Below are 121,896 nucleotides of genomic sequence, written 5' to 3'. Positions count from 1 at the left end.
TAGGGTCATAAATGCATTAACAAGCTTTTCCTTTTTGACCGTGCGAACAACTGTAAAAGCACATATTTTCGCTTGGTCAAAATTTCGCAAATTTGAAATTTTAAGTATGTTCGGGATATTAATATTCGCGAGGATTAATTTTTGCAAGATGTAGGGTCTCCCGAATATAGCAAAAATTAAACACTCGCGAAACATTCTGCTTTAACAGTAGTTTTTAATCCCACATGACCTAGATTCGAACTTGACCTAGAGGTCATCAAGACAAACATTCTGACCAATTTTCATGAGTTTCAAACTTAAAATGTGGTCTCTAAAGTGTTAACAATATTTTCCTTTGTTCTGGCCTACTGACCTAGTTTTTAACCCACATGACCCAGATTCGAACTTGGCCTAGAGGTCATCAAGATAAACATTCTGACCAAGTTTCATAAAAGATTGGGTTACAACTGTGGTCTGTAGAATGTTAACAAGGCAAATGGCTCATCTTGAGCACTTTGTGCTCTGGTGAGCTAAAAATAACAAAACAATGACCAGTCACAATAGCTCATCTTGAGCACTTTGTGCTCTGGTGAGCTAAAAATAACAAAAAGAGTAAAAACATGCTTTACTGATTTATTATATTAGGACATATCTTGAACATATCTATACTGATTTCTAACCTGCGCTGTCATGAAATATTAAAGACAAAAGTCTTAAAAAATATCAATAAGTTCTGGGTACATTTCCATGTAGACAAAGACATTGATTAACAAGCAACTAAGAGGTAAAGATTTCTAGCATGTACACAATCTGTGCATAGTTTTATATCATACATACAATCATTGAAATAAGACAAAAACACAAAACAAACAGCAACACATGTAAAGCTGAAAATTAAAGCCTTCTGTAAAACATTATTCCCTGATTGAATTTAGCTTGGGAATCTAGTCTGATAATTTTAAACTTTGTTATTCTTTTGGCAATTTGATAATTTTAGAAATTCAGTCAATGCAAAGTAAAGGAACTTACTTTACCTCTGACCCCCATAAATACTGAGTGTCATCTTTGTACCACAAACAATCATCCTAAGTAGTTTGATGACAGTACACGCAAGTATTTAGTCAGACATTAAATGGCCTGCAGATAGACCATGTCAGTCAGATCCGCCAGCATACTACAGTATGACCTCTTCTTTGAAGAGGAACATAAAAAAGAACACAGTGAAATAAATAAAACCAGAATGGTTCTAAAAAAAAGAGACAGTAAAATCAGAAATTTTGCAAAAACTCAAAAGCCTGGCATTTTCACCCTGGATAGAGACTGAAATCTTAACTCTTGCGGATTTATAAAACTGGCTCTGAAAAAATATTTTTATAAAAATTTATAATCAACACCTTACATTCTGGTAAATGTTAACCTCACAAAAATATCTGTTTTTACAATATGACAAAAAAATTATGGTATTAAGTATCAAATACAACCTCAATATGTAGAATATTCCAGACACCTAGGGACTGAGGAAAAATAAAAATGATATAACCTCTACAGTTCCTATACAATATGTACATGTTCATCAGCTATTAAAACAAAGTTAAAACTAAAACTGGAGACCTTACGATACAGAGGCTGCAAGCTTTAATACAATTATTACAGCATAGATCAATATTATGTTTTCTGGTGAATATCACATCATATTGCACAGCTCAAGATTCATAACTGTTTTACGATATGAAATATAAACATATGACTTTTCTATAGTAAGTTTGACAAGCTATTTTTGCTACACAATATAGTTACTTTGTCCAGTTTTTCAGTGCAATTCCACAACATAATCCAATGATCAGTTTGAATTGCTGTTTTTCGTGCATATTTATAGTTGCCACCGTTAACCCCATGGGCATCTCCTTCAAAAGACTGTTAGTAATGTTAGTTGCAAGGATAGTGCAAGATACAGAAGACATTCCAATACCAGCAGCTTCCTTATTTTTTTAACGTGCCAGGTGTAAAGCACCAATACACCTCTCTTATTCCCAGTGTTAGTAATTTTAAGTTGGAGGAGCAAGGGCTTGAACTCACAAGTCCTGGTTTCATAGTCAGACAGAGTTACCACTGGACCACCTTGTCCACTCTCGCTGTTTTTTTTCAGTAGCTGTCTTAATAGTATGCACAGAACAAAGAAAAATCCTGCAATATCATAGGTACATAATAATTATCTGACCGATAAGAACTTGTGTAATTATAATTTAAATACAGTAAGAATGTATTATGCTTGGAGAAAACTTCTATTTTACTTTTAAGTCAAATGGTGAAAATAAAATCCAAAATATTTATATGAAATAAATGACTTGTCATGGCACATTACCAGAACGTGTAAAGTTAAAAAAAAAATTTGCCGGTTATAGTGTATACATGAAATGCATTATTTCTCAAAACAACAATGTGAATCTGGTAAAACATTTGTGCTCAAAGAAGTAAAAAAAACAATGTAATTATTGCTAATGCATAGATATGTAACATTTTATATAATATAAGAATGTTTCACTGGTTGATGGGAATGTTTTGCTCAAGGATAAATGAGCTGTGCCATGAGAAAACCAACATCTGTATATTACAAATAAAAGAAGAAATAAACAAAATGAAACAAATAACTTTCTTTTAAACACTTTTTTTTTTAAATAAATGTGTATATGAGTAATGCCAAGCCGCAGTGATGATGAGTTTTGCCCGCACCAGTGAAAACACTTTAAAAGTCCCATTCTGTATGCAAGAAATATTAATCCTCATGTATTTCTGGCTAATATTATTAGAACAAAACAGTTTTAGTAAGCTTTGAATATGTACCATACACAAAAACAGTTCAGTTTTATGAAAATGCTACACCTAATATTTAAGCCAGGTCTGAGCAAATTCTTATGGAATGTGCAAAAAAGGAATAAAAAAAAATCAATAAAGTAAACATGAAAGTTTTTTGAATAACAAATCATATTTTAAGCAATGCATTCAAATTTGAACAAAAGACGACCTTATTTTTGAAATTATATTTTAAGACACATGTTCTGAAAATTCTGTATACATGTGCTTAAAACATCTACCAATTTAACGTGAGTTTAGTAAATTTTTTCCTTAGAAAATTATGTAAGTTAAACTTGTATAGCAAGTTTCATATAGCACTAAACATAAAAGACCATAGTCATTGTTCTGATAGCACATTTTGGCAATATTTTATTCTGTTACATACTTTCTAATACTGCTGTTTACTTTTGGCAAAATTTATCACAAACTATTTCCAACTAGAATGTGTGCCAAGTTCATATCATGATAAAGACTCATGCAAGGTTTAATCAATTTCAGGCTGTCTAGCATACCCCGACAAAAAAATAGGGCTAATTTTAGGGCAATTTGTACAAAAAAATAGGGCTAAAATTAGGAATTTGGTACAATTTTAAGGAAATTTTAGGGCTAAATTTAGGAATTTTCAAATCAAAATATGGACTTTAAAGACCATGTAATGTGATTACCTTATGTGATTGACATAAAAGTAACTCAGAAATAGTGCTTTATTTACAGAAAAGACGTCTCCTAGCTTTCCACTGTTTTGAACTGTGCTAAATCGTTTTTTTCTGAATTAGAAGAACGTTTAAACAACATTTAAAACATTTTCTCTTTTTGATCATTGCAAAAAAGTTAAAAAAATTAGGAATCTTTGTGAAAAAATAGGGCCTTTTTAGGAATTTCCTTTGATTTTTTTAAAAAAATAGGAATTTTAGCCAATTGAAAAAAAAATAGGAAAAAGTAGGAATTTTAGGGACGCTAGACAGCCTGCAATTCATATGCAATACTTTTTGAGTTAGGCGCGTCACAAGGTGAAAATGTGCATTTTTGACTATTTCAGGAGCTATAACTCTGGAAATTGGGGCGTACTCATGAAAAATAGGAGGTGTGCAAGTTCATATCATGATAAAGACTCATGCAAGGTTTCATGAATCTATATCAAATACTTTTTGAGCTAGGCGTGTCACAAGGTGGAAATGTGCATTTTTTACTATTTCAGGGGCCATAACTCTGGAAATAGGGGGTGAGCCAGATGAAAAATAGGAGATGCGCAAGTTCATATCATGATTAAGACTCATGCCAGGTTTCATCAATTTATATCTAATACTTTTTAAGCTAGGCGCATCACGAAATTCGGACAGCAGAGCTACTTTAATGGATACACCACAAGGCTTCTAATCAAGATTCTTATATGCGGCCATGTTCTCTGAGATGGTTTAAAGTTCTCTACAGTCATATCATCTCACCCAAGTACTTAACTTATAACAAGTGAACCGCTTATCTAGTGATCTCTGGACTAATCTGGTAGCATTGATAAAAATAGCAGGTGGTGGGAGATACTCCAGAGAAGAATTCATAATCTTTATCAATGCATTTGTATTTGCATGATGCAGCAAGTTTTATTTTTAGCATGACACTGTTAGCTTTTGAAGCAAAGCATGCCGAGATCCCTACGTGTTGCAAAACTATCTGAATGAAACAAACAAATAAACAAAAACATGTAACAAAATTGATGCTCAACATTATTGATTTCTTTCTTTCTTTTGTTGAGTTTAGAATTACGGGGTACACTGACACAATTTAGGTCAATTCTAGGGTTTTCCCTCCACAACAAAAGCAAGAAAAGTTGCTATATGACCTACATTGAGTCAGAGTGACTTTAATCTCAACAAAAGCAATCAGGAAACAATAATATATAAAATTGATATAAAATCGACGCAACTGCAAACAGCATGTATCTGGTTCATTCACAAAAGCTGTCACAAGTGACAGCGCACTCGACTATTTCGATGCTGGATAGTGAAACTGGGCACATCTGAGTAAACTGAAGCTGTCACTGGAGTCTTTAATGACTCCAATGGTGGGTGAAGATATTGCATAATAGCTTGAGTCTGTGTCAAAAATATTAAGTAATAAGAGAAGTAAAGATAAGGTGTATCAAAACACAATATAAGTATAATTCTAAGCAAAAAGGGGGCATAATTCATAAAATATTGCTGCAAGAGTTATGCACCTTGTGTCATATGATGTGGGTGATGATGTGGAACAACTACCTAAAGTTTGAATCAAATGCATTTCGTAATAACTGAGATATAGTGAAAATGCATCAAAATTAACCTTAAATTCTAAGTAAAAGGGGGCATAATATGTTATGCGCCTTGTGTCATATGATGTGGGTGATAAGGTGGAACAACTATTTTAAGCTTGAATCAAATCCATCTAGTAATAACTGAGACAGAGTGAAAGTGCATAAAAACTTAAACATGAAATTCTAAGTAAAATGGGGATAATTCATTAAATATTGGTACCAGAGTTATGGGCCTTGTGTCATATGATGTGGAACAACTACTTATAGCTTGAATCAAATCCATTTAGGAATAACTGAGATAGAGTGAAAGTGCATAAAAACTTTAACCTGAAATTCTAAGTAAAAAGGGGGATAATTCATGAAATATTGGTGTGAGAGGTATGGCCCTTGTGCCATATGATGTGGGTGATAATGGGGAATAACTATTTTAAGTTTGAAACAAATCCATCAAGTAATTACAGAGATAAGGAGAAAAAAGAGAAAGCGTAAAAAAACTTTAACCAAGGTGGGGATGCGGAATGACGCCAACGCCGATGCCCGGATGAGTAGGATAGCTCTCCTTATACTTCGTATAGTCAAGCTAAAAATCATTCACATTTGTGATGGAATTCAATAATTTAACCTTTAGCCTGCTGGTGGCAAGTGATTCTGCCTTTGCGACCAGTGCAGACCAAGATCAGCCTGCACTGTTCGCAGTTCAGTCAGTAAAATTCAATGAACACCCCTTCAGATAATAAGTAGTATTGTCAAAACTGAATGATGGACCAGTCCAATGTAGAAATTTAGCAGGGTAAAGGTTAAGCTTAAACGTAATGATTACTTCGCTTAATTTCTACACAGTCCATTTTTGACACGTTTGTAATAATTTCTAATCAATGAAACTGTCATAAAACATCTTTTCAACAAGTTTTAAATATCAAAGGCTGCGGTGAGTGAGTGAGAATGAATTTCTGACACATATTGCTGAATACTGTTCGGGACAAGTACATGTACATTTCAATACTTAACTGATGCTTAACTTACTGACTGTATTATGGCACTAACTAATTATGCCTTAATTGAAAAAAAATCTAAAAACAATATTAATTCTAAAACAAAACTAGAAAATGCTTTTGTAAAAAAGCGCATGTCTCCCCCAATGCAAAGTCCTATAGGCAAGAAGTCAATAGGGGTCAGGAGCGAAAGTCAAAGAGACACTGATGGTTGGCTGCAATAGGGATCATCTACTTGGCATGTCCAGTCATCCCGCTAAATTTCAACACTCTTGGCCTAGTGGTTCTCAAGTCACTGTTCAGGCTCTTGTGACCTTGACCTTTGATCAAGTGACCTCAAAATAAATAGGGGTCATCTACTCTGAATGTCCAATCATCCTATTAAGTTTCAACATTGTAGGTCAAGTGGTTCTCAAGTTATTTCCAAAAAATGATTTTACATGAACAGGCCACTGTGACCTTGACCTTTAATAGACTGACCCCAAAATCAGTAGGGGTCATCTACTCTGCATGTTCAATCATCCTATGAAGTTTCAACATTCTGGGTTAAGTGGTTCTCAAATTATTCATCGGAACTGGTTATCAATGTTCAGGCCCCTGTGACCTTGACCTTTAACGGAGTGACCCCAAAAACAATAGGGGTCATTTACTCTGCATGAACAATCATCCTATGAAGTTTCAACATTCTGGGTCGAGAGGTTCTCAAGTTATTGATTGGAAATGGTTTTCCATGTTCAGGCCCCTGTGGCCTTGACCTTTAACAGAGTGACCCTTAAATATTTAGGGGTCATCTACTCTGCATGACCAATCATCCTATGAAGTTTCAACATTCTGGGTCAAGTGGTTCTCAAGTTACTGACCGGAAATGGTTTTCAATGTTCAGGCCCCTGTGGCCTTGACCTTTAATGGAGTGACCCCAAAATCGATAGGGGTCATCTACTTTGCATGTACAATCATCCTATGAAGTTTCAACATTCTGGGTCAAGTGGTTCTCTAGTTATTGATCGGAAATGGTTTTCAATGTTCAGGCCCCTGTGACCTTGACCTTTGACGGAGTGACCCCAAAATCAATAGGGGTCATCTACTCTTCATGATCAATCATCCTATGAAGTTTCAACATTCTGGGTCAAGTGGTTCTCTAGTTATTGATCGGAAATGGTTTTCAATGTTCAGGCCCCTGTGACCTTGACCTTTAACGGAGTGATCCCAAAATCAATAGGGGTCATCTACTCTTCATGACCAATCATCCTATGAAGTTTCAACATTCTGGGTCAAGTGGTTCTCTAGTTTTTGATCGGAAATGGTTTTCAATGTTCAGGCCCCTGTGACCTTGACCTTTGACGGAATGACCCCAAAATCAATAGGGGTCATCTACTCTTCATGACCAATCATTCTATGAAGTTTCAACATTCTGGGTCAAGTGGTTCTCTAGTTATTGATCGGAAATGGTTTTCAATGTTCAGGCCCCTGTGACCTTGACCTTTGACGGAGTGACCCCAAAAACAATAGGGGTCGTCTACTCCAGCAGCCCTACAACCCTATGAAGTTTGAAGGTTCTAGGTCAAATGGTTCTCCAGTTATTGCTCGGAAATGAAGTGTGACGTACGGACGGACGGACGGACAGGGCAAAAACAATATGTCTCCTGGGGGAGACATAATAATTATGCTTTACATTTCGATAATTCACTAAAACACATGTAATAAATTATTGCATGAGTCTATATGATTTAATGCTAACAAAGAAATAAACTTCCCATTTGTTTGTTGTATCTACAACATTTAAAATCCACAAAGTCATGTCTGCACGAAACAGTCACTTTAGCCAAACCATGAATTTTATTTTTATTTTGTTGGGTTTAATGTCGCACCTACACAATCATAGGTCATATGGTGACATTCCAGCTTTGATGGTGGAGGAAGACCCCAGGTGTACCTCCATGCATTGTTTCATCACAAGGGGTCTTCCTCCAGTATCAATGCTGGAAAGTCGCTTTATGACCTGTAATTGTGTCGGTGTGACGTTAAACCTAACAAAATAAATCAAATGAATTCATGGTTTTGGCTAAAGTGATGAAATTCTATGCCAGCAAAAGTAAATGATTTTACAGTAATAACAAGTCACTTTCAGCAGCTTGGTTTTGTGCATCTGTAAAAAATAAACTGTGTAAAACATCTATTTATAGCATATGTCACATCAATGACATAAACAATATGGTGACATACTTAAAACATTAAAAGTATATCTGACTAGAACAACTGCAGTTTTAAAAAAGTTCTAAGCTTTTTATCAAAAGTTACATTTACATTAAAAAAAGATCTTGTACGCTAACCCTAGACTGCAACATGAAAACCTAATGATGGGACTAAAAGGTAACATTTAACAATAGAAAATCTAAGCTGACTAATATACTCAATCTTCTAATAACAATTACAAGTACATACAGCAATTTACAAGTATTAACCTTTAATAGTCTATACATAATTTTCTGAATATGTATAAATAACAACTATTCTTTAATGGTACAACAATGAACAATAAAGCCAATATAGAATCAGCAATTTGAAAGCAAATTTTACATTGGTCCCTGATTCTTTGTTATTAAAGCTTATAAATAAAAATTTAAAGCTATAGTATGCTATACTCTGAAGTTTTTCTACAATTATTTCTTGACTTATCCAAAAACCAAGCTTTTTGACAAAAGCCATCAAAATAATATATCATACTTAAGTTTCACAAACAACTTAATAATGACTGCAGAGCTTCTACATACCGTATTATCTTTTTAGAATTTCCCTACAAACATGAAACCCTTGGTATTAACTGATTTGGCACTGAATATACATGTACCGAGGATGTAAAATGTATTTTTTACAATCATTTAAAGTCAGAAATGCAAGATCTTTATCCCAGACTGCATTTTTCCATTCAGTGTAATTTTGTTTATATGCTAAATATACTAATGGAACAGATGAGAACACAATACACAAAGCTGCCAATTTAAAACAGAATACTTCTTTTCTGGGCTTAAGTAGTCAAGCCTAAATTTCAGATGTTTAGCTGTTAATGAGTCAAGTTTAACTCTCAGATTTTACAAAGATGATGAATACTAAACCAGTCTGAAAGTGTTAGCATCTGATTGATTGTTTCTGTGCACAATTTTAAAATTGACCAATGAAAATGTTGAATTCTATGACTGGTTTACAATCTCTTTTATAACCTTCAGAAAACTATCTATTAATCTCTAATCCATCACAAATGCATAAATAATTTGGAATCTCAAAGACTAGCATCTAAAATTTATCACATGTAGGCCACATTCATCCAGGACTCTTATATTGGTGACAAAGTTCTTCTCTCATGTTGAGGTATTTCTGGATGCCATAAGTCTACAATGAGAATGAGTCGCACTTCTGTCCCATCATGCCATACTTCATGCTCAAATGAATCGTCGATGATAATAAATTTCCCCTCCTTCCATGTTCTGATGAAAAGAAAATGTGCATGTAAAACAATAACATATATTGTGCTTGTTCTGTTTGGATATTATGTCAAACCAAAAGCTTAGATCCTATAGTAGAGAAAGACATGAGATTTCCATCCCAGAAATATTTCAGGCATTGCTGACCATCACAGTAGAATCATGAACTACCTACAAGTTAGCTCAATGCCATGACTTCCTGACCATAGTTATTAATTTTCAACAGAGCTGAGGGGCAAATCATATGGCTTTTTGAGAAACACATTTAAATTTTGAGGGAAAAGATCAGTCAGTTAGTGTAAATAAACATAATCATAACTGACTATTTTCCCACAAAAACTCGTATCACCCTGATAAATTAATCAACCATCTAAACACTTACTCTGAGCAAAACAAGTGCCTTCATCAATAAACAAACTCTGTTAAGTCACAGAATTAATGGGATTTCACTCTATGCTCGTCTGAGTAATTCAGATCTGTTTAAAAAATCTTTGGCATAAGAATGCATTGGGATCAGTGCTTTTAAACTGAAGTCACTAAAACGTCTTTGTGCAAGGCTTATTTATAAAGCTGAGCCTGAAGACTAGCCTCAAACAACATATATCTGATTGGCTTGTAACTGACAAATGGCAAGGCTGCATATAGAGAATGGTCTCCAAATTCAGTTTTACTCCACTAGGGCTTGGTTTCTTCTTTTTTGTTCAGCAGTGTCTCACTAACTTCACTGGGTCATACAGCAAATGAAAACAAGTTTGGACAAAACAATTATCTTCAAGTCATAAAATTACCTGGTTTCATTACCAACTCTAATCCTAGGACCATCTGGAATTTTCAGTCCAAGATGAGCCCTTAATCTGCAGTTAGTTGGTCCTGTATGTGGCCACACATGAACACCTGGGTGCATCACAGAGAACTTCACCTGACCCCTCGTACAGCCCTTTGCTTCAGGGATCTGATCAATTAAGGCACATGTTTTAGGAGCTTTTCTACAATTATTTTCATCTTTTTGACCTGAAAACAAAAATGAAATAACCACTTTGAACGACACCTCCAAAGAGTAAGTATCTACCTTAAAGGATTAAAATTTTGTCCTTCTCTCCCCAACAGGCCTGTTTTACTAATTCAACCTCTCTCAAGCAACAGCCTGCATACAACAGATCAATTTTAGTTCTCCCTATTGTGCCACTCTAGAGAGGTTGAATGACACACACTGTATCTGCTTTAAAACTTGACTATGAAATATTAGTACCAGTATTTTGCAATGGGAAACCCAAACATAATCTAATTCACTTCACCAGGATTTATCTTTTTCCTTGACATAATCATTTTAACATGTGCTCCCCATACCATATCTTTTTCAACTGTTCCCATTGTTTTCCTTACCTCTTTTTCTATATTATTTTACTTCTATGATGGAATGTTTTAATTTTTTTTCCACTCTAAACTCTTATAGTGCTTTATATTAAGACACTGAAAGTCTGTAACTCATTTCTACTCCTCATTGGTAATATCAAAGAAGTACAAGAGCAGTCACAGGAGAGAGCACACTGGACTATTTCGATGCTGGTTAGTAAAATTGGACACATCTGAGGAAATTGGAGCTGTTACTGGATTGTATAATAACTCTAATGCGGATGAAAATACTGGGCAATATTTTAAGTGTGTGCCAAATATATTCAGAAACGCCTTCTGGTAAAGTGCATCAAATAAATTAATTAAGTACAAAAGGGACATAATTCATGGGAAAATGCAGAATACGTCATATCATGTGGTTAATAATTTGGAATAACTATGTTAAGTTTGAATCAAATCTATCTAGGTATAACTGAGACAGAGTAAAAGTGAATCACAACTTGAACCTAAAATTATGTGAAACAGGGGCGTAATTCATAACATATTGGTGCAAGAGTTATGGACCTTGTGTAGTATGACTAGTTTCCATTACCTCTATATTATTGTATAAGCTGTTTCAAATCTCATGATTCCTCTACCTCTATGATACACTGAAGTGTAAACTGTCTCCTGTTTCCCTTATCGCTGCAACAGAGTGTAAAATATTTCCAGTGTTCAGTTTCTCTTAAATTGTTTCCAGTCTCATGTTTCCATTACATCTCTGATAGAGTGTAAACTGTTTCCAGTCTCCTGTTTCCCTTACTCCTTCCACAGAGTATAAACTGTTTCCACTCTCATGTTTTCATTACATCTTTCATAGAGTGTAAACTGTTTCCAGTATCTGTTTCCCTTACCTCTTTGACAGAGTGTGAAATTTTAACATTTCCAGTCTCCTGTTTCCCTTACCTTTTTGACAGAGGGTAGACTGTTCCCAGTCTCCTGTTTCCCTCCACCCTTCCACAGAGTGTAAACTGTTCCCAGTCTCCTCTTTCCCTCATCCCTTCCACAGAGCATAAACAGTTTCAAGTCTCCTTTTCCCATACCTCTCTCACAGAGTGTAAACTGTTTCCAGTCTCCTGTTTCCCTTACCTCTTTGATAGAGTGTAAACTGTTTTGAGTCTCCTGTTTTCCTTTCTTCTTTGATAGAGTGTAAACTGTTTCCAGTCTCCTGTTTCCCTTACCTCTTTGATAGAGTGTAAACTGTTTCCAGTCTCCTGTTTTCCTTACCTCTTTGATAGAGTGTAAACTGTTTCCAGTCTCCTGTTTCCCTTACCTCTTTGATAGAGTGTAAACTGTTTCCAGTCTCCTGTTTCCCTAGCCTCTTTGATAAGAGTGTAAACTGTTTCCAGTCTCCTGTTTCTCTAACCTCTTTGACAGAGTGTACCTAAACAGTCTCCTGTTTTCCTTACCTCTTTACTAGAGTGTAAACTGTTTCCAGTCTCCTGTTTCCCTTACCTCTTTGATAGAGTGTAAACTGTTTCCAGTCTCCTGTTTCCCTAGCCTCTTTGATAAGAGTGTAAACTGTTTCCAGTCTCCTGTTTCTCTAACCTCTTTGACAGAGTGTAAACTGTTTCAAGTCTCCTGTTTCCCTTACCTCTTTGATAGAGTGTAAACTGTTTCCAGTCTTCTGTTTTCTTTTCCTCTTTCATACAGAGTGTGAACTGTTTCCAGTCTCCTCTTTCCCTTATCTCTTTGGTAGAGTGTAAACTGTTTCCAGTATCTCGTTTCTCTTACCTCTTTGAAAGAGTGTAAACTGTTTCCAGTCTCCAGTTTCCCTTACCTCTTTGAAAGAAGGTAAACTGTTTCCAGTCTCCTGTTTCCCTTACCTCTTTGATAGAGTGTAAACTGTTTCCAGTCTCCTGTTTCCCTAACCTCTTTGACTGAGTGTAAACTGTTTCAAGTCTCCTGTTTCCCTTACCTCTTTGATAGAGTGTAAACTGTTTCCAGTCTTCTGTTTTCCTTACCTTTTTCATATAGATTGTAAACTGTTTCTAGTCTCCTGTTTCCCTAACCTCTTTGACAGAGTGTAAACTGTTTCAAGTCTCCTGTTTCCCTTATCTCTTTGATAGAGTGTAAACTGTTTCCAGTCTTCTGTTTTCCTTTCCTCTTTCATACAGAGTGTGAAATGTTTCCAGTCTCCTTTTCCCCTTACCTCTTTGGTAGAGTGTAAACTGTTTCCAGTATCTTGTTTCTCTTACCTCTTTGAAAGAGTGTAAACTGTTTCCAGTCTCCAGTTTCCCTTACCTTTTTGAAAGAAGGTAAACTGTTTCCAGTCTCCTGTTTCCCTTACCTCTTTGACAGAGTGTAAACTGTTTCCAGTCTCCTGTTTCTCTTACCTCTTTGACAGTGTGTAAACTGTTCCCAGTCTCCTGTTTCCCTTACCTCATTGATAGAGTGTAAACTATTTCCAGTCTTCTGTTTTCCTTACCTTTTTCATATAGATTGTAAACTGTTTCCAGTCTTCTGTTTCCCTTACCTTTTTCATATAGATTGTAAACAGTTTCCAGTCTCCTGTTTCCCTTACCTCTTTGATAGAGTGTAAACTGTTTCCAGTCTTCTGTTTTCCTTACCTTTTCATATAGATTGTAAACTGTTTCCAGTCTCCTGTTTCCTTTACCTCTTTTATAGAGTGTAAACTGTTTCCAGTCTCCTGTTTCCCTTAACTCTTTGATAGAGTGAAAACTGTTTCCAGTCTGCTGTTTCCCTTACCTCTTTGATAGAGTGTAAACTGTTTCCAGTCTTCTGTTTTCCTTACCTTTTCATATAGATTGTAAACTGTTTCCAGTCTCCTGTTTCCCTTACCTCTTTGATAGAGTGTAAACTGTTTCCAGTCTCCAGTTTCCCTTAACTCTTTGATAGAGTGAAAACTGTTTCCAGTCTGCTGTTTCCCTTACCTCTTTGATAGAGTGAAAACAGTTTCCAGTCTTCTGTTTTCCTTACCTTTTCATATAGATTGTAAACTGTTTCCAGTCTCCTGTTTCCCTTACCTCTTTGATAGAGTGTAAACTGTTTCCAGTCTCCTGTTTCCCTTAACTCTTTGATAGAGTGTAAACCGTTTCCAGTCTCCTGTTTCCCATAACTCTTTGATAGAGTGAAAACAGGTTCCAGTCTCCTGTTTCCCTTACCTTTTTCATATAGATTGTAAACCGTTTCCAGTCTCCTGTTTCCCTTACCTCTTTGATAGAGTGTAAACTGTTTCCAGTCTTCTGTTTTCCTTATCTTTTTCATAAAGATTGTAAACTGTTTCCAGTCTCCTGTTTCCCTTACCTCTTTGATAGAGTGTAAACTGTTTCCAGTCTCCTGTTTCCCTTAACTCTTTGATAGAGTGAAAACTGTTTCCAGTCTGCTGTTTCCCTTACCTCTTTGATAGAGAGTAAACAGTTTCCAGTCTCCCTTACCTCTTTGATAGAGAGTAAACTGTTTCCAGTCTGTTGTTTCCCTTACCTCTTTGATTGAGTGTAACCTGTTTCCAGTCTCCTGTTTCCCTTACCTCTATGATAGAGTGTAAAATGTTTCCAGTCTCCTGTTTCCCTTACCTCTTTGATAGAGAGTAAACTGTTTCCAGTCTCCTGTTTCCCTTACCTCTTTGATAGAGAGTAAACTGTTTCCAGTCTCCTGTTTCCCTTACCTCTTCGACAGAGTATAAACTGTTTCCCTTCCCTCTTTGACAGAGAGTAAACTGTTTTCAGTCTCCTGTTTCCCTTACCTCTTTGATAGAGTGTAAACTGTTTCCAGTCTCCTGTTTCCCTGAGATTTTCCTCCTCGGGTAGAAAGGCACCTGTTTTCTTATCAAGTTGAGCCAGACCCTCATCCCTGATTGTTTCCCAATTATTTTCTAACATCTGAAAATATACCTCCATAAAATAATAACTGCTTTATATTCTTCTTCATATTTATATTAAATTCATTGAATGTTTCAAACCAAATTACTCTTCTCAACAAAAATGATGTCAACACTGTATGACACATGCCTCCTAAAATTGCTTGACAGTATAACAAGTCTAAAACAGGGCTGTAACTCTAGAAAAATTATCAGATTTGAAAGTGCATAAAATATGTGCATGTCCACGTCATATTTATGAAGTCTTAGACTATAAAGTATCATTTCTATTGAATGGAAACTGTAGGAGGAGTGGAGTACACGATGTTCTGATGTAGCTGAAATACAGGCCATAAATACGAAATAACCTGACATGAAAGTTCTAAAAAATATGCACATGTCCATATCATTGATACTGTATATCAAGGTTGGGAACTGTAGGAGAAGTTGAGTACACTAGAAAATGTGCTTGACAATTCAAACACTATATGCCTCCTGGATCTTCCACACTGTCAGCATAAAAATGAACTGTTTTCATTATAACTGTAAATTCTCTTACTTATAACCTACTGAATTGATTGTCACTTAAATTTGTGTTCACACTGTTAAAATGTAACTACACGACTGTGCAGTGAATAACCCAAGTCATTTACATGTCTTAATTCTTGGATTTCAACTTAACAGTTAATGACAATACGATCCAATTTATTTCCCAATTAAACAACAAGGTCTGAAACTGTTCCTTATTATGCAACACACGTACTGTTTGCATATCACAATAATTATGCCATAGCGTCTATTGTCACAGCAGCCTGCTGGAAAAGAAAACCACACAGAACAGACAAATATTTTGTGAATTTCTCCAAACTTGATTTCTTGTAAAATGATGTGATCTTTTTTAACAAGAAACTTTACAGTTATGATCTAGTAAAGTTTACTATCTTGCAACCAGAAAAGGCATTTTTTTTGTGTAATTGTTTTCCCCTATTTTTGAAAAGAAATAAACCAATTTTACTGGACTAACTTACAGTAAGATATTTCTGATACGTAGTTTGTTCTGGTGTCCACCAAGGCCGGCCAGTAAGTGGGGTGTTTGCGTTGTACAGTGACCTCTGGTATTCTGATAAAAATAACCCAAGATCAGCTCCCCTCCTGTATACTTCTCTAGCCTGGAAAAAGTAAGGCAGTATAAATCATAAACTTCATTATATGTAACCAAAAAGTTCATATAAACATATGCAACTACTGACAAAATAGGTAATTACTAGTAGATGTATAAATACTATGTTTTGTTTGTTTGTTTTGGATTTAACGCCGTTTTTCAACAGTATTTCAGTCATGTAACGGCGAGCAGTTAACCTAACCAGTGTCCCTGGATTCTGTACAAGTACAAACCTGTTCTCCGCAAGTAACTGCCAACTTCCCCACATGAATCAGAGGTGGAGGACTAATGATTTCAGACACAATGTCATTTATCAAATAGTCAAGGAGAACATACGCCCCGCCCGAGGATCGAACTCATGACCCCGCAATCTGTAGACCAACGCTCTACCTACTGAGCTAAGTGGGCAGGCTATAAATACTATGTAGTAATAAAACTAGAAAATGCTTTTGTAAAAAAGCGCATGTCTCCCCCAATGCAAAGTCCTATAGGCAAGAAGTCAATAGGGTTCAGAAGCAAAAGTCAAAGAGACACTGATGGTTGGCTGCAATAGGGATCATCTACTTGGCATGTCCAATCATCCCGCTAAATTTCAACACTCTTGGCCTAGTGGTTCTCAAGTCACTGTTCAGGCTTCTGTGACCTTGACCTTTGATCAAGTGACCTCAAAATAAATAGGGGTCATCTACTCTGCATGTCCAATCATCCTATTAAGTTTCAACATTGTAGGTCAAGTGGTTCTCAAGTTATTTCCAAAAAATGATTTTACATGAACAGGCCACTGTGACCTTGACCTTTAATAGACTGACCCCAAAATCAATAGGGGTCATCTACTCTGCATGTTCAATCATCCTATGAAGTTTCAACATTCTGGGTCAAGTGGTTCTCAAGTTATTGATCGGAACTGGTTATCAATGTTCAGGCCCCTGTGACCTTGACCTTTAACGGAGTGACCCCAAAAACAATAGGGGTCATTTACTCTGCATGAACAATCATCCTATGAAGTTTCAACATTCTGGGTCGAGAGGTTCTCAAGTTATTGATTGGAAATGGTTTTCCATGTTCAGGCCCCTGTGGCCTTGACCTTTAACAGAGTGACCCTAAAATCGTTAGGGGTCATCTACTCTGCATGACCAATCATCCTATGAAGTTTCATCATTCTGGGTCAAGTAGTTCTCAAGTTACTGACCGGAAATGGTTTTCAATGTTCAGGCCCCTGTGACCTTGACCTTTCACAGAGACCCCAAAATCGTTAGGGGTCATCTACTCTGCATGATCAATCATCCTATTAAGTTTCAACATTCTGGGTCAAGTGGTTCTCAAGTTACTGACCGGAAATGGTTTTCAATGTTCAGGCCCCTGTGACCTTGACCTTTAATGGAGTGACCCCAAAATCAATAGGGGTCATCTACTTTGCATGTACAATCATCCTATGAAGTTTCAACATTCTGTCAAGTGGTTCTCTAGTTATTGATCAGAAATGGCTTTCCATGTTCAGGCCCCTGTGACCTTGACCTTTGATGGAGTAACCCCAAAATCAAAAGGGGTCATCTACTCTTCATGACCAATCATCCTATGAAGTTTCAACATTCTGGGTCAAGTGGTTCTCTAGTTATTCATCGGAAAAGGTTTTCCATGTTCAGGCCCCTGTGACCTTGACCTTTGACAGAGTGACCCCAAAATCAATAGGGGTCATCTACTTTGCATGTACAATCATCCTATGAAGTTTCAACATTCTGGGTCAAGTGGTTCTCTAGTTATTGATTGAAAATGGTTTTCCATGTTCAGGCCCCTGTGACCTTGACCTTTGATGGAGTGACCCCAAAATCAATAGGGGTCATCTAGTCTTTATGAACAATCATCCTATGAAGTTTCAACATTCTGGGTCAAGTGGTTCTCTAGTTATTGATCGGAAATGGTTTTCAATGTTCGGGCCCCTGTGACCTTGACCTTTGACGGAGTGACCCCAAAAACAATAGGGTTCGTCTACTCCAGCAGCCCTACAACCCTATGAAGTTTGAAGGTTCTAGGTCAAATGGTTCTTCAGTTATTGCTCGGAAATGAAGTGTGATGTACGGACGGACGGACGGAAGGACAGACGGAAGGACGGACGGACGGACAGACGGACGGACAGGGCAAAAACAATATGTCTCCTGGGGGAGACATAATTATAATGCAGAAAATCAGTCTTCCAGGGCTATCATTAAAGAATAACAACATTTGTTTGCATTAACACGACCTACCCGTGAAAATTGCCGCGACCCCACTTTTTTTTTAATGGCCAGCCCAATGATAATATTTTCCCCCCTATATGATTAAATGCAAAAATAATTCCCTACCTATCTACACACACAAAAAAACTTTAGGTCGTGTTACCGCAAACAAACAATTTTTTAATTAGGACCCTGAATGCATTAGAACAGAATTCAAAAGCCTGATACACATAGTTTGTAAGGCAAATGCAGCTAAACTTTGAAAATCAACCTTACACCACGACTTATATTTCTAGATTTCATGAACAGCTTTTAAGGTTTTCTATTTATAAAGCAAAGGTCCTTACTGAACTATCTAATGATTGTGAAATGTTCATTCAAGTTAACTTGAACCACTATTTTTAACTGAGTGGCTGCCATGCAGATGTCCATTTATCAACTGCAATTACTACAGAATTTAGAATAGATGAAAAACATCAAGGAGATTACGAGTGAGGATATGTGCTTAAGCTTTACCCTGCTAAATTTCCAAAGTGGACTTTTCTATCATACAATTTGAGCAGTACCAGATGTTTATCAAAGGGGTGTTCACTGGAAATTTACTGACTGAAAGCAAACAGTGCAGACCACGATCAGCATGGAAGTGCAGGCTAATCTTGGTCTGCACTGCTCACAAAGGCAGAATCATTTGCCACCAGCAGGCTAAAGGTTAATTTACCAGTTTGAATTCCACTCATGTTTTTTCTTACCAACCCTTCTCAAGGTGGTGCCTTGTTCCTTTAGGTACAATGTATTTGCTTTGTCCTTAAGTACTATCTATCTGCTTTACTTTGTTTATATATTCTCGGTACCAATCCATCATGTACACGATCATACTTATACTACATAGTGTTTTACATTTAAGGGCAGCTTTCTAAGAACATGGCTTTACCTTCTTGATATATGTCCCTGGTTTTCTACTCTCTTACTATAAAAAATTCTATAACATTCTGGTTATCAAATATACCTTATCAGTCTGTCCTACACGCAGGTACGCGTCACCAAGGTGATAAAAGAATCGCCCATCTTTGGTTCCTTGATCTTCTGTATCAATTCCTTTCTGTAGCATTGGGATAGCCTTCTTGTAGTTCAAATCAGCAGTTTTCAGAATGAAACCTAAATGAACCAATGCAAATCCATCATCTGGTGACTTCTCGAGAATCTATACAATAAACAAAAACAACTTTTATTTTTTTATTTACAACAAATTATATTTTCATAAGAGGTAAATTTATTATCAAAGTTGAATTTCATAGTTTGAAATCTTCTCTATGGAAGATTTTACAAGTTTAGACATAGTAAAGGGAGGTAATCTAGTCGTTATACTATTTATTCTAAAATGCTTTTCTCTGTTAAAACACTCTTACGCTAGAATGACGTCACGTTAACGTGTGGTGACGTCAATGTTTTTGTTGTGACAAAGAAAGAGCGCTACTATATTTTATCTACTGTTTTAGATTAGGGACATATTAGAATCGAAATAATTTATAGCAAAAGAGTGTTTCAACACTATTTATACACTCGGGCGGTAATACGTCGTACAAATAATTTCACGAGGGCTGCGCCCACATGAAATTATTACGCCCGGCATATAACCGCCCATCGTGCATAAATAGTGTTAAAGAACTCTTTTGCTATAAATTATTTCTTAAATAAAAGTGTTTTATTCACTGAGCAATCTAAAATTTTGAAAAGTACGTTGTATGGCCATTTAAAAGTACTTCTGTCAGCACACACAGATTTCCAAATACAACTACAGGTAACCTCCCTATATCCAATTACAACATATTATAAACTGCTCCCTGCTTCAGGTGACACTGTCAAAGAATTCTGATATCTGACATTAAATCAATGTTACACCTTTATATGTGCAGTCATATTCTGCTATACAGTATATTGTTACAATGCAAAAAAAAACCATTTGGGTTTGAATTTACAAATTGCTAACAGCTTTTAAACATTACTTAAAATAAATATTTTTGTATTTCATTTTCAAATAGTGGGAAAGTAGAGAGAAATGTAATATAAATACTTCATAATATTAAAAGAACATTGTTACCCTGAATGCATATGCCAAGTTATTTGAAAATCCATGCATGCATAAAAAAGTTACAAACTTCCAAAACAAAATCACGTAAAATCTTCAAGTTCCAAGTATGACCTTGATCCTTTGAGCTAGGGATATGGTTGTTGCGCATGACATGTCAAAACCACTATTGAGAATCATTTTTACCAAGTTACATTAAAATTCCTTGATAGCTTCAGGGGTGTAAAAATTTTCACACCACTGGCCCTGCAGGACTAGTAGCCAGTAAATCTACTCGCCCTTAGTGAATAGTCACTCTCATAATAAACTACAGATGTTGGTTTGTCATGCTTTTGCTTTTGTACGGGAAAATAAACGGTGATGATAATAACATTAACTCAGATAAATAAGTTTATCTTGACTGGGTTTCGGTATCACAGTCTAGTTTGCAATCATTATCGGTAAGCAATTCAATTTTAAAGCGTCTACCGATGTAAATTTGTTATCATTTTTAGCGATGTATTCAAAACAATTGTTGCTGAATTTTGGTAAATTTACGGCTTAAAAAGCACTCGCCCGACTGGTCGAGTACACAGCGAGGTCCACTCGTCCTATCCAGACTTTAACTCGCAAATGCGAGCGGGCGAGTGGAATTTTACACCCATGATGATGAGAGAGTTAATGTGCAAAACATAATAATCTTCTTTTTATCGTGAATGTTTGTGAAAAGTTATTTGAATACAAATCCGTGCAGGGAAAATCATATGAGAGACAAGAAAAATGACCTAAATTTTTCAACTCTTAAGTGTGACCTTGCTTTTAAGTTAGGAGTCTGGGATTTGTACACCACACACTTTATTAAGGGGAACAGCTGTGACAAGAAACATTAAAAAAACCTTGGTGGATAATGTAGTTATAGAACAGACACAAAAAAACCTATTAAGATCATGCTAACCTTCAAAGTGTGACCTTGACATCTGAGCCAGGGATCTGTGAGTTGTACATGAAACAGACTAATAGTAAACACTTTTTTTGTAATTTGAAGGAGTCAGTAGAAATTTAATGCTATTCTTCCCTAACTTTTCAAATATAATGCAACATCTTTACAACAGGCAAAAACAAAACTGTGAATACTATGTAATACAGGCAGCACTTTTGATGATTTCAAAAGCTGTATCTAGTCTGCTTAGACATCAATTAATTTAGGCTGGAAATAAAAATAAAGATTAGAGTCATACTGGGTTTCCTGCTATAATACAGCTATACCTTGTGGTCCTGCATTATGTACTAGCACTGAAATAACTGGCAAATACTGACAACTTCCAAACATGAGAGGTAGTAACAACTTCAGACCTATTTTCTTCATTAAACACCCGCCTCAATCACGAAGTAAACATCTCTTCTATTAATTCAATGTCTTAGGCTCTACTTACTGAGCTTCACCATATGTTACAAGTAAGTGAAAAATAAACTTACTGCTGTAAACACTTTCCGAGCTTCTTCCGTCTTTCCCATCATCATGTAGCTCACTCCCAATTTCCTGCGGAACTCCAGATTGTCTGGATACTTCTGGATCAAATACTTCCATGTCTGAGCTTCTTTATGATTCCAACCTTTAAAAATCATCAGTAAAATTAGTTTTGAAGTAAAAAGTATATTTCTGGAGTTAGTTCTTCGCTTTATCTATTTCAGTAAAATTATACAAATTTGTACACCACCTTTTGCTCAAACTTGTCGTTGGGTCCTGGCAATATCCCTGTTTAATTATTTTTGTTCGATAGCTCGAACTACCGATTACTTGAACAAGTTTTGCTGGTACCGTCAAATTCGAGTGAATGAAGTTTGACTGTATAAAGTTTTTACATAAACATTAATTTGCTTGTTTGACAGCTTTTGCTGAATATTATTATTTCAGGTAAGTAACAAAAATCAATTTCTTTAACAAGTGTTCCTGGATTCTTCCCTTACTGACATGTTCTCCACAAGTTATTGACAACTTCACAACATAAGATGTGGAGGACAAATAACTTTAGAATACTGTCTTCTAGTAAAGGTCATAAACAATATTCCTCTCCAACCAGGATCAGTCTTGTTCATGAATATTTAGCATATTGTAACTTCCAAGAAATAAAAGTTCATTAGAGCAAAATAGTACTTATGAGAAAACTGAGAAAAAAAAAGAAGAGATTTCTGACAAAAACTTTTCCTAGCCTGTCATCTCACTGCTAAAGCTTTCAAACGCTGACAGTACCAATTGTATCCTTATCAAGCAGAATCTATTAGAAGTTGTACCCACCTTTATTTACAACAGTTTCTAATGAAAGATCCTATAGATCTGCTACTTAAAAAACCTTCTTACTGTATAATTTTTGTATTTTATCACATAATATGCAATCTTACAAGGTTGTAAAAAGCAGATAAATACAACTTTTTTTATGCCCCCGAAGGGAGGCATATAGTTTTGAACCGTCTGTCTGTCTGTCGGTCTGTCAGTCTGTCGGTCTGTCCGCAATTTTCGTGTCCGGTCCATATCTTTGTCATCGATGGATGGATTTTCAAATAACTTGGCACGAATGTGTACCACAGTAAGACGACGTGCAGTGCGCAAGACCCTGGTCCGTAGCTCAAAGGTCAAGGTCACACTTAGACGTTAAAGGATAGTGCATTGATGGGCGTGTCCGGTCCATATCTTTGTCATCGATGGATGGATTTTCAAATAACTTGGCATGAATGTGTACCACAGTAAGACGACGTGCAGTGCGCAAGACCCAGGTCCGTAGCTCAAAGGTCAAGGTCACACTTAGATGTTAAAGGATAGTGCATTGATGGGCGTGTCCGGTCCATATCTTTGTCATCGATGGATGGATTTTCAAATAACTTGGCATCAATGTGTACCACAGTAAGACGACGTGTCATGCGCAAGACCCAGGTTCGTAGCTCAAAGGTCAAGGTCACACTTAGATGTTAAAGGATAGTGCATTGATGGGCGTGTCCGGTCCATATCTTTGTCATCGATGGATGGATTTTCAAATAACTTGGCATGAATGTGTACCACAGTAAGACGACGTGTCAAATGCAAGACCCAGGTCCGTAGCTCAAAGGTCAAGGTCACACTTAGACGTTAAAGATCATTTTTCATGATAGTGCATTGATGGGCATGTCCGGTCCATATCTTTGTCATTCATGCATGGATTTTAAAATAACTATGCATGAATGTGTGACACAGTACGACACTGTGTCGCGCGCAAGACCGAGCTCCGTAGGTCAAAGGTCCTAAACTCTAACATCGGCCATAACTATTCATTCAAAGTGCCATCGGGGGCATGTGTCATCCTATGGAGACAGCTCTTGTTTTCAGTAGAAACTTCTACAAATAATACACTTATGTACATACTATGCAGTACATAGTAAACATATTAATTAAGTTTTAAACCAGTCTTGATGTCCTACACCAATAAATTGGATACAGTATTCACCTGTTTATAGTGGTTACTTTCAGTCTGTCCCTTCACTGACCGCTGTAATCAGGTTAGACTGTACTTGTCAATACCTTCATCTAATTGTTTAACTTGTCTATGTATGTAATTACCATGACATAAAAAAAAATGTTATGAAAATTAACCCATATCCTGCAAAATTTATAAAATGAACTTGTCCATCTTTCAATTTGGACAGTATCATTAACTGTTAAAAGGGGAGCTTACCAAAAAGATACTGACTGAATGGTGAACAGTGCAGATCATGATCAGACTGCAAAAATGTGCAGGCTGATCATGATCAACACTGGTCGCAAAGGCAGAATCAATGGTGTTCAGCATGATAAGGGTAAATAATTTATTCAAACCTCTGAAAGCCTGTCTGTGTGCGAGTTTTGTTGCTATTTGCAGAAGTAGCTGCTCCGGAGTGTCTGACGCCCTGAAATGGAAACAAAACATTCACAGAATAAACTTACTGTGTAACTGCAAGGCTGGTAGTTTTTCTAACCTTTTATGTTATATAAAGCAGGGCATATGAAGCCCAATGGTTCAGGTAATGATTATGAATCACTTACTCCTCATCTCACTTTCCTAAATAATTTTATTAAAACATATTTCAATTAATATTGTTTGTCACGTTTGATATAAAGTAAAATCAACATAAAGGTAACAAGCTTTTAATGTTGGGGATACCAAGTTACTCCTGGCATTACCTCAGACATCCATGTCCAGTGGGTACCTATACAGAATCAGAGCTCCAGATAAGCTGCGTATTTGCGTATTTACGCAATTAAAATTGCAGAAAACCCAATTGAATTCATACAGTGTGCGTACTGAAACGCAAGTTAAATTCCTAATACCCTATTCGTAAAAAATCGTTTGGTATCGCATTTTCCTTATTACTAGAATGAGTACGAGACTTTAACGCTAGATTTAACTGACTGGTTATACATTACCGCAGAACTGGTTGCAATTTATCGGAAAAATCACAGGACCATTCAATTGGCTAATCGGAGTTATTTGGAAGCTTTGTAAACAATTTTACGCCGATAAAATGTAAAAGAGGTCGCAGAAAAAACATTGTTGCAGCACAAACAAACAAATTAGTGAGGTATTTTGCTGTTCAACAATGACAGTTATCTGTTTGTGACAATGTAGTGTCACCAATACGGGATGATATCTTTTAGGAGAATGCATATTGCGGTGACCACATCGTTCGGGATACTGTGGATGAACTGATCTCCGACTGCATTAAAAGTGAAAAAGAAAACAACAGTATGGAACATTCATTACAGTTTTAAATACATTTTTGTATTAAACATTGAAGGGCGCCATTAAAGTACTTAGGTACTTAGTCAATCCTGTCTAATGATATATACCATGTATACTGTAAGCAAAAATACTCAATTGTTAGTGCGAGATTGGTAAAATACACAATTGGTTTTAGCAAATACCCAATTACTTCTGAAAAGGCTGGGTAATGATATTATTTTTACCCAATTCAAATTTCCAATACCCAATTCAGACAAGAAGTGATGGGTAAATACCCAATTGCACCAAAAGCTTATCTGGAGCTCTGCAGAATCCTACATAAGTCCATAAGCCAGTCTGATGGCTTTTATATCCAAGTGGTGGTTTCAAACCAACAGCAGCTATCCCTATTTAAAGCACTAGTTTTAAATTACCTTAATGCCGAGTCCAGAAGTTTGATGGCTTCCTCCAACAGTTTGTTACTTCTTTTCTGTTCTGCTAACTTATCTGTAGCTAAACCTTTTCCCCACAAAGCTCTAGGACTTTCTGGGTGTTTTTGTAAAATCTTGTCAAATTTTTGAATGGCACCTTCAACATCCCCCTGCAAGGTAAAACTGATGATAATCACAGGTACATGTATGACAACAAAACTAATAATGTTTAGCCTCATTTACAACAAGGAATTGTTAACTCCCTTTCCCTCCAATTTTTAATGCCCTATCAGTCCTTTTTACAAAACCCCAATTTCCCATGGTTTTTCAAATTGTTTTGAAATAACTAAAATGTATCTCGTTGTTGGATATTTGAAGTATTCCACTGTCTATATCTTTGCCTTACAGATTCTTTTTTTTCTTGGGAGGGGCTGCTACGCAGTGTGTGGGCCTTTCTGAGTTTTGCTCAATGCTTCCAGTGCTCTTACTTTTAACTTTTAAGTAGACTTTCAAGTAGTCATTTATAAAACACTAACATGTGTTGCAGAAAAGTTGTGTCCTTCAAACAGTTTGAAGGTGCTGCAAAATAGTATAGCTGTTCTTGGAAGCTAACAAAAAATTAACAAGAGGGCTATGATGGCCCTGTATGGTATACCTAACTCAAACGGATACCTGCAGCTAATAAGTCAATTGGTGGTTTTAATGTATATATGATATATATAATAGGCAAATGTTCATGATTTTATACTCTCAATGGTGTAACAGTACACAACATGTGATCATATTTGCATTTTCAAGGTTTAAAACAAGTGTCACCTGCATGAATGTTGTTAATATTGACTACAGACCCTTGATTTGAATAAATTGTAAAGTTGACCCTTGCACAATGCTAAATGCCATATATTTAAACTGCATGGATTGAGGTTCACTTTACAATTTGAGGTTTTGTAAGTCTATTTAAACCAAGTGAGCCAGTTTTGACTCTTGGGGTATGTTTTAAACAAAATTGGTAGAGGACCAATAGACATCATCACATACCAAATATCTCAGCTCTGGGCTGTGGAGTTTTGGATAATTTCTTTTCCTTTGCCAAGGTATCCAGAGTTTTGCCTTGAGTGAAATTCTTAGAATAATTTTAGGAGAGGATCATTGGAGTACTTCCAGGCAAAGTTTCATCAACATCCATCAATTACTTTCAGAGATGTTACTTGAAGAGAAGTGTGGAAAGATGGACAGATGATGCACAATAGATGGCGAGTGATCACAATAGCTCACCCTATGCACCTTGTGCTCAAGTGAGATTAAAATGCTGAAAACTTTTGAGATGTGAATTACCAAAGGTAAGCAGATCTGATCCAATCGCAAAATTTTCAGATTAATGATCCACAAGTTGCTCATTTAATTTCTAAAATCATAATTACATAGTTTATTACACATGCAATAAGCTCTGAGCATAACTCGTACCTCTTCTAGAAGCTTATCAGCTGCATCCAGTTTACTTCTAAACTTGTAATCCCCTCTGCTTGTTATACTGTACTTCTCATAATCTTTTCTTTTAGTTTTCGTCTTTTCTTTGTCCAGTTTACTCTCTTCAACTTGTTCTTTCCCTTTATCAGTTTCTTGTGTTCTATCATCAGCTTTATTGCTATTTTGTTCATGAATATGATCAGATGTATCGTCTTTGGATGGTTTTGAATCCTTTGTATTTTGTATATTTTGGGTATCTTCTGTTGAAGACGCAAAACTGTCCTGTTTCAGCTCTTCAGCTTGTAAAATGGATTCCAGGGGATTTGACCCCATCTTTGTAAGTCTGACTGAAAAGTTAAGAAAATTGTAAAATCTAAACAAGCTGTTAGTGCATCCCTCACATAAGTTCATAATATCTTAAAAATGTGTGTAAACATTTAGGTGTATTAAAATAATGTGTTAAAACTGGTATGTTAAAAATTGTGTAAACACTGGTGTGTTAGTTAAAAATTTGTAGAAACACTGGCCTAGAGAAAGTGAAATTCTCACCCAATAAGTTAAAGAAAGTGTTTCAAAGAGATCGCAAACAAATTTAAACATGAACACTGATCAGACTTTTAAAATGAAAGAAAAACAAGAGGGCCATAATGGCCCTATATCGCTCACCTAAGTACCATTGCTTTAACCAAAAACAAAAAGAAAAAATTCTTACAAGGTACTGATATGTCAAAATACACCTAAAAATTGGAGGTACCATCCATGTTATACCACAGAAAAGTGGTCTCGGTTTTTCCCTACAGCCAATAATAAAAAAGTTACTAAATAAGCTATTTATAGTAACATAAAAGGGAAGTAATTAAAAAAAAAATTATTGTAAGCGAACAATAGAAGGATCTGCCAAATAAAAACAAGAGCACTGCAATGCAACACAAATGCAGAGCAATATTCACACAAAACAAAGTCATATGACCTTTGACCTCTAAGTGTGACCTTGACATTGATGTGAGCCGTCCGAAACATGCACTCTGCACGTCGTTTCAATGAGGTGAACATTTGTGTCAGGTTTCTCTGAAATCCATCAAGGGGTTCAAGAGTTACAGAGCGGAAGGGAAACTGCTAACCAATACACAGACAGACAGACACCGAGGCGATAACATAATACGTCCCTGCGGGCGTATAAAAAGGAATCGAGATCTTATGATGATACAAGTTGTGTGCAAGTTTGGTTAAAATCAAATCATAAATGAAGCTGCTATTGTGCAGACAAGGTCAAAATAGCTTATTTTGGCCCTTCCAGGGGCAATAACTCTGGAACCCATTATGGGATCTGGCTGGTTCAAGAAAGGAACCCAGATCTTATGGTGACACAAGTTTTGTGCAAGTTTGGTTAAAATCAAGTCACAAATGAAGCTGCTAATAGCTAATTTTGACCCCTTCAGGGGCCATAACCCTGAACCCATAAAGGAATCTGGCCAGTTCCAGAAAGGAAGCAAGATCTTATGGTGATACAAGTTGTGTGCAAGTTTGGTAAAAATCAAATCATAAACAAACCTGCTCTTGTGCAGACAAGGTCAAAATAGCTAATTTTGGCACTTTCAGGGGCCATAACTCTGGAACCCATAAAGGAATCTGGCCAGTTCAAGAAAGGAACCAAGATCTTATGGTGATACATGTTTTGTGCAAGTTTGGTTAAAATCAATTCATAAATAAAGCTGCTATTGTGCAGACAAGATCAAAATAGCTAATTTTGGCCCTTTCAGGGGCCATAACTCTGGAACCCATAAAGGAATCTGGCCAGTTCAAGAAAGGAACCGAGATCTTATGGTGATACAAGTTGTGTGCAAGTTTGGTTAAAATAAAAACATAAATGAAACCAATATCGTGCAGACAAGAAATTGTTGACGGACGGACGGACGCACGCACGCACGCATGAACTGACGACGGACGAAGGGTGATCACAAAAGCTCATCTTGTCTCTATGTGACAGGTGAGCTAAAAAACATTCCAAAATGAAATATTTCCAAAGAAATACATCTCAGGGTTCTATAAATATTCAACATGTTTAAAATATCACTAAAATAATACATGTATATTAAGAAAATTCATTCATGTTATTTCTGAAATAAAGAGTTTATTACCTAGATAAAGTTGAACATCTTCGTTGGTCAGGATAATAGCTGCAGTTGCTATGACAATACTTAGGCCAATGAAAAACAAGTATGTGCCTGAAAAATGTGCTTTTCCTTTCTTTTCTTCGTCTTTCTTTGAAGTATTGTGTTTTTTCTGATTTCCATTTTTGGCTTCCAGTTTCTGTTTGCTAGGCATGGCTGAATCTAGAAAAAAAAAAGATTTAGATGAGACAGTCAAGAAATATATATCACCATAAAAAATAAATTACTTTAGTTTCAGTATTAAAACCTCTCTTATTAAATTAATCTTACCATCAACTATGGTACCTCCCAGAAAAGTGTGCTGATGATCTTCCAAGACAGCTCTTTAGGAATGTCAAACCTAAGATACTTTGCATTTGGTTTTTAAGGTAAAGGTTAAACAATAAACATAAGCTCTGTAGAGCTTTTGAGCGACCATATTTTAAGAACACAGTTAAAACTAACTATACCTTATCTCAAGCAATTTGCTGGTACCCATTTACAGCTGGGTCAACTGGGGCAATCATGATAAAGTGCCTTGCCTAAGGACACACTGAAAAGGGTCAGTAGCCAGGAACTGAACCCGGGGCCTTCACCTCTATAGAAAAGCATCTTAGCCATCTCATCAATGCATTCACAAAGTTTCTCCAGGTAGTGTATATTTAAAAGTTATAGGGGTACTGATTCTAGATATTTATAAGGCAAATTACAGTGACATGTGTTACTCCAGATTTTACTGTAACGTACTTCAAAAGAGGAAGTACCAACGAGGAAAACAGTGTGAGAATGCCTGTCGTGAGAAGAAAAGATTTGACTAAGTTATTTACTTGGGAAGAAACATCACAATCTTGAAGCTTCTACGGAAATTTTAGATTGGCAGTGGTTAGGGGTCTGGTAACTGGACCTCTGGACCACAGGAGTCTAGTGGTCCGGTTGATGGACCTCTAGACAACCCATACAGGGCTGTCTAGAGGTCCTATAATCAATATGAATATTGAGATCAGTATTTACAATGAGGAGACAATATTTTATCTTTGAAAATGGGGGATAATTTCAAAAGTTTGCTTTCCTGTTTTTCTCACCATTTTAAATACATTGTGACAGGAAACGGAAGTATAAATTTATAACTCTTATATCCCGGGAAAAATACGATCCCAAATTCGATAAATAATAAATAGCAATGAGTATGCCATAATTGGAAGCTTTTATCAAATTCTTTTTTTACTAAATAATATAATAATGTATTAAAATATATATCACGTGTTCTTTTGTAAATATTTCATTTATAAAAAGCTCTCTCTTGAGACATGTTGTATATGAAACTTTAACAGCAATTTCCAGTAGTTATCATTATCTACTCAAGTAGTAAAATAAATTCAACAATTTATGCGCACAATCCATGTTAAAGTTATGAAGGAAAACATTTTAATTCTTCCGAGTCTCGAGAAAAATATGAAATCGATAAAAGCTTCTGAGTACGGCATACTAATTACCATCAATAATTTATTGATTTGCGATCAGGATTAAATAATTATAAATACTTCTGTTTCCTGTGCATCATTGACAATACATCTAAGACAACCAAAAAACAAGAGCAAACTTCGAAATCATCCCCTTTCATAGTCTCCTCTGTCTAAATACTGTTTTCAGTATTCATACGGAATACTGGACCTCTAGAGTCAGTCCTACATATGTTGTCTAGAGGTCTGGTAACTGTACCTGTATACTCCGGGTCCAGAGGTTTCCGGACCCCTAGCCACTGCCTTTTAGATCAGTACAGACAGGTAAGAGCAGTTTGTTTACCCTTTCTTAAAAATTCTATGAGATTATCACTGCAACGATGCTCTGGAATGGTATGCCTTGCAGTTTACGATAAAGAGAAAGATGTTGCAAAGGCCCACATGTTTACTATATATGTCTATAGAACTACAGAAGATTTTAAACTGACTTCCCCTTCCACTTCACAAACAGTGGGTGAAAATATGAATCATGCATTTTGGAGAAAATGGTGAATGTCATTGCATTAAATACCTTCCGAATTCTTTGAAACTGTATCATGAACCGATTTCTTTTTCCCCATTTTAAATTTGATAGTTTTTTTCTTGTTTTTCACCGTAAATATACTTATTATCTCTTATTGACAGCAAAGAGGAAGTGAATTTTACACCTGTCGCGCATGCGTACATGATAATTACTGTACAATTTATTAATCCGCAACCTAACGATGCACTATTTTCAATCAAAGAAATATAGAGTAAATTATTATGTTGTCACAAATTACTAATTAAAAAAATCTATAATATTGATATAGTTCATATCTTATAAGAATTCTTTTTATCTTTAACTGTTAATTAGCATTTGCATTTCGCACTACATTTATTGAGTAACTTTATCCTGTGGATGTTGTTAGGTTACAAAATGTCAAAATGGGATGATCGTAAGAAAATTTAAGAAATACTATGTTATTTTCAAATATATACCCTCTAATTGAGAAGCTGTCCAAGAAGATGACATGTGAATCAGCAAAATGTTACTCTACCGCAATTTACACCACGATTATGGTGGTTTTATCCTTACAATTGGTAAGATTGCTATGCATGATTTGTTTGGGTTCAGGAACTGTAATGTTTATGAAAATGAAGCTGATCACTAGGTGTAGAAATGATGAATGTGATGTAAGCCAAAATCTCAAGGGCCTTCACAGGAATGTCATAAGAATTAGAAGTAATAATAATTTTAGTGAAATGCTTATTGATAATGTTTCTAATCAGTTGTAAAAATTCATTGATGGGTACTGTAGTGCTTAGTCCGGTAACTGGACCTCTTAACCCGGAGTCTAGAGATCCTGTTACTGGACCCCTTGACAACCAATAGCAGGCTATCTAGAGGTCTGGTAATCCATATGAATAGTGATTATAGTTTTGACGAGAGGAGACAATAATTTATCTGTCAAAACATGTAGAACTAGAACTTAGTAGAAGTATAAAATACAGCGAATCGCAACAGGAGATAATCTCGCATAGTCTCGTGTCGCCGCATTAACTGGTGTTTTCTTGTTGAAGCGTTTGCTGACTTGGATCACTCATGATCAAATCAACAGACACTTATTAAAGTAATTTACACTGGCGATACGGCCTATGCCTTGATATACAACCAGTCAGGGATGTAACTGTTTTAGGTTATGTAACCTATTTCAGTTACTTTTTCAAGCATTCTGTAACCTGTATTAGTTATAAAATATAGTTAACTCAGGTAAGTTATTCAAAAAAAGTCTTTTTGCTGTTCTCACAAAGTGACCTTTAAAGTGAAATTAGTAGCAAACTGAGGTTAATCAAATTCTCTTTTAGTCTGAGCATGTCCTGATAAGCATAATGGGATAATAATGAGATATTAAGAGTTTTATAGCTTTAAAGCTTTTGCGTAAGACTTTATCAGTCTTGCGTAAAAAATTCTACTGCACAGCTGGAAAGATAAAAGCTCAAGTATTCAAGATATAATTGCATTAGTCTCATTCAAAATGAGGAATTTGCACAGGAGGGCTTTGTAATATTTTATGATAACTGAAACAAGTTATGAAAGTTTAACCAATAACTCAAATGGGTTATAAACTGCGATAACTTGTAACAGTTACACCCCTGACTGACAACTGTGTTCAGTTCAATAACTCCACTTGCTTCATCCCATTTATTTCCATTTTTACATTCTCGTTGAACAGTTCATTGTCTGGCAATTACCATGTTACATGTTTATACATGTACGTGTGAGAAAAATATTGAATTGATTAAATCGAGCAGTGACTCTGTTTGACTATAGATGTGGGAATTGTAGTGATAGTAGGTTTATAAAATTATAGGGCATTTCCAACAACCTTGCTGTTTGGTTATCCCTTTAGCGACATGGTAAGAGTGTCTGCCTATGGATCACGAGGGCCTGGGTTCCAGCCCAAGTAAGGACCATGGTATTTTCTCTCCCAGGGTTTACTTTAGAACGTCCTAAATGAAACAGATTGTAGATTGTGTATTGTTTGTAACACCTGTAATTTATTGGGAAGAAGATATAATTATATGGTTACGGAATGAGAAAGAAGCTTCCAGACAATCATGATGTTCATGTTAATTGATTTTTATCCATCATTTAATTATGATTTGACATAATATCCTGGCATGTCAAGCTCTAATGTTGGTGTTAAGGGTCTCCAAGCTTTGGATATAACAGGCCATTACCTTGAACAAGCATTAATTTGCCATTGTTTGTAATTAAAAATTAGTGTACGTCTGTTATAATCATAGTAAAATAAACTTAACTAGTGCTCTGTTCATTTGTTCATTAGGCTACGTAGGCTAAAAAATGGTCAGTTTAAATTTACACTGATTTTCTGAATCAATGATTCCAAATTAAAAACTATTAGAGACATAAATGACTTATAATTGGAACTGTGAGATTTTATCAGACAGTATATTGTGATATGGGTTCTGTTCCAGTACCTACTAGGTGGGTTGCGAATGATTACAGACCCAATGTATAAATGTCTTAACAAATTTATACTGACTGGGAAGAAAAATTAACCAGAAAAGATTTATTTATAATGTAAATAATCACAATACTTAGTATTGAATACTGTGTTTAATTTGTTCTTTAAACAGCTGTTGCATACAAACTCCAAACAAACTCACTTGTTTAACTTGTTATTAGCTCGACTATTCGAAGAATAGTCTAGCTACATGTATTCTACTCACCCTGGCGTTGGTGTCACACCTTGGTTAAGTTTTTGCATGCAAGAACATACAGCTATCATTTAATGGCATATAGCTTTGAAAGTTCAAACTTATTTTTTCTTTTTCTAGGTCAATTACCAACCTCACTGGGTCAAGTCCCATAACTCTTGACATGTATTTTGAGCAAATTATGCCCCCTTTTGGACTTAGAAAATTCTGGTTGAAGTTTTACATGCAAGTTACTATCTCCAAAACTAATGCAGATATTGAATTGAAACTTCACATGTGTCTTCGGGGTTATAAAACTAGTTGATAGCAGCAAGTCCCATAACTCTGACCTTCATTTTGGCCAAATTATGCCCCCTTTTGGACTTAGAAAATTCTGGTTGAAGTTTTGCATACAAGTACATACAGCTAATACTAAAAGGCATATAGATTTGAAACTTATTCTTTCTTTTTCTAGATCAATTACCAACCTCACTGGGTCAAGTCCCATAACTCTAACATGTATTTTGAGCAAATTATGCCCCCTTTTGGACTTAGAAAATTCTGGTTAAAGTTTTGCGTGCAAGTACATACAGCTATTACTAAAAGGCATATAGATTTGAAACTTATTTTTTCTTTTTCTAGATCAATTACCAACCTCACTGGGTCTAGTCCCATAACTCTGACATGTATTTTGGGCAAATTATGCCCCCTTTTAGACTTAGAAAATCCTGGTTAAAGTTTTGCGTGCAGGTACATACAGCTATTACTAAAAGGCAGTTAGATTTGAAACTTATTTTTTCTTTTTCTAGATCAATTACTAACCTCACTGGGTCAAGTCCCATAACTCTGACATGTATTTTTGGCAAATTATGCCACCTTTTTGACATACAAAATCATCTGGTTAAAGTTTTGCGTGCAAGTTACTATCTCCAAAACTAATGCAGTTATTGAATTGAAACTTCACATGTGCCTTCGGGGTTATAAAACTAGTTGATAGCAGCAAGTCCCATAACTCTGACCTTCATTTTGGTCAAATTATGTCCCCTTTTGAACTTAAAGCTCTTTTGATATTTAACCTTTTTGGGTAATATTTTCCTGCTTCTGGGACAATATTTCGAATAGTCGAGCTTGGCCGTCTTACGGACAGCTCTTGTTTTATTATTTCCAACTCCTCTCACGCCCTCTAGCACCAGTCCTAAGCAGAACTCTATTACCCATAAGCATTGAGCGGGCTCCATGATCTCAAAGGACCAGAAAATATAACTGTGAACACTGAATCCAAGTACAGGGAGACTTTTTACAGCAGCCACACGGCCTTAAAGATTGCCATTATGATAGTTAATAAAATCTGTTAGAAGATCCTTTGGAAGCATAGAATGTAACCAAACAAGAGTAATACCAGACTGTTTGATTGAGTCTGTTCATGAGAGGTAGTGGAAAGTGCAACACCTCTCACGCCCCAGCGTGGGCTTAACTCCTGTACCCCAGTGGCCACCCATATTGCTCAACATTTTGTACTTCTGGCAGATGTAGTAAGTGTTAACTGGTTGGCAAAGTTACTGAACTTTTTTGTTCAATTTTCATATTTAATAAGGAACTCTGCTTTACACATCTATGGATTTTTCGAAAAAATAAAATCATTATCTTCTTACAATAGATACAATCCAGATAGCATTTGAATGCTTTTGAAATGCATTACCACTTTTAATTTACCAGTATCTATTTATAAATGTATACATTTATATTTAATACTAACAGGAGCCAAAGGTTCTATTGTTAATTCAGTGTACACTATTATCAGTGGAACTGGTTGAAATAGCTTGCTCAGATATGGAAACAACCATGATGTTCTACCAGAGCTAAATGACTTGCTCATGAACTGCAATCTGTGATCTCTTGCTTAGGATTGGTTCAACATCATTTCAGTCATGTGTTGGTTTACTCAGGCCAGTGATTTAGGACCAATCTCTCCTTTTTGTCATTCAGTTTAAAACTGAAATAAATATTTTATTCTGTTTTCAGCTTGGTACAATTGAAAAGCAGGTGTTTGACTTCCTTGGGTACATGTGGGCACCTATCATAGGAAATTTTTTCCAGATTATCTGCACAATACTTGGCATTTTTGGAACATATCAGTATAGGCCAAAATTTATAGCAGTGGTGAGTATGCTTTTTCAACAGAAGACAGTAGTTGTTTTTACACATTTTTCAGCTATCAGGGCCTCTTTGAACACTTTGAAAATATGATGAATATTTACACCTCCGCCTCAAGTTTGTGAAGAAACTACATTGACTGTCAAGAGATTGTAATGAAGCTGCAAATATAGATGTTCATCATTAAGTGCAGATGTGTGTGACATAATTTTCTGGGCTAAGGTGGTGTGGAACAAGCATAGCCAAAAAATGTCTTTGACAAGGCGTTGTTCATTGGTATCAGTCATGTTTAATGATGGCTGAAGTTTACCTAATGTGGCAGAGTTTCCTGACCGTCCATTCACCCGTTACTGATGATGTGCATTACTGGAGGGTGTGTAGGTATCAGAACACCCACCCAGGCCATAGATTAAGCTTTAATACCTGTGTTCCACTATTTAACATTATACAAGAAAGATATATTTAATTCAGTATCCTGCTTGCTTTTGCAGGGTTTTTTCTAGCTAATTTGGGAACATAGCCTATACCCCCAAAATTGGGAATTTTGACGCATAATTGTTCCAAATTGGGAAATATTTAGTCCCATAGGATATAGTAAGGATGTGTTTAAGCACTTTCTCATACACTTGTTTCACATTGTACAACCTCTTTAACATACTTCCATAACAAAATTGTCCACAATTTGGTCAATGTTTGTGCAATTTTGATGAAATTTTTTTCAGAATGTAGAATGGGAATTTTTGCACTCATTTTGGGAAAAATACGTACTTTTTGGCATTGGGAATATAGCCGAATAACGGCTATAAAAATGGCTGAAAAGAAACCCTGTTTTGTGAAAGAAGGGGAAAGACCTGCTTTCCTAGAGCATTTTATTGGACAGTTCTTAAACCACAGAACTTATCACATGTTTATACAAATAACATATAGTGCCATAACTCTTACAATAAAGTGAACCTCTGGTTGCCATAGCAACCTAAAGGAAATGTTGAACAATCTATTTTGTAACTAAGGTAGATGATGCAAAATAAGCTTTTTAAGTCTTACTGCTTTAAAGATATTATGCGAGGATACATTAGATGCTCTCTGATAATTAAAAAAATGATTTACGGCAGAAAACAGAAATTACAAAAACACAGAAACAGTATCAATTTCAATGACATTTATAAACTGATTTCTAGTTAGATAATAAAATAACCTAAAACTGTAATAATTATGATAACATTCTCCAGTATTTTTAGCTCGACTATTCGAAGAATAGTCTAGCTATTCTACTCACCCTGGCGTCGGCGTCACACCTTGGTTAAGTTTTTGCATGCAAGTACATACAGCCATCAATTAAAGGCATATAGCTTTGAAACTTACTTTTTCTTTTTCTAGGTCAATTACCAACCTCTCTGGGTCAAGTCCCATAACTCTGACATGTATTTTGAGCAAATTATGCCCCCTTTTGGACTTAGAAAATTTTGGTTAAAGTTTTACATGCAAGTTACTATCTCCAAAACTAATGCAAATATTGATTTGAAACTTCACATGTGTCTTCGGGGTTATAAAGCTAGTTGATAGCAGCAAGTCCCATAACTCTGACTTTCATTTTGGCCAAATTATGCCCCCTTTTGGACTTAGAAAATTCTGGTTAAAGTTTTGCGTGCAAGTACATACAGCTATTTCTAAAAGGCATATAGATTTGAAACTTACTTTTTCTTTTTCTAGATCAATTACCAACCTCACTGGGTCAAGACCCATAACTCTGACATGTTTTTTGAGCAAATTATGCCCCCTTTTAGGCTTAGAAAATTTTGGTTAAAGTTTTACATGCAAGTTATTATCTCCAAAACTAATGCAGATATTGATTTGAAACTTCACATGTGTCTTTGGGGTTATAAAACTAGTTGATAGCAGCAAGTCCCATAACTCTGACCTTCATTTTGGCTAAATTATGCCCCCTTTTGGACTTAGCAAATTCTGGTTAAAGTTTTGCGTGCAAGTACATACAGCTATTTCTAAAAGGCATATAGATTTGAAACTTATCAGATATTGAATTAAAACTTCACATGTGCCTTCAGGGTTATAAAACTAGTTGATAGCAGCAAGTCCCATAACTGATATGCATTTTGGTCAAATTATTCCCCCTTTTGAACTTAAAACTCTTTTTATATTTAACCTTTTTGGGTAATATTTTCCTGCTTCTGGGACAATATTTCGAATAGTTGAGCTTGGCTGTCTTACGGACAGCTCTTGCAAAAAGAAAAGAGTGAAAGTGCATCGTTACGCCCTTTATCAAGGGCATAATGAGGATTGTTAATTGATTTTGATTTGCACTTTATCAAGAGTTTGATTCTTATTTGAAAAAGATGTTGGATGAGTGTCATACATTATTGACATTATACGTTTCACCTTGATCATGGTGATAATTTATATATTATTTATATTGTTTAAATTTTATAATGATAAAACACTAATGACTTCAGAACTATAGAACTTTAAAATCCAGAATATCAGACAGAATCTTCTGCCTGACATTACTTTTACCCTTAGCCTGCTGGCAGCAAGTGATTCTGCCTGTGCAACCAGTGCCTTTACAGCAGTTTGATCATGGTCTGCACTGTTTGTCATTCAATCACTATCTTTTTGGTAAGCACCCCTTTTGACAGTTAATGGCATTGTTCATATTGAAAGATGGGCAAGCTCATCATAGAAATTTAGCAGGATAAGGGTTAAATCTTTAACACAGTGGGAATGTTATTGTACGTATGTTTACGTTTTACTTTATCAAAATGACGTGAGAATGACACATTTCCTTGTTTTGTAAATATACCTTAGCCACATTCCACAACATTCTTAATTCTATACAAACAACACAATGTATTAAACACAAAAGTTAAGTATACTACATGTAGTTGAACCTAAATACTTCCTTCGACTAGGAAAAGCAGCCAACCATTTCAGTCAATGGTATGTTTACGTGCAATTATGTCACCTTACCAGCTACTATTATCTTTTATCTCAAGTAATATCAATAAAATTGTCACAAAGGAAGTTGGTAATTGATAGTTTAATAGTAAATAAGACTTGATTATTTTGCTGGAAGACAATTGTGAAGTATAAAATAGTAACTATGGTAACAACAACTTACTTGAGGAGAAAACAGTGTTAAAATTGGCCTAGGACCACTTGCGGATGTCATATTCTCAATGTAAACAATTGAACAAGCCGAATATGAAACAATATTAAACGTGACATTTATGTAGAATGTATTTAAACATGTTTATGATGAAGTTCAAATTTTTACTACCAAGTTAACAAAAAATATAGTCAGTAATCATGGATTATCCAAAATTACAAAAAAAAAAAATATTTACATGTGGAATGGCCAGAGTGTAGCTTGAAATGTATTGATTTCAAATATTTAGCCCATAGTTTTTTAAAGTGCTTTATTCTCAGTAATTATGCCCTTGATAAGGAAGCATTCTTCAATTTAATTACCAATACAAATAAATATTTTGAAATAATATTGTTTCCCCCTCATAAATTAGTATGTTTCGGGTTAAAAATTCACAATAATTCAGAATACATTAATCAGTAAATTTCCATTTGGCAATCTGCTAATACATTTATTACTAAATAAACTAGGCTAATTAATTTTTTTTCATGCATAGTTGCGAATATGTTATTAAAGAAACTGTTTTGTTAATGTCAAGCCTTAAAGGTTGTCCATATTATAAATGCTGGGGGCCTGAGACTGTAGCAAAGTGGTCGAGGTTGTAAACTTCTAACCACTTTCTTCACTCCCTCTGGGTTTGAGCTCTGCTCAGGTCATCATGAGAAATCTGTTCAGCTTACGGAATGGTCTGTAATTCATCTCTGGTGCCAGCTGCCCGGAGTCTGAAATCATGCCTTTAGAGGCACCTAATGGGGAAGTCCTCCATCATTAAAGGCAGTGACCTCCAGATTGTAAAATAACAAAAAGGGAGAAAAAATTTAGATATCAGAAAATTATTGCTATATTTCTTAAGAAGGCTTTGAAACTTAGTTACAGGTTGTATGTTATGGAAACACATGAGAATAGTTGTTTTCACTATTTTTTCCATTCAAAATTGAAAAGAAAATGTAATTGGGTACCGGAGGTAATCTGCATTAATTATAAAGCTATTATATTTAATGATTGTTAAATAATTATTCCACCGTGGTGATAGGTCATGACCGTAGGTAAATTTTTATTGTGGTGGCAGCTTGGGTTCGATCCCCGACACCCGCATGTTTTTTTCTTGATTTGGCTTTTTGGAGATAGTTTAGAAACAAAAATCATGTTCTAATTGTTCATAATATAACCAAACTTCAATTTTAAAGAAAGATGATTTTTTGCCAATATCTGGAGGTCAGACAGTGCCTTTAAACAAATTATGAATAAAGCTGGAAAGTTACCTTATCGCCATATTACTTTGTATTTTCAGTGGGCCTTATTTTCCATGAACATTAATTTTGTAATCATGCTGGTTCTGCAAGTTTTCATCTTAGGAGGCTTTCTTTATTAGGTTTGCGACTATTTTACCTTGTTTACTACCGGTATATACACATATTACTTTTGTTCCTTTATATTTCAGTATTCAACTTGGAGTTTGATATGGCTTGGTTGGAACATATTTGTCATTTGCCTTTATTTGGAAGTAGGGGTGCTAAACAGGGTAAGTTCAGAGTTGCAGTGATAAGTTATACTCTTTGATTATTTATAAAAAAACTATTATTTCCTGTTGAAGATTAAATAACACTGAAAAATGTAAAATTTTCATCCAATACGGTACCTTATTTTATATAACAGTCCCACAACCATATAATAGAATGAAAATGTACGAATTTCATTCCATATATTACTCTTAACTAGCCCTCATGGTTATAACTGAATGAAGAGATTTAATTTTCATTCCATATTTTACTCTAAATTAGCTAGCCCACACATTAATAATTAATATTAATTGTATGAAAATGTATAATTTCCACATTTTCCTTTAAACTTCATTGAAAATGCTGTAACTGGCCTACATGGTAATAACTTATTATTGAATGAAAATGAAAAATTTTCATTCCATGTCTTCCTTTTAATGAGCCAACATGGTTTTACCAAAAATGTGTAATTTTCATTCCATATTACTCTTAACTAGCTCACATGGTTATCGCTTATAATGAAACAAAAATGGATTTTTTTTCATATTACTTTTAACCAGCCAACATGGTTATAACATTGTGGAATCAAAATTTTCATTCCATGTTACTCTTAACTAGCTCACATGGTTATAGCTTATTATAGAATGAAAATGAAAAGTTTGTATGCCACATTTTACTCTAAATTAGCTCACTGGTTAGATTGGAAGAGCCCAATAGTATCTAGCTTGATCTCAGTGTGAGCTGAATGTTCTCTGTAGAAATTTGATACAAACCAGTTTGTCTCAGTTCATTGTTGCTGTTCTTATTTATAGTGGCTAATTGTCAGATACAAATCATACTTAGGGGGAACAAGTTAGTACTTGTTCAGAGTCCAAAACCTCCGATTACCAGGAATTCTGTTTACCATACCTCCGGTTATCAGGAAGTCTGGTTACCAAAATTCAGTTACCGGGACCTCCGGTTACCAGGAATCCTGTTTACCAGGAACTCCGGTTTCCAGGAACTCCAATTAGCTCAGTTAGAAAAACCTCCATTTCCCAGCAACTCCAATATTAGCTGAATAGACAGACAGCTGTTAAATAACTGAAATACTAACTTAAAATCAGGAAGACAAAACAAACAATAATCATTCCTTTCAGTATACCATATATAACAATGCTAAAATTTCTTATATACAAGGGTGTCAAAGTAGAAAAAAGAAAGAAATATCCTACCTTGTGTACATGTATCTATCAGAAATCAGCGTATGATTTGTTTAAAAGCTATTTAGCTACTAGATATATATACTGATATATCTCAAGCATGAATATTACTTACCAATATTAATGGTTTGTATGGAAACAGCTGTGAAATGTAAATATGAAATATAAATATGAATATGAAAGGCGCTTTACATAGTTCAAATACAGCCACACAGGGCGCATAATTCATCCTCTACTAGTGCAGACACAGAGCGATCTGAGTGAGGGACAGAGTGAGACAAAGCCCCCACGACAGAAAGATCAGAAATCAGATGCAGGCTTGTCCGGCTAACTTAGCCTAGCTCGTTGCGAATAGACAGCCTGGTTCTTTAACATGCCCAGTGTATAGCACAGATACACGCAAGGATTGCCTGGGTTCCTGACCAGTACACCTCTAGTTGGGTGGGAAACACTGAAAAGCATTTCTGAAAATTCCCGAGTAGCTGCCGGGGATCGAACCCCCGACCTCAGGATTGGAAGGCCAGTGTGCAAACCACTGAGCTATCCGTCCACCTGTTCACTAGGTTCATTATATTATATTAATTTTTAAGTAGAAATATACAAGATTTTATTTTGATTTTTGGAGAATGTTTAACACTGAAAGTCTATATGACGTTATATCCGTTGTTTATAACTATTATTCCCTAAAGAAGGTTGTAGCCGAAACGTTGGAATAAAATTATTATAGTAAATTGTAAATTGACTGCATGTTTGGTTTTATCCACTACATTAAGTCTGACAGTGACATTCAAAAATTTCCAGATGCTAATATATATTTATTAAAAAAGGGATTTCTCATCAGAATTGCCTGTCATTAATTAATGGTTAATTTAACCTGTCAGACAGTTTTGCAAATCCTATTTAGCTCACCTATTAAAAAAAAAGTAATAGCTACCTGTACACCCCGCATCAGTGTCTAACCTTAGTTAAAGTTTAATGCATGCAAGAACAGAGTAATTATTGCACATTTGCATGTATTTAACTGGAACTTCACACAAGGCTTCCTCGTGACCAAACCTACTGAAATAACCAAGTTAGATAACTCTTGTTGACTTTGATAAATAAAGTTGCCCTTTTCTTGACCTAGCAAAATTCTGTTCAAGTTGGGCTCAGCTTGCAACTAAATATGAAGCTGTCATTTAATAATAGCTGAAACTCCACAAAGACATCTGTCTCATCAAACATATTTAGGTAACTAACCCTTAGTTGAAATTAATACAAATTTTAGCCTGTACTTGACTCAGATAATTTGGTTGAAGTTTTGCATGCAAGCTGTTACCAGTGCCAGAATAAAATTTGGATTTATAATAAATTATAAAGAAATGACTCGGTTACATAAGTGTTTGCAAGTAGTGACCCTTGTACGCTTACAAATTGTTAAACAGTAGAGCATGCTGTCTTAAGGACAGCTCTAGTCAGTTTTGGTCTCTTACAGTTATAGTTTTGATGTTTTACCAAAAATATTTTTATAGAAACATATTAACCCTTAGCTTGCTGGCAGCAAGTGATTCTGCCTTTGCGACCAGTGCAGACCAAGATCAGCCTGCACATCCGTGCAGTCTGATCATGGTCTGCACTGTTCGCTATTCAGTCAGTAAATTTTTAGTAAACACCCCTTCAAATGATAAATGGTACTGCCCAAATTGGAAGATGGACCAGTTTATTATAGAAATTTAGCATGGTAAGGGTTAAGGAAATATCAGTAAGAATGCATCTGCCTTATTATCAAATGTTCAGATATACAAATACTCTAGTACTTAAATTCTTTCAGGATCGGGAAATGTACATATTGAGTATTGGCACAAAGAGCAAAAGTTGGTGGTTAGAGCATGGAATAGGCTGTAAGGTCAGCAATGATTCGTGGGTAGAGGATGTCTCAGCCAATGCAGGCCGTAAAATACCACCAGAGGAGTTTGTCGAGGGATGTATACTCGCATATTACTATGTGGAAGTTATTCATGCAGGCGTGCAGTGTTTATTGGCTGTAAGTTAACATTACTTAGATCAATTGATCACATGCACTGACCTCCAGATTTTTGCTAAAAATGATCTTTCTTTAAAGTTGAATTTTGGTCACATTATAAAATTAGAACATGATTTTTGATTCTTAACTATCTTAAAAATGCCAAACCAAGAAAAAAAATGCCCGAGTCAGGAATCAAACCTGGGCTGCTGCAGCAATAAACATTTCTCTGTGGTCTTGACAATTAAATCATGGAAGAATACATAAATAACAGTAATAAAATATAAAGTTTTTATATAATCAAAGCAGTTTACCACTGTTATCCCGTTACTAACACTTTTCAATTTTAAATGGAAAAATAGTAAAAACAACTAATTTTTATGTGTTTCCATAACATATAATCTGTCAGTAACTAAATTTCTTGGCTTTTTAGCTCACCTGTCACAAAGTGACAAGGTGAGCTTTTGTGATCGCGCGGTGTCCGTCGTCCGTGCGTGCGTCCGTGCGTCCGTCCGTAAACTTTTGCTTGTGACCACTCTAGAGGTCACATTTTTCATGGGATCTTTATGAAAGTTGGTCAGAATGTTCATCTTGATGATATCTAGGTCAAGTTCGAAACTGGGTCACGTGCCTTCAAAAACTAGGTCAGTAGGTCTAAAAATAGAAAAACCTTGTGACCTCTCTAGAGGCCATATATTTCACAAGATCTTCATGAAAATTGGTCAGAACGTTCATCTTGATGATATCTAGGTCAAGTTCGAAACTGGGTCATATGCGTTTAAAAACTAGGTCAGTAGGTCAAATAATAGAAAAACCTTGTGACCTCTCTAAAGGCCATATTTTTCATGGGATCTGTATGAAAGTTGGTCTGAATGTTCATCTTAATGATATCTAGGTCAAGTTCGAAACTGGGTCACGTGCCATAAAAAACTAGGTCAGTAGTTCTAAAAATAGAAAAACCTTGTGACCTCTCTAGAGGCCATATATTTCATGAGATCTTCATGAAAATTGGTTAGAATGTTCACCTTGATGATATCTAGGTCAAGTTCGAAAGTGGGTCACATGCCTTCAAAAACTAGGTCAGTAGGTCAAATAACAGAAAAACCTTGTGACCTCTCTAGAGGCCATATTTTTCATGGGATCTGTATGAAAGATGGTCTGAATGTTCATCTTGATGATATCTAGGTCAAGTTCGAAAGTGGGTCACGTGCCATAAAAAACTAGGTCAGTAGGTCAAATAATAAAAAAACCTTGTGACCTCTCTAGAGGCCATACTTTTCATGGGATCTGTATGAAAGTTGGTCTGAATGTTCATCTTGATGATATCTAGGTCAAGTTCGAAAGTGGGTCACATGCCTTCAAAAACTAGGTCAGTAGGTCTAAAAATAGAAAAACCATGTGACCTCTCTAGAGGCCATACTTATGAATGGATCTCCATAAAAATTGGTCAGAATGTTAACCTTGATGATATCTAGGTCAAATTTGAAACTGGGTCACATGCCATAAAAACTAGGTCAGTAGGTCAAATAATAAAAAAACCTTGTGACCTCTCTAGAGGCCATACTTTTCATGGGATCTGTATGAAAGTTGGTCTGAATGTTCATCTTGATGATATCTAGGTCAAGTTTGAAACTGGGTCAACTGCGGTCAAAAACTAGGTCAGTAGGTCTAAAATTATTAAAATCTTTTGATCTCTCTAGAGGCCATATTTTTCAATGGATCTTCATGAAAATTGATTTGAATGTTCACCTTGATGATATCTAGGTCAATTTCGAAACTGGGTCACGTGTGGTCAAAAACTAGGCCAGTAGGTATAAAAATAGAAAAACCTTGTGACCTCTCTAGAGGCCATATTTTTCATGAGATCTTCATGAAAATTAGTGAGAATGTTCACCTTGATGATATCTAGGTAAAGTTCAAAACAGGGTCACGTACCTTCGAAAACTAGGTCAATAGGTCAAATAATAGAAAAACCTTGTGACCTCTCTAGAGACCATATTTTTCAATGGATCTTCATGAAAATTGGTCAGAATTTTTATCTTGATAATATCTAGGTCAGGTTCAAAACTGGGTCACATGAGCTCAGAAACTAGGTCACTATGTCAAATTATAGGAAAAACGACGTCATACTCAAATCTGGGTCATGTGGGAAGAGGTGAGCGATTCAGGACCATCATGGTCCTCTTGTTTAAGAAATATAGCAATAACTTTTTGATATCTGAAAAGAATCTTCATTTTTGTTGTTGTACAATCTGGAGGTCAGTACAACGATGATTTTCATTTCTTACTACAAAAATCAAGGTGACTGGTGTACCCTTATTTAAAATAATGTTTTACTGCTGATACAATGGGAGCAGATCCAGGGAAGTCAGTAAGGTTTTCTTAAGCTCTGTCTGTTGCAATAATCACACTGACGTATGTCCTGTAGTGTAATACAGTAAAGGGGAAGCACTACCATTAGTCTATTCTATCATATTTTGGGTGTTTGGTTACTTCTTTACTGAGTTTCTTCTGGAATTTGACTCAAGAGTGTTTCAGATAATCTTATATTTAAAGCTACTGAATGACACATAGGTTTTCATTTCTTCTAAATAAAAAAAAGATATTTTGTTACAGAATAACTACACTAGATCTACTAGTTCTTGGCAGTAAAAACAGTTTTATCCTTGACCAAAAGATACTTAACTCATCCTTGGCTAAAGAAAACTTAAATTATTTCCTCTGACTGGTTGTTGTGGGAAATAACTTTGGTTATGGTATATGCCATCAAAACTTCTGTTTGTTGTAATCAGTGTATAAAAGATCTGTTTATTTACAGCTGACTGGTTTTGTGTTCACACTAATGGCTATATACATCTACAGTGAGGAGCAGGAACCCTGTAAGTATCCAGCTAGAACTTACGTTAGTCCTAAAGACTACCCTTCTACCCACTATGCCTCTTTAGAGGCCGTCCAGCACGCACGGAACAGTTGGGGTCAGCCTACATTTGTTACATATGCAGATTCCATGGAGTGGTCTAAAGGAGAGGAGGCAGAAAAATGTTGCGGTTATAACCAGTCTGGTGTGCCTGCGAATCAGACTGGATTTGGACATAGAAAAAGTGAAAACCAGTCTGTGATAAATATTGGGGACCAGTCTGTGTCAGGGGGAGTGAACTCCTATTCTATAACAAAGGGAGGCAATCCTTACAATGAGTACATGACTGGTTCCACTAGAATGAGGAATTGTGAAAATGGGACAGTAGACCAGTCTATTTACAGCTCAAGAGCATATAACTCTGGCAGTCTTTGGGCACATAACCCACATGGCGATGGTTCTGAGAATGTATCGGCTGTGTGAATGAATATATCATCTTGCACTTAATCACTTCGCTTGCTAAGGTGTGTGAGGGTTATTGTATTTCTTTCTTGTAGATATTTTCACAAAGCATGCTGACCGTTATTCTGATTTTGGGATTTCATATACTTTTTATTAATCATTATTTCATGCATGGAAATATTAATATATGGGATACTAACACCTGTTGTTCAAATTCTTTTTAGTTATATTAATTTTGAGATATTTGGGAAAAAATACAAATCGGTCATAAATTTGATATTTGCCAAAATGAGGTAATTTTTGTTTACAGTAGAAACTTGTTTAGATATTTAAATGCACATATTGACCACATCAACCTGTTTGTTTCATGAAAGTAACAGTGAGGATACTTACTAGAAAACTGTCTGGTTTTTCCCCAAAAAATTGTAGAGAAGTTTCCAGTTTTCAATGCCTTTGACAATTATATAGCATTAACTCTGTATATTTGTATGTGTGTGTCAAAGCTTTGTATGCCAAAAGACATATCCGGCACAGAACTTGTTGTGTTTGGTGAGATTTTGACACAGTTTGGCATAAATGATCCCTATGACAAGAAGATATGTTGTGTGCAAGAGTCCTAGTGCAAGGGTCAAGGTTATGCTTAGAGGTGAAATATATAAATTCATATTGTCTTCTAGTCTGTAAATGTTTTCATGCTTGTATGGATATCCAATTTATTTGGCACAAATAGTCTCTGCAACAAGACCATAAAAAAATTATGTTTCCTGTAAAACCAAGAATCAAAGATCAATGTCATAATTACAGGTCAAAGATCAAGGTCAAATTTACAGGTCAAAGATCAAGGTAAAATTTACAGGTCAAAGATATACAGTCATTTTTTCTTGCTAGGTCTGTAACTTTGTTATGCATTGATAGATATTCAAATAAATTGTCACAATAAATTTTCATGAAATAAGAAATGATGTGATGTGCAACACTAAGACGTCTAATTCACCGGTCATATTTAAACTTTATTTTTCTTGTACAGCCTGTAACTTAATTATCCATTGATTAATATCCAAATAATTTTGCATAAACATTCACAGTGTCTCTTGCAAGAGTTGAACCCATATCACAAAGGTCAAGGTCACACTTAGGGTTCAGTCTAAATGTCAAGTTACCATAGTGCCGTAAAGTGCAGGGCACACAGGTGTCTTAACATCACAAAGCTGAGACTGTTCTATGGTCACATATCTTGTTTTAAGCTATGTTACTGTAATACTTACATCAGTACTTCTGTACTATCTTCATGCGTTTAGCACCATCAGTTATCAAAGTAGCACACTTATCAAGCAAAATGTTGAAGTTTTCATGGCTGAATATTTGTTCAGTAGGTTTGAAATTATACATACCGGTATTATGATATAATATTTATCATGATTAAATTGAAAAGCATGTTTTGTGAAAAGCTAATACTCATGTGAAATACATTTAGTGTCTAACTGTTTAATATTTTCTTTGTATACTATTTATATAACACTTTTTCTTTCCAGTTAACACATACTAACAGCTCTTGTCTTTTAGATTCTTGTGCTAGTAATGATACTGCTACTAATATCAACTTAATATATACTAGTTCCAGTTTTGCTGCAGTTGATATATAATATATCGATTGATGCACAAATGTTTTATAGGCCTGTGCTTAGACAATTATGCATATTTGAAACAAATATTTTTAATCCCCCGCGACAAGTGGTGGGGGTTATGGGAATGGTCTCCGTCCGTCCGTAACAATTTGTGACCTCTCTGTATCTCCAAAACCCCTTGAAGGATTTTCATGAAACTTGGGTCAAATGATGACCTTATCAAGATAATGTGCAGAACTCATGACTCAGTCATGTCGGGTCAAGGTCACAACTTAAGGTCAAAGGTTTGAGCCTTTCATTTTGTGCCCACTCTGTTTCTCCTAAGTCTCTTAAGGATTTTCTTGAAACTTGGGTAAAATGATCACCTAATCAATACGATGTACAGAACTCAATAGTCAGTCATGTTAGCTCAAGGTCAAGGTCACAACTCAAGGTCAAAAGTTTGAGTCTTCCATTTTTGTCTGCTCTGTTTCTCTTAAACCACTTGAACGATTTTCATGGAACTTGATCACCTCATCAAGACAATGTGCAGAACTCAGTAGTCAGCCATGTCGGCTCTAGGTCAAAGGTTTGAGCCTTCCATTTTGTGTTGGCTCTGATTGAAGGATTTTCATGGAATTTTGGTCAAATGATCATCTCATCAAGAAAATGTGCAGAACGTATGAGTCAGCCATGTCTGCTCAAGGTCAAGGTCACGACTCAAGGTCATAGTTTTGAGTCTTCCATTTTGTGTCCGCTCTGTATCTCCTAAACCCCTTGAAGGATTTTCAAATACATTGATGTCGTCATACATGAACTATAAAATATACTTAATGTCAGTGCTTCAACCCAATACCATCAACCCTTTCACTATCTATAACAACGGCTGGGGACATAGCTGTCTTTCAAACTGCCTTATGGGATCAGGTAGAATGTTATTAAACCAAATTTTTAAAGCATCTTCATATCTTAACTTTGGCCAATAAAAAGATAGGGGCATGTGCTGTATATTTTGTGAGTCTGATATATTCAGTGGTCCTCTGGTCAGTTTTCACAATGGTTTTCTATATAGGAAAATCACATATTTTATGACATTTTTAGCCCACCATCATCAGATGGTGGGCTATTCAAATCACTCTGCGTCCGTGGTCAGTGGTCCGTCCGTCCTTCCATCCGTTAACAATTTCTCGTTATTGCATCTCCTCAGAAACTACCGGGGGGATTTTGACCAAACTTTGTCAGAATGATGTATTGGTACCCTAGTTGTGTCCCCCCGAAAATCAGACTGGTTCAACAATTTTTAGCTCACCTGTCACATAGTGACAAGGTGAGCTTTTGTGATCATGCAGCGTCCGTTGTCCGTGCGTAAACTTTTCCTTGTGACATCTCTAGAGGTCACATTTTTTGTGGGATCTTTATGAAAGTTGGTCAGAATGTTCATCTTGATGATATCTAGGTCAAGTTCGAAACTGGGTCACGTGCCTTCAAAAACTAGGTCAGTAGGTCTAAAAATAGAAAAACCTTGTGACCTCTCTAGAGGCCATATATTTCACAAGATCTTCATGAAAATTGGTCAGAATGTTCACCTTGATGATATCTAGGTCAAGTTCGAAACTGGGTCACGTGGGGTCAAAAACTAGGTCAGTAGGTCTAAAAATAGAAAAACCTTGTGACCTCTCTATAGGCCATATTTTCATGAGATCTTCATGAATATTGGTCAGAATGTTCACCTTGATGATATCTAGGTCAGATTCGAAACTGGGTCACGTGGGGTCAAAAACTAGGTCATTAGGTCTAAAAATAGAAAAACCTTGTGACCTCTCTAGAGGCCATATTTCTCAATGGATCTTCATGAAAATTGTTCAGAATGTTCACCTTGATGATATCTAGGCCAAGTTCAAAACTGGGTCACGTGGGGTTAAAAACTAGGTCAGTAGATCTAAAAATAGAAAAACCTTGTGAGCTCTCTAGAGGCCATATTTTTCATGAGATCTTCATGAATATTGGTCAGAATGTTCAGCTTGATGATATCTAGGTCAAGTTCGAAACTGGGTCACGTGCCTTCAAAAACTAGGTCAGTAGGTCTAAAAATAGAAAAACCTTGTGACCTCTAGAGGCCATATTTCTCAATGGATCTTCATGAAAATTGGTCAGAATGTTCATCTTGATGATATCTAGGTCAAGTTTGAAACTGGGTCACCTGGGGTTAAAAACTAGGTCAGTAGATCTAAAAATAGAGAAACCTTGTGACCTCTCTAGAGGCCATATTTTTCATGAGATCTTCATGAATATTATTCAGAATGTTCATCTTGATGATATCTAGGTCAGGTTTGAAACTGGGTCACGTGGGGTCAAAAACTAGGTCAGTAGGTCTAAAAATAGAAAAACCTTGTGACCTCTCTAGAGGTCATATTTCTCAATGGATCTTCATGAAAATTGGTGAGAATGTTCAGCTTGATGATATCTAGGTCAGGTTCATAACTGGGTCATGTGCGATCAAAAACTAGGTCAGTAGGTCGAAAAATAGAAAAACCTTGTGACCTCTCTAGAGGCCATATTTTTCATGAGATCTTCATGAAAATTGGTGAGAATGTTCACCTTGATGATATCTAGGTCAAGTTTAAAAGTGGGTCACGTGCCTTCAAAAACTAGGTCATAAGGTCAAATAATAGAAAAACCTTGTGACCTCTCTAGAGGCCATATTTTTCAATGGATCTTCATGAAAATTGGTCAGAATTTTTATCTTGATGATGTCTAGGTCACATGTGCTCAAAAACTAGGTCACTATGTCAAATAATAGAAATAACGACGTCATACTCAGTTCAACACTGGGTCATATGGGGATAGGTGAGCGATTCAGGACCATCATGGTCCTCTTGTTTAGTGAGTTATGGCCCTTTGTTTATTTCTATAATTTACATAGATTTATATAGGGAAAAACTTTGAAAATCTTCTTGTCCAAAACCACAGAGCCTAAGGCTTTGATATTTGGTATGAAGCATCATCTAGTGGTCCTCTACCAAGATGATTCAAATTATTTCCTTGGGGTCTAATATGGCCCCGCCCTGGGGGTCACATGGTTTATATAGACTTATATAGGGAAAAACTTTGAAAAACCTCTTGTTCAAAACCACAGGGCCTATGGCTTTGATATTTTGTATATGACATCATCTAGTGGTCTTCTACTAAGATTGTTCAAATTATCCCCCTAGGGTCAAATATGGCCCCACCCCGGGGGTCACATGGTTTACATAGACATATATAGGGAAAAACTTTGAAAATCTTCTTGTCCAAACCACAAAGCCTAGGGCTTTGGCATTTGTAATGTAGCATCATCTAGTGGTTCTCTACCAAGTTTGTTCAAATTATCCCCCTAGGGTCAAATGTGGCCCCGCCCTGTGGGGGTCACATGGTTCATATAGACTTGTATAGGGAAAAGATTTTAAAATCTTCTTGTCAATAACCTACAACATTTAAATTTGGACCACATGTATGGTTTTGAGTGGCAAGATGAACCTTGACATGAGTTGACCTTGATTTTGACCTAGTGACCTACTTTCACATTTCTGTAGCTACAGCCTTCAAATTTGGACCACATGCATAGTTTTGTGCACTGAAAAAAACTTTGACCTTGACATTGACCTAGTGACCTACTTTCACATTTTTGAAGGTACAGGCTTCAAATTTGGACCACAAGCATAGTTTCGTGTTCCGAAATGGAATTTGACCTTGATTTTGACCTACTGACCTACTTTCACATTTCTCAAGCTACAGCCTTCAAATTTGGACCACATGTATAGTTTTGTGTACCGAAATGACCTTTGACCTTAAGATTGACCTAGTGACCTACTTTCACATTTCTGTAGCTACAGGCTTCAAATTTAGACCACATGCATAGGATTGTGTACCGAAACAAACTTTGACCTTTACGTTGACCTAGTGACCTACTTTCACATTTTTTTAAGGTACAGGCTTCAAATTTGGAACACATGCATAGTTCTGTGTTCCGAAATAAAATTTGACCTTGATTTTGACCTAGTGACCTACTTTCACATTTCTCGAGCTACAGCCTTCAAATTTGGACCACTTGCATAGTTTTGTGTACCGAAATGACCTTTGACCTTAAGATTGACCTAGTGACCTACTTTCACATTTCTGTAGCTACAGGCTTCAAATTTAGACCACATGCATAGGATTGTGTACCGAAACAAACTTTGACCTTGACATTGACCTAGTGACCTACTTTCACATTTTTGAAGGTACAGGCTTTAAATTTGGACCACATGCATAAATTTGTGTTCTGAAGTGTAATTTGACCTTGATTTTGACCTAGTGACCTACTTTCACATTTCGTCCTTGAAATTGATCTAGTGACCTACTTTCACATTTCTCAAGCTACAGCTTTCGAATTTGGACCACATGCACAATGTTGTGTACGGAAATGAAATTTGACCTTGAGCTAGTCAGTAAGTCTTGAAATTTGGAACACTCAAAAATGGCACATTGGTTGGCACCAAGATCACTTTGTGATCTCTTGTAATATGTTCCACAAGATTAATTTTAATGAAACTTGTCAATGTTATAGAGTAACCTATTTCAATCATACAGCCAGACTTTTCACAATTTGATAAATAACAGTTGAAGTCCTTACATTGCTGCTTATTTAATGTTGTTTCTTAGAATTATTTTACACCAGACCTATCTGTTGTCAAAATGAAAAGTAACATTTTACTTAAAGTCCTCTCATGACTCACATTTATCACTATCAATGGAATCTGTTCACTGCACAATTTGATTGAGTTCTAGGCTGACTAGCAGCCAGTGCTCCTGGCAGAGCAACCTTCAGGAAATGTACAGAGTATATTTCAAAAAGATCTAAAGAATTTTGACAAGGCTGTTAAAGTAACATGGATTTATGGCCCCTGAATTATTCAAAATTTTCTATTGTTGACATGTAAGAGACGTCACATCATGATGAAAAGTATACAGAACATATTTTGCCTTATGGTTACAAAAAATTTGGTAAAATGTTTATCAGTTCTCATGCAGGTATAATAAGGGTTAGAGAGTTTTGATAGCACCAGAGTTATGACCCTTGAATGTGTTGTGATGACAGTATTCCAAGTTACTGTTAAACAGGGGAGACTGCATTTCTGAGGAAATTTTCATGAAACTTAACAGTTTGAATATGGCCACACGAAAGAAGGCAATTCAAATAATAAACAAGAGTGCTAAAACAGCACCAGAGTTATGGCCCTTGATTAAGTAAAATTTGATGCATTGCCATTTTGTTAGAGAGTAATATATTAAAACCTCAAGTAACTTACATAACTTACATATTTAAGAGTTCAGGTGAAATACTTAGGGTTCATTTTGACCCTCTTCCTTCTCCCTCTGTTTTTCTTAGTTTTCACAGTTTTACTAGTAGTTCCTTGCAGAGAACAGGCTAATATTGGTAATGACACTAGGAACACAGGTCTGGTTAAGTGTCCACCATTACATAACTGAAATACTGTTGAGAAAACATTGCTAAACTAAAAAAAAAGAACAGTATAGTTTACATGTTTTACACAATATTATTTTTTTCAATGCTGTTTCAAATGATGATTTAAATTGGTACTGCAACATACTTGTATGGCAAGATTGTTTTAAAGCACATGCCAAATCTAAAACTGGTAAATTCTACACTCATATAGATGTATTGAATTGTAAATCTTCACACCTACAGTAGTTGAAAATGTTTGATAAGTTGAATATTTTATTGTATATTTCAGCTGCTACTAACGCCAATGATGAACTAGAATTTGTAAAGATGCATACCCTTACGCGAGGACAAAATGATAACAGTTCAACACCATCTCACAATGCCGCCTCAAATCCTGCGTACGAGGCAGACGCCCAGTCCACACATACGCGTACCACACATACTGAGTATCAAAACGATTACCCCACCTTAGATAGACCACCTAGTTACGAGACGAGTATGAGAAACACTAAACAATCTAACGTGAATCATTATTATGGCTCTGATAGACAGAGTGTTCGAAGTGCTAGAAGCACGCGTAGTGCACGATCAAAAGCGAGCATCAGATCTAAAAGACGGCAAGAGGAACGTCAGGAACGTAGAGAAGATTTACCTTGGGTTCAGATCACCCCATCTTCAAGTAATCACCACACAGACTCTGCGCCGTACAGACATTTCCCATAGTTTTTGTTTACAGTAGAACTATACTTTCAATACAATAGAACTAGTTGTTTAATTTTAAGTTTTTCTGTTACTTGCAGTATATACAAGGATAGAGAAGGTGTCTTTTTGTAGTTATTAAGGAATGTAAGAATATAAGAAAGACACCTCCAAAATTCTGTAAAATATTTTTGAAAGAAAGTTTATACATTCCTTAGGAAAATGGGTCAGTTAATTCAAGGCAGATTTATTAAAAGTAGTGAAATAGATAGAAAAACATTTATCTAGGGTACTGCTGATTTCGCAATCAATATTTTATGTAAAATAGCAGGAATTGATACTTTCGTTACATAATACTAGAATGATAGAGATTTTGATATTTGATACATGTAAGCTATGTTTTTAAAGAAGAGATCTGGATTAACTATGCTTGCATTTTCATTTCTGACAGTTAATGATGATACTGTAAAATCATTTAATTTCGTGGCCATGAAATTTGGTGGTTTTGGTAATAACGGCAATTTTGTGGGGATATGAATTTGTGGATTTCATCTTTTGAACATAAAATGAATGAGAATTTTTACTTGTTCGTTGGGATTAAATTCCGTGGATTGGTTCAACCACGAAATCCACGAAAATTAGTCCCCCACAAATATTGATCATTTCACAGTATTGCCTATTAAGTAATTGTGCATTTCTTGCATTTGTTAGCAATGTACTAGTTTGTAACATCCCACAAATAAAAAAGAAGAAATCATGAACCGACTGTACTAATACTGCAAGTAACAGAATTATGTTTTGGATAATTTTTTAATTTTCGTAAAATTTTTACTTTCAAGTGTAAATGGATATAATACAATAATTAAAGGACAATATGTATCAAAACAGCTTTTAATATTTAGTTGTATATGCTGGGGTTTTATTAAGGACTGGGTGAATTCCTCCTGCTAAGATGGTCTGAAACCCACGCTACTTTGCCTGTAACAAGTAAAATTCTACATGGGAGAACCCCAGACCACCTCTCCTTTGCAACTTTCACCTACTTCAGTAATTAATGAAGCACCTGTTTATGGGGGGTATTTGGTATTTTTGGTACCTGTATAATCTCTTGTAGACTTGTGTATACAAGTTCACATAAAGCTCATGTTCCTGTGTGATTGCAAGCCTTTAATTGGTGTATTTCCATTGATATTTTGATTTAGTTTGTACTATATCATTAGTCTGTGTAAAGCTGTAGGAAGTCTGTAAGTCCCATTTTTAAAACTATGAGATTTGATTTCATTAAAGAACATGTTTTAAGTGTATCATCACTATGACTTGTATTTTTTCACATAATGTGAAGAATTTTCAACTTTTCTGTCCTCAGACTGAAATATTTTATGTACTACATTATACTGCATTTCATTTCTTTCTCTAGTATGTTAGTGACTAAGTCTTAACAGTAGATTCTTATTGTTTTCTGATTTTCAAACAATTATTGAAAACTTAATATTGGTTCTAGCAAAAAGGCTATCTTAAGTTGGATGATTAATATTTCATCAATATTACATAAGGGTCATGTTGACAGTATAGATGTATTTAATAGTAGGAAAATGGTATTAAATGAATGAAAATCTATTTAATTTGTCATAATCTTAAAAAAGTATTCATGCCAAACTATTGTTGGGAAGCCAAAATCTTATGAATGCTGTGGTTGAAAATGGAATATTTTACTCTCTCTGGATATTTATTTTCATTGCATATCAAATTTATTCATATGAGCCGTGCCATGGGAAAACCAACATAGTGGGTATGCGACCAGCATGGATCCAGACCAGCCTGCGCATCCGCGCAGTCTGGTCAGGATCCATGCTGTTCGCTAATAGTTTCTCCAATTCCAATAGGCTTTAAAAGCGAACAACATGGAGCCTGACCAGACTGCGCGGATGCGCAGGCTGGTCTGGATCCATGCTGGTCGCATACCCACTATGTTGGTTTTGTCATGGCACGGCTCATATGATTAATTCCAGTTGAATTATATTGCCATAGGTCACAGTGTGTGTGTGACCTGTGTTTCTTTGGTTCATGTGTACTTTACGAGGGAGTCATTTTGTATACTAAAATGAATATTGTAATATACCACAATAAAATACTGTGTTTTTAGCCTATTAAAGTTGAACTTTTGAAATGATTGTCTCTCATCTTTAGAATAAGAAAAATTATTCCCATACAAAATCTGGTCAATTTCTGCATAACTTTATTGAATAATTATAGGCAAAGTTTTATACCTAGATGTCTAGTTATTTTTGCATTTTTCATATAAGGAGGATATATATAAATCTCAGCATTTGTATCATGTAATATTGGTTTTAACTCTTACAGGGGCAGCTCTTGATATTTGTTAGGTTTTTTTTGGTAAATTTGGAAAGTGCTTTCTTTCATGCAAAAGTAAAACTATGAAATACAAACAGATAGAAGAACCACATGTCAAACACCAAAAAAAGTTTAACTGTTTATTTATTTTGAAAAATAACACTACAGTGATTCAGAGTCATTGCCAGTATTCATAAGCATAAGTCTGGCAGTTGAAATATGTTAACTGAGAGGAATTTAGATTTATGTCAAAATTTTATCAATTTAGAAAATGCTTCCATCAGTTAGTAATTACAATAGAAAGACATTTTAAAGTGATTCTATACATTAAATTAAGTTTTGATATGTAAAAAAAGAGGAAATATTTAGAAGACTGCCTAAGGCATTAGTCTGACACAAAATTTGATATCAAATAGGAGGAATTTACATTTCATTTAAAATATTGACTTAAACATTACCGTTGCGAACTGAAGGTGCATTTTGTTTATTAACTTAATTTCGAAATTCTAACTCTAGATTTTAGGTTGCTTACTCGAAATTTTGAGTTACCTACTTCTTATATTAAGTCGACAGTTTGAGCGGGTAACTTGAAATTTAGATTTAGTCCCTTCCCTTGTTATTGGCAAAATTTGAGCCTCTATCCATCTTCCAAAGGTCCAAAATAATAGTAGGTGTTAAAGAGTAAAAATAAAATGGATACAGCTATGTTTGTCATTTAGGATATCAACTGTCACTTTCATCTGTTTAGAAAAAGTCTGATGTTCATCTCGAGACATGTCCCTTTAAAGTTGTTCCAGCTAGGAATGTTACATGTTTGATAAAAAACTTGTATACTGAAATGAGTTCTGTCTTTGTACTCTTGTCTAGTTTATACCTGCATGTTATTGCTAAAATGTTGGTCATAGCTGGATATATAAGGCAGTGTGTTGCTGAATATAGCAGAATTTTAATGTTCCTCATTTTGAAACCAAAATACAATGCAATATGAAGATCTCACTATTAAATTATATCACAGAACATTAGCTTACAAAGTTCTGAAATATGTAACCATGGTTACTGTCATTCTGATACATAAAAAATGACATAATAAATTGTTGCCATTTTATACTTTGATATGCAGATCTGCAGACATGTCTGATTTCATTCTTTATTTTAGTAAGCATCTTATAATGCCAAAATTCAGAATATTACAAGTTTCACAAAGTTTGGCCATACACATTCATAATGTACTTGTTTCAGAACCAAGTGAGATAAACAAACAAGTTTAAGCAGACATTTATTACTATATGTAAAAATGAACTACATGCAAAGAAAATTCTCATGTTTCTAATATTATGATTTGGAATATTTATTCAAGTTTTTGTACTTTTTTTATTTTGACAATGCAAGTAACATTATTCATGTATCTCATAAAATAGAAAATATCATAGGGGAAACTTTGACAAAAAATTGTTTTTAACAATGTATTAGGTGAACATACTGTCTCCTTTTAGAAAGAGATGTGTGTACATGTATAACATATTGTTTTGAAAGTAACATGCACTGGTCTTAACACAAAGTTAAAATCTTTTTTGTGTGTATATAAAACATTCCTGTGATGTTGTGATTATTTTTCTGTTCTTGCAGTATTTTTTTGCTTTCATTTTATCTAAGTATATTAATTATTGAGTAAATATAGATGTTTTTAACTTGGCATCATTTTTATCGCTTACTTTATATTTTCGTATTTATGTAAAAATTGAGCCGCACCATGAGAAAACCAACATAGTGCATTTGCGACCAGCATGGATCCAGACCAGCCTGCGCAACCCTATTGCAATTAGAGAAACCATTAGAGAACAGTATGGATCCTGACCAGACTGCGTGGATGCACAGGTTGGTCTGGATCCATGCTGGTCGCAATTGCACTATGTTGGTTTTCTCATGATGCGGCTAAATAATTAGAGTTGTGGGTACTGAGTTCTCAGTTTTTACATTTTTTTTTCCTAGATTTAGTTTTTTTTTAAGATTTGTGTTTGGCAAGTCTGTCTTTTTTCTAATTTTAGATTAGAGTAAGACTTTTTTCCAGATGAAATGGTGCCATTTTAAATGGAAATTTCAAACATGCATTTATTACATGATGTGGTAATTGTATTATGGCAAAAGAATGAAAAAAGTGACCACCTAGAGAAAGGCCTTTGATTTCAGATAATATTCTTAAAAGACATCAAATTAATTGGTGCCGTAGAATCACGTAGATACGCAGATTGAAGTTTTCTCCTTCAAACACTGAATATATTTGAAGTTTTTTCTTCAAGATCAACATTGCAGCAAGTCATGTTATTAACTATGTTCTGTTGACATCTGTCTGTATTAAAGAAATAACATTCAACAGAATAGTGTTTTAACCTTAGACTGCTGGCAGCAAGTGATTCTGCCTTTACGACCAATACAGACCAAGATCAGCCTGCAAATCCATTCAGTCAGTCAATTTTCAGTAAACACCCCTTCTAATGATAAATGGTATTGCCCTAATTGAATGATGGACCAGTCCATTTTAGAAATTTAGCAGGGTAAAGGTTAATTACAGATATTAATTAAATGCAACAAGGAGGTTATACATGCAGCAAAATAATTTCAGGAAGGCTGTAAAAGTATTATTTTAAGTGGGGAAGGACCAGACATTAAAATGAAGAAAAACCCTTATCCTTTTGGAACATGTTGGTACAGTTTAATTTGTACCATTTGAAGTTTTGATTATGTATAATGCATATGGGCTATCATCATTTCTCAAACTGCGAAATCCGTCAGTTTTGTGGGTATGAAATTTTAAGGTTTTGGCACTATGGTTATTTCTCTAGGACATGAGTTTGTGGATCTCAGAATTTTTAAGATAAAATAAACAGGAATTTGCTTGTTCTTTGGGATTTACTTTCATGGATTAATGCATCCATGATTATTTATAGGTTAATAAATGGGAGAGCGGTGCTTTGAGTGATAAGGGCCCAGGCAAGGTGATAATAGCCTGAGGGCTCTTGTCTTCTTCTAGGGCCTTTATCACTCAAAGGCACCACTCTCCCATGTATTTACGTGTTTATTACATGTTTACCTATAATATAGTAAGAAAAGTTTAGTGTGCTGTTTTTATGGTTAGATCTACTAGCATTTACTGGCATAATAATTTTCAGTTTTTCAGTTTCTATTCTATTTCTGTTATATACAATATAAAATCAGATGCCTTTATAGTTTTACTTTGTTGCTCATAGTATAATTTGGGATTGAAAATAAATTATTTTTACGAAAAAGAAATGCTCCAGATAATAAAACTAAATCTGAACTATTTGGTGTTTTGCCTCCATGAAATGTTGTGACGTCATTTCTATTTACGGAGGTTAAGTCCCCCCACTAACGTCAGGACCATTATCAATAATGGCCTCGGGACTAATTTTGATAATGCATGATGCAGTGCGATAACGGGAGCTTTTTCAGCACAGATTTGTTACTATTTATAGGTACTCGTGTAATAATGAGATGACAGTGATGCATTTTGCCATGTGTTATTCTTGTATATTACCATTCAACATATGTAACAGTTGTCATCTTTAAAAGCATACTATATGATTTCATGTGTAATGCTGTACTTGTAATGTGCAAGTGTGACTATTGTCTAGTTTTGTTAGATTATATTTAATTATGTAATATTAGTCTGTTATCATGCGATGAATGAACATACTGTACTGATTATGTGTAGAAAACATGATAATTATATAAATAGGCATGCATTCAGACTAATTTCATATTTTTCAAAATTTAAAGACAAGCTTTATATGGTAATGTTAGTTATTATAAATAAAAAGTGGAAGAGAGTTAAGCAAGCTTGTTCTATATTAAAAACTCTCAGTATGAAAAATATGAAGCAAAATGCTTGATTTTTAAGTTGAAGGAAATTGTCTATTCTTAAGAATCTATCCTCTGAGATAATATTTATTTAGTGTTTCTTATTTCATGTATGATGCTTATTGTTAAAAAAATGAATCTGGCCCTTTAAATACATGAAGCATTGTCTGCTTAATTTAATATATTAAATGCATAAGTACTTCAAAAGCTGTCAGTACAATTGGAGACTTTTCTGAAAGGGGTCAGAAAGTGTCTGCTTTTGCAGTATTGTATTCCAGCTATTAGAATTTTTATTGTATTTTTAATAATTTCATGTATATATTTACATGATATTTCTTGTGTATAAAAAAAATCATATTTTTATGATGATAAATAAATTTTGAAATGTTGCTGTTTTGTTTGTTGTGTTTTTGTTACTGCACGTTTGAAATTTACTGGTTGTTAGAAATGTTCGGATACTGTGAGATCATTTAACCTTTACCTTGCTAAATTTCTAAATGAACTGGTCCATCATTCTGTTTGGGCAGTACCACTTATTATTCAAAGGGATGTTCACTGAAAATTTACTGATGCAAATCATGGTCAGCCTGCAGGTTAAAGGTTAATTTCTTGGGCATGAAGTTTCATAGTTTTTGCCACAAGTCATATTTGTTCATAATACGAATTTCTGGGTTTCAACTTGGAAGATGAAACTTAGAATTTGTTTTTTTCGTTGGGATTTATGCAGTCACGAAATCCACAAAAAAACAGTCTTCCATATTAAATAGTTACAAAGTAATATGCACCTTCCTGAAATAAAAGGGCATGCAATTATGGGGTTTTAACCTACCTGATCCAAAAGCTGCTCAATAACCTGTACATTCTCAGAATTGTGATACACAATACAACTGTGTGGATGCTAACATACATACTTGTTCTTATATGAAAGTGACAGATGAAAAACATCGAAATCCTGGTTTCCTGGTGTTGGTTGATACCTTCTCTTTTAAGCTCATTCAAATCTTTATCCTTCACTTCTACTCAATGAGGCTTATTTACAATCTCCCAAGTTCTTAGATAGAACTTGTAATAGGAAGTCTGGTAGTTACTTGTCACTTCGGAGAATAACTAACAACTTTCCAGCTCCAGGCAAGCGTGGATGAACAAACAAGACAACTTGCCAAGAAATTATATTCTGTGTGTTTCTCTTCATTCTGGTACTTCAGTAAAATATAAAATGATGCATTCTTATGATACATCTACTCGATATTCACTGCCCCACCTCCCCTTAACATCATGTAAGATAATCTCAATTTGGATTAGTTATTTAATAGTTTCTTTGGACTTTTAGCCCTAACAGATCAAAGAGCATAGCATTTTATGACGAAAAATCCCAACTTCAGGTGGCAGGATCGAACCCAGCTCACTTGGTTGCTAGTCCAATGCTCTTAAGTAAATAACCACTGTGCCAAAGAGTCGACTCCCTGATGCAGTTGTCAGATTGGCTTTAAACGTGCAGGCTTTGTGTAAGCGACTGTAACACTTCCTCTCCCTCTTCAAAGAAGTCATCATTTATGATGATGTGTAAGCCATTTTGGCATAGAAAGTGCCATTTTCGACAAAAGATGAAGTCTGTATCCCCTGAAGAGCCCCCATTTTAATGACTTTTTTTGGCGTAACAAATCAAAGAGCATAGCATTTTATGACAAAAAATCCCAACTGCACGTGGTGGGATTCAAACGCAGATCACTCAGGTGCTAGTCCAATGCTCTAACCACTGAGCCAAAGAGCTAGTCGACTCTGTCGCACTTGTTAGAGATTGGCTTTAAACTTGCAGGCTTTGCATAAGCGCCCGTAACAAGGTTATATTAATTAAATGATATGATAAAAATGTAAATGGGTCTAAATAAATTCTCCCTTTTGCAAGGTGCAAGCTTGGTCCTACTCCGAGGGAGTTTCCATCATTTTGGAGGCCATTTCTTACACCTGATCTTAAATATAACACTTTGTAAGAATGTTTATTTTTCAAAAAATCTAGTCCAATTTAGAAACTGGGTCATCTAGGATAAAAAATACAAATTTGTTCGAATTGTAAAAAAAATGTTGATTCAATAGAGATATTGCAATGAAACTATTCCTGTATCTGAATATATTTTTAGAAGCCAGGTATCGAGTCCAAATGTATATTTCTTATACTTTAAGGAAAACGGTTGTAATTAAATCACTGGTTTTCTTATTTGACAGTGTTAGTAACATGACTTAATTTATCCCGATTCCGAGTTTGTTTGTTTGTATGTAAGTTTATTTATAGTCACCTATTAGAAATGTTAGTAGGAGGACTGAGTGCAAAATACAGATGACGCTCCAAATCCAGATATTTCCCTGGTTCTTTAGCGTGCCAGGTGTAAAGCAACCATACATGCATAGGCAAAGCTAGTCTGACACACATGTGGCAAAGAAGTATAAAATATTTATTTTTATAGCTCTTTGGGCAGCATCAGTGTCCAGATTTGGTTAAGTTTTTAGCTCACCTGAGCATGAAGTGCTCAAAGGTGAGCTTTAGTGATCGCCCTGTGTCCGTCGTCGTCCATCCGTCCGTCGTCAACAATTTGACTGTTAACACTCTAGAGGTCACATTTCTGGCCCAATCTTAAGGCATCGCCACAGTCACAACTCAGTATCAGTATATATTTTCAGGCCGAGTATTTTTCTCTTGAAAATTGCACTAAAGCCTTAACAGCTGGTCAAATTATCCTCAACATAAGAAGCATATGATGATTTATAGTACATATGCCGCTTGTAAAATATTTGAGTCTCGTTTAGACCGAAAATTTACCCCAAAATATTGAAATTTCATGTGCAGTAGAACTCCAATATAAAAAATATTACAAAGACAAAATTTAGTTAATTTCATAGTACAATATGTATACTGCAAACTCCTACGGATTTTTGTCGAAATTGTTCCTGGTTATTGCATTAGACACAAAAAGACAACCCCATGTAAATTTAATTTAAAATGTTGTTTGTACATGCATTACTGACCACAGGTAGACCTATACATAATCCTATAATATCACCTGTTTATATACATGTAAATTATGTGTGAACAGATAACACAAATTGGATAAATTGATGGTGTTGGGATTTTTGTGTATAATTCAGTAATCAGGTTAAATTTCAAAATAATTTCTGAAGACTTTATTTTTCAGGCTGGTAACATTGCCCGATCGGGCTTATGACACAAAAAGTAATATTTCTTGAAAAATAATGAAGATATTTCTTTCAAACTTGGTCCATTTGTTAAGCATTACATATAATGCTTATCAAGATAGAAATAACTTTGTTGCCTTCAGTTTAGTTAGAATTACTTCCCTTTTTCAGATTCTTATGATGCATAATTTTTGAAGTCCAAAAATATTATGTGTTAATGCAATGTTTGAAACAGAAAAGGGTTCAGCGGCTTTCTAGTGATCCAAACTTGTGCGCCAGTACCTTTATTCTATATATTTAGGGTAAATACTTTGTTTCTAGTGCAGATGTATGAGCAATTTTTTTAGGACTAACATTTCTCTATAATGTTGTAAGTGAAAGCAGAGTAAATTGTTTACATGCATGTACTAGCGCAATAATTTAGAGCATTAGAAAGCCATTTAACCCTTTTTTGTTTTAAACTTAGCATTAGAACATTGTTTTTTTGGACTTCAAAGATTATGCGTCATAAAAATCTGAAAAGGGGAAATAATTCTACCAAAACTGAGAGCAACCAAGTTATTTTTATTCTAATTTGTATCATTTGATATGCTTAACAAATGGACCAAGTTTGAAAGAAATATCTTCATTATTTTTCAAGAAATATTACTTTTTGTGTCATAAGCCCGATCGGGCAATGTTACCAGCCTGTTCTTCACGGTCTGCTTTACATTTGGCTGTAATTATCTTTGAAATGTATTGAATATATATTGAGTTTGACTGCAGATAAAATTGCAAAATTTTGTCATAAAAAATATCGAATAAAGGCATAATACAGGTAGTGAGATGCGCATCCTTCTACTTGCATATGTTCACATAGATATTTAAAACATAATTATGACAAATTTATTGACTTTATAGTTACCACTTAGTCATCTTTTATTTTTATGAAAGTTTGCATGTAAAATTTTGAGTCAAGTGGCTGCCACTGTAGGCGATGCCTTAATGAAACTTGGTCAGAATGTTACCCTCAATAAAATCTTGGACGAGTTCGATATTGGGTCATCTGGGGTCAAAAACCAGGTCAAATCAAAGGAAAAGCTTGTTAACACTCTAGAGGTCACATTTTTAGCCCAATCTTAATGAAACCTGGTCAGAATGTTACCCTGAATAAAATCCTGGACAAGTTCGATATTGGATCATCTGGGGTCGAAAACTAGGTCACCAGGTCAAATCTATTGTAACTGTGGGAAACTTACCAGGTGGAATCAGTCTGTACTTTATATGCTAATTGGGACAATAGCCAAATAATATTGTCTAGCAACACCAGCAACGTCTTTTCGTGCTGCCCGCGCCAAGGGAAATCACTCTTGCTGTGTTCCGGGTTCAGGCTATCGCCCCGTAGGCCGTACCAGACCGTACGCGAGCACTACACTCCTCCCCGTCCTATTGAAAGGAGGTAGTCCCTACACCATGGAAGTAGACCATGGTGTCTTAGACCATGGAAGTATACCATGGTCCCTTAGACCATGGAAGTATACCATGGTCTCTTGCTCATAAATATGAGATGTTCCTGGGTTTAACCAGTTCTAGTATTGTGTCACTTTAGCCACAATACCACCGCTACCGGCGACCATGGATCTCCGCATCCATAGTGCACCGGGATCAGCCCCTATGGCCTAAACAGACTCAGTTCTTCTATAGATAGTCAATGCTATCATAAGAACTGTTCCTACTCCAAGAATGGTCAGCAGCCGAACACTTACTAATAAACAACCTTTAGTCAAACAGACGGCTGACCCTAACCTCACACAGCTGCCTCTACCTGAGCCTAACAGTGGGGGCCTAGGTAACCTTACTGCTAGTCCAAGCAGAGCTCAAGTCTCCTCTGTGACAGGGCCTTGCGGTGCCTGCCCTATCCTTGTAAAACTGTGTGAGGCGATACGTTCCTCGTCAAGGGTCTCTAGGACGAGGCTTCACCGGACTAATCTGTTTCTTAGTCCGATGTCCCAAAGAAGTTAAGCCATGACTGAGTTCAATAGCTTCCTCCTTCAGACTTTTCAGCATACCAAGATGAATGCCATCTTGACCTTAGTCACACTAACATAAAACACAATCTAACAGAAGAAATTGTTCCTTGTTTCACCGATTTGACTCAGCCGCTTGACTGGCACGAAACAGATCGGACCATACCTGATCTGTCCTACCTCGTTACCAATCCAAAACAAACAGCAATCTCTAATCCTGTTTCAACACTTTACTCAGCTCCACTGAGAACCACCAACTATACAGTCCAGTTTTATCCCTCAGAGCTCCTAGATCCGGTACCGAGATGGAATTCTGAAGGCTAGACCCCAGACCCTTTGTAGAGTCAGAGGTACCTGTCGCACCCTTAGGCACGACAAGTCTTTTTAGTTTGTCCTTTCCGGGGGAAAGGACCTTAGACTGAGAACTTGGTTGTTTTACAGTAGGCACTTATCTGACTGTTCTGACGTGACTGTATTACCGATTACTGAGGCCCTAAACAGCCTCAGTCACAACCCTCCTTGTGGTCACCATGTTCATGTTTACAACAGCATGTTTAAACATATCTGCCACAAAGAAGCTTACTACCTCACAGTAGTCTAAATCCATACCAGCATCTGGTAGGCTACTTTTCTCAGAAGGGTCATCCCGCAGATTCTGATTCTGAGACTACTATTGTAAGGACTGGCTTGCCACTCTTACCCTCAGTGTCATCTGTGGTTCCATCGTGATACCCGTAGACAGTTGTACCCATGCCATTGCTGGTCTCAGGTTTCCCGGATGATCTGTGATGTAAACTCCAGGTAACCCCTTTACCAACGGCACTGCGTCGTCTACATCAAGAAACCTGTAGACAGTCGTAACCATGCCCTTGTTGGTCCTAGGTCCCTCAAACGCTCTATGATGGAAGCTTCGGTGTCCCCTATGACCAACGGCACTGCGTCGTCTACAAGGTTAAAGAACCCCAACTTTCGTTGTCTTCTTAACAGTAATTACACCTGCCACAAGGTAACTGCTCCAGTCATGTCCCAGCATGATACTCATTGCAATGCCTCCAACCGGCATTCAAGACATTGCCTTAGCTTTATCATGCTCACGACCTACCCCGTGCTGCAGCACAATATTCAACCGAGACAGCTCCTCCGGCCACCGTCTCACCAGTTAACCTTGAGGCTCTTGGAACCCCATGAACCACCTCAAACTTGAGTGGTCATTCCGTACAATACAGTTTACCAAATAAGAACATAACTACCATAACTACCATATGCAATGACCTTTTCCTTGCCGACCTGGACCTAGGGTACCCATGCACTGATCTATTCATTCCATGCATTGGTGTAAAGCATAAACTCATCCATCCCCATCAGCAAGGCTAACATAGGCGGTTGCATCAGAACCTCTTATCAAAACTTCAAAAGCTCTGACCCACTCTCCCCGCCACACAAACCGAAGTTTGCCTGTCAAAGCATAAAACAGATTTTGCTTTTATAAAGCCTCTATGGTAGTTCACCAGATTCACCTCTACTGGATCTGACTGTCATGACTTCTTCAAATTTAAGCTCTAACTGCTTAAGTGCCTCCATGACAGTCCTATTATCCGGTGCCCCTTGTGTTTTACCAGCCATTTCTCCCACTGCAAAAACATGTTCCTCCTCTTCGCACCATTCCTTCTCTTCGAACAACTTAGGTTGGTGCTTTGACATACCAAATATAGCCATGTGTGCCTGTTGGTACTTACGGACTACCTGCTTGGCCTGTTGGATACTCGTAGGATCAAGCATAAACACATGGTGGCCTGCATCCTTATCTAACAGGCCATAGATCTAACAGGCCCTGACAGAAACGACTTATGACTTGATTAGTCACAAACGAATCTGGCAGGCCTCTGAATGCTCTTGCCGCAAGTGTCAAAAGCCGGTCTGCAAAATCATCTAACGACTCGCCCTCTTCTTGGCAAGCCTGTTGAAATTGCAATTGAGCCGCAGCTGGCAACTCGTGCTCTCCAAACCGCGCCTCAAGCTTACTATGTAAACCCTGGTAAGAGTTCACCTCACCACTATCATGTATCAGTACATAATAGTCCATAGCTTTGCCAGTAAGACACCAGCACAACCCCTCAAATTTCTCAGCATCTGACCATCCGAATGTCTCAGCATATCTGGAAAACTTTAAATCAAAAGCTTCCCAGCTGCCCTTACCATCAAATGCCAAATGCTTTTGCAAAGAACTTAATTTCTTTGCCAGCTGACTATAGTCGGCTCCCACTCCCCCATCTGATGATGGTCTACTTGCATTGGCATTGGCACCATCATCATCAAAAGGAGTGCTACCTTCACCAAGGTTGAAATTCAGTTTCGCTTCTGGTAACGATACCTTATTCCTGCCCGATGCTGGTGTCTTAAGGAATTCAGCTGGAGTTTTCAAAAATGGCCTTTGCATACCAGAAGATACAGCATGCATTCTCGGTCTAGGGGTGATCAAGTCCCAAGGCCTAGCTAGAGTATTTCCGGTCTTAATTTGTGACCAAGCACTGGGCTCTTTTCTAGCCTCAGGCTCCTTATCACTGTCCTGAAGTGGCCATAGTTTATTCTGGGTAAAATCAATTTGACCCAGCTCAGACTCTGTAAATTTCTTACTACACAGCACGGACAAGACTTCCGGGGTTATGTTCCCCGTTGCCTCACGCACCAACAAAATTGCACTGGCAATTTTTATATTAATTCCAGGTATCATTCTCAATTGCTCAAGGGTAGCAAAATTAATTGAAACCACTTGTGCACTAATACCAGATGTAACTGACTTACCTTCTGGACTCTTTTGTTGTGACATCTTTGATAAAAATCAAAATAACAACAAAATCAGAAATAAATTTAATTATTTCAATTCCAGAATGATCCAAAAAAATTTCTTTTAAGGATCCTAAAGTTTCAACAAAGGTAAACTACAATGCCAACTATAGGGATTTCCGATGGTATAAGTCCCAACAAACTGACTGGAAATGTCGAATAATTTTTCAATTATTCAACCTATAACACTTAAATAAGTGTTTTAGACAAAGAACGTAATCGACTAAATTCAATTACGCCTCACCTGGTCTACCATCCAACACAAGTCACAACCGTTTTTAGACTGGCAAGTTGGCCAAGCCTAAAAATAGAAGTTCGGTAGCGATTTATTGGTCGGCGAAATATGGGCTCAAAATGAACCGCTGCCACCAATATTGTAACTGTGGGAAACTTACCAGGTGGAATCAGTCTGTACTTTATGCTAATTGGGACAATAGCCAAATAATATTGTCTAGCAACACCAGCAACGTCTTTTCGTGCTGCCCGCGCCAAGGGAAATCACTCTTGCTGTGTTCCGGGTTCAGGCTATCGCCCCGTAGGCCGTACCAGACCGTACGCGAGCACTACAAATCAAAGGAAAAGCTTGTTTACACTGTAGAGGCCACATTTATGACCATATCTCAATGAAACTTGGTCAAAATGTTAATCTTGATGATCTATAGCTCAAGTTCAAATCTGGGTTAGGTGCGGTCAAAAACTAGGTCACCAGGTCAAATCAATGGAAAAGTTTGTTAACACTCTAGAGGCCATATTTATGACTGTATCTTCATGAAACTTAGTTAGAATGTTAAACTTGATGATCTTTAGGACAAATTTGAATCTGGGTAATTTCGGGTCAAAAACTAGGTCACCAGGTCAAATCAAAGGAAAAGATAGTTAACTATTTAGAGGCCACATTTATGAACATATCTTAATGAAACTTGGTCAGAATGTTAATCTTGATGACCTTTAGGTCAACTTTAAATCTGGGTCAGGTGGGGTCAAAAACTAGGTCACTAGGTCATATCAAAAGAAAAGCTTGTTAACACTCCAGAGGCCATATTTAAGACTGTATCTTCATGAAACTTAGTCAGAATGTTAAACTTGATGATTTTTAGGTCAAGTTCGAATCTGGGTCATGTCGGTTCAAAAACTAGTTCACAGGGTCAAATCAAAGGAATAGCTAGTTAACACTTTAGAGTCCACATTTATGACATGATATCTTAATGAAACTTGGTCAGAATGTTAATCTTGATGATCTTTAGGTCAGTAGGTCAGGTAAGCGATACAGGGCCTTCATGGCCCTCATGTTTATGTAAGCTGCCAATGGATGGAAACTTAACACTTGTTCAGTCAATTTTGACCTCATGGTCATGACTTGAATAACCTTGATATTTGACTAGATCTAATGTTGTATTTCTGCTTTAGTTCATGTTGTATTCATTTTGTGTTTATTGTAATTACATCCCTTTGATAGAACGAAATTAACATGTCTGTGTACCTATTAACTGTGAAGTACCTTGTTGCTTGCAACTCTGCCCAGTAAACACCTGACGTCGTACCGACGTTGGTTAGACGTTGGATTTTAGTCGCGACGTCGGCGACCTGAATCCAACGTCTAACCAACGTCATAACCACGACGTCTAATAGACGTCAGACTTAAACGTCTAGGAGACGTTGGAAATAGGTTGGATAGAAAGTCTGTTTGAATGTTTTCATTTATAAAATTAACTGGTGTAATTTTGAGATTTATGCCTGAACATGCGCTTATAGATAATAGTTCATTCGCACATCAAACATTATCATTAATTATGTTACAAAATGGCATGAGATTGTCTATTTTCGGAAACGGATTTCTTTTTTACCAATTTAAAACTGTTCAGAAAAAAAATGCATTCTATACACATGTATAAATTATTCTAAATTCATCTAAAGATCTTCTTCTACACATGTTGTTTATTAGTCATGCCTTCGCGAGATCAGCCTGCATCGGTTTACACAAGTCTTCCGGTAATTTGATACTTGTGGGATAAGATAGAGCAAGTTTATGCAGACTTTACACAAAGGGATCCACAACGTGAGTAGCAGATTTTTGAAAGTTGTACTAAGTTTAATAGTTATTCTTTTTAATGTTACGTATTCTTTTAAAGATTGATGCATTATGTTTATTACTTTAAAAATCAATTGCGTTTAACATAAAACTTATATTTTATGAGGTTATAGAGATTTCATTTAGAATTTAAAATATAACATGACTATTTTTGCACGTAGCAATTATTTTTTTTAGTAATAGCTCTAGCATACTTGTATAAGTTTTCAAATTTTATAAAATGATGAAACTCAAATTTTATACATTTCAGATGTGAATTTTAGCGGAGTTGAAGAATCATGCCGACATGACTAAACTTGAAAGTTTCAATTACTGGATTACCTGTTTTGGATTTATGATAATTATTAGACTTATGTCGCTATCATGTGAAATAAAGATGATAAAATACATGTGTTGATTACTTGTTTGATTGCAAATTCTGTTGAAAATTTGGTCAGATTTTGGTTGGAAAATGGTTAGATTTTGGTTGGAAAACGGTCGGATTGCGACGTCTAGCCAACGTCGGGATCCGACGTCTAAACGGTTTGCAAATCCAACCAAAATCCAACGTTAATCCGACGTCGGGGTCCGACGTCTATACGACGTCTAACCGACGTCAAATGCCTACTGGGTGCCTGTCTATTGGAAAACCTACTGATAGAGCTTATATGTCATGTCTGTATGCAAATTCTTAATTAAACAAAGTAAATTTTTTAACCATAATACAATCTACATTCCTATGTTATTTAATCATGTTCATTTTAATGATTATTGATTTACCGTATGAAAAAGATGCTAATCAGGTCACTTTCAAATCTGATTTGAGTGATATTCTGATTTTTTAAGTTATTTCTTAACTATGGCACCTTTGCCCCATATTTTTGGTCAACTTGTAACTAATTTCATCTTTTTAAGCATTTTTAAACCAAATTTGGTAAGATTAGCATGTTTCTCATGGATTTTATGTTGTAAATTATCCTTCTTGTAGCTTATTTACTTTTGTTAACATACACTTGTTACATAGTCGGTTAAAAAAGCTCTTCAGAGCTTATGTTATTTGTAAATGTCTTGCCGACTCAAAATAAATCTTATCTTATCTTCTCTTATCTTAATTAATTTAATAGAGAATACTAAATGTTATACCAAATGAGAAAAGGACATATTTATATTTATAAACAAGGGACGCCCCCCGGGCATGTACTTGATGCCAGGGTCATGATTGGAATAATCTTGGACACCTCCTGGTTTCGTATATATGGTTTCGTATGTTACCACGAACACGTGGTCAGCGATAAATATAAACAAATTAAGGTAGGTCAGAGTTTCGCCAATGAAAATTTCCTGTTGAACACACCTCCTGATAAACACCGGAGGATTCCGAAAACAATACATGTATGCTACAGAAGTTGGGTTGGCAGGTCACTGGACATGTTTTGGTCAAAATTTAATATTGTAGAAAGTCTGAAATTCTTGTGAACGAAAACCTCTCTGTTTGACGTTTTTGAATAGTAGTACATGACAATCTCGACAATCGCGTTACAGAGGAAGGAATTATTTTTAGTAAACGGTGCAAACCACCAGGTAAACGTGGGTGGGGTATTATTATTTCGATATTTGTAAGTTATTTTTTGAGCCGGTGCATTTGTCCTGCATTATTATTATGCAGCTTTTTCTTTAACTGATTTATTATGATTTATTAATGAATAAATTTACACAATACAATTTACTTATCTGTAGAAATAACTCAATACTTATTTCATGTAAGAAGATTTTTTATTGTTAATAAATTATGATCATTAGTTGGATTAGACCTTAGTTAAACCCCAGTTCATATTGTATATATTTTATTAACTAACTTTGATATAATAGGCTTGCAAAGTTAAACTACCAAAGTTCTGAATTGTCTAAAAGGAAATAGAGCACTGTCGGCAGCAGGGGCGTAGGGACGATTTGAGCATTGGAGTGGCAGAAGGGGTGGGTTTGGGAGGGGGTGTCCCCCTCCTATGAACGGTGTTCGGCGTGGTCCCGGGAAAATTTTGCATATAGCTAGAGTAAATGGTGCAATCTGGCAACTTCTTGGACTGCTCAGTATTCTCGTTTTTAGCTCGACTATTCGAAGAATAGGGGAGCTATCCTACTCGCCCCGGCGTGAGCGTGAGCGTCACACAAATGTTAAAGTTTGCGTACCACCCCAAATATTTTCAAAGTCCATTGAGATATTGCTTTGATATTTTGCATACTTGTTTACAATCATGACCCCAGTCTGTAAAAAATAGGAGGCAACTCTATCAAGCATTTTGACTGAATTATGGCCCCTTTTCAACTTAAAGTTTGCGTACCACCCCAAATATTTTCAAAGTCCATTGAGATATTGCTTTGATATTCTGCATACTTGTTTACCATCATGACCCCAGTCTGTAAAAAGGAGGAGGCAACTCTATCAAGCATTTTGACTGAATTATGGTCCCTTTTCGACTTAGAATAAATGTTAAAGTTTGCATACCACCCCAAATATTTTCAAAGTCCATTGAGATATTGCTTTGATATTTTGCATACTTGATTACCATCATGACCCCAGTCTGTAAAAAGGAGGAGGCAACTCTATCAAGCATTTTGACTGAATTATGGCCACTTTTCAACTTAGAATTTATGTTAAAGTTTGCGTACCACCCCAAATATTTTCAAAGTCCATTGAGATATTGCTTTGATATTTTGCATACTTGTTTACCATCATGACCCCATTTTGTACAAAGGAGGAGGCAACTCTATCAAGCATTTTGACTGAATTATGGCCCCTTTTTGACTTTGAATATGCTTATTGTAATGTTGTAGTTTTACTCATAGCTTATATTATACTATCAAGTACTGAGAATAGTCGAGCGCGCTGTCCACTGACAGCTGTTGTTTTTTCGAGTTTTCACCCCTATTTACGGTTTACTATGTTTAAACACTGTACGATATTAGATACGGACAATGTCTTGCCAGGGTAAAACCAGTAATGTCCTAAGTAGGGGATCGAGCACAAGACCCTGACTTAAAGGGGTAATCCAATCCTTGTGGCATTTTAGTCATTAAATGGCATTATAAAGGTAAACCGCAATTCATTGTTTTTCTTTGAACCATTGAGGGTTGAATGAACGGAGTTCAGGGTACTTTTTACCAAATGATCGATTAAGAAATGCAAAATTGCGAAGCTGAATGGCCTTTTATATTTTTATGTAGAAGCTGTTATACTTGTTAATTTAACTAGATCTGTAAAATCTGAGGATTTTTCTACATTTAATGCGTTGAATTTAATCATTATGTTTAGTGCCTTTGATTTTCAAACAGTATGTTTAAGTGTCAAAAATATTTAATTTAATATATTTTATGTAAAGACATCTAAAGATCCCGATTCCTCAAGATACATTCCTTTGTCGGCAGAATTTGAGACACAACATTAATTGCAATGTTGGCAGTAAGCAATTAAATACGATTAACTTTCATAAATTAATGTATTGCCTATAATCCGAGTCTTGGGGCGTGAAAATACAGCGACCTTGGTCATTGCGGATTATCGATTTTGTACAATACCCTGTCACCGTCACCAAGGTGATCTAGCAAGGTGTCAGCGATATACAATACAATATGACAAGATATCAGTCGCCGATGCACTTCATGATAAATGATAGACCGCCGTATTTATTTTCAGTTATATTTTCTAACCTTTCCAAAAATTTACGAGTTCGGCATTTCGCCGCTCCTCGAAATATTGGGGCGGCGGATGCTGCCCCTGTCGCCCCAGCTCCTACGCCCTTGGTCGGCAGTTATCAACACCTTAAGCATTGGCGGAGAATAACTGATTTTTACTTATGATTATCATAGTTGAAACCAATTTTCAATGTTATTAATTATTCATCCGCATCATCAGATAGTCTACATAGCAACAGCAGTAAGGCAATATTACTAATATAAGAATATAAGACAACCACACACACGAAAACGGAAAAGTCGTGGAGGCAGTTATCAACACCATTCAGCAGTTGGACACCCTAACAAAGTTTCAAAAGAAATCAAATAAGTATGTTGACAGAGAATATAATAAGCTAATATTAAGAGATGAAGAGAAGTCAGTTGTAAAGCTTAAAGATTATATTGATAATAGGTAGCAAGGCATTTAAGGCTTTCCAACATTTTGGATCTATATTGTATATTGGGCATATATTTAAGGTAGTTCTGCACTTTTGGATCGAAACATTTTCTGCAATGTAGAATTTGATTAAACTCTGATTTTTCAAAACTTAAGAATATACCTTGAAAATTCAGCAAATAGAAAAGATATGGTCGTGTGCTTGATTTTTTGCTAGACTGATTTGAAAAGTCCGGACATCACGCAATGTTTCATAATGGGAGTCTATGGGAAAATCATAATTTTCATAACATTTTCGGTAATAGAATGTTTTCTACAATGTAGATTTTGATAAAACTTCTCACAGTTGTAAATAAACACATGGCCTATAATTTGGTGAAATAAAATTTATAGGTCCGTGTGCTTATTTCTGAGCTATTTGACCATGATTAAAGTGAACCGGACATTTCAAGCTAATTCTAAGACATTATTTTGAATGTTTTATCGTGTACTATGTTTTAATGTCATATTTTGACTTTAGAAATATAGCAACAGTACCACTGTAATACATTTACTCACATGTTTCCATTAATTCATAAACTGATTTTCATTTCCGTACACCGAATCCAGGCTTTATTCTGCGTTTTCTGGATAAATGACGTTACGTCATCACTTCCGGTTTTTCAAATGGCAGAACTACCTTAAGGCCTATGCTTTTTCCTTGATGTTATACACACGTATTAAAGGCCTAGATTTTGGCAGTTGGCCAAGGGATTTCTGTCTTCACCAGCACAGTTGGGGGCTAATGACCATCACAGTATGGTTCCAATAAACAAGGGTCATTGTTTATTGGAGAGTCAGTCTACCTTTCAAGTGTGTCAATTAGTGAGAAGGTGAAACAATGTAATTTATTTTAAATTAATGAATAATTAATAACATTTAAAGTTATACTAGATTTTATTTGTCATTTCTATGTAAAGAAAAATATTGTTGATCAAACACAATAATAAAATAATCAGAAACTTATTTTCACAATAATAAAATAATGAGAAACTTTCATAAAGAAGTATGTAAGTTTTTATTTTTTTCAAATTCTGTCTGGAGAATTGTGATATTTCAGAAAAATGTGACTTTCACTCATCTAAAGCAGGCAGAATACTTTAGATAACATTTGTCTAAAATTAAAAACAGTATATGCATTTCAAAGTTACAAAGCAAAGCATGAAAAAAGTCACTTTTGGCAATATACTAAAAATGAAAATTGAGTATAGATGGAACACAATAATTTTATATTAATTTTTTTTGTCAGCACAAAGAACTCTATTATTTTCAATATTATTACTGTATCTTTTACCATCCTATATGTAATATAGTAATAATAATTATAATAATAATTATTATTATTATGATTATTATAACATTAAAGTAATAGTTATTATCATCTATATAATGTCAAAATAATAATTATTATTATCATCATTCCACATTCACTGAAGAAAAATTAATTTCTTTCAACTCCACTGCACACATCTTCATGGTCTAGTTGGGGTCCCTGCTGTGCTAATTGCCCTCTAATCAGTTAGGGTTACATAATCGCTGATAAGCAGCAGATAAGATGGGAGTTGTATATTGGATTTGGGGGTGGGGGGGGGGGACACTTATATAGTAGTGAATCTAGGCCTTTAAACAAGAAGTGAGTGTAGCTACATGAGAACTAAACTTAGTGTAACTAAAGGTAAAAGTAAATTTTATATACCATTGCATTATGAAACAATGAACATAAGCTCTCACCGTAGAGCTTTTTAATGACTCTATTTTAAGAACAATTAAAACCAGTTATACCTTACCTCCAGCAATTTGCTGGTACCCATTTACAGCTGGGTCGACGGAGGCAATCGTGATAAAGTGCCTTGCCCAAGGACACACTGCAATGGGAGTAGCCAGGAATCGAACCCATCAAGGCATCTTAGCCCTCTCGACCAATGCGTCCATGTTAACTTAAGCAAATAAACATTTAGTCAAGGTTTGTATATAGAAGAACATATTGAAAGACGAAACACAACAGTTTTTGTCTTATTCGTTGTCTAGACCATACAACTTTAGAGAATATATAAGAAGTGTCCAAGTGCCTTAGCCTTATACTCATTTTTCGTAGCATTTTTTCAAGGCATGAAGCAAACAGGGTTAAGTTTTCATAAGCACTTACAATTGTCTATAAACCCAGCCATAGCATGGACCTTTAGTTGTTTATGACAGCAGTAGTTAATACCAGAGTCTAGATCTGGTGTAGGCTACTGCATTAATAAACAGACAGACAGAATCCCTGCCGTTTTTTCTAAGACACTACATTGAGCGCTCTAGTGCACTTATTGTTTGAATAAGGGAAGCTCTAAAACTTAAAAGGCTTTTTATATTCCATTCTGAAAGAAGCATAAAAGATCTAGATTGACAGGTAATTTATGAATGTTTCTAATAGGGTTTAAAACTGCCATGTTTCTATGTCAGCAGATATTGACACCCCATTCTGTCCTGTGTCCTTGGGATCTTGGTTATAAATATTTTTCTCCACAATTGCTGTCAAGGACATCTTTCCAAGTTGTCCTCATGCTGCAAACTCGAAAATAACTAAATTTCCAAAAGCAATTTCAAGGTGGAGAACACTATTCACCTTACGACTTGTAATAACTATCCCAAATATTGCTGTGTGAGAAATTTCCTATCAGTAACAACAAGATCTTGATTGACTCACAGACTTTTTGTGACATATCTTAACTGTGTTGCAGAAAATGTTAAAGACTTTGGCAGTAACATTAATGGACACTTAAAATAATTATTAAAGTGTTGATTACTGACGATTGTCTGTATTACCCGACATGACTCTTAGCCTTGTTACAATTTATAATTTCTTATGTCATGTATACATGTGCAAAATGCCCCTCTTCAAGTATTATATGAAGGAGCATACATTTATGTATTTGTGAAAGAAAGTGTAAAAGAAGAATTGTTCAGGAGGGTAAAATAAATTCTGTTGAAGTATATATATATATAAAGTATTACTTTTAAAGAAATATAAATCAATTTGATATTTTAAATGAGTTGTAATTTATTTATTTTCTATTTACAGCTTTATAATGAGACTATTAGCTCAAAAAACAAACTTGCCATACATAAGAATGCAAATGTTTGTGCCAAGTAAAACAACACCTTGCTGTAATTGTCCAAATAAGTCTGTAGAGGCGGCTAGATTTTTGAAGTTTAGGTCTTACCATAGACATGGAAAATTTTCAAATTCCAAGGATGGAAGAATGAAAACATATGAGATATCTGGCTTTACTGAGAAAAGCTGTGCCTGGAAGCATAATTTGTATGTAAATAGTGGAAGAAGTTACAGTTTATGTAGAAATGTTAGATATACCAATAGTATTGAAACACCAAAACGGAAGAACTTATTCCCTTGGATCAATTCTTTATGCCTGGTTCCTAGCTCCAGGATGAACATCTTGAGAAAATCCTATTATTCCGGTTCCAGTATTTACCTACGTCCAGGGGAGAAATGGCAGCCAGGAGCAATTCCTCTATTGTAGGTATTTACTTTATATCTTTTTTTATATTAAGTGTTCAGTAATATTAATAGTTTGCTTTCTTGAACAAAGCATGAAAACTCGGCCTTCTCCTTGGTATAATGATACTCAATGAGGTTCAAAATATAGCTCAAGATGTTTTATTATTTTATGGAAGGGAGTTTTGCTGCTACACTGGAGTGAAGGTCTGTGGTTCTACCCAGGCGCCTGTCTGTGGCTGAATTATCGTCCATCAGTGGCAACCTGAGGGACTTGCTTTACCTTTTAAACTTGAAAGTCTCTTTACACAACCTAAATTATGTTGGTTTGATGTAAAACCCTATTAACAAGAATACCTGGGGAAATGAGTACTAATGTATTAAGATGATGTTGTTTATCACTGGCAGGGTTTGAACCATATTTTCGGGTTTTTTTTTTCTCAGAAATGTAAAAATATATTTTGAGGATTTGGAAAGATCTAATAATTTTTGATGAAATGATAAAAGCTGCAGTGCCTATTGTTGCCTTATCTGAGTAAAATTTTATACTGTTAAAAGCAGTGTTCACTCCAGCATTTATACAAAAAGTCGAACCTTTTAATGAATAGAAACCTGGTTCTGAATACATCTAGCTTCATGTCTGATTTAAACAGTTTTTAGTGTATTGAGGTCTGTGAACAAAGACCATTTTTGATGCTCCATAACTCTCAGTATAGAAATAATGTTGTGGGTTTTCAGAGACGAAACTACAAGTAGAGTAGAGGAAATCGAAGACAGACTGTTTGATTACCTGGGTGATCATAGCGGCCGAGTTCAGATCTCAAAATTTATCAATGTAAGTTCTTTATACTTCTTTGATAATAAAGATGTGTGTTAAATAATGTAATAACAGCACAGTGTTTTCTTTAGTGAGAGTTTCATGAGATTTGTAAGTACTTCTGCCAGGTTCAAGAACAATGTCTGTAAACAAGAAGCTTTTGAAAAATGAGTTAACTAACACTACATACATGTTTTCACACTGTGTCTTACATCAAACTGTAAAATTTATTTTTGACCTTTATATTAAATAAGGTATGCTGCAAAAGCATTTTCAACAGTAAGGCATGTTGGGTTTGACATACTATGTTAGACTTTTTTCTCTACGGCTGTTTCACCAGAGGGGACTTACGGTTTGCACCCTATCTGTCCATTCATTAATTCATCACACAAAATGGGGTCCTACAATAACTTTAAAAATACAAGATACTTTTTCACAAAACTTTGTACATGGACAGATGGCAATTTGGAGAATACAAACGCTGTATTTAGCTCTTCAAAGGACAAAAAATTGTTTTCACGACACCTGTGAGACATAGTTAGAAAGCAATGATTATGTAGAAAAGATATGAGATCATTTTATTTTGTCCTTTTATCTGTCCATTCCTTTATCTGCCTGTCCATTCTTCAGCATACATAGTATAAGAATGTTTTTATGAAACCTGACTTATGCTAAAGTTTTAGATGTAGCATATTTTCAGCAGATAATCTTAGTGTCGTCCTAAAGTTACATACTCTTCCATGTACCCCAAGTTGTCAAATTATTGTCTTACAATTGTATTGTCAATAGAAATCTGTAGAATCTGGATCGATTCCTCAAGCCTTCAGGTATTGATGAAAATTGATGACCAGACATTCAGTATATATTTTCTTATGTCCAGTAATCAATGAATTGCATTATAATATCATGTTTAAAGGATTTGTTGAGTACGTTCCTGTTCAGTTACAGTGCATTTAATTGATCATATTAATATGATGCAAATGCCTTAACTTATACTAATTTATTTTAGCTGGAATTTGATCAGAGCTTGGAGCATATTTAATTCACTCTTTGAATCTGTTTCCTAGAAAAACCAGTACTGGTATCATATGAGAAGCCACAACCTCTTGGTTGAACCGCAGACCATTAGACCACTGCTGCCCTTAAATCCTGATTTCAGTGTGTTTTTGTACAAATGAAGTGGATTAAGTTTTCTTGCTATAAGATTTGTAAATGTTTTGAGTAATGGAGTATTCTCTTCTAAATTATCAGTGTTGCTCTGTAGTGTGTAAACATTAAGGTGCTTTAAAAAAGAATTAAAATTTTGATGTCAGTCAACCTGGAGCCATGCCTCTTTAAATAGCTTCATTGAAAACACCCGACTGAACTTTGCAGTGTTTTGAATGACTGAACTTGCCAAAATGTTTGTATAAAAATATATTGTTATCAAACACCAATACATAATAAACTACAATATGGTTGAGATTGTAAAATGTAGGGCATGCATGAAATGTAATATACCTGAAGACCTCATAGTTGTGCAGTTTTACAATACATTATTATTATATTACTTTACAATATTTCATTGCACATCTTACAGATAAATCTTTATAGACGTAAGCCTTAAAGGTGGTTAATCAGACCTCTTTCAAGAAAGATTTTTTTTTTGAAATTGGAACATCTGATCATTTTCACTTGTTTGTGTTCACTAAGCATTTAATACAAGTTAGATTTTCACTGGAGGTAATTTTAAAATTTGAATTTCCTATCCAGGTTGTGGAACCAAGCTAGAATTGTTTTAACCTAAGTGAAAACTTGATAGACATTCTTGCCTTTGAAGTAATATTTGTTTGTTTTGTTGGGTTAAATGTCACAGCCACACAATTAAAGTCATATGGCGACTTTCCAGCTTTGATTGTGGAGTCAGGTGCCCCTCTGTGCATTATTTCATCACAGTTGATGACCTGGGTAGAACCACCGACCTTCTGTAAGCCAGCTGGATGGCTTAGAAGTGATATAAATATAAGATGTAACTGGCCTTTATGTGTTAACTACACATTTTTGCAGGAATTCATTAGAAAATGCAAGTTTGAAAAGTATTATTACCTCCCTTTGCATATCTTGGTTTCACAACAGAGACAGAGTGGAAATAAATACATTCAGAAGCAGCATGAAGTTTTTTAACACTTGACTTTTTTGATTTTTGGAAACATCCCGATGATATCTATCAAATTCAAATGTAAAACTATACTGAGTACATCTAGAAACGCAACACTTGGTCTACAGTCAATATTTTTTTAACCTGATAATTGACAAGACAACTGCACTTACTTGATTTTTTGGGGGGTTTTGGTTTTGGATGATTGTCAGGTTTCTACACTATTTTACAATACTACTGCACAAACTACAATATACATGTACAAGGAAAGTATGTAAAAGTCGAGGGAAAAATCGTTGCGTTTCTAGATGTACTGAGCATAGATATTACATTGAAGTAGAATGAAATAGACAGCATTTTTAGCTCATCTGATTTTTTGTAAAAAAATGATGAGTTATTGTCATCACTTGAGCGGTTGTCGGCGTCGGCGTCGGCGTTGCCTGGTTAAGTTTTATGTTTAGGTCAGCTTTTCTCCTAAACTATCAAAGCTATTGCTTTGAAACTTGGAATACTTGTTCACCATCATAAGCTGACCCTGTATAGCAAGAAACATAACTCCATCTTGATTTTTGCAAGATTTATGGCCCCTTTTGTACTTAGAAAATATCAGATTTCTTGGTTAAGTTTTATGTTTAGGTCAACTTTTCTCCTAAACTATCAAAGCTATTGCTTTGAAACTTGGAATACTTGTTCACCATCATAAGCAGACCCTGTACATCAAGAAACATAACTCCATCTTGCTTTTTGCAAGAATTATTGCCCTTTTTGGACTTCGAAAATCAGTTTTCTTGGTTAAGTTTTATGTTTAGGTCAGCTTTTCTCCTAAACTGTCAAAGCTATTGCTTTAAAACTTGCAACACTTGTTCACCATCATAAGTTGACCCTGTACAGCAAGAAACATAACTCCATCCTGCTTTTTGCAAGATTTATGGCCCCTTTGGACTTAGAAAATATCAGATTTCTTGGTTAAGTTTTATGTTTAGGTCAACTTTTTCTCTTAAACTATCAAAGCTATTGCTTTGAAACTTGCAACACTTGTTCACCATCATAAGCTGACCCTGTACAGCAAGCAACATAACTCCATCCTGCTTTTTGCAATAATTATTGCCCCTTTTGGACTTAGAAAATCATTTTCTTGGTTGAGTATTATGTTTAAGTCAACTTTTCTCATAAACTATCAAAGCTATTGCTTTAAAACTTGCAACAGTTTTTCACCATCATAAGTGGACACTGAACATCAAGAAACATAACTCTATCCTGCTTTTTGCAAGAATGATGCCCCTTTTTAGACTTAGAAAATCATGGGTAGGACAATATTTCTATTACACAAAAAAAAATCAGATGAGCGTCAGCACCCGCAAGGCGGTGCTCTTGTTAAATTAGATACTTTTATATAAAAGTGGGGTTACAAATTACCAAAATATATAAGAATCAATGAAACATAAGTTTCTAATAGGGGTCTAACACTATGTTTTTTGTTCCTTAAATACATTTTTAACAGAAGATTTGAAAAGTGAAAAATATGACAAAATGTTGCTTAAACATGATTTACCACCTTTAAGTACAGTAATACTGCACTCTTAAGCCTGAAATAAAACTTGTGAACACACTTAATATTTCACACCTTGTTACCATGCATTATGCATTAAGTTTTCCACTGCACATGTGACAAAACTTGTTCCTGAACGAATTCATTATAAAAAGGCTGTTCTGGTCTACAGAACCCTACATAACATTTGCCCCCAGTATCTAAACTCTAAATTTCAGTCCCTGCAAAATTCATGTGAGCTAGAATTTAGATCCAAAGATAATGCTAATCTGGCTGTCCCCAAACCATGCATAGAATTCTTTCGCAAATCCCTGTCATACTCTGGACCTGTAATCTGAAATGCTATTCCAGCATATATTCGAAACTCAGATACACTTTAAAAATTCAAGAACTCATACCTTCAGTGGAAGTACTCTGGGACCACCGATTTTAATATGTAATTTCATGGTTTAAGCAAAATTTTCTAATGTTTGTAATATATGTATATATATGCATGTCTTTGCTGTTTCTTTTTATTATCTTGTTGTGTTTTATGCTACTTGTTCATTATTAAATTTTCTTTAAAGGTTTGTTTCTCAGCTGTATAGCTGTATATTTATCAATCATTATTGTTATCTGATTTGTAAATTTTGTAATTAATCTTGTTTGGTAATGTGGACCATATTGAAAATTTGTTAAACACCAGATATGTAATCCACGTAAAATAAAGTCGTTATTATTTTTATTATTATTATTATTGTTTAATTAAACCTCTTTTATATTTGAGCTTTTATCTTATTTCAAATAATGTCTAATGAGATCAGAATTGAATTAATTAAAAGGACAAAAATGTTTGTCAGTTTTAAATATTTTTTACATGCAGGTTACCGATACATTGGGAGTTTTGAGAAAAAATGAAGACATCTTTTATCGACAATAATGTAAACTTTTTTTTATGCCTCTGGCATCTACTGATGCGGGAGGCATATAGTGATTGTCCTGTCCGTTCGTCCTTTTGTCCGTCCGTACGAGGTTTACCAAATGGGACCGTTTCGTCTAGCATCAATACCCCTTACTAGAATGACTTGATACTAATGCAGATGTAACCTGTGACCATTCCTCATCTTCAGACATCACCTAACCTCAGTTTGACCTTGACCTCATTTAAATTTGGACTTAGGTTGCTTTATATGGGCCATCTCTTGGTTAACCAAATGGGACCTTTTCGTATAGCATCAATACCGCTTACAAGAATGAATTGATACTAATACAGATGTAACCTGTGGCCATTCCTCATCTTCAAACATCACCTGACCTCAGTTTGACCATGACCTCGTTTTTGACTTACTAAAAGGTTGCTTTGTATCAACAAGGATGCCACCGGGGGCATCAAGCGTTTATTGAATGCAGCTCCTTGTTTTGTAAAATAATAGAGATCAAAATACCTTTTATTGGTGCAAAATGTGTGAATGGGTCAGATTATTATGTCAAAACAAAACAAAACAAAATAAAAGTTTTCATCTCGGTATATCAGTGATGACATTATTTACTGCAAATTGAATGCCGTAACTAGGTTAGATTCTGATTACCACATGTGAGGAAACAATTATTTTCCAATTTTTAGTCAAACCTGTCTATATTACATGGATTCACTGGCCTGGTGGATTTCTGATTGTGACTCTGCTAGTGACTATTAGTTGGAGACACTGGCAGCTGGATATACACTAGTAGTTAAATGTACTCATGAACTTACTAGTATGGTTCCCCTAATAATAATTTTGTAAACAGGATTCACATTTAAGTATTTATTTATTTTAAAAGGCTCTGACATCGACAGGATTGCGGGAAACTGATCCAAGACTTGCAGAATGTTTACAAGGATTATCTCGGTACCAGTCTTCAGGAAGGTGGGACGATACAGAACCTTCTCGGTTTGGTCCAACCGTAGATCGTGAGACTTTCAAACAGTATGATATTATAGTCATAATACTTACATGTATAGATTGGATTGGTCCTGACAACCTTGGAGAAGTCATTTATTTTTTTGTTTTTGGAAAATTTTTATTACAATGTTTTTTTGTTGTTGGAAAAATGTAGAAATAGTTGAATATCCTTCACTTGCCTTATAAGTTTTATATAATTTCATTATATACAGTAAAACCTGTGATAGAAGCCATTTGTATTAAGCAGTCACTCGCTGCCTTATGCAATCAGTAAACCAACTTCCTAAAGTGACTTTTCATTCTAAATTCAACTTTTCTTAAGCTCTTCTCAACTCTCTCCCTTCTCTTCTAAAGTTTTTCTCAACCTGTCTTAAGCATGTCGCTCCCTTGACAAGTTGCTTGAGAAAGGTTTGACTGTAATTATATGAACGAGTCCTGATTTACAGAATGATATATCAATAAATTTTGTTTACCTTTCTGTTAAAAATTGTCATTTAAATGTAACACAAAACCACCATAGCAAGTTGCCCTGTTTTTTGTTGAAGAGGAGAAAAAATGTCTTAATGAGTTTTACATCAATTAAGTTTTTTGTATATTATTCCACTGGGATCCCAGAACAATGTCAGAAATTACAGAATGCTGTCTATTAGAATGAGATAAAACATGGTATTGTGCTCTTCTGTATTAATGAAAACAAAATAAATTTTCTTTTATGTTGTATTTTTCAGATGTATAGCCCAAAACATTGTGTTGATTTCCAGTGCATTCAGGAATGAGTTTATTATTCCAGACTTTGGCCAGTTCTGTTACGATATAGATGAATTGTATTGGCAGTGCAGGGACAACATCAGTGGAAACGTAGGATTCCTTTATATTATAACTTACCTGATACTTTACATGGTCCTTTAATGTTCATTTTAAACTTTAGCATGCTAGATAAATTGTCGTCTGCTGGAAATGTCCTCTGCTTAAATTGTAAAGTTCATTCAATTTGCTCCAAAATTGGAAGAAATATTGTCAGAGTAGCAAACAGCTTGGAACCTGATCAGATGCCGATTTAATCGGCGTCTGATCTGGTTCCAAGCTGTTTGCAAAGGCTGTTAAATTCGCCTGCAGCAGGCTAAGGGTTAAACTTCTTATGAACATGAAGGTATATTTAACAAGTGTTCCAATGCTTTTGAGCATTTCAGCATGAAACTGTAATATAATGTCAGCTTGAAAAGTCAGGGAAAACTGATTTTTTTCAAGGTCAGTGAATTGTCAGGGAAATCTTGATAATGGTCAGTGAAAAATGAGATTTTAGAAAATTCAGGGAAAAGCCAGGGAAAAATGAAATTCTGGGTTGATGTTTAAAATGTTCAGTGGCTATGGCAGTCTTCAAGCAGTATTTATAAGTATTTTCAGACACATTTTGGTGTAATCGTTTTTATGTTAACTTTGGAATTTGAAGACTGAAAGGCTTTGCAACCCTTAAAAGTGTGGATTGGATGGCTGTAGGGGAGGAGGAGGCCGAAAAAATATGGTGGTATTGGTCAGTGAAAAGTATGGTTTAGTTGGGGAAAAGATCAGGGAATTTCATTTTCTCAACTAAGTGGCAACCCTGAATGTTATTAATCAAGCGATTTCATATTGGCCTTGTTATATGTCCAAGGGTTGTCGTATTGGCCCAAAGCCATAGGCTGAGGGCCAATACGACTGCCCAGGGACAAATAACTAGGCCAATATGAAATCGCTTGATTAATGATAATTTCATAATTCAACTTTTAAATATTGGTGATAACACCATAAAAACTTCTTCTTAATTACTGTACTCCTTCATATCTTTGAGGACTATTTTGAGTTACCTTAAGGCAGGTATACATGTTGAAGATCAGAAATTGTGTTTTAAGCATTATCATTTTAGCCAGTAAAACAGAATGGGTTGTAAGTAGGTATGTGTGAATAATTTTGAGAGATATATGCCTCAACATAATCAGCAATAACTGGAACTTACCGTATTTTTTTCTCTGGTGAGTATCTTATCCTTTGAGCTGTGATAGAAACTGCTTTAAATGTCATTTCATTGTAGGCTGCAGGCAACAAGACACAAAATTGTACACATATTATGTGTGCCATGCCTTGTTTTATTCTTATCTGAAATTGTTTGCAGTTTACAACTGACATTCGAGTTCGCAACAATTATTATTCACCCACTTCCCATCATTTGAATCACTATTATTATTGCACAAATAATCCACACTATCTAAATACCTGTTTGAAATAAGTCTCATCCTTTCAGTTAATTAGTTTTGCATATTTTCTCAATATATATTTTCTTGAAAATTGTCAGAACTTCTGAAAAAAATTTGTTTGTACACAATAACGAATAAGCCGGAAGTATCGTTACAGTATTATCTACAAAAACGTACATCGACTTCGTACGTCTGCTCAGTCTTATTTGGTTTTTACATGAACATGTTAGATAATATTTTTAAAATTTGTCAAAAATGTGAAAGCTATTGTAATGTATAATTTTTATGTAAAACTAAATGGCAACATTTAAAAATCTAACAGAAGTGACTTCTCTGTATTGTCCCTCTGTTTTGAACTAATCAGAATGCTTGAATTCCGTATTAGCCCTGTTTTCTCGTATTGGCGCTGCTTTTCTCATATTGGCCCTTTTCTCATATTGGCTCAGTTATGCTTTGTATTAGCTCTACTTGTTTCATATGATGTGTGCAATTGAGCTAATACAGTGTGTAACATTGTAAAGTTGAATAATAATAATTATGCAGTATAATGCAGAAAAGAACTGTTATATTCTCAAAGCTGTATAATGATGAACATTTTTGCATAGAGGAGTGAGCAAGCTTCTGACTTACAACATTTTTTTTTTTATCTGAAACTGCATGACATTTTAATAATGGTTCCATAGGGTTGAAAAAGAAATATTGTGAGACATCTTCTCCTCATGAATCACTTTATGGATGTTACAATTTTATTGTAGAGAGAGGGCAGTGTTGATTTATGAAAACACTTTTTAAGAAGTGTTGTTTTTTCTTCAAAACATGCATCAGAAAAAAAAATTCCATGTGTACATCCTCAGTATGATTCAAATGGTCTGCTTTATATAGTAAGATTGTTCTATATCTCTGAATTAAGGTGCATTGAAAAACAAATCAGTTTTATGAAATTTGTATTAACTAGCCTCAAAAAGGCTCACATTAAACACAAATCTTTTAAAGATATTGAACTCTTGACTTCTTCCACTAGTAAAGACATTATTGTAAGCTATTAATTCACACGTGTATTATACGAATTTCATTCGTTGGTGACTTATAGGCCCACTAGGCCGGGTGCCTTTTGATATGTCTGAAATATTGTTATATAATTATATGTTATATATATATATATTATGTTATACACATGTCACAATAATAAGATATTTACTTACTTATTTGTTATAATGAAATGGCATGTCTTATCGATGCTGTGTTAAATTTCTATTAGGACTTTGATATTCATCTTTATCTTTGTAGGTAGCAACATACATACCACAGCTTGCCAGATACAGTCCTAATCTATGGGGGGTAGCTGTTTGCAGCGTGGATGGGCAAAGGTAGTTTTACCCTATTTATTATGCTGGTAATATACTGAAACAAAAAAGAAATGCATACCTATATATTTCAGTTAATTTCAAAGTTAAAAATACTGTTACTAATAGCCTTAGATTATTATGTCTCCCACCACACAGCGGTGTGGGAGACATATTGATTTACTCCAGTCTCTGTGTGTGCGTGTGTGTGTGTGTGTCCGTCACAAAGCTTGGTTGAACATTTCTCATCCGATCTTTACCAAATTTGAACAAAATGTGTTTGCCAATAAGTGCTCGGCCAAATTCGATAACTAGCCAAATTGGTCCAGGCACTTCAGAATTATGACCCTTGAATTACCAGAAAAACGCTTAGATTTTCTTGCGCATTTTTGCCCCCAAACCAGCATCTATACTGCTTTTAAAAGTAGTATAGGGGTCCTTTTGGTGCCAAAAAAGTACATGCACAGGTGCTCTAAGTAAACAGAATATAAAGACTGACTTACTATTTAGATATTTAGGCAGTTGTGGGAGACATGCGCTTTTCTCAAAAGCATCTCTAGTTTAGCATTGTTTTGTATAATACAATGATATATTTTAGGATAATTTCACCATCTTTCAAATGTTTGTTTTGCTGGGTTATAATTAACGCAGTATTGGTCATTTATGGCAACTTTCGAGGAAGTAGGTAGTTTTCATACTTTATTGAGGATAACTTGGGTTATATTTACACAAAACTTGATGTGTTTTCAGATACTCAATAGGTGATACTAACGTGCCGTTTTGTATGCAGTCTGTATCTAAACCTTTGACTTATGCTATGGTGTTAGATGACCTTTCACCCAAGGTCACTCACGAGTACGTAGGTCATGAACCTAGTGGAGTGGCCTTCAACACTATTGATTTGGATTACAGAGGTGAGTAGTTGTTTCCATGGTGACAAAAATAATATTGGTTTCCTGTGTTTCAACAGATGTCTGAATTGGTATAGGATTATGATGTCTCCCAAAAGTCTAGGAGGGACATTGTTTCTGGTCTGGTTGTATGTTTGTCTATCCCATCTGTCTTTCACAAAATTGTGTCAGCTTTGTATCTTTGTAACCATACTTAAATGTTACTGTAATGAGACTGTGTGCAAAAAAAGTAATCAATTCATTTTAGTTCAAGGTCAAGGTGAGATCAGTGGTTATATAGGCAGTAGTTCCTGTTTTGTATTTTTACCCCTTTGAAGGATATTCAAATAACTGAATGAGCATTCATACAAGTCTTCTTCTTGATAATATCACCTGAATGAGTCAGAATGACTCCATAGTATTCTGTTTCACTTTTATTTTGATAAAATTATGCCCCTTTCTTCAACAAAAACTGAAAATTCTGTTCACGATTGTCAGTAAGTCTGTATCTTAGTAACTACTCATCACAACTAAATAAAGTTTCACACACTTCTCTGCCATGGTAATACCAACTGAATGACGTAGGTCCCATAACTCTTTCTTTTATTTTGATTGACTGTTGATGATTAATATGATTTATGATTTGAGAAGTTCATGCTAGAAACAAACTGTTCACTGTATAGTCATTTTTTAACAACAATACTTTCACAAGGGTTTAGTTTTACAACTAGAGACAGTTATCGAAAAAATAGCGACACTGAAATTTGTTATTTAACTGTTTAATATATGCTGAGTATAGGATGTTTTTGGGGTTTTCCATGCAGGATCTTTTGGTTATTTAATGTTACCATGTTCAGAAGAAATTTCAGTATGTAATTTCTTGAAACAACAGGTGTAGTTACAATTTAATGCTGAAAATGCTTGAACTTCTTGTGGAAAATATCTTATCAAGATTGGTTCATAATATCATGAGCTATTTAGAAAAATTGGTTTACCAAGTATTTAAAAAGGCACTAACAAAGAAAATTTACAGAAAAGATAGATTATAATCAGTTATGTATTGATACTATTTCTTTTCGCATGTCTCCATTTTGCGTTTGAAAATTTTGTCTTTATTGATATACCAGGTTAGTGGAGGAAATGCTGTATCTTGAGTTTGTCAAATTTTCAGATAAGCCACACAACCCAATGGTCAATGCAGGCGCAATTGTTATGTGTTCTTTGTTGAAGCAGACATACAATTTGGCCGACAGATTTGACTATGTAAGCTTTATAGATGTGAATATGTATGTTATACTTGCTAAATTGAACTTGAAATGGAACATGAGAAAGCTTCAAGAAGCTGGAAAAAACTTTAAACAAGTTGACTTGAGATATCCAGAGATTTTAGCAATCCTTTAACCCTTACCCTGCTAAATTTCTAAAATGGACTGGTCCATCATTCAATTTAGGCAGCATCACTTATTATTTAAAGGGGTGTTCACTGAAAATTTACTGACTGAATAGCGAACAGTGCAGACCATGATCAGCCTGCACGCATCACAAAGGCAAAGTCACTTGCCGCCAGCAGTTAAGTTGTTTACAAACCCAAACTTATGTAGGAAATTTAATTTCACATGTTTCTAAAGGGAAAGCAATGTTATTTTAATGTTAATCTTGTTTGCAAGGTCTTCATAAAGATATACAATGGCCATCTCTCACTAAATTATTTTGTCTTTAGATATTTACTTCAAATGTATAAAATTCTCATTAAATGTACTTAACTTTACTAAAGATATATGAGCCGTGCCATGGGAAAACCAACATAGTGGGTTTGCGACCAACATGGATCCAGACCAGCCTGCGCATCCGCGCAGTCTGGTCAGGATCCATGCTGTTCGCTAACAGTCCCTCCAGTTCCAATAAGCTTTAAAAGCGAACAGCATGGATCCTGACCAGACTGCGCGGACGCGCAGGCTGGTCTGGATCCATGCTGGTCGCAAACCCACTATGTTGGTTTTCTCATGGCACAGCTCATATTTATTAAATTAAGTTTGCATATATAACTACATATGTAATTAAATGTCATGCAGTAACAATTCATTGTTAAAAACAGCCAGTTTTAGATAAATATCCTGTAGAGTTAATTATGGGACTTTGTTTTTTGTTACTATGCTATATACATAGACTGAGCCTGCATATGCAATTTTGTGCTCACCTGATGTCCTGAACCATTGCACAAAATTTTATGAAACTTCACACAAGTGATTAGTACTAACCTTACTTGTGCATTGTGCATGTTATGTTCTTTCAGGAAAAAAGTTCTGCAGAAATTTGGGACTTCGTTTTTTTTTGTTACTATTCTATATACATACTGTCCACATAATTATGTAATCTTGTGTGTGTCAAATTGCAATGTACTGTGTCAGTACACGCAGGGGCTACATTCATCGCCTTCAGTGATAGCTCTAGTTGATATTGGCTATATAAAAAGAAAGTTATGAATGTCTCGATATTGGAGCAAAATGGCAGCCATTTTGTTTCCCATGGCAACATAGAAGAAAAGGCATAAAATACAATATAACACCAATGGCTTGTGGTCACAATGTTTTGAATGGAATGATTTTCCTAGATTTCAATAAAAATGCCCAAATCTTTTCAACAGTAGTTCAATTTAAAAACACTGATCAGAGACTGTTGGTAACCTTCCAATAACAGTGTGTCAATACCAGCTCAAGAATGTTGGAAAATAAACATTAATAATTCTAGAGTGTAAGATTCTCAAAATGTTTGACATTTTTGTGTAAACCATTTCACTGGAACCTTTAATGTGCAAACAATTTTGACAGTCAGTAGCAGCTCTGAATAGATCAGTGCACTGGGACCTGTGTCTTGTTTGGGCGATTATATTTAATCTAGCCGGGGTAATTTTATCAAGAAAGTATTATGAAACAGTTTGAACCAAATGAATTGCTCCTGTGAGCCTCAATGCTTTAGCCATTGAAGTTCGAGGAAGCACATTTATCTTTAGACTTGTTCAAGGGGGAATAACACTTTTAAAATGTAAAGCACATTCCTGAATACAGTTACTGTTCTTTTTTTCAGGTAACTCAGGTATTAAAGAGGTTGACAGGAGGAGAATATCTGTCTTTTAACAACTCAGTGTAAGTTTCTCAAGTATAAATATGGTCAAGGTGATTCTGCACATGTGATATTAAACAAGAAGTGATGGCATATCTTTCAGAAAACCTAGAATAATACCTGGCAGTGGTTATTTTAGTAGTTTAAAAGTTGCTGGGAATCTAGTATTATATCCAGTGAATAAAGTGTTTTGAAGTGTCAGTGCTATGGCATTCCTTATCATTAATTTTGGAGATAGGATTTGATGCAAACTAATCCAAAATGATAATATAGAATTAAAACTAATGTAAGGATTCCCAATTTAGTTGGCTTTGGTGCATTGTGAAAAATTTAGCACCAAACTAGTATTTTATGGCCATGTAATTACAAGTAGAAAAATCTACAATTGTGAAAAGTCATTAAAATCTACATTAAATGATTGTGAAAACTGTGGTTTTCCCATACGCTACTTTTATAGTAAAAATTAACTGGAGGAGCAGTATTTTGAAAATGGTCTCACAAAAAAAAATAGGTAGACAGCTATCTTTTTGTTGACTGAATTTCCTTTAAAGGTCCATTACTAAGGGAAAGTGAGTTGGCAGTTTTTTTCATAGCCAGTGCATAGACTTCTGCAAGACACTAAATAATGAAGATTGGCAGGTCAAAATTTACAGAAGGTCTTTGGAACTCAAAGAAATGTATGTGTATTATGTTGAAATTTCAATGAATCGACAGAATGACCCCCCCAGGTCTTTTTAACTTTCTTGATACTTCATAGAAAAATAATTGTACATAAACTGCGATTTATTTCGAATTTCTACATAACAACTTTCATTTTCCAATAAAATGAAATAGTTTCTGTGCTTTTTAAAAGAAATTAAAATGTTCACTTTCCTTAGTATTGGACCTTTAAATGCAGTGCTCCATCTATATTCCATCTATAAATATATTTGAAAAGGACACAACTCCAAATTAATGTCAGTATTTCAGCTAACTCTTTCATTAGGATTATTCACTTTTCAAATATAAACAAAGGACCTGACATTACAGAGGTAATGCATCATCAAATGACGGAAAACATAAAGTTGAATACCAAAATGCAATATATATATGTACTTATGTAAAATAGGGTTACATAACAGTCACTTGATCTGAAATGTTGTATTCGTTTCTGATAGAGTATTTTTCTGTATCTTATCATGGGAGTTAAATACAGCCTGTATTTGAGACAGAAAAATTGTAGAAATTTAAGAAAGTACTTTATTACAACCCATTACATTATTTAGATATTACAATTGTGTAATAACATTTGTTTTGAGTATAGAAGACATTGGCTGAATTAACTTTTTCTTTATTAGGTAAAGAAAGAATAAATTTTTATTTCAATTAAAAAGGTAACATGTAAGAAAAAAATCTTTTATTTATGCCTTTCTGCATTGAATGCATTTTACTTATTTAACTCTTGATGACAAAATTTTCTGCAAAATGTCATGTTTTATTATTTTATTCATTTTGTTAAATAATTCTTATATGAAAAGACAGGTAAGATTCTCTGTGTGAAATCTAATGTAGAATTATAATGTTCTGTTTACTGTACTGTATACAGACACCTGATGTAGATACGTTCTAAGAAAAGGCCATTCATCTTAATGATAATTATGTCTCCCCCTGGGGGAGACATATTGTTTTTGCCCTGTCCCTCCATCCGTCTGTCCCTCTGTCCGAACGTAACACTTCATTTCCGATCAATAACTGGAGAACCATTTGACCTAGAACCTTCAAACTGCATAGTTTGGCAGGGCTTATGGAGTAGATGACCCCTATTGTTTTTGGGGTCACACCATCAAAGGTCAAGGTCACAGGGGCCTGAACATTGAAAACCAATTCCGACCAATAACTTGAGAACCACTTGACCCAGAATGTTGAAACTTCATAGATAATTGGGCATGCAGAGTAGATGACCCCTATTGATTTTGGGGTCACTCTAATAAAGGTCAAGGTCACAGGGGCATGAACATTGAAAACCATTTCCGATCAATAACTTGAGAACCACTTGATCCAGAATGTTGAAACTTCAAAGAATAATAAGGCATGCAGAGTAGATGACCCCTTTTGATTTTGGGGTCACTCTGTTAAAGGTCAAGGTCACAGGGGCCTAAACATGGAAAACAGTTCCGGTCAGTAACTTGAGAACCACTTGACCCAGAATGTTTAAACTTCATAGATGATTGGTCAGACAGAGTAGATGACCCCAGTCGATTTTTGGGTCACTCTGTTAAAGGTCGAGGTCACAGGGGCCTGAACATGGAGAACTGTTTCCGGTCAGTAACTTGAGAACCACTTGACCCAGAATGTTGGAACTTCATAGGGTGATAGGACTTACAGAGTAAATGGCCCCTATTGTTTTTGGAGTCACTCCATCAAAGGTCAAGGTCACAGGGAGCTGAACATAAAAAACTCCTTCCTATCAATTACTTCAGAACCACTTGACCCAGAATGTTGAAACTTAATAGGAGGATTGGACATGCAGAATAGATGACCCCTATTGATTTTGGGGTCACTTGATCAAAGGTCAAGGTCACAAGGGCCTGAACATGGAAAACTGTTTCCATTCAGAACTTGAGAACCACTAGGTCCAGGATGTTGAAACCTAGTGGGATGACTGGACATGCCAAGTAGATGACCTCTATAGCAGCCAACCATCAGAGTCTCTTTGACTTTCACTCCTGTCCCCTATTGACTTCTTTCCTATATGACTATGCATTGGGGGAGACATGCACTTTTCTACAAAAGCACCTTCTAGTTTGGAAAGAACTTAATTTTTCCAAGAAAAAAGTGGCTTTAGATATTTGCTTAAGTTCATTAATAATTTCAAAACTCCTAAATTCTTTTATAGTTCTTAGATATATTTTGTGTAATTTACACTGACTAAGTTCACATTCTGCTCCACACTTTATGTATTTCATATCACGTAAATTCTTTACATGTCTTTTCATATATTTAAATTCTGTCTTCATATATAGATTCCTTTCATTTTGTAACTTAATTACTTAATGTTTGTTTATTTCAGATTCCTGTCAGAAAGAGAGACAGCAGATAGAAATTTTGCTCTTGGTTATTATATGAGAGAGAAGAAGGTAAACTTTGATACTTTTTTAAAAATTCACCATGAATTAACCAAAAAAAAAAAAAAAAAAAGACAATCAAAATGTATTCATAATAGTACAAGACCTACCTCTGAATTTCAGAAGGAGATGCATAGAAAATATATTGTTAACACATGAGGACCACAAAAATGCACAAGTCAGCCGTTAAGCTCAAGGCTGAATGGATCTTGTCAGTTAATTGAGTGAATAAATTAATACTGGTATAGAATTTATAAATAAGAGCAGTGGTCTAGTGGATAAAGACTTTGCCACTCAGCCCCTGGATTGTAGGTTTGAGCACCACTGGGGTCATGATCACACCTCATGTGACACCAGTATTCCAGGAAGCCGCCTCTAGAGTGGTTTAAGTAAACTTATAGCTTTCATCACATTTGAGCTTAAATGAATTTGGGAAAACTAAATTGATTTAATATGAACACTATGTTGTTCTAATTGAAACTGTGTTGAATATAAGACAGAAAACCCAAAAAAGCAATACTAACTACTCTTTATGGTAGTGATTTCATGCTTGTACAATGTATATTTCAGTGTTTTCCTGAAGGTACAAACCTCATGGAAGTGATGGACTTCTATTTCCAGGTAAGATTATTTCACTGATTCTCAACATGGAGTCTGCTGTACTAAAGCTTCTTTGAAGTTGTGTATTTGCTGTATTTATGAATATCTTTTTCTCTTTGAGTTAAGATGTCACCATACCATGAAAATTATATATAGTGCATAAAATTAGTGTACAAAAAAAGAATTCCTCCTACTTAAAGGACATGGTTTGGAACTCTAATGCTGTTGCAGCAACACCTTTCCATAAGCAACCAGAACTGGACTTGTATTTATCAATATTAAAAGTCTAAAACAACAAATATTGAAGTTGTCATAACTTTGTTTAAGCTGAATCTGTTAAGGTTGCAATAACATAGAAATAGAAATGAAACTTTAACATTTTAAAGTCAAGATAATAGACGTTAAACATTGATGATCACAGGCCAGGGACTTGCAGGAAGTATACCTGAGAGTAATTTAAATAAGTGTCAATCTTTCTTCACCTTCAAGAAAAAAAAATACAGTCCATTCTTAGAATACAGTTTGATAAGCTAACTTACTGTCTTGTCTTACAGTAAACCACTTGTTATCTTGTCTTACAGTTAACCACTTGTTATCTTGTCTTACATTAAACCACTTGTTATCTTGTCTTACATTAAACCACTTGTTATCTTGTCTTGTCTTACAGTTAACCATTTGTTATCTTGTCTTACAGTTAACCACTTGTTATCTTGTCTTACAGTAACCACTTGTTGTCTTACAGTAAACCACTTTTTATCTTGTCTGTCTTACAGTAAACCATTTGTTATCTTGTCTTACAGTTATGTTCTCTTGAAATAACTTGTGAGTCTGGTGCAGTGATGGCGGCCACTCTAGCTAACGGGGGTATATGTCCTATCACAGGAGATAAAGTTTTCTCGTCATCTTCAATGCGAGACACCTTGTCACTGATGCTTACATGTGGCATGTATGATTATTCTGGAGAATTTGCTTTCAAGGTAAATTTTTTCCCATCTGGTATTTTACAGCTTTTCACTGATGTGTGTATGTCATATTAGAACTGAAATATGGCTTTGAAGATTTTATGGCAGTATGAATAACATTGGGTATGTTCCAGTATGTAAAGACTAGAGATACCCATGCATTTAAACATCATGGCCAAATGTATTTCACGCTACTTATATATACTATTAAAAGTGTTATATATTGCGGAGTTTCATCCAGCTTATATTTACAGTTTTAATAAATCACTAAAATTGTTATTTATTGCTCAAAGTAGTTGTTGTTAAAGTAATAGACAAAGATTTGTTTCTATTTGTGTCAAAATAAACTCATTTCACAAGCTTCTTCTAGTAAAGTTTGGTTTTAAGGTTTATGATTGTGATTCATGTAAACTTTGCTCTCACTTGGATTCTCTGTTATAAATACCACACCTACAAACTACATGTAGGTTAAGTGGAACTAGGTTATACAACTGTATCTAAAATCACTGGAGGTAGTATGTCAAACTTTGTTACCTTGAACTCAATGGGACAGACAAAATTTCTTCGAACTATTGGTAGTTTGAGCCATCGAACTACATAGATTACGTTGGGATTTGACCGGGACCTGATAATGAGTTTGAGTAAAGGGTGGTGTTTCAATTGACCAAGTTCGAGAGGATGAAGCTCAACTGTATGTAATAAATTGTATTTTCACTATATCTTGAGATGGCTGTTTGCTATTTGTTAATGCCTGCATAGCTGTCACAGACTTCTTGTATTCCAGTATGTATGGTATGCATCAATATTTATATGACATTTTGTGTGTATATATAGGTAGGACTTCCAGGAAAATCTGGTGTCTCAGGAGGGATAATGCTTGTAGTACCCAACAAGATGGGATTCTTTCTTTGGAGCCCGGCCTTAGATAAATGGGGAAACAGTTGCAGAGGAGTGCAATTTGCCCAGGTATTTGTTCAACTTGGTTGTTTTATTTGAGTTTAAAAACAAGATTTTCTGCACGTAAGTTATTTTCATTCCAGATAAGACTTTTGACTTCTTAGGGTGTTGGATGATGCTTGTGTTTTAAATATCATAGCGGACAACACTTATGCATGAATGCATTTAGCTGAGCCTTGTTAGCATCTAAACAATTACTTTGCAGTCAGATAAACATATCGACATATTGTCACCTTATTTCCACAATGTCGTAACTTACATTTTGATAGTTTTGGGAAACAGCGTATAAAGATTTGAGTGTCAATGACTTTATGGTACTTACAGCCTTGTTACCCATTTAATTTAGTTCTACAAGGCCACAAATAAAATTGAAATTCACCATCATACAGAGGTCATAGAGACATACTTAATGACACTAAAATCTCAATTTTATCAAAAATGGACTTACGTACAGCATTGTGGAAATAAGGAGACAATATGTAACCAGGGAAATATTCTCATCATACCAGTATATCATTTATCTTTGAACAGGTCAAAAGAAGACAATATTTTGGAATTTGCAGTTTTTAATGAAAACACATGAAGAAAATTCATTTCCTTAATAAAAAAGAACGAAATAGCTTAATTCTGCATATTTAGAAAAAATAATGGCCTGATAAAACAGCTTTTTCTTTAACTGACAGATTGATTGGTTGGTTCCATTTTTCAGATACATTAATGAGTGCTCTTAACATTGATTTGCAGGAATTGGTCAAAAAATTCAATTTCCATCACTATGACAACCTGAAATTTACTCAAAAGAAGGTTGATCCATGTCAGAAGAAGATTGAATCTCGAGCTACAGAAGTTGTTAACCTGCTTTTCAGTGCTTATAATAGTGACATTTCCGCCCTTAGAAGGTATGCATTTTTAGCTTACCTGAATTTCGTTTTAGGTGAGCAGTTAGTATAGATGGATGGTCCTTTATCATATTTCTGTCATCCTGCATCAACATTTTATTGAATGTCTCCTCTGAAACTACAGGTCAGAATTTTAAACCAAACTTGATCTGAAGTATTCTGGCATGGACCAATGTCAAGTTTCTTAAAATGGTTGCCAGAGCTAAAAACAAAACAAAAAATACAGCATTAAATGCCTTATTCTCATTGAACCACTTGATAGATGCTCACCAGAACTTAGTCCATTTCATACTTTAGGATCTTTTCTTGTTAAGATTGTTTTGTTTGACCCCATTTAGAGGTCACAAGAGCTAAAAATAGTTAAACCTTGAAATGATGTCTTCTCATGAACCATTTGATGGGTTGTCACCAAACTTTATTTGTAGCATCCATGTAGGTTCTCTGTAAATTTGTTTAAAAAATGGATTAGCTTAACCCCATTTAATGGCCACAAGAGCTAAAAATAGAAAAAGTTTTAAAATACTTCTTTTCATTAATCTAATCATGGGTCTTCACCAAACTTGGTCTGTAGCAATCCTTGTATGGACCTCTCGAGTTTGTTCAAACGATTACTGGTACATATTTTTTGACTCACTGCCAAACACCTTTACATAAATTTTAATGAAAATGCTCCTGGATGTTTTCCAAACCTGGTCCGGATCAATGTCCTTTTTGGGTGAGTGATTTAGGCCCATTTGGGATTCTTGTCTTTTGTTTGTTAGCAGGCAAGACCCACCTTGCCATAAAAAGGATCAAGCAGTATTAAAACTGACTATGCTACTGGATAAGCTGCTAATAGATTAAAAAAAAATGGTAAGCTAACATGGATATATTGTTTAAATTTTATTACCTGTCCCCAATCTTTTTAAGAAAACCATCCACTTGTCATATGGAAGGTAGTTGGTTCCTGCCCATGCTTTTAAATTTGAATTGAGGGATACTTACGGGTTTCCTCCACCATTAACCCTTACCCTGCTAAATTTCTATAAAAAGGGGTGCTTACCAAAAAAACAAAAAACTGACTGAATGGCAAATAGGGTAGATCATGCTCAGACTGCATGGATCTGCAGGCTAAACATGATCTACACTGGTCGCAAAGGCAGCATCACTCATGTTTAGCATAATTTGTTTTGAATCCGTATGTATACTTTTTCAAGAAATATATACAAAATTTCTTTATACAGTTTTAATCAGTCAAGTAACAGAAATATAAAGAAGCTATTTTTCAAACTTAATTATGAGACTTCAGTATTTTTCCATATTGATGAGCAGTTTTCATATCAGATGCATATCATCATATGTGGCATCACTGTTACATGTATCATTGTGTTAAACAGTTCTTTAACAACAAATTTTTCTACTTCAGTCTTGTTAAAAGAGAAAAATTATATGAGCCGTGCCATGAGAAAACCAACATAGTGGGTTTGCGACCAGCATCCGCACAGTCTGGTCAGGATCCATGCTGTTCGCTAACAGTTTCTCCAATTTCAGTAGGCTTTAAAAGCGAACAGCATGGATCCTGACCAGACTGCGCGGATGCGTAGGCTGGTCTGGATCCATGCTGGTCGCAAACCCACTATGTTGGTTTTCTCATGGCATGGCTCAATTATCATATATCTAATAATAATTATTAATCCCCCGCCGTGGCGGAGGGATTATAGGAATGGTCTGCTTCCGTCCGTCTGTCCGTCCTTCCGTCCGTCTTTCTGTCCGTCCTTCCGTCTGTAACAAAATCGTGTCCGGTCCATATCTCCTAAACCCCTCGAAGGATTTTCATGAAACTTGGGTCAAATGATCACCTCATCAAGACGATGTGCAGAACCCATGAGTCAGCCTTGTCGGTTCAAGGTCAAGGTCACAACTCGAGGTCAAAGGTTTGAGCCTGCCATTTTGTGTCCGCTCTATATCTCCTAAACCCCTTGAAGGAATTTTATAAAACTTGGGTCAAATGATCACCTCATCAAGAGGATGTGCAGAACCCATGAGTCAGCCATGCTGGCTCAAGGTCAAGGTCACAACTCAAGGTCAAAGGTTTGAGCCTTCCATTTTGTGTCAGCTCTATATCTCTTAAACCCCTTGAAGGAATTTTATCAAACTTGGGTCAAATGATTACCTCATCAAGACGATGTGCAGAACCCATGAGTCAGTCATGCCGGCTCAAGGTCAAGGTCACAACTTAGGGTCAAAGGTTTGAACCTTCCATTTTGTGTCTGCTCTATATCTCCTAAACCCCTTGAAGGATTTTCATCAAACTTGGGTCAAACGATCACCTCATCAAGGCGATGTGTAGACCTTATGAGTCAGCCATGTCTGCTCTAGGTCAAGGTCACAACTGAAGGTCAAAAGTTTGAGCCTTCCATTTTGTGTCTGCTCTATATCTCCTAAACCCCTTGAAGGAATTTTATAAAACTTGGGTCAAATGATTACCTCATCAGAACGATGTGCACAAATTATGAGTCAGCCATGCCAGCTCTAGGTCAAGGTCACAACTCAAGGTCAAAGGTTTGAGCCTTCCATTTTGTGTCCGCTCTATATCTCTTAAACCCCTTGAAGGAATTTTATAAAACTTGGGTCAAATGATCACCTCATCAAGACGATGTGCAGAACCCATGAGTCAGTCATGCCGGCTCAAGGTCAAGGTCACAACTTAGGGTCAAAGGTTTGAACCTTCCATTTTGTGTCCGCTCTATATCTCCTAAACACCTTGAAGGATTTTCATCAAACTTGGGTCAAACGATCACCTCATCAAGGCGATGTGCAGACCTTATGAGTCAGCCATGTCAGCTCAAGGTCAAGGTCACAACTGAAGGTCAAAGGTTTGAGCCTTCCATTTTGTGTCCGCTCTATATCTCTTAAACCCCTTGAAGGAATTTTATAAAACTTGGGTCAAATGATTACCTCATCAGAACGATGTGCAGAAATTATGAGTCAACCATGCCAGCTCAAGGTCAAGGTCACAACTAAGGGTTGAGGGTTTGAGCCTTCCATTTGGTGTCCACTCTGTATCTCCTTAACCCTTGAAGGATTTTCATCAAACTTGGGTCAAATGATCACCTCATCAACAACTCATGAGTCAGCCATGTCAACTCAAGGTCAAGGTCACAACTGAAGGTCAAAGGTTTCAGCTCTGTATCTCCTAAACCCCTTGAAGGATTTTCATGAAACTTTGGTCAAATGATCACCTCATCAAGACGTTGTGCAGAATTCATGAGTCAGCCATGTCAGTTCAAGGTCAAGGTCACAGCTAAAATCAAAGGTTTTACCCTTTCACTATCCATAGCAGTGGCGGGGGATTTAGCTGTCTTTCAGACTGCCGTGTAATGATTATGATAAGAGTCTTTCACGAAAATATTTGATTAAAACTTAAAATAGTCGTTCCACATATCACACACATCATTTGACACCAGGGCATATATATAATGTATATTTTGCACCAGGGCTTCGGAAATTTTGATAACTCAATCGGTCCAAAACGAAAATCCTGACATCGGCGCTACCCCACCCACTGCATTCCCAATATTACATATTTTGTAAAACGTGATAGAGTAAAGAAATAAGCATTGTCATGCATTAAAACTGAGTTACCAGTCACCGCGCGTTACCATACAATGAGGACAGTTATTCAGTGTTATGTGTGATCGTTACTTTGTTTAAATTTTGATGTTTTTCCGAGATAATACTAGCTAGGATAAAATTGCCGAGGCATTGACATCGTGTGCGTAACTAGTCTAAAAGCCAACGCACGTGACTTCGATACCGTATACATGGCAGATACTGTGATGTTTCCTCATTCTTTGACGGAATTCTATAAAATACAATGCGTCAGAGTGAGTTACACGACACATATTCTCTGCTAAACAGCCTCGGTATTTAAATAATACTTTGCCGCGTTATGTGAACGCTGAGATCGAATTTCCCGCATGTATAGTACCAAAACGTCACGCGGGTTGGCCACGGATATTTCATTTCACTTACGTTGTACTTTAATAAGCAACTACATTTTATAAAGTTATATGTTCTCTTCTGATGTAAACAAAATTTCATTTTGAAACGTTTTTTAAAAGACCGATTTGATAAACAGCGCCACTCCAGTTTTCTTTATCATTCGTGGTTGCCCGTCCATTTTTTTTTTCTTTTTTGTACAGTCGGGTTGCAAAGACGAATTTCTGCATTTGTTTCAACTGAAGCCCCAACAAATGAATCATGTAATTTTTTTCAAATCAAGTAATTATAAAAATTATTTTTATCGGTTTTCCGTGTGATGTCTCATTAAATCAAAAACCTATAATGTACAATTATAGCTCTTTGATTAAATGCAGTGACCATTTGTTTGTTACCGTGATTAAACATAGCCTTTTGAAATAAACCATCCGTCGGAATCTAAATAAAAGAAGTGGATCCCCGTCGAAATGATTTGGATCCAGTCAGAAACGTTTGGAAACCAGTCAAAAATGTTTAATACACTGCAGTCGGCTGTCTGCAAACATTAAAGGATGTGCCGCGTGAGCACTGATTGCGTCACGCGCTAATTACGGACCGATTATCAAAGTGACAATCAGACCGTTTGACACATTTATTGATTATCTGAGGGTGCGACCAACAATTTTCTGCTTGGCAGGTGATCGTGTATTGAGATATCAGACCGAAATTTATACTTTTCTCCATTTTTACGGGACCGATTTTATTCGTTTTTTCACTTCACGAATCGGTCTGAAAAGTCAAAAATCGGTCCAAAACAGACAAACCGGCAAATTTCCGAAGCCCTGTTTTGCACCAATATTTCATGAATTCTATCCCTTTTTACTTAAATTTAATGTTAAAGTTTTGATGCACTTTTGCTCTATCTCAATTATTACCCAATGAATTTGATTCAGACTTAAAACAGTTGTTCAACATTATGACGCACATCATATAACAGAAGGGCTATAACTCTTGCACCAATATTTCTGGAATTGTGCCCCCATTTTACTTACAGTTTCAATTTAATTTTGCTTCACCAAATCTAGTTGTTACTAAATGGATTTGATTATAATTGATAATTATTTATGTATTTATCTGTTATTACTTAAAACATTTGACACAGATTTAAGCTGTTGTCCAATATCTTCATCCACATAAGAGTCATTTAACACTCCAGTAACAGCTGAAGCTTCCTCAGATGTGCCCAATTTCACTTTCCAGCATCGAAATAGTCAAGTGTGCTGTCTCCTGTGACATTTCTTGTTTTGTTTTTGTTTCAGAAAAAAATCTATTCTGTAATACCGTATTATCAGTATTTTAACATTAAGAAAACTTTCTATGGTTGAAATTACTTGTCTTGATCAATGCAGATATACATAATATCTTCAGTTTATGATTCTAAACTAGTTTGATATCTCTGTGCTACATTTAGCTATCTTTATAAACCAGTTTGTTCTAAGATTTGCACAAAGTAAAGTGCTCTAGCTGGACAGTTTTAGATTTGCACTAAATGATAAAACTGGTCAGTTTTAGATTTGCACTATGTGATTTAACTTGTCTGTTTTAGATTTGCCCTACATGAAAAAACTGGTCTCTTTTTAGCTTGACTGTTTGAAGAATAGTGAGAGCTATTCTGCTCACTCAGACATCTTGGTTAAAGCTCTGTTTGCAAGTTTATATCACAGAAACCATTGCATGTATTGTATTGAAACTTTACAGAAGGCTTCCTAGTCATCAAACCAACTCAAATAACCAAGTTTGATAACTCTTGGTTGAACTTTATTCATATTGTGGCCCTTTTTCGATTTTGAAAATTTAGTTTAAGTTTTGCTTTCAAGTTGTCATTGCCATAATAGAATTTAAATTTGTTATAAATTGTAATAAAAGAACTCAGTATCATAAGTCTTGCCAAGTTTTTGCTCTTGTTCGAAGATGTTGAACAGTTGAGTGCACTGTATTATTGACAGCTCTTGTAATATATGCTGTAAGACACCTAATGGTCTGTTTTAGATGTGCTAGAAGTGACGTAAACTGTCTATTTTAGATATGCACTAAGTGACCTAGATATGGACCAGTCAGATTATGATGGGAGGACAGCTTTACATATCGGGGCTGCAGAAGGTCATGAGAGTGTTGTACGCTTCCTGATTGACAAGTGTAAATGTAACCCATTTGTAGTAGATAGGTGAGTAACCCATTTGTAGTAGAAAGGTGAGTAACCCATTTGTAGTAGATAGGTGAGTGTCCCATTTGTAGTAGATAGTTGAGTATCCCATTTGTGGTAGATAGGTGAGTGTCTCATTTGTAGTAGATAGGTGAGTAACCCATTTGTAGTAGATAGGTGAGTGTCCCATTTGTAGTAGATAGGTAAGTATCCCATTATATATAGGTGAGTAATCCATTTGTAGTAGATATGTGAGTAACCCATTTGTAGTAGATAGGTGACTAACCCTTTTGAAATAGATAGGTGAGTATCCCATTTATAGTAGATAGATGAGTAACCCATTTGTAGTAGATAGCTGAGTAATCCATTTGTTGTAGATAGATAGGTGAGTATCTCATTTGTAGTAGATAGGTGAGTTACCCATTTGTTGTAGATCGGTGAGTATCCCATTTGTAGTAGATAGGTGAGTTACCCATTTGTTGTAGATAGGTGAGTTACCCATTTGTTGTAGATAGGTGAGTTACCCATTTGTTGTAGATAGGTGAGTTACCTGTTTGTTGTAGATAGGTTTGTATCTCATTTGTTGTAGATAGGGGAGTATCTCATTTGTATTATATAGGTGAGTAACCCATTTGTAATAGATAGGTGAGTAACCCATTTGTAGTAGATAGGTGAGTTACCCATTTGTAGTAGATAGGTGAGTTACCCATTTGTAGTAGATAGGTGAGTTACCCATTTGTAGTAGATAGGTGAGTTACCCATTTGTAGTAGATAGGTGAGTTACCCATTTGTAGTAGATAGGTGAGTTACCCATTTGTAGTAGATAGGTGAGTCACCCATTTGTAGTAGATAGGCGAGTTACCCATTTGTAGTTGATAGGTGAGTAACCCATTTGTAGTTGATAGGTGAGTAACCCATTTGTAGTTGATAGGCGAGTTACCCATTTGTAGTTGATAGGTGAGTAACCCATTTGTAGTAGATAGGTGAGTAACCCATTTGTAGTAGATAGGTGAGTCACCCATTTGTAGTAGATAGGCGAGTTACCCATTTGTAGTTGATAGGTGAGTAACCCATTTGTAGTTGATAGGTGAGTAACCCATTTGTAGTTGATAGGTGAGTAACCCATTTGTAGTTGATAGGTGAGTAACCCATTTGTAGTAGATAGGTGAGTAACCCATTTGTAGTAGATAGGCGAGTTACCCATTTGTAGTTGATAGGCGAGTTACCCATTTGTAGTTGATAGGTGAGTAACCCATTTGTAGTTGATAGGTGAGTAACCCATTTGTAGTTGATAGGCGAGTTACCCATTTGTAGTTGATAGGTGAGTAACCCATTTGTAGTTGATAGGTGAGTAACCCATTTGTAGTTGATAGGTGAGTAACCCATTTGTGGTAGACAGGTGAGTTACCGGTCAAAGGTTTGAGCCTTCCATTTTGTGTCAACTCTGTATCTCCTAAACCCCTTGAAGGATTTTTATTAAACTTGGGTCAAATGATCATCTCATAAAGAGCTCATGAGTCAGCCATGTCAACTCAAGGTCAAGGTCACAACTCAAGGTCAAAGGTTTTAGCTCTGTATCTCCTAAACCCCTTGAAGGATTTTTATTAAACTTGGGTCAAATGATCATCTCATAAAGAGCTCATGAGTCAGCCATGTCAACTCAAGGTCAAGGTCACAACTCAAGGTCAAAGGTTTTAGCTCTGTATCTCCTAAACCCCTTGAAGGATTTTCATGAAACTTGGGTCAAATGATCACCTCATCAAGACGTGCAGAATTCATGAGTCAGCCATATCAGTTCAAGGTCAAGGTCCCGGCTAAAGGTCAAAGGTTTACCCTTTCACTATTCATAACAGTGGCAGGGGATTTAGCTGTCTTTCAGACTGCCTTGTTTTAAATGATAATTGACAAGAAAACTGCACTTACTTGATTTTTGGGGGGGTTTTGGTTTTGGATGATGGTCAGGTTCTACACTGTTTTACAATACTACTACACAAACTTCAAATATACATGTACAAGGAAAGTATGAAAAAGTCGAGGGAAAAAACGTTGCGTTTCTAGATGTACTGAGCATAGATATTACATTGAAGTAGAAAGAAATAGACAGCATTTTTAAATTAGATACTTTTGTATAAAAGGGGGTTAATTACAAAAATATATAAGAATCAATGAAACATAAGTTTCTAATAGGGGTAGTAATACTGCACTCTTAAGCCTGAAATAAAACTTGTGAACACATTTAATATTTCACACTTTGTTACCATGCATTAAATTTTCCATTGCACATCTGACAAAACTAATGTTCCTGAACGAATTCATTATAAACAGGCTGTTCTGGTCTACAAATCCCTACATAACATTTGCCCCCCAGTATCTAAACTCTAAATTTCAGTCCCTGCAAAATTCATGTGAGCTTGAACTTAGATCCAGAGATAATGCTAACCTGGCCGTCCCCAAACCACGCAATGTAACCCATTTGTAGTAGATAGGTGAGAAATCCATTTGTAGTAGATAGGCGAGTTACCCATTTGTAGTTGATAGGTGAGTAACCCATTTGTAGTTGATAGGCGAGTTACCCATTTGTAGTAGATAGTTGAGTTACCCATTTGTAGTAGACAGGTGAGTTACCCATTTGTAGTAGATAGGTGAGTAACCCATTTGTAGTTGATAGGTGAGTTACCCATTTGTAGTAGACAGGTGAGTTACCCATTTGTAGTAGACAGGTGAGTTACCCATTTGTAGTTGATAGGTGAGTTACCCATTTGTGGTAGACAGGTGAGTTACCCATTTGTCGTAGACAGGCGAGTTACCCATTTGTGGTAGACAGGTGAGTTACCCATTTGTGGTAGACAGGCGAGTTACCCATTTGTGGTAGACAGGCGAGTAACCCATTTGTAGTTGATAGGTGAGTTACCCATTTGTAGTTGATAGGTGAGTAACCCATTTGTAGTAGACAGGTGAGTTACCCATTTGTAGTAGACAGGTGAGTTACCCATTTGTAGTAGACAGGTGAGTAACCCATTTGTAGTAGACAGGTGAGTTACCCATTTGTAGTAGACAGGTGAGTTACCCATTTGTAGTAGACAGGTGAGTTACCCATTTGTAGTAGACAGGTGAGTAACCCATTTGTAGTAGACAGGTGAGTTACCCATTTGTAGTAGACAGGTGAGTTACCCATTTGTAGTAGACAGGTGAGTTACCCATTTGTAGTAGACAGGTGAGTTACCCATTTGTAGTAGACAGGTGAGTAACCCATTTGTAGTAGACAGGTGAGTAACCCATTTGTAGTAGACAGGTGAGTTACCCATTTGTAGTAGACAGGTGAGTAACCCATTTGTAGTAGACAGGTGAGTTACCCATTTGTAGTAGACAGGTGAGTAACCCATTTGTAGTAGACAGGTGAGTAACCCATTTGTAGTAGACAGGTGAGTAACCCATTTGTAGTTGACAGGTGAGTAACCCATTTGTAGTAGACAGGTGAGTTACCCATTTGTAGTAGACAGGTGAGTAACCCATTTGTAGTAGACAGGTGAGTTACCCATTTGTAGTAGACAGGTGAGTTACCCATTTGTAGTAGACAGGTGAGTAACCCATTTGTAGTAGACAGGTGAGTTACCCATTTGTAGTAGACAGGTGAGTTACCCATTTGTAGTAGACAGGTGAGTAACCCATTTGTAGTAGACAGGTGAGTAACCCATTTGTAGTAGACAGGTGAGTAACCCATTTGTAGTAGACAGGTGAGTAACCCATTTGTAGTAGACAGGTGAGTAACCCATTTGTAGTAGACAGGTGAGTTACCCATTTGTAGTAGACAGGTGAGTAACCCATTTGTAGTAGACAGGTGAATTACCCATTTGTAGTAGACAGGTGAGTAACCCATTTGTAGTAGACAGGTGAGTTACCCATTTGTAGTAGACAGGTGAGTTACCCATTTGTAGTAGACAGGTGAGTAACCCATTTGTAGTAGACAGGTGAGTTACCCATTTGTGGTTGACAGGTGAGTTACCCATTTGTAGTAGACAGGTGAGTAACCCATTTGTGGTAGACAGGTGAGTTACCCATTTGTAGTAGACAGGTGAGTTACCCATTTGTGGTAGACAGGTGAGTTACCCATTTGTGGTAGACAGGTGAGTTACCCATTTGTGGTAGACAGGTGAGTTACCCATTTGTGGTAGACAGGTGAGTAACCAATTTGTGGTAGACAGGTGAGTTACCCATTTGTGGTAGACAGGTGAGTAACCCATTTGTAGTAGACAGGCGAGTTACCCATTTGTGGTAGACAGGTGAGTAACCCATTTGTAGTAGATAGGCGAGTTACCCATTTGTGGTAGACAGGTGAGTAACCCATTTGTAGTAGACAGGCGAGTAACCCATTTGTAGTAGATAGGTGAGTAACCCATTTGTAGTAGACAGGTGAGTTACCCATTTGTAGTAGACAGGTGAGTTACCCATTTGTAGTAGACAGGTGAGTTACCCATTTGTAGTAGACAGGTGAGTTACCCATTTGTAGTAGACAGGTGAGTTACCCATTTGTTGTAGACAGGTGAGTTACCCATTTGTTGTAGACAGGTGAGTTACCCATTTGTAGTAGACAGGTGAGTTACCCATTTGTAGTAGACAGGTGAGTTACCCATTTGTAGTAGACAGGTGAGTTACCCATTTGTAGTTGACAGGTGAGTTACCCATTTGTAGTAGACAGGTGAGTTACCCATTTGTAGTTGACAGGTGAGTTACCCATTTGTAGTAGACAGGTGAGTTACCCATTTGTAGTAGACAGGTGAGTTACCCATTTGTAGTAGACAGGTGAGTTACCCATTTGTAGTAGACAGGTGAGTTACCCATTTGTAGTAGACAGGTGAGTAACCCATTTGTAGTAGACAGGTGAGTTACCCATTTGTAGTTGACAGGTGAGTTACCCATTTGTAGTTGACAGGTGAGTAACCCATTTGTAGTAGACAGGTGAGTTACCCATTTGTAGTAGACAGGTGAGTTACCCATTTGTAGTTGACAGGTGAGTTACCCATTTGTAGTAGACAGGTGAGTTACCCATTTGTAGTTGACAGGTGAGTTACCCATTTGTAGTAGACAGGTGAGTTACCCATTTGTAGTTGACAGGTGAGTTACCCATTTGTAGTAGACAGGTGAGTTACCCATTTGTAGTAGACAGGTGAGTTACCCATTTGTAGTAGACAGGTGAGTTACCCATTTGTTGTAGATAGGTGAGTTACCCATTTGTAGTAGATAGGTGAGTTACCAATTTGTAGTAGATAGGTGAGTTACCCATTTGTTGTAGACAGGTGAGTTACCCATTTGTAGCAGATAGGTGAGTAACCCATTTGTAGTTGATAGGTGAGTCAGGCTTCTGAATTCTTTCCAACTTTAGACCAGTAATTGATGGTAACGTAAATCTTTTGCTTTAAGCTGATTTTAAGTAGGAAGGTTGTGAGGGTTGTTGCACCTTTCGTTACCTCTCATCAACAGCCTCACTCAGACCAAGTTGGCGGTTATTATGATTGCATACCGTTTTTCCAAAGGGCCTTGCTATAGATTAATCTATTATAGACTCTACTTGTATTCTATTCAAACTTTATTCAAACTTTCACACAAATGAGATTGGGCAGATAGATTTTGATCAGTTTATGCTAGGTTTGATATTGTATGATATTCTGATCCCGGTCCTTAAACTGGGTTTGGAAACAATAAAGTTTCAAATCTCCAGTAACTGTTTTACTCTGTGCCTTTAAATGTGTATGATAGATTTAGATATTTATTGCATCAGCCTTAGTTTGTGAATTTTATCCAGACGTTGACATGATGCGAAGAATTTGCAAGTCAGAGCGAATTATTTGAATGGACATAATAATAATTAAAGTTTCACCTGTTTAAAATTTGAGACAGCCATTGCTGTAAATATCAGCAACAATAAAACTGGGCATTTTACTGAGAAAATAACCATCTATAAAATGCAGACATTTATAATTGTAATGCATACATTTGAGGCTGTATACCATTTTCTAAACTTGTACTAGTTGTAAACATTTTCAAACATGTTGTTTGAACTGCTAAGTTATGCAACTGTTTTGCATTTTTAGCTCACCTGAGCATTGCTCAGGTGAGTTTTTCTGATCGCTCGATGTCTGGCGTCCGTCGTCTGTCGTCCGTCTGTTGTCTGTTGTCCGTCAACATTTAGCTTGTGTATGCGATAGAGGCTGTATTTTTCAACTGATCTTCATGAAGTTTGGTCAGAATGATTACCTTGATGAAATCAAGGCCGAGTTTGAAAATGGGTCATCTGGGGTCAAAAACTAGGTCACTAGGTCAAATCAAAGAAAAACCTTGTGTATGCGATAGAGGCTGTATTTTTCAACTGATCTTCATGAAATTTGGTCAGAATGATTACCTTAATAAAATCTAGGCCAAGTTCGAAAATGGGTCATCTGGGATCAAAAACTAGGTCACTAGGTCAAATCAAAGAAAAACTTTGTGTATGCGATAGATGCTGTATTTTTCAATTGAGGTTCATGAATTTTGATCAGAATGATCACCTTGATAAAATCTAGGCCAAGTTCGAAAATTGGTCATCTTGGGTCAAAAACTAGGTCACTAGGTCAAATCAAAGAAAAACCTTGTGTATGCGATAGAGGCTGTATTTTTCAATTGATCTTCATGAAATTTTGTCAGAATGATTACCTTGATGAAATCTAGGCTGAGTTCGAAAATGGGTCATCTGGGGTGAAAAACTAGGTCACTAGGTCAAATCAAAGAAAAACCTTGTGTATGCAGTAGATGCTGTATTTTTCAATTGATCTTCATGAAATATCGTCAGAATGATTGCCTTGATGAAATCTAGGTTAATTATGAATATGGGTCATCTGGGGTCAAAAACTAGGACACAAGGTCAAATCAAAGAAAAACCTTGTGTATGCAATAGGGGCTGCATTTTACACTGGATCTTCATGAAATTTGATCAGAATGTTTGTCTGCCAGTGGATGAAATCTAGGTTGAGTCTAAATATGGGTCATCTAGGGTCAAAAACTAGGTCACCCGGTCAAATTAAAGAAAAACCTTGTGTACAATAGGGGGTGCATTTTACACTGGATATACATAACATTTAGTCAGAATGATTGCCTTGATGAAATCTAGGTCAAGTTAGAATATGGGTCATCTGTGGTTAAAAACTAGGTCACTAGGTCAAATAAAAAAAAACCTTGTGTATGCGATAGAGACTGTATTTTTCAATTGATCTTCATGAAATTTGGTCAGAATGATAGCCTTGATGAAATTAAGGTCAATTTTGAATACGGGTCATCTGGGATCAAAAACTAGGTCGCTAGGACAAATCAAAGAAAAAGGTTTTGTATGCGATAGAGGCTGTATTTTTCAATTGAGGTTCATGAAATTTAGCCAGAATGATTGCTTTGATCAAATCTAGATCAAGTTTGAATGTAGGTTACCTTGGCTTAAAAACTAGGTCATTATGTTAAATTGAAGAAAATACTTGTTTACACTTCAAGAGACTACATTTTTGGTCCAATTTTAATGAAAATTGGTCAGAATGTTTCCATGAAATCACTATGTCAAACATGTTTATACTGTTATGGTGTGTTTAGGTGAGCGACCTAGGGCCATCTTGGCCCTCTTGTTTTGTAATATTTTCTTTTACACAGGTGGGGTTTTACACCATTGGCTGATGCAAAACGTTTCCGTCACAACAAGGTTGTGAAGCTGCTTGAACATGCCATGGATAATTACAATGCAGATGTAAAAATTGACAGGAGGTTCCAGGCCATTGACAGTACAAAGTATGAAGAAATCACATTTAATAGGGACGAAACATTTAGTGGTGATAAACAGATGAAACTTGATGGAATGAAGTATGTAGATGATGAGGATGTTATTTATAACATTGATACTTTAGATGCTGAGTTAGAAAACCAGTATGGTCTGGTTGAAGATCAGTTAGATAAAGATTTGGAAGTTAAAGATCTTCAAGCAAATCTGAGTGAAGAGAAGAAGCAGGATGGTGGTCTTGGTGTCGAAGAAGACTTGAACATTGGTGGAAAGGAAGAAAATGTTGTAAAAGTTAACAAAGATCACAATAACGAAACTGGTAGTCGGAAAGTGCTATAATGAATGATACTTGTTCCCATATTAATTTTACATACAGTGCAAAGAAAATGGAATCTCATTATTAACTGATTTTATTTAATATAAACTATAAATGAAATATCACTATATCTTTTTCTTATAATTTGATTATATTATTATATGAGTTTTGAGTCACTGAAAATTCTGTCTCTTGATGATGGAGGCTCAGTGATTAGTGTCATTAAACAGTACATGTTTTATTTCTGTTGCCAATGGCTTGCCACAATGTCTACTCGTTATGGGTAACACTATTTAGATATGCAAGACTCAACATCAACTTACAATGCAGGCCTTGCAGTAATTGGTGTTAAACTGCATACATGTGCTTTGTAATTATCATAACATATTTATTTTAATGCCTTGTCCCAGGGCACATTTTCTGTTGATAACATTTTATAGCTGTATTCCTTTTAACAGATACACATGGTTAAGGAAACCAAGCAAATTCCTTTAGTCATTGAATGGTTAGGTGTGAAGTAGATCTGTTGCTGTTGGATAGGGAATATAATCTGCAGTAGTCTAGTAAAAACTAGGAATGGCATATGCTTGACCTTCAGATATGGTCATTTGTTACCATTATTCTGGGTATTCCAGCTCAAATTGTTTAAACATTATTGTCGAGCCCGCTTGCTGTGAGCTCGATATAGTCGCCACTTTTGGCAGTTCGGTGTATGTGCGTGCGTTCGTTCGTGCGTGCATCTGTCCGATTTTATCCGGACCATAATTATGACATGCATGGACCAATCTTGTTGTGCCCCCCCATATGTGTTGGGGGCATATAGATTTGGTCATGTCCATTCGTCCGTCCGAAGTTCGTGACGCACCTAGCTCAAAAAGTGTTTGATATAAATTGATGAAACCTTGCATGAGTCTTTATCATGATATGAACTTGCAGACCTCCTATTTTTTCGTCTGGCTCTGCCCCCTATTTTTAGAGTTATGGCCCCTGAAATAGTCAAAAATTCACATTTTCACTGTGACACTCCTAGCTCAAAAAGTATTTGATATAGATTCATGAAACCTTGCATGAGTCTCAGTCATGATATGAACTTGCGCACCTTCTATTTTTCGTCTAGTTCCGCCCCCTATTTTCTGAGTTATGGCCCCTGAAATAGTCAAAAATGCACATTTTTACCTTGTGATACGCCTAGCTCAAAAAGTGTTTGATATAAATTGATGAAACCTTGTATGAGCCTTTATCATGATATGAACTTGAGCATCCCCTATTTTTGGTCTGGCTCTGCCTCCTATTTTCAGAGTTATGGCCCCTGAAATAGTCAAAAATGCACATTTTCACCTTGTGACACGCCTAGCTCAAAAAATGTTTGATATAGATTCATGAAACCTTGCTTGGGTCTTAATCATGATATGAACTTGCGCACCTCCTATTTTTCATTTTGGTCCACCCCCTATTTTATGGCCCCTGAAATAGTCAAAAATGCACATTTTCACCTTGTGATGCACCTAATTCAAAAAGTATTTAATTTAAATGATTGAAAACTTGCATAGTCTTTATCATGATATAAACTTGCACATGTCTTATTTTTTGGCTGGCTCCATCCCCTATTTTTAAAATTGTGGCCCCTGAAATAGTAAAAAAAAATGCACATTTTCACCTAATTATGTGCCTAGCTCAAAAAGTATTTGATGTAAATTTATGAAACCTTGCTTGGGTCTTTATCATGATGTGTCCTTGCACACTTGGCAGTCTTCCTGAGAATCTTGGCATTTATTACAAAGTTTTGGCCCTTGAAATAGCCAAAATAGTGGATTTTTTGTTTGTGATGCTCATAGCTCAAAAAGTATATGTCCTAGAATAATGAATCCTTTTCATATTTTGTTCGTTGAGGCTATACCCCATTAAGAATGCAAACATTTGAATTATTTCCCCTTATTTGTGACAAATGTACCAGTGTGTGTGTGGGGGGTGGGGGGGGGGGAAGCACACCCTGTGTCCTACAGACACATTCTAGTTTATATTTGGCTTGAATGTTTACCTCAATGAGAAGGTGTGTCATGCGCAAACCCCATGTTCCTATCTCAAAGGTCAAGGTCACAGTCAAAGGTCAAATTGAAGTTTGTCCGGAGCATTTCTTCTTCATGCATGGTGGGATTTTGATGTAAATTGGGTATGAATGTTCACCATTATGAGACGAAGTGTCATGCGCAAGAACCAGGTTCAAGGTCAAGGTCACACTTGACAGTTGGCGGGCTTGACATTCTGTCTGTGGGCATACTTGTATTTGTTAATTTCTTACATTTGGAATAACTTTCAATGTAACTTTTACTGATTTCCGCCATATCTATTGAATGATCTTGTCATCTAAGAGTGTAATTACTTTCTGAACCAGAACAAAAATAGAGAACAGAATGTCGGACATCGTGAGCTGCTTACTATTTGAGCCGCACCATGGGAAAACCAACATAGTGCATTTGCGACCAGCATGGATCCAGACCGGAGTGCGCATCTGCGCAGTCTGGTCAGGAGCAATGCTGTTCCCTAATTGTTTCTCTAATTTAATAGGCTTCGAAAGTGAACAGCATGGATCCTGACCAGACTGCGCAGATGCGCAGGCTGGTCTGGATCTATGCTGGTCACAAATGCACTGTGTTTGTTTTCGCATGGTGCGACTCATTTGTAGTAAATATGTGTTCAATTGTTTAGACATGTTGTCCATGATGTGCATATGATTTTGTTTATTACTATTTACAACAGGGTTTGAAAAACTCATCTTTATAATTTGATGACTTTCAAGGTTAATTCACTCATTCACTTGCAGAAGATGAAATTCACAAGTGAAAGCAAATAAAATTTGCATTTTATGTTACTTTACAAGTTTATATTTCTACTTTGATTTACCAGTATTTTATGCACTTAAATGTTATTTTGCTCTTTGAAGTATGTTTAAGAAAACTAATGTATTATATTGAAGTGATATTTTTGTCTCAGAAATGAAAATTTTCCATTAATTTTTTACATTATTTTGCAATTTTAGTTCTGTTCAATTTTTAGCTCATCTGATTTTTTGAAAAAAAATGATGAGTTATTGTCATCACTTGAGCGGTTGTCGGCGTCGGCGTCGGCGTTGCCTGGTTAAGTTTTATGTTTAGGTCAGCTTTTCTCCTAAACTATCAAAGCTATTGCTTTGAAACTTGGAATACTTGTTCACCATCATAAGCTGACCCTGTATAGGAAGAAACATAACTCCATCTTGCTTTTTGCAAGATTTATGGCCCCTTTTGTACTTAGAAAATATCAGATTTCTTGGTTAAGTTTTATGTTTAGGTCAACTTTTCTCCTAAACTATCAAAGCTTTTGCTTTGAAACTTGGAATACTTGTTCACCATCATAAGCAGACCCTGTACATCAAGAAACATAACTCCATCTTGCTTTTTGCAAGAATTATTGCCCCTTTTGGACTTAGAAAATCAGTTTTCTTGGTTAATTTTTATGTTTAGGTCAGCTTTTATCCTAAACTATCAAAGCTATTCCTTTAAAACTTGCAACACTTGTTCACCATCATAAGCTGACCCTGTACAGCAAGAAACATAACTCCATCCTGCTTTTTGCAAGATTTATGGCCCCTTTTGGACTTAGAAAATATCAGATTTCTTAGTTAAGTTTTATGTTTAGGTCAACTTTTTCTCTTAAACTATCAAAGCTATTGCTTTAAAACTTGCAACTCTTGTTCACCATCATAAGCTGACACTGTACAGCAAGCGACATAACTCCATCCTGCTTTTTGCAATAATTATTGCCCCTTTTGGACTTAGAAAAATCATTTTCTTGGTTGAATATTATGTTTAAGTCAACTTTTCTCATAAACTATCAAAGCTATTGCTTTAAAACTTGCAACAGTTTTTCACCATCATAAGTGGACACTGTACATCAAGAAACATAACTCTATCCTGCTTTTTGCAAGAATGATGGCCCTTTTTAGACTTAGAAAATCATGGGTAGGACAATATTTCTATTATACAAAAAAAATCAGATGAGCGTCAGCACCCGCAAGGTGGTGCTCTTGTTTTACTTCATGTTTATGCCTTATTGCTGTCTAATATATTTTTTTCTGTAAGTTTTATCATTTCAAAGTCTTTTTCTGTGATACAGTTTGTGAGGACAAACAATTTTTATGCTCATATGATTGATTATTGTATACCTGAACTCGACATTATCCAGTTTTTATTGTTGTAAAGAATCTTTAACACAGATATTTTGATGTAACTGTTGTCAGTAGATTAGTGAATTTGTGGGTTCATCCTTAGGAAGTAAACTTATGGGTTTAAACTCCACTGACTGTAGTTTGAGATTATTGAATTGTTTTTTTAAAAAGAACTTAAAGATACATTTATCCAGGAGATACGTTTATCCAGGATATGTAGTCTTATGATATCTAATGGCCCTTTAGGATCTTGGAGTACAGGATATGTCATATTTCATTACCTCTCATGAACAGACTCGGTCAAACTGTATGTGCTATTGTTTTGCTTGATTACCTAACCAGACGAACCTCGTTAACTTGAACTTGTCGGGACTGACAAAATTTGTTTGAGTTATCGTTTGTTCTAGTCATCAAACAATGTACATTATACAGAGTGAGTGAATGGTGGTGTATGAGTTGTCCAAGTTAAAGAGAACGAAGTTTGACTGTATGTGCTTTCAAAGGCTTTTTTATAGATTTTTCATGCTAAGAAATGTATCAGAGATTCCCTTTAAGTAATGTTTTTCATTGTGACAGGAATTGATTCTGGTCGTGAATGAGATATTATTTCATGATTATTTGTCATTTTATGTATCCAAAACAAAGCTAATAAATTTCTCTAATTAATAAGATCATACATAGTATATAATTATGTACTGTGTGGCAAACAGAGTGACTTCAATTTTTTTCATGATTGTTGCTATGTGGAATTTATGGGAATGTAGATTATAGATTATAGTCTGGAGGTGAGAGACCGTTTGAAAAAAAAATCTGCACAATCTCATTGTCATTGCCTCCTTTAAAAATTCTGTATTGGTGTACTGATTTTCACTGGATGTCATGTAGACATTTGCTTTAATTTTGGTAAAAAACATGTATTATTTTTTATACCAATGTGTAGAGTTCGCAGTACTTGATCAATAAATGTAAACCACTATTACAAAGACAATCTATGAAAACAAATATGTTTTGGACAGTCTGGTTTGATATAGATTTTTCATCTGTTTTATTTTTGTTTTTATTTTTGTTAATTGTTAAAGTCTTGATTTTACTGCTCATATTTGCTAACGGAAGAAGACCCCGGTGAAACAGGTACATTTATAGTACCATCAGTATTTCGTCAAAGAATTGAGTAGTGTTGCTAAGTGAGCGAGTTTGGGAAACAGTGGCTTGCCTCTGTTTGGAATGGTAGTCCAACCTTCAAAAGATAATAGGTAAGGGTAGATTTCTCGGAAGCACAGAGCACCACAAACACAGCCACAGAGCCATGCCACAAGTCTGTCCTTTCTGTCAATGATTTTGTCACAGTACTAAAGCTTACTTATTTCTAAAAATGCAGCATATGCTCATATTTTATTCCACCACAAACTCGAGTGTAATGTTAAGTATCACCATTTTTGTCTTTATCCAGAGGATGAAAATTTATGTAAAAATATCAAAAAGAAGCATTCATACAATACATGCAGGGTTGATCAGTTTCTAGAAATCGTGTTTTATCTCATGTGCACTTTTACTATTTCTTCCATGTATAATAATGAAGAATTTTAACATGAAACCCACTAGGAATTGACTTTTACTTATTATAAATATGATGAAGACATAAGTGATTGATCTGATCAGTTCAGTTGCTGTTCCTTCCGTCCGCAACATGGTCTACCAAATTTTTCCCTTTTAATGAAAAATATGCATTTAGTACTTAAATAATGTTGCCATTTGATAAAGTTATATTACATGCATTAAATTATGAGTGATATGTTAACACTGATTATATGTGTACTTACAATCCTATGTTTACATATTAATTAAATGAAATTATTGGTGTCAAATTGCTGTCGTCTTTGATGATCTATACATCACTAAACATTGAATCTCAGCTGTTTTGTTTGTTGGAAGTTGTAATAAATATAACTGTATAAGTCAATCTTTGTTTTTTATATGAAATTTATGGTTGGATCCAGGAGGCGACATTTCACCCTATACACTAACTTATGCAATTTTATGCCCCACATTTATGTTGGCGGCATATAGCGTTGCTGCTGTTCATCCTTCTGTACGTCCCGAAATCTTGGTGTCCAACTCTGCTGATTTGCTTCAAACATTCACAGCTGAACAAGCTTGATGTGCAGATGACCTTAAAGGAAGGAATTTTTTCTTTGACTATTTTTATCGCAGTTATGGCCCTTTGATAGTTTTGTTATATACAGTATAGAGAAAAATCATGTGTATCCAACTCCTCCCACACTATAAGCCTAACTTGTTTAGACGTTCACAGATGAACAAGCTTGATGTGCAGATGACCATGAAGCAGGAATTTTTTGCTGCGACTATTTCATTGCAGTGGTGGCCCTTGATAGTTTTGCTTTATAGAATATAGAGAGACTTTTGTGTGTCCAACCCCTCCCAAACTGTTAGCCTGATTTGCGTCAGACTTTCACAGATGAACAAGCTTGATGTGAGTATGACCATAAAGGAAGGAACCTTTGTTGTATTTATTTTTACTGCAGTATAGTCCTTTGATAGTTTTGCTATATAGATCTAGAATATAGTGAAATGTCTTATGAATCACTATTGAAAGGATATGCTTGAAAGCTAGACAAATTATCATGTGAAGATGACCATAAATAAATAGAATTTTACTGTGGCTATTATTTTCTAGAATTATGACCCTAGGTCATAGTGAAGAATTTTGGCGTGTTCAACTCCTCATACACTTTTTGAAGGAATTTAGTCGAAATTGCTCATGTGCACAGACTTATCTGAAGACAATTTGCTTCAAACCTTGAGTTGAATTGCAGTTTGCCAGTATCTCCGTCAGTCCGTCATCCAGTGTTGGACCCTGCGATAAATTTACTATTACAAAGTATTATTTCATAGAACGGTAACAAAATGGAGAATATGCATAGGCTATCCTTTTACTTTCTTTGCTCTGTCGTGGCGATTTGATAAAAGACTGTGTCTGACATCATTCGTCCTCCACATCTGGTAATTAATGTGGAGAAGTTGGCAGTTACTTGCGGAGAACTGGTTTGTACTGGTACAGAATCCAGGAACACTGGTGGGGGCCTGCCGTTACATGACTGAAATACTGTTGAAAAACGGCGTTAAACCCAAAACAAAACAAACGTGGTAACTCTAAAAGTAGAAGAGTTTTATCACGAAACTTGGCACTCCGATAATGGCAACGTGGAGAACATTGTGTTGTTGTATTTTGTTCATCCATCTGTCTGTTCTTCTGTCAGTCACAAATGGTTCAGTCTGCATTAACTTGCAAAAAAGTGCAAGAGCTTTTTACTTCAGCTGACGACAAAGTGCTCAAAATGAGCTATTATTATGATTGCCACATTTCCGGCGTCGTCAATAGTTATGTAAACGCTCTGAGGTCACAATCTTTTCCCAGTCATAATGAAAGATTGTCGGAATGTTACCCTCAATAAAATGTTTGAGAATTTGAAACTTGGTTATCTACGGTAAAATATTATACCATCTGTTCAAATAATAGAAAAAAATGTTTTAATATTCTTGAGGCCTTATTTTCTTCTTGATCTTCATAAAACTTCGCCACAATGTTTGTCTCTATGAAATCTAGATCACATTCGGGATGTATGGGGTCAAAGATAAGTCATTAGGTCAAATAATAGGAAAACATTGTTTACACACAAGAGGCCACATTTTCGACCTGTTCTTGATAAAACTATCTCAAAATGTTTGACTGTACGGAAAGTTGGTCAAATACAAATCTGGACTATATTTAATCGAAAACTAAGACACTAGGTCAAATTACAACAGAATCTTTTTGACTCTCTAAAGGCTACAATTTCTACTTGATCTTCATAAATCGTTGTCCGATGTTTGCCTCAATGAAACCTAGGTGAAGGTCGAAACTGTATAACTAGGTCAATAAAACATGCAAGAAGATCCTTTGGAAGCATAGAATACAACCAAGCAGAATAATATGAGACACGGTTTGAATGAGTCTGTTCATGAGAGGTAATGGAATGTACAACAACT

At 35.7% G+C, this 121,896-nt stretch overlaps 3 protein-coding genes across 4 annotated transcripts; 2 read left to right on the top strand and 1 right to left on the bottom strand.

Annotated features, from left to right (window-relative positions):
- Positions 1 to 598: 598 nt before the first annotated feature.
- On the bottom strand, positions 599 to 31,189 carry LOC123540156 (aspartyl/asparaginyl beta-hydroxylase-like). Its single transcript, XM_053527053.1, has 11 exons — positions 31,049 to 31,189; positions 29,006 to 29,200; positions 26,865 to 27,214; positions 25,404 to 25,570; positions 24,087 to 24,157; positions 21,719 to 21,855; positions 19,184 to 19,378; positions 15,831 to 15,971; positions 14,689 to 14,824; positions 10,379 to 10,601; positions 599 to 9,593 (listed from the first exon to the last, which is right to left on the bottom strand). Exons 1-11 carry the CDS (start codon positions 31,095 to 31,097, stop codon positions 9,443 to 9,445), a joined length of 1,815 nt encoding a protein of 604 aa, XP_053383028.1. The 5' UTR covers positions 31,098 to 31,189; the 3' UTR covers positions 599 to 9,442.
- A 216-nt stretch (positions 31,190 to 31,405) lies between these two features.
- On the top strand, positions 31,406 to 61,461 carry LOC123540157 (sodium/potassium-transporting ATPase subunit beta-1-interacting protein 3-like). The gene is made up of 6 exons (XM_045324963.2): positions 31,406 to 31,599; positions 35,743 to 35,880; positions 40,476 to 40,556; positions 43,546 to 43,758; positions 46,556 to 46,616; positions 54,435 to 61,461. Exons 1-6 carry the CDS (start codon positions 31,477 to 31,479, stop codon positions 54,866 to 54,868), a joined length of 1,050 nt encoding a protein of 349 aa, XP_045180898.2. The 5' UTR covers positions 31,406 to 31,476; the 3' UTR covers positions 54,869 to 61,461.
- Positions 61,462 to 72,557: 11,096 nt separating this feature from the next.
- Positions 72,558 to 118,643, top strand: LOC123540426 (glutaminase liver isoform, mitochondrial-like). Of its 2 annotated transcripts, XM_045325440.2 has the most exons (17): positions 72,558 to 72,760; positions 75,090 to 75,239; positions 78,412 to 78,867; positions 79,585 to 79,681; positions 85,150 to 85,295; positions 86,000 to 86,129; positions 88,790 to 88,869; positions 89,596 to 89,759; positions 90,907 to 90,998; positions 92,820 to 92,878; positions 95,905 to 95,971; positions 96,530 to 96,580; positions 97,360 to 97,536; positions 98,356 to 98,487; positions 99,223 to 99,377; positions 105,421 to 105,561; positions 113,206 to 118,643. In XM_045325440.2, exons 3-17 carry the CDS (start codon positions 78,419 to 78,421, stop codon positions 113,666 to 113,668), a joined length of 2,403 nt encoding a protein of 800 aa, XP_045181375.2. In that variant the 5' UTR covers positions 72,558 to 72,760; positions 75,090 to 75,239; positions 78,412 to 78,418; the 3' UTR covers positions 113,669 to 118,643. The 2 variants fall into 2 exon arrangements, with proteins under 2 accessions (XP_045181375.2, XP_045181373.2); XM_045325438.2 differs by lacking the exon at positions 75,090 to 75,239.
- The last annotated feature ends 3,253 nt before the right edge of the window (positions 118,644 to 121,896 follow it).

This window comes from Mercenaria mercenaria, chromosome 16 (assembly GCF_021730395.1).
Source record: "Mercenaria mercenaria strain notata chromosome 16, MADL_Memer_1, whole genome shotgun sequence".
NCBI classification, from domain to species: Eukaryota; Metazoa; Mollusca; class Bivalvia; order Venerida; family Veneridae; genus Mercenaria; species Mercenaria mercenaria.
This window is presented reverse-complemented; position numbering and strand designations above follow the sequence as displayed.

Excerpts from the sequence above, each read along its gene's own strand:
- LOC123540156 (XM_053527053.1), bottom strand. The coding sequence starts at position 31,097 with ATGGGGAAAAAGAAATCGGTTCATGATACAGTTTCAAAGAATTCGGAA. Across the intron at positions 25,571-26,864 it reads CTGATAAGCTTCTAGAAGAG|GGGGATGTTGAAGGTGCCAT; the intron begins GTACGAGTTATG and ends TTTACCTTGCAG. Across the intron at positions 9,594-10,378 it reads AGAGTTGGTAATGAAACCAG|AACATGGAAGGAGGGGAAAT; the intron begins GTAATTTTATGA and ends TCTTTTCATCAG.
- LOC123540157 (XM_045324963.2), top strand. The coding sequence starts at position 31,477 with ATGTTATTTTCAAATATATACCCTCTAATTGAGAAGCTGTCCAAGAAG. Across the intron at positions 40,557-43,545 it reads AAGTAGGGGTGCTAAACAGG|GATCGGGAAATGTACATATT; the intron begins GTAAGTTCAGAG and ends AAATTCTTTCAG. Across the intron at positions 43,759-46,555 it reads GCGTGCAGTGTTTATTGGCT|CTGACTGGTTTTGTGTTCAC; the intron begins GTAAGTTAACAT and ends GTTTATTTACAG.
- LOC123540426 (XM_045325438.2), top strand. The coding sequence starts at position 78,419 with ATGAGACTATTAGCTCAAAAAACAAACTTGCCATACATAAGAATGCAA. Across the intron at positions 97,537-98,355 it reads CTGGAGAATTTGCTTTCAAG|GTAGGACTTCCAGGAAAATC; the intron begins GTAAATTTTTTC and ends GTGTATATATAG. Across the intron at positions 99,378-105,420 it reads GACATTTCCGCCCTTAGAAG|ATATGCACTAAGTGACCTAG; the intron begins GTATGCATTTTT and ends TGTCTATTTTAG.